Here is a 141,833-nt window from a genome sequence, read left to right as displayed (position 1 = left end):
TGCTAGATAAGGGATCAGAAACATATAGAAGCAGGTCATCTGCATATAAAGACAATTTTACGTCAAGGCCTGACCGGGAAATACCACGAAAATGAGGAAGGGCCTTCAAAGCTACAGATAGGGGTTCAATTACAATAGCAAAAAGTAGGGGGGACAGGGGGCAACCCTGTCTCGTCCCGCGTGACAATGAGAAGTAGCCAGAGGAAACACCATTTGTATAGACACTGGCTTGGGGTGCCCTGTACAACAGTCGAATCCATGAAATGAATCTGTCCTTGAAACCAAATCTTTGCAAGACCGCAAAGAGAAAGCTCCACTCTACACAATCGAAAGCTTTCTCAGCATCAAGTGAGATAACTACTTCTGGATTAGTGGTTGAGTGTTGGGAAAGAATGACATTCAAAAGCGTGCGGACATTAAAGAACAGCTGGCGGCCTTTAATAAAGCCATTCTGTTCATCTGAAATAATAGTAGGAAGAACCTTTTCAAGGCGAATTGCTAAAATTTTAGCCAAGACTTTAACATCAACATTCAGCAGTGAAATAGGCCTATACGAGGTGCAAGACGTAGGATCCTTACCCTTCTTTAAGAGAACAGTAATTAGTGCTTGAGACAATGTAGGGGGCAATAGACCACGTTCAAAAGATTCATTATACACTGAAAGAAGTAGTGGGGCTAACTTGTCTATAAAAGTTTTTAAAAATTCAACTGAAAACCCGTCAGGTCCTGGTGCCTTACCATTGTGCATGGTCTTGATTGCATGCACAATTTCATCCAGCCTAAGAGGGGCATCTAATTGTTCAGCTATAACAGGATCGACAGTGGGCATTGTAAGACCGTTAAAAAAAGAATCCATCTCTGAGGCGTCAGCAGCAGATTCAGATTCATATAGGGAGGAATAGTACGTCTTAAACACCTCGTTTACTTCCTTTGAATCAGAGACCGAGTTGCCTGCCGCATCTTTAATTTGGGAAATTAATCGAGACGAGGCCTGACGTTTTAACTGATGGGCCAAAAGCCTTCTGGGCTTATCACCATATTCATAATAAGTCGCACGCGCACGAAGTAAAAGACGTTCAGCATCTGCCGTAGAAAGTAAATCAAATTCAGTCTGCAAGTCAAGTCGTCTTTTATGCAAATCGGGAGTGGGACTGTCAACAACCTGTCTATCTATGTCACAAATTTGTGTAGTCAAAGTTTGAAGTTTGGCTTTGTGGCTTTTAGTGGAATGGGCAGAGAAAGAAATTATTTGCCCACGCACATATGCCTTAAGAGATTCCCAAAGCAATGACCTCGTAACAGTATTGCTGTCGTTAAACACCATAAATTCATCAATTGCGGATTTGATAAAGGTAACAAACCCCTCATCCGAAAGCAACAAAGAGTTAAATCTCCAGGGTGAGGAAAAAGAGGACTGGGCTATGAGCTTGATGTCAACGCTAAGTGGTGCGTGATCGGAAATGACAATAGGATGATATGTAGATGACAGTACTTTTGGAATAAGGGAACCGTCCACAAAAAAATAATCAATCCGCGAAAAGGACTGATGTACCTGAGAAAAGAAAGAGTACGCTCTGGCAGTAGGGTTAGAAAACCTCCAGGGATCTACAAAACCATTCTGAGACATAAACTCAGAAATAGACTTGGACATAGAGGATTGGGTCAGGGTCCGAGGATTCGAACGATCTAAGGCAGGATCAATAACACAGTTTAGGTCACCACCCAATATCAAAAGATGAGTATCAAGGGAAGGGAGACTACTCAAAAGTGCATCTGTAAAACCTGGATTATCAAAATTTGGCGCATACACATTGACTAAGAGGACGGGTACATTGTACATGGTGCCTACAACAACCAAATACCTCCCGTTTTTGTCAGCTTTAATCTCAGAGGCTGTAAACTGTACCCTTCTGTTTATTAAGATTGCCACCCCCCTGGCTTTTGAATTAAACATTGAATGGAAAGTATGACCCACCCATGGGCACCTGAGCCTAAGATGATCCCGATCTCGCAAATGGGTCTCTTGCAAAAACATTACATCACTCTTTAAACGTTTAAGATGCGTAAATATTTTAGATCGTTTAATTGGGCTATTCATACCTTTGACATTCCAAGTTAAAAATCTAATACCACTATTGCCTAAGGACTGACCTGAAGTGCTGATCATTGCAGAAAGACAAAAGAGAAAATACTTATTTCTTCACCCCCAAAGAAAGAACAAGTGGGAAAAACACACTCACACAAACACACAACGCAAACCCACAACAACAAAAGTACAGCTTCAGAATAAAAATAATAATAACACGTCAAACACACCCACCCGCCTCCCCCCTGCACAGCAAAAGCCCCCATCCCCAAACGACGGAGACGGCAGTGCACGCTCCCACCCGGAGCAATCTGAACAAAAACGCTCCCGACTACGAAACGAACCGTGTCAAACCAAAGCTCCAACAGAGTCTTTTCTCAATAGATTAAAAGGCACAAATAAAATAAAAATAACCCAATTATATTTTACTATTAGACAGGTAAAACAAAACAAGTGTTTGGCAGAGTAACAAACTTAGCTTACCACAATGATGTTTGGATTAGGATCATACGCTACTTCAAACAGACAAACATTGTCCTGCTATATCTTTTGTCTTGTGGTTATTGTCTTAATATATTCCTTGGCCTCATCTGGCGAGACGAAGTCGCGCTGCATTCCTTGATAAGTGATCCGTAGTCTTGCCGGATAGAGGATCCCAAATCGGACTCCCTGGATGCCGCGAAGCTGGCGACGGACCTCATTGAAAGCCGCACGGGCCCGCGCTGTCTTAGCGGTGTGGTCGGGGAACACAGAAATGGTCATATTATTTATCTGCACTCTCTGCAGCTCCCTGGCCTTCTGGAGAATCCTAGCACAGTCCGCGTAATAGTGCAGCCTCACAACCACAGCACGGGGACGTTCACCGGTGTTAGGTTTGGGGGCCAAAGTTCGGTGGGCTCTGTCTACAAGCGGCTCCTTCCCAAGCTGAAATGCCTCCATCAACAGCACGGACACATCTGTAGCGGACAGGACGTTCTCCTCTGGCACACCAACAATGCGTATATTATTGCGGCGAGACCTGGACTCCAAATCCTCGCATTTATTCTCCAATTTGGCCAACTCCTTTGACATCGCATCAACTTTGGCTTGGAGGTGGACAATATCATCTGTACATGTGGAGAGAGACTGCTCCATCCCCGTAACCGTGCTCCTGAGGCCAGCGAATTCCTGCCGCATGGTAGTTATATCTGAGGAAAGGTCCGTTTTTAGTTGCTGTATGTCGGACCTGATAGACGTGAGATTCTCCGCAAACGCTGCCGTCAGTTCCTTTTTAAACAGTGATGAAATTTCTTCACGAAGTTCAGAGAGGAGTTCAGCCTTCGGGAATTTTTCCGTATCGACGAGCGGCGTGTCGGGTGACCCAGGCCGTGGCGAAGTTTTACCACGAGGCGGGGATGCAGTGTTAGCAGCAGGCCGCAAGTTCGGCTGAGAGGTGCTTGCGCTCTTATTAACCTTACGCGACATTGTAAACACAAAAGGCAAAAACAGTCTTGTCTCGGAACTATACAAAAAGAAAAAACCCGTCAAAATGTGCCTGGAAATGCTAGATAATAACTAGACTCTGCAGGAGCTACGCTCGGTGCGACCTACGCCATAGTCACATAAACCGGAAGTCAGAGTCTGTTTTTTTATCTTAAATTTTGTTGCATTTGTGTGCAGGTCTATAACTACTCACTCACATCCATTTCTTTCAGCAGCATAAAACATATCTTGCAGTGTACTGTAATGTTAATTATAAATCCTTTATCAGACAAAAATTACATTTAAATATGCATATACCCAGACTCTGTTATTTAATGTGTCACAGAATTGTAAGTGACTCGTAATGTCTACTAATGTAATATAAATGTAATAATAATAACAATAATGTAAACACAAAAATGGCAACATAATATAAATTGTTACTGATTTTTTTTTTTACTTTTAGCTTGTAGTTTTGCCCATGACATGTTTCTTGGTATTCTTTTCTGGCTTAAGTAATATTATGTAACACTTGGGTGCAAAAATACAAATTAATAAGCCAAGAGCTGAAGACAAAATTGCAAATATTTCTACAGCTACAGTGAACTTTCCAGGAGAACTGATGTATGCTGGGATGAATGTAATCCACACAGCACAGAATATCAGCAGGCTGAATGTGATCAATTTGGCTTCATTGAAATTATCAGGAAGTTTTCTTGCCATGAATGCAAGGATCAAACAAATGACTGCAAGGATCCCTATGTATCCCAACACTGCATAAAAAGCAGCCTGAGATCCTGTTTTACATTCCAGAACAATCATCCTATTGCTGTATGTGACCAACATATGTGGGTAAGGTGGGTTTAAAGTCAGCCATAATGCACATATTACCACTTGAATCAAAGTGCAGGAGCAAATGATGATTCTTTGTTGTGCATGACCAAACTTTCCAGCATTGTTGTTGCCAGGAAATGTGGCTTTGAAGGCTGTGACAACAACAATGGTTTTTCCCAAGGCACAGGAAATGCAAAGGGCAAATGTCACACCAAAAGCGGTGTGGCGCAGCATGCATGTCCAGACTGTTGGTTGACCAAGAAAAGTGAGAGGACAGAGAAAACACAGAAAAAGAGAAAACAATAAGAAAGAGCTCAGCTCAAAGTTGCTGGCTTTTATCACAGGAGTTTCTCTGTAGTTGATAAAAACCACCATTGTGGCAAGGGAGAGAGAGGCCCCTAACAGGGATACAAGTGTTAGAGCTATTCCCATGGGCTCATGATATTTCAGGAACTCAATAGTTCTAGGAATGCAATCATCTTTTCTCTCATTGGACCAGTATTCCTTTGGACAAGGTGTGCAGTCTGCTGCACCTGTTGAGGATAAATAGAAAGGGTCAGTGGTGTATCTAGATGTACATTTGGGATAATAATAAATTAAAAATCTACTTTAAAAAAGCATATGACGCAATAAGACATTAATATTTTAAATATTAGCTATATGTAGACACTAAACATGTCATGTTATAATGTACACGTTCAACGTTTACAGGATATACACTCTTGATATGTTTCTGTCTACCTGTTGAGTTGGCCCTGTGCACAGGGTACACAGTCAAAACAACATATAGGTTTTCCCTGAATTTGAGCTTTTCTGGTTCCAACTGGGCAAACATTCGAACACACCGATGTGGGCATCTGTGACAAAAGAAATATTTAAGTATTGTAGAGGTAAATGATTATGTGTTAACAAGAGAATAATAAAGGATGAGATACTAAAAGTGTACTGCATGTAAAAATAGAGAGACATCATGATTACTGTTTTCCCTGTCCTCCACACTATCTTTTCCTCCTCGATGCTGAGCTTGTAATCACCATTTGCAGCAAATGTCAAATGACCAAGTGTCACATGTTGCACTTTTCCATTTATCAACTGCCAGTTAATGACATCATAAGAAGCAGGAGGATCGCCATTCTCATCAAAAAACACCTCATCACCAAACTGATTTGTGAAATTCACCTTTTGTAACTTTTTACTGACCTAGAAAGGAAAGGATTATGTATTAGGTATGTATAAACGTTCAATTATTGGTTTTGTTTAAACAATTTGAACTATTGTAACTTTCAGTTAAACAATTTCTCACCTCCTTGGGCTTTATTTCTGACAGGTTTAAACATCGCTTTACTGTTTGTGCTCCAACTGGTTGGCAGAATACCAGCTGATGCAGAGCATGTGCAATAGCATAAACTGCTTTATAGACATTATAGGTCACTCTGAGCTCTGTGACATTGAAGAAATCATGCTCGGAATTCATTAATGTTTCATTGCCTGTACATCTTTTGGTTGTGTCCTCAGTAGCTGCATGTACCCCTTGCAAAACAGGTGTGCAGCCCACCATAATCTCCCAGAAATCCTTCACAAAAGGTGCATTGGGATCTGTATAAGGACTAATACTTGTAAGAAAGTGTTTAAGTTTAGGAATAGCCATCTTCTGCATTACAAATCCCACTGTTCCGCCAAAGGATCTATGTATTTCAGGTGTGGATGGTCGAGGTGCTGTTATCCAAGCCACACAAGAAATCCACTGAATTCCTGTAATGTTCTGGTTCACAATCTCTTGCATCAAAGGATAAAAGTCACCCTCAGAAGAAAAAGCCAAAATTACTTTGACAGATGACTGTTTTATTATTTCCACAACTTCTTGAAATTTATCTCTTGTGTACGTGCGTAGAACTGATGCAACAAAAGCAACACAAACCCCAAACTTTTCAACCTCCTCCTTAAAGGCAAGAATTCCATTACGTCCATAATCATTGTCTGCCTGTATGGCTCCAATCCACTGCCATCCAAAATGTTTGACCAGTGCAGCCAAAGCTTTTGCCTGGAAATAGTCGCTGGGGATTGTTCTAAAAAATGTAGGATATTTAGTTCTGTCACTCAGACAAGCACACGTTGAGAAGTAGCTGATCTATAAAAGAGAAAAGAACACTGAAACAGTGTGCATGCAACGATACATCATACAATGCCAAAACATCAAATATCACTTAGCATCATAAAACATACAACTTTATCTCTTACTATTGGCATATGAAATGGTCCAAGAATTCCAGCAGCAGCTATTGACTGAGATGACCCAGACTCTGCTATGAGGGCAGATATAGCTGGAGGGCAATGAGAAGTCGCACTTGCCTCCTCTGCTCCACTAGCCAGCGTTAGAGCAGCACGTAAAGTATTTGTAGGAGATGCACAAGAGTTAAGGATCCTATAGCCAAGAGATATGTTTGGAAGCAGAGCAGGATCATTGTTGATTTCTTCAATGGCAAATATCATTGCCTGTGTCCATCGATAAATTCGCAGGTCAAATCTAAGGACATTTTAGTGATTGATACAAGTCATAAAGTAACCCAGCCATTGCTTCCCATGTATGTAAAGTACAATGTCAAGAATGAAAACACAAATAAACATACATGCATGACAAATGAAAAAGCCACTTGTGGTAACTCATACCCTTCACACTGCACTTTAGGTGGCTCCTTGTCAAATGTATAAGTGCTGAGTATCTCTTTGTTTAAAACTGGGAAGATTCCTCCGATCATTATGTCACCTTCCTTAAACAAACTTGGCATATCAAACCTGCCAAAAAGTTCACAGCCAGATACTGTGTCTGTGCTGAGAACACACAGAAATAGGAGGATACCTCTTTGCATGTTTGCACTGCATTGCCATATAGGCATGACAGCACAGTTCTTATAACAACAGTATCACATGTAGTCAATGTGCTATAATTTCCCTAAGGCCTCAGTGATCTTAGATTGGCAAACTTGGAATCAGGAAATTAATGCTCTACACGTATTGTTAAATGTCAGTAAACTATCTTGTATCGAAAAGTGTCTAAAACTACTTTTGCAATGCACATTAATCATAAAGAAATTTGAAAGGGACTTTAGAAAACTCTTTAGCTAGGTAATGTATAAGTTATCCATAGTCTTTCAGTTTTTCAGTTTTTCACAGACAGGGTAAATACAATTATTGCCCCTATAAGTAGATTAATTTAGCTTTAAATGATGAATTATTCGTTTTGATTTTGCTTTTTAAAAGTTTGTGTGCGTGTGTGTGTGTGTGTGTGTCTATATTGCATGAAAAAAAATCTGTCGTGATTCATTGGCAGCATTATTATTAAATTACAATTTTGTGTAATCTATACCTTTGTGCCAATTCCTTGTCTCATAACAGATCTTAAAGGCAGCGATAAACGATTTCAATAGATATATTTAATAATAATAGCAATAGCAACTGGACAGGCAAAACAGAGAAGCAAAAAAGTTCTTTTTTTTTCTTTAGATGGGCTTATTCATCATAAGGGCAGTGCCCTGGGGCGCACTGCCTCTGTCATTGCGCCCCAGGGCAGCTGTGGCTACAATCTAGCTCGCTATCGCCAGTGTGTGAATGTGTGTGTGAATGGGTTAATGACTGAATGTAGTGTAAAGCGCTTTGGGGTCCTATGGACTAGAAAAGCGTTATACAAATGCAGGCCATTTACCATTTACCATATAATTAATTTTGAGGTTTGATGAGCTGCTTAGTAACATGATCACATGATTTACACACTTTTAATATGAAGGCTTCTGTAAAATCAGCCAGAGTGATCTAGATGTGAGTAACATATATATATATATATATATATATATATATATATACATATATATATATATATATATATATATATATATATATATATATATATATATATATATATATATAAGATCCTGTGGGACTTCCAGATACAGACGGACAAAATGGTGGTGGCTAACCAACCGGACATAGTGGTGGTAGACAAACAGAAGAAGACGGCCGTAGTGATCGATGTAGCGGTTCCCAATGACAGCAATATCAGGAAGAAGGAACACGAGAAGCTGGAGAAATACCAAGGGCTCAGAGAAGAGCTCGAGAGGATGTGGAGGGTGAAGGTAACGGTGGTCCCCGTGGTAATCGGAGCACTAGGTGCGGTGACTCCCAAGCTAGGCGAGTGGCTCCAGCAGATCCCGGGAACAACATCGGAGATCTCTGTCCAGAAGAGCGCAGTCCTGGGAACAGATAAGATACTGCGCAGGACCCTCAAGCTCCCAGGCCTGGGATGTGTTGGAGTTGTTGTGTGTTGAGCGGAGACTCTAAAACACTGAGTTTCCTGTTTTGATGTGTGAGTGAATCCTGTATTTAGATACACAACTCTGAATACGTCAGAACAAACTTCTTTTGTGAAGTGCATGACAGCATGTCACATGTTTTATGATGAAGGGAAAAAAGGAAAATTGAATAAAATAGATCTGTGGCCTAAATGAATGAAGAGCACAGACCTGGTGATTAAACTCATAAGTTAAAGAAGACATTAGGCTTATGTTGTGTGTTGTGCAGCTGATGGTTGGTTTGGAGTGAATCTAGCTGATGATTCTTCTCTTGTTGTGAAGTTGATGAGGAGTTTGTGTCGTGACTTAACAAGGCCTTTTTATTTTGATACTTTCACAGTGCATTGAAAGTTTGGTTTGATAATCTCTGTTATTTTTCATTTTTTATTTTTTTTCAACAGGCACTGATTTCTGTTTGTCAATTTCTAAGCAGATCTGTACGTCGGGAATTAAAAGCGCTATACGACTCGTCGTCGAGAAAACTGTTGAAAGGTGAGCTTCTCCAAAATTAAAATGGGCTCAGGAGAAAGCCACTTATTTGGGACAAAAAGGATTCAGTGAGGAAATCCGATCTAAAAGTTCTTCTTTTTCTTTTGAAATGACGTCATTTTGCTGGAAGTGGAAACTAAATGCGACGACAGGTTCCACTATCAGCAAAGAAAGAATGAATGAATGAATGGAAATAAAAAACAAACTGACTGACTGGTAAAAGCTGACAGGACTTGACCACGACTCAAGGTTAACCTCCACCTAGACAGGACAAAGGGTGGATGAATTTATGTGTTTCCTGTTACAGGAGCAGAAAGATGACAGCAACATTCGAGGTTGCATGACGATTTAACCTGTTAAGTGCCACTTTCTGTGTCTGTGCATCTACCAGGGGTATTATTCACTATCCTGTGTTGCTCACAGAGGAAACTGTGAGAAAGTGTATACATCTGAGTAGCGCTAACATTTGCATTTTCTTTTCTACAGCATTACAGTTCTTCATGTGAATTGATCACATGATTTATACCAGGACAGCTGGTTGATGTTTTTTCTACTACAGGATTTCTGGGTTTATGTGTGAAGAAACTGTGTTTATAGGTTATGAGTGGTGATGCTGTTACACTGTGTTTTTGGGAAAATGTGAAGGTTACTTTGATGATGTGAATAACATGTGAGAAATTTCCTGTGTTGAAAACTAGTGTCACTTCTTTCCACAGTTATGGATGGTTGACTTTATGGTCTTTTTATGGCACCTCTGGAACCTGTTGACCTGCGTCTGACCACGGTCAATGTGTGTTGCTAATGTTTGTTTTTCTATGACTGGATGTAGAGGATTCGGCAGAAGCGGACAAGTGACATGAGAAAAACAAATAAGAGATACGGTGTTTATGGAATAGTTTAAAATGGAGCTCATTTGCTGGCCATCTTTGAGCTCCTAGTAATATATGAGTGGAGTGACTTTGCTTAAGGGAAGTCACTGATTACATTAATGTTAACAGAGTACATGGGATGATCCATGTCTGGGGCAAATTGGGGTAATAGTTGTAATTTACTGATTTGAGAAAACCTGCACATGACACTTGTCCTGCTAGTGCTGAATGCTTATTACTCTTATGATATAATTGTTTGTAAGTGTGAAGTTTGATTTCACTTCCAGATTTTGCTTTCCAGGCCATGATGGTGTGTATGCAGGCTCCTGGCAGAGCCAGGTGTTATGCAAAATACACTAACATTTTTATTGCAGGATTATAGGTCCAGGGTGGTGCTGCTCCAGAGGAGGAGATGCCCTGATGTTACCTGGGATATGATCTAGCTAATCTTTTTCTTTAAGACAGGAATCTGATTTTGATGAGTTGACTCATGGGAGTGTCCATGTGTCAAGAGAAGGGATCCAGGATTAATATGAAACAATGAATTAACATTAAATTTTGTTTTATATAATTTTTGCAGCGATTTGTGTGATTAACAGTTCATTCAACGGGTATTAAACCTATGCAAGTGATGCATCCATGTTCAGATGAGGCTTTGATGGCCTATAAGTGAAGTTCACTGAACTAAGGAATGTGGTTTGATGATTGTTGACATGCTCTCCAAATAGAAGTTTTTCCTCCTAGCAAGGAAATACAGGTGCAGCAGTAATCTCCTGAGAAATCTTCAGAGGCCCAGTGAGAAGCGAGAACCATTCCAGGCATAACTGACAGCCCAGGCAGTGGTTGAGGTCAAAGGTCGAGCTGGTTGGGGCCCATCATGAGATCAGATTTTGGAGCCACAGCAAGGACCATGAAACTGCGTTGGAATGAGAGCTGTGCCAAAAGGGCTTTCCAGAGGCCAACAGAGGAGATTGTGGACAGAAGATGGGCACCTGAAGGATGAGGGGAGCGTGCCAAGCTCCATCGACAGCGCAGAAGGAATCTAAGGATGATATCATGATTCTGTGAAAGCACAGGAACCAGAAGCTATGGTGGTGATGACAGCAGTTTCCTATGAACATCACCTAATGCTGTGTCACTATACTGTGCATACGCTGGCACATTGAAGACTGCTGGGATCATAACGCCAGTAAGATAACTGGACCCAGCACCCTTTCTACAAAGAGGTTTTTCTGCAGAGGATGGACAGTAGAAGAGTCATAAGTATTCCTACCGCAGGATGAAGGCCTGAAGTGAGGTGATGGGGGTTGATAGAGGCCAATTCAAGTGCTTCTGACCATTTCAACTGCCTGCAAAATACCGGAGAGACCCTCCTGGATTTATCAGAGCCACTGCAAAAAGGTCGAGGTCCCAGGAAACCCCAGCACCCTCAAGACAGCACAATAGAGAAATCTCACACTTGATTGTTTCAGTGGTAAAGGGGGAGTGCTGATTGAGCCCCCGTAGGGTAAGCTCGCACTTCAACCTCCAGCCTCTGATCAACTCTAGGGCAACCAAGTGCGAGGCGTGACGGACCTGTGTGCAACCATGGGAAGGTGGACCCTCTTGGTTACCTTGACTACGACGCTCACTTTTACAGGACCCCAGATGGTGCCGGAAACAGCTGAACCAGGAGGAAGGCAGAGAAGATGGACACACGACAACTCTCACCTAAGGGATATGACGCAAGACCACATCCCTCCGTGGATGAATAATGCCTGGTACCGTTATATCCACGACAGAACAAAAACAGAATCGGCAAATACAGACTGTTATGTCTGTTCCCATCTACCCAGCACGGTAACATACCCCACACTATATGTGTTCCTGGACCAACTCTCAGGGAAGAATTACTCTATGATACTAGCAGAGAAAGGGGACTTTGTGTCCTCTTCAACAACACATGCTGCACTTACATACCAGACGATGTACATTCATCAAACATGACTGATGCCCTGAATGCTGTGAGACAGATCCAGCAGGCCCAAAAATCAGGACTATGTAAGTGATACAAGTGACTGGTTTTCTTGGCTTTACACTGGCTCCTGGTTACAGGTGCTAAAAAGACTACTCATCGGAGTTGGGATATTTTTACTTTTATTTTGTGTCTTTGTAACGTGTATATTGCCATGTATAAAACTCATGATTAACCGCGTAATATTTTCTACTGTTGCTGCATAAATAGCTGTGACAAATGATGATGATAACTTTGGCCTGTTGGAACATGAAGACTTTGTGTGATTAATGACGATGTGACAGAAAATGTACAACAAGATGTTACAAACTGGTATCTCACTTAAAGTTTTACTGACAACAGGAGGGAATGTTAATGGAAAATTGTATTTAGTAGTCAGTATAATCTTTTAGTGATATAAGTTTGCATATGGTAAAATACTGCATGTAGTTATTTGTATTAGGAAATATTCAACCATGTATACTTAGAGGCATATAATTAATTGTGTGTGATCTCTAACAGGCTGCAAAGGCTTGGTGTGTATTCCACACTAGAATGCACACCCACATCCTGGGAGCACGAGAGAGGTCATACCTTCTCTTATTGTTTTACGGCAGGATTAACGTAGCTATGTCTGTTTTAGTTTAAGTGCTTCTTTACATATAGATGAACTGCTGGACTTCCTCACCATGTTATTTAGGGTGAGGGGGAGACTACCCTTTCCTGACCAAGGATGTATCTTTTGTGCTTTTATGACCCTTTGATCAGCAGGACACACACACACACACACACACACACACACACACACACACACCACTGAAGTATAAATAAAGACCAGGGCAAAGCTCAGCGCGAGTCTCTGAGACTGCCCTTGCTAGCAAGAACTCTGTGTGTTTCTCTTCTCTGAGTCTTTACTGAAGAAGTGTTTTAGAATATTTTCCCTAACATTTCCAAAATAAAAGCTATACTATCCGCTTCTTCTGGGCTATATTCTCAGCAGCATAAGGAGAATCATGTGCTAACAGCTGTCTAAATGACTCGGCTAAAGTTAGTAGCATGCTTGTTGTTTTTGTCTTTGCACTAGGATGATGTCGGCGTAAATGTGCAGTCATATTCGTTGTGTTCCCACTAGTGCTTTCAGGTTAATCTCGTTGAAATGACCTTAACGCCACAACACGGCAAATCTCCGTTAACGAGCTACCACAGATCTCCCCGTGCATGGGGCTAGACGGCCAACACGTTAACGAGCTAACTGCGCTAACACACTAGTTCCCACCCATGTAATTGAGCATTGCATGGCACATCCGACATACTGTTTTACTTTAGTCCATGACGCGCTTACCTTCAGGGTCATACGTCACATGAAAACCAAAATAATTCCAAACGCCAGATCTGAATGAGGGTGGGGGAGGTTCAATTTGCCATGTTGCAAGGAGAGCTTAACTTCTGTCTCGCTAGCTTGCCCTGCGCTCTTCCTTCTGACCATGCTGTCTGTGTTGAGCGCTCAGTGGATCTGCGCTCGACAGTGCAGCCTAGGTGGAGTAGTCGAAAGCAGATTCACTGAGTGCTTAACACAGACAGCATCGTCAGAAGGAAAGTTGATAAAATAAATTAAAAATTTTGTATTGTTCATACATATGCGCACCGAACCGAAAGCACTGTATCGAACGGTTCAATATCGATACGAATATCGTTGCACCCCTAATAAATATATATATATATATATATATATGTGTGTGGCTGGACAAAGCTGGACTGAAAGACAGCACAGAGGCACTAATCATGGCAGCACAAGAACAAGCTCTGAGCACAAGATCCATAGAGGCTGGGGTCTATCACACCAGACAAGACCCCAGGTGCAGGCTGTGTAAAGATGCCCCAGAGACAATCCAGCACATAACAGCAGGGTGCAAGATGCTAGCAGGCAAGGCATACATGGAACGCCATAACCAAGTGGCCGGCATAGTGTACAGGAACATCTGTGCCGAGTATAACCTGGAAGTCCCGAGGTCAAAATGGGAGATGCCCCCAAGGGTGGTGGAGAATGACCGAGCTAAGATCCTGTGGGACTTCCAGATACAGACGGACAAAATGGTGGTGGCTAACCAACCGGACATAGTGGTGGTAGACAAACAGAAGAAGACGGCCGTAGTGATCGATGTAGCGGTTCCCAATGACAGCAATATCAGGAAGAAGGAACACGAGAAGCTGGAGAAATACCAAGGGCTCAGAGAAGAGCTCGAGAGGATGTGGAGGGTGAAGGTAACGGTGGTCCCCGTGGTAATCGGAGCACTAGGTGCGGTGACCCCCAAGCTGGGCGAGTGGCTCCAGCAGATCCCAGGAACAACATCGGAGATCTCTGTCCAGAAGAGCGCAGTCCTGGGAACAGCTAAGATACTGCGCAGGACCCTCAAGCTCCCAGGCCTCTGGTAGAGGACCCGAGCTTGAAGGATAAACCGCCCGCAGGGGCGTGCTGGGTGTTTTTTTTTTTTTTTTGTGTATATATTGTAAAATTATGATATTATTTTATGCCATGTTATACCCCTAATCAAAGATTGTGAATTATTATGTAGTTTTAGTTTGCATTATTCTCCTGAATTAGAAGAAGCTGATAACTATTGCATTAGTTAAACTGATTTGCATTACATTAAATTGCTGACTTGTTGTGAATGAATGATATTGTTTTATGATGCATTATACTGCTGAGTTATAAGAAATCTAATTTGTCTGAGTAGAAGAGAACAGAGTGTGCTGGAGTTTTCTGCCCCATTTCAGCAGGAGCAGATAAACAGGGAGCCAAGGTCGTAGCTTAGGCGCTGTGTGAGAGAGAGCATGTGAATGTTTAGGCTTTTTATGATAAGGTGGAGGCACCAGAGGCTATAAAAGTTTGAGCAATGCTCCACCATTTTGAGATTTTGAGGCTGTCTGCATCAGTGTCCATCTCCCACGTGTGTGATCATTAAATCATCGTTTGACTCAACCCGGCCGGACCAGTGTTGTTATTGTGGTTTTTTCTCTTGTCTCCATCCCCAATATTTTGAACCTTAACAGCTTGGGGGCTCGTCCTGTGGTATTGGGGTGGAATTTAAAAGTTTGGACGGTCCGAGGTTGTCGAACGGACAGGCACGAGCCAGTGGTCTGATGTGAGTGGACAAAAGCCGGCTTATCTAAAGGTAAGGCACTACCTGTTGAATTATTTCCAAAATGTGCCAAATTGGATATGACTAAATTAAAGTCTACTCACTGAAATTACTGGTAGAGTGTCTTTTTTGATTTTGATGAGAATCACCGTGTGTTATGCAGTTAAAGTTGCTTAAGAGTATTTAATGAAGTTGAAGAAATATGAAACTGTTCCCAGAAGTAACAGAGAATGTTGGGTTTGAGTCCCTGGATATTGAGCTGAAGGCTCAGGTAGTTTGGTAGGGAAATTAGGACAGAAACTGTTCCCAGAAGTAACAGAGACTGGTTAATAGTTTTACAAATTAGGTCAGAAACTGTTCCCAGAAGTAACAGAGACTGTTTAATTGGTCGTAAAAAAGTTATCTTTCTTCGGTGAGACCCGTTATGGTAAAATTTCTCAAAATCGGTTAGGTGAAAATTATTATAGGACGGCAGCCCAGAAGTCTGCTAAGAAGCACATAGCCCGGGGGTTACGCCCCCTCCTGGCCGTGGACGCACGGTCTTGACCTGTCGGCGAACAGGGTTAGTTCAGTTTGGTTTAACTGTGGGGTACAGGGCATCCTGAAATAAGCTAGGAGTTAGAATCTCCTCACCGTTTAAAACGGTGTCATGTGCTTGTTTGGACAAAGTTAAATTGAGTTAGGGATTTAGAAGTTAGGTCAGAAACTGTTCCCAGAAGTAACAGATACTGTTTGATTGATTACAAAAAAGTGAGACTTTCTTCGGTGAGACCCGTTATTTTAAATTTGTCGAAATTTGTTAGGTGCTGAATCTGTCAGGCCTGTCAGTGATTGTAAATATAAGACGTCTTTGTAATATAAAATAGAAGAGTTTTGTCTGAGCTTTGTGTGACCCTGTGTGTGACGACAGCGCACTGCAGCGCTGCGAGCTATTTTTAGACGGTGTGTGAACATGCAAATGAGCTGTGACGCGCACAGAGGACTTTGCTTCCTGTTTAGCGTGTTTTTGAGTTTTATAATTTTGATTTGCAAACAATGATACATGCCTGTAAGTAAAACGCTGATTTTGCTGATTATGATACTACAAATAAGGTGTTGAATGACTAGGGTGTGAATGATGTTGGAGTTTAAAGCGGAAACTCAGAGAGGAGTGTGTTGGGAGACTGGCATGTAGTCTGCAGTGCAAAGGTGGGCGTCTTGCCTGCTAGTCTATTTAACAGTGATGAAAATGATATTAAATAAATCTCTCAGTGTGTTGATACAGGTGGCTATGGGGCTGGACCAACTGCCCCCACAAGCACGGCGGCCGAAGCAAAATTATAGTAATGGAAACCAAACTCAGCAAGAATCAGCAGCTGTGGAAAAGACAGCAGCTAGCAGAGAATTAAAGGAGAAATTAAGAGAAGTTTTAACACATAAAATTGCGGCCAACAGACTTGTGGAGGTTGGGAAGGCGCCTGGAGCATCACAACAAAAAGGTGAAATAAAAACACACACAAGCAGAGAAATGTGAGAGAGAGGCACATGTTAGAGAAATGCCTCGTTTGAGAAAAAAAACGTTAAATTAGCCCATCTACAAACACACATACACGCAATGAAGTAACAGCTTACACCCATGAACACGTGAAGATTTTCCAGCAAGTTTAAAGCAGTGAAGCTTAACATACACCCGCTGTTACACAATAAAGTTTATCTACTACTAACAAATAAACCCTCTGGGTTGCAGGACAACAACTTAACTTCAAAAAAAAAAAAAAAAAAAATCACAACCAGTGATAACACGACAAATTTAGTGGTTAATAAAAGTCAAATTGTGACATGTTTTCTTCTGATTGATTAATACAAGTGATTACTGAATGAAAGAAAATTCCATTTTTGTGCTTTAAACATGATCTTAAGAATTTTAACATGTACCTGTGTTGTCCTGTCAGCTTGGTGGGTTATGAGAGGATTATATGGTGAGAAGAAAAAAAAAAAAGGGGGTTGGTGTGACCAAGGGGTGGTTTGGCTTGTTGTATGTATATTTGAGATCATATGGCTCTGGATGGACCGGTTACCAGGGCATGGAAGGAGGACAGACTCATTAAAGGAGGAGAAGGAACTTGCTGGGATTGGAGATCCTCTGGGTGAGTGGTTGATTAAAAGCATGCATAAAATAGAAGTTATCTGTTGTTATTGATTGGTAATAGATTGATAATTGGCCACATTTACAGCTGTATTGACTTGTTGTGGACGTAGTCGACTTCAGGTTTAAACACTTTAATTAACAGGTTGAAAATAGTGACATTAAAGGAAGAGTATGCAGCACCACCCTGTCAGACGCCAGTGATGGTGGAGCTCACTGATGAATCAGGTGAGCTGGATTCATGGCTGATTCAAAACTAAGATCCCCCTGCTGTGGTTAGTAAGGGGAGAAAAGGGGGAAATAAAATCAGGAATTAAAGAGGCATTTATAAACGTTTAGGTGTCAAGTGAAACGGGACAAAAGGGGGTGTTATACTGTTATTTTCAATGTCAGCATTATTATTGTATGAGAATCATGCAACAAGCATTGCATCGATGATCATTTATTGAAGCTTTTGACCTTATACTAACATCTGTGTTCCTGTGATTGTTATAACTTCTGATGAATCTTCCATTTACAGGTGTTAGGATAATGATATAATTTTTCATTGCAGGTGTAACTATGATCATTTTTATACATATTGCAACTTGTTGCTCATTGTAGAGTTGTGCTCAAGTTAATAAGGGTTAAAAGCTACAGTCAGCGCGAATGTCTGACTGATCTATTGAGGGGAAAGGCTTCGAGCATGGAGGGCCGCACGCGCTTACAAAACACTGATATCATGTTATTCTTTGTGATCTTTTCTTAAATTATGTCTTTAAGGTTAGTTTAAATAGTGGCAGTTAATTAAACGAGATTTATTAAAATATTAAATACCTGAGTCAGAACGTTACACGCGGATCACCTTAAGAGTCTGGGAAACTTTGTAGCTGCCTAACTTTTTTTTTTTTTGAATGTTCTAGCTCCGTTGATTTGACACATTGGAATGTGTCAAAAAAGGGGGGAAAGTTGAGCTTTAACATCAAGCAAGGATTATTTGAACAATTTATAACTTCATTTGTGTCTTTAATAATTTAGGAATGGTAAAGCTTAAGCTAATAGCGGTCCGAGAAGACGGACCTTTTAGAGAATCAGTGAAAAAGCATAAACTATCACTTTCATGTTTAATCATTACTCATTGAAATGAACTGAATAGCGTTTAGAAGATTTGTTAATTTTTTGTCTTTTGTTAAAAAGAGGGGTTTCAATAATTTTCAGACACACCTTGCAAATGTGCTTATAACGAGTTGGCACTCGGCCTTTTGAAGGTCAGAAGCTTCGTTCGGCGTGACTGTCCGGACTGATAAAGTGTAGGAAATGCCTTGAGTGCAGAGGGCTAAATGCAAACACTGCTTACACACACATAAGATATGATTAGAATAAGTCCCTGGCACATTCTGAATGTTTAGACCAATTCTGAATCACTAGAAGGTCAGTAGATAACAACATTAGATTATTAGGGTTAGGAAGAGAGGTGTTTTGGTTTTCTGTCTCTTACAGGGAAAGGAACAGACACCAGATGAGGTCACAGAGATGCGAGGATCCTCCGTAGCAGAGTCAGACACAGTGACTGCCGAGACATCAACTGGGTCCAAGGGTCATGGCGTTTGGGCTCCAGCTAGTCACCACAAAAGGATGGATCCCATAAACACAGCAATAACCATGAAGGGGTTGACGGAAATCCGGAAACACCAGACCAACGAAGTTCGAGAGGCTTTTGGGCAAAAAGGGGACACCTTCCTGTTCCTTTTTCTGGAGAATACACAGATCGTTGTTTGAAATAGGGGCAGAATAATCCCCTGATCTGTGTCACGACTGAAGGGTTGTCTAACCCCTGAGGTTGAAGTAAGAAGAACAGAGGATCACGCAACTGGACGACACTGGTAGCTGCAGCAATAAAATAAAGGTTAAGAGCTCTTCGGACAGAGGTTCTAGTCTACGTCTGAATGGTATAAGGGAACACCAAATAAAGCTGTGGGAGAACAGGGGAGTGTCATCTGGACCTGCTATCCTTGTAGTAATAGTTTGTCTTGCACCTGACTTGCGCAAACACAGAGGTCATCTTACATATGGTTTGCCCGTCAGGGGGACAAAGGACCTCAGGAGTGAGAAGAGATGAACCCGGCCACACTGGGCTACAGGGTGTTTGTGAGGTCATTATTCTAATGACCTCATCAGGGGGAATTGTAAAATTATGATATTATTTTATGCCATGTTATACCCCTAATCAAAGATTGTGAATTATTATGTAGTTTTAGTTTGCATTATTCTCCTGAATTAGAAGAAGCTGATAACTATTGCATTAGTTAAACTGATTTGCATTACATTAAATTGCTGACTTGTTGTGAATGAATGATATTGTTTTATGATGCATTATACTGCTGAGTTATAAGAAATCTAATTTGTCTGAGTAGAAGAGAACAGAGTGTGCTGGAGTTTTCTGCCCCATTTCAGCAGAAGCAGATAAACAGGGAGCCAAGGTCGTAGCTTAGGCGCTGTGTGAGAGAGAGCATGTGAATGTTTAGGCTTTTTATGATAAGGTGGAGGCACCAGAGGCTATAAAAGTTTGAGCAATGCTCCACCATTTTGAGATTTTGAGGCTGTCTGCATCAGTGTCCATCTCCCACGTGTGTGATCATTAAATCATCGTTTGACTCAACCCGGCCGGACCAGTGTTGTTATTGTGGTTTTTTCTCTTGTCTCCATCCCCAATATTTTGAACCTTAACAATATATATATATATATATATATATATATATATATATATATGTATGTATGTATATATATGTATAGGGAACTGTGAAATTACATAAAAGATGAACAAATACAAAAGAGTCGAATGGGTTGTGGATGGGATCTTTAAATGGGGCAGATTATGTTACAGCTGAGGAGCTGAAAGAGTTAAATCCCATCAAATGTTTAAAACCACTTGAAAAATGGCAAAAACTCATGCAATTTCTTGAAAACAACACTTAAACTGAAACATGTTGTTTTACAGCTTATTAAAAGCTTAGGACCATACCTCCAAAAAAAACCACACCCACCCCCCCAAAACAGAAAGTTCCAAACAAGAACTCAGTAATGAGTAACTCCACTGTTATTGTTTTCACTTAATAAAATGTGTTGCAGCATGCTTGATGCAAGCATTTTCATGAGGTGAGTGGGAACATTTCTCCAAGTGGTGAAGACGGCCGCACGGCGGGCATCTATTGTCTGGAACGGTTGTCCATTTTAGAGAACTTCCCTTGCCATCCATCCCCAAAGGGTCTCAAATGGATTTAGATTAGGGAACACGCAGGATGGTCCTAAAGAGTGATGGTATTCTCCTGGATGAAGTCCCTTGTCCTGCGGGCATTGTGTACTGTAGCGTTGTCCTGTTGAAAAACCCTGTCGTTCCTACACAGACAAGGGCCCTCAGTCATGAGGGATGCTCTCTGCACCATCTGGACATAGACAGTGGCTTTTTGATGCCCCTGCACCTCCTGAAGCTCCATTGTTCCACTGAAGGAAAAATCACCCCAGACCATTATTGTACCGCGACCACTGTGCCGTGTCAAAAACATGTCAGGTGGGATCTGCTTGGCATGCCAGTAATATTGGGAACCATCACGACCATGAAGGTTACATTTTTTCTCATCAGAGAATAAAACTTTCTTCCACCCTTTAAGGTCCCATGTTTGATGCTCTCCTGCAAAGCTCAAATGGTCAGTTCTGTGGTGTTTAAGGAGACTAGGCCTTTGAAGACATTTCTTGTTTTTGAAGCCCTTCAGTCTCAGATACCAGCTGATGTTTATGGGGCTCCAATCGGCACCAGTAACAGCCTTAAATTCGGTTGAGGATCATCCAGTGTCTTGGTTGACAGCCAATTGGAGCCTCCGGCTCAGTGCTAGTGAAATATTTTTGGGTCTTCCACTTGATATTTTTGTTCCATAAACCTAAGGATCATTTAAGAAATTCCAAATTACTGTCTTACTGCATCCCACCTCGGCAGCAATTTTTGCCATTTTTCAAGTGGTCTTAAACTTTTGATCAGGACTGTATGATATCTAAGAATTCAATTGCACAATTTTCCCCATTAGACGTGGCACCCAAATCTGACGGTCAGTGCAGGCCTTGTAGGAATTTTTGCCATCTAAATAATGTCACGGAAAGCAATTGTTATCCCATTCCGCACATTGAGAGTTTTTTTGGCTCGTCTCGCGGGGACTTTTTTTCATCAATTTTTTCTAAAATTGATTTAGTGCAGGGGTATCACCAGGTTCCTGTGCGTGCTGAGGATGTCCCCAAAACCACCATAATAACTCAGTTCAGCCTTTTCAGGTTTTTGCACATGCCCTTCAGCCTGAGGGGTGCAGCCCAAACCTTCCAGCGTTTGACTAACTGGGTATTGCGCGGGCTCTCCTTCGTTTTTGTATATCTAGATAATATCCTGGTGGCCAACAGCTTGGAGGAACAGCACACCTGCGTCAGGTTTCTTGGCGCTTGGCAGCACATGGCCTGATCAATAACTTGTCTAAATGTCAGTATGGTTTGCCAGTTAAGCCGAGATTAAAGTTGCAGTAAAGTATTGGGATCCCTCGTGTCATCCTTACATACATCCTTACCTCCACAACATGAACATTTCAGATGATTTTATTTAAAATTATTATGGCATTTATTTAAAGAAATTATTAACACAAAATTTATTTGTTCTTTTCAACATTCCTGAAATTATTTACAATTTACCATATAGGTCACTTTAGTATTAAATCTAGATGGTACAAAGCACTATATCATTTCCAGAAATGGCCCACTACATTACATATAAATGCAAATATAATGCCAAACAGCAGTTGTCTCAAGGCCTGTTTTGCCTTTCAAATGGAGCTAAGAGAACGTGGTAGAAGGGAAAGTTTACTCCAGTTTTTTTTTCATTTATTGGGAAAGGCAGAGGAAGGTGTTTATGTACACACAAAATATTGTTCTTATTTTGCTGGTTAAAAAAGAAGATACAAAGTGAACTCCCATCCTTTGTGCTCACTTCCTAATTACCTAGAGACACCCAAAAGACAACCGGCCCCTCTCAACAGTTGAGACAAATCATCTGGGAAGTAGGTAAGCAAAGGAGACTAAACATTGAGTAACAAATCCTCATTTCCTCCTAAGATGGCAGCAACTCTTTCATGAGGAATAACTCTTAACAATTCCCTGTACCACAAAGTAACAGTGGGAGGGTTATCCTTAACCCAGTTAATAAGAATACAATTCCAGTCCAGCAACAATAGTTTATCATCTAGTTTATGCTGCAAATAAGTTAATGCTGATTCTTTTGAAGGTAAACCAAGCATAAAAAATCCAGGGTCCCTTTAGGTCCGATTCGTAAAAATATTGCTGAGTTCTTGAGATATGAAACTTCAAAATCTTTTGATTAGTTTAAATTCCCAGAAGTAATGGGAAAAGGTACCAGTCTGTATTTGACATTTGATACAAAAAGGGGATACATGCGGTGTAATCTCATGCAAAACATTAGGAGCTATATATAGGCGGTGTAAAATTTTGTATTGGGTTTAAGCAAGCGGTTGCAAGTAAAAGTAGATCTAGCTATGGTAATGGCTCCTTTCCAATACTCCTAAGTATATTCATTATTAAGATCTCTCTCCCATTTATGAATAGCACTCATTGTACAGCGTGGAACACATGGTTATTTCAAAGGATTTACTGCATCTTGCCTGTAATGGTGTTAGAGACTGATAAGCAGGCCAGAGTCTGTTTTTTTATCTTAAATTTTGTTGCATTTGTGTACAGGTCTATAACTACTCACTCACATCCATTTCTTTCAGCAGCATAAAACATATCTTGCAGTGTACTGTAATGTTAATTATAAATCCTTTATCAGACAAAAATTACATTTAAATATGCATATACCCAGACTCTGTTATTTAATGTGTCACAGAATTGTAAGTGACTCGTAATGTCTACTAATGTAATATAAATGTAATAATAATAACAATAATGTAAACACAAAAATGGCAACATAATATAAATTGTTACTGTTTTTTTTTTTTTTACTTTTAGCTTGTAGTTTTGCCCATGACATGTTTCTTGGTATTTTTTTCTGGCTTAAGTAATATTATGTAACACTTGGGTGCAAAAATACAAATTAATAAGCCAAAAGCTGAAGACAAAATTGCAAATATTTCTACAGCTACAGTGAACTTTCCAGGAGAGCTGATGTATGCTGGGATGAATGTAATCCACACAGCACAGAATATCAGCAGGCTGAATGTGATCAATTTGGCTTCATTGAAATTATCAGGAAGTTTTCTTGCCATAAATGCAAGGATCAAACAAATGATTGCAAGGATCCCAATATTTCCCATCACTGCATAAAAAGCAAACTCAGATCCTGTTTTACATTCCAGAACAATCATCCTATTGCTGTATGTGAACAACGTATGTGGGTAAGGTGGGCTTAAAGTCAGCCATAACACACATATTACCACTTGAATCAAAGTGCAGGAGCAAATGATGACTCTTTGTTGTGCATGACCAAACTTTCCAGCAATTTTGTTGCCAGGAAATGTGGCTTTGAAGGCTGTGACAACAACAATGGTTTTTCCCAAGACACAGGAAATGCAAAGGGCAAATGTCACACCAAAAGCGGTGTGGCGCAGCATGCATGTCCAGACTGTTGGTTGACCAAGAAAAGTGAGAGGACAGAGAAAACACAGAAAAAGAGAAAACAATAAGAAAGAGCTCAGCTCAAAGTTGCTGGCTTTTATCACAGGAGTTTCTCTGTAGTTGATAAAAACCACCATTGTGGCAAGGGAGAGAGAGGCCCCTAACAGGGATACAAGTGTTAGAGCTATTCCCATGGGCTCATGATATTTCAGAAACTCAATAGTTCTAGGAATGCAATCATCTTTTCTCTCATTGGACCAGTATTCCTTTGGACAAGGTGTGCAGTCTGCTGCACCTGTTGAGGATAAACAGAAAGGGTCAGTGGTGTATCTAGATGTACATTTGGGATAATAATAAATTACAAAATCTACTTAAAAAAAGCATATGATGCAAGTAAGACATTAATATTTTAAATATTAGCTATATTTAGACACTAAACATGTCATGTTATAATGTACACGTTCAACGTTTACAGGATATACACTCTTGATATGTTTCTGTCTACCTGTTGAGTTGGCTACAGTTCCATCAGCACAGGGTACACAGTCAAAACAACATATAGGTTTTCCCTGAATTTGAGCTTTTCTGGTTCCAACTGGGCAAACATTCGAACACACCGATGTGGGCATCTGTGACAAAAGAAATATTTAAGTATTTTAGAGGCAAATGATTATGTGTTAACAAGAGAATACTAAAGGATAAGATACTAAAAGTGTACTGCATGTAAAAATAGAGAGACATCATGATTACTGTTTTCCCTGTCCTCCACACTATCTTTTCCTCCTCGATGCTGAGCTTGTAATCACCATTTGCAGCAAATGTCAAATGACCAAGTGTCACATGTTGCACTTTTCCATTTATCAACTGCCAGTTAATGGCATCATAAGAAGCAGGAGGATTGCCATCCTCATCAAAAAACACCTCATCACCAAACTGATTTGTGAAATTCACCTTTTGTAACTTTTTACTGACCTAGAAAGGAAAGGATTATGTATTAGGTATGTATAAACGTTCAATTATTGGTTTTGTTCAGACTATTTGAACAATTTAAACTTTCAGTTAAACAATTTCTCACCTCCTTGGGCTGAATTTCTGACAGGTTTAAACATCGCTTTACTGTTTGTGCTCCAACTGGTTGGCAGAATATCAGCTGATGCAGAGCATGTGCAGTAGCATAAACTGCTTTATAGACATTATAAGTCACTCTGAGCTCTGTGACATTGAAGAAATCATGCTCGGAATTCATTAATGTTTCATTGCCTGTACATCTTTTGGTTGTGTCCTCAGTAGCTGCATGTACCCCTGGCAAAACAGGTGTGCAGCCCACGATAATCTCCCAGAAATCCTTCACGAAAGGTGCATTGGGATCTGTATAAGGACTAATACTTGTAAGAAAGTGTTTAAGTTTAGGAATAGCCATCTTCTGCATTACAAATCCCAGAGTTCCACCAAAGGATCTATGTATTTCAGGTGTGGATGGTCGAGGTGCTGTTATCCAAGCCACACAAGAAATCCACTGAATTCCTGTAATGTTCTGGTTCACAATCTCTTGCATCAAAGGATAAAAGTCACCTTCAGAAGAATAAGCTAAAATTACTTTGACAGATGACTGTTTTATTATTTCCACCACTTCTAGAAATGTATCTCTTGTGTACGTGCGTAGAACTGATGCAACAAAAGCAACACAAACCCCAAACTTTTCAACCTCCTCCTTAAAGGCAAGAATTCCATTACGTCCATAATCATTGTCTGACTGTATGGCTCCAATCCACTGCCATCCAAAATGTTTGACCAGTGCAGCCAAAGCTTTTGCAAGGTAGTAGTCGCTGGGGATTGTTCTAAAAAATGTAGGATATTTAGTTCTGTCACTCAGACAAGCACACGTTGAGGAGTAGCTGATCTATAAAAGAGAAAAAAAACACTGAAACAGTGTGCATGCAACAATACATCATACAATGCCAAAACATCAAATATCACTTAGCATCATAAAACATACAACTTTATCTCTTACTATTGGCATATGAAATGGTCCAAGAATTCCAGCCACAGCTATTGACTGAGATGACCCAGAATCTGCTATGAGGGCAGATATAGCTGGAGGGCAATGAGAAGTCGCACTTGCCTCCTCTGCTCCACTAGCCAGCGTTAGAGCAGCACGTAAAGTATTTGTAGAAGATGCACAAGAGTTAAGGATCCTATAGCCAAGAGATATGTTTGGAAGCAGAGCAGGATCGTTGTTGATTTCTTCAATGGCAAATATCATTGCCTGTGTCCATCGATAAATTCGCAGGTCAAATCTAAGGACATTTTAGTGATTGATACAAGTCATAAAGTAACCCAGCCATTGCTTCCCATGTATGTAAAGTACAATGTCAAGAATGAAAACACAAATAAACATACATGCATGACATATGAAAAAGTTTGTGTTAAATCATACCCTTCACACTGCACTTTAGGCGGCTCCTTATCAAATGTAGAGGTGCTGAGTATCTGTTTGATCAAAATTGGGAAGATTCCTCCGATCATTATGTCACCTTCCTTAAACAAACTTGGCATATCAAACCTGCCAAAAAGTTCACAGCCAGATACTGTGTTCGTGCTGAGAACACACAGAAATAGGAGGATACCTCTTTGCATGTTTGCACTGCATTGCCATATAGGCATGACAGCACAGTTCTTATAACAACAGTATTACATGTAGTCAATGTGCTATAATTTCCCTAAGGCCTCAGTGATCTTAGATTGGCAAACTTGGAATCAGGAAATTAATGCTCTACACGTATTGTTAAATGTCAGTAAACTATCTTGTATCGAAAAGTGTCTAAAACTACTTTTGCAATGCACATTAATCATAAAGAAATTTGAAAGGGACTTTAGAAAACTCTTTAGCTAGGTAATGTATAAGTTATCCATAGTCTTTCAGTTTTTCAGTTTTTCACAGACAGGGTAAATACAATTATTGCCCCTATAAGTAGATTAATTTAGCTTTAAATGATGAATTATTCGTTTTGATTTTGCTTTTTAAAAGTTAAATTGCATTACATTTTTGTTTTTGTACACAAAACTATCTATCTATCTATCTATCTATCTATCTATCTATCTATCTATCTATCTATATGTATGTGTGTGTGTGTGTGTGTGTGTGTGCGTGTGTGTCTATACTGCATGAAAAAAAATCTGTCGTGATTCATTGGCAGCATTATTATTAAATTACAATTTTGTGTAATCTATACCTTTGTGCCCAGAGCGTTCTCACTCCCGAGGCGTAACATGTCGACGTTTTGTCACGTCCCGCGGCGTTCCTGAGGCGTTCCAAAACTCCATCCACTTCAGGCCCAAAGTCAAACGTACACTGCAGTATCACTGAGAGTTAAAAACTCTAAATTCTTTCATCTTTGATAAAATGATGAACGTTGCTGCTTTGCCAGGTGTAAGCGGACCGCGCTTTGTGTTCACGCCCTTTATGCGCTGATTCTAAAGCTGTTAGTTTGAATTCTCTCCAAACAATATTGACCGAACCAGCAGCAAAAGAAGATCCAAACTATGCTTCACATAAACATTGTCATGTATTCACTCTTAATTTTACTGTTTTGCTTCGACCACGATGCACAGCTCTCTCTCTCTCTCTCTCTCTCTCTCTCTCTCTCTCTCTCTCTCTCTCTCTCTCTGTACTTCAAGAACAGTTTCCCGTCTAAAAATCTCGTTTTCTTCATTATTCGCTTACTTGTTACGCACAAGACTACCGTTGTTTACAGCGCTGTTGGCCGACGTTTTTTTTTTTTTTTCGTTTTATATACTTCCATCCATCCATTTTCATCCGCTTTGTCCGGGGCCGGGTCGCAGGGGCAGCAGCCTAAGCAAAGCAAACGAGACCCTTATGGAAAGGACACCGAGGGAACAGTTTACCCTGCCCAGGATAGGGTTACCGGGGCCCCGCCCTGGAGCCAGGCCCGGGGAGGGTGCCCGAGGGCGAGCGTCTGGTGGCCGGGCCTTAGTCCATGGGGTCCGGCCGGGCACAGCCCGAAGAGGAGACATGGGCCCATCCTCCCGCAGGCCCACCACCCGCAGGAGGCGCCATAGGGGTCGGGTGCATTGTGTGCGTTTTATATACTTCCGAAAAGAAAACCTAATTTCTGCCGTTCAATACTGAACAAATTTAAACTTTTTAAAATTATGCAAAATGCAAAATGCTTAGCCCTGTCTCTAATAAAACCGCTGTAACTTCAGATTACAATCATGTGTTGATTAATGGTTTTCTTTCGTTTTTGATGTACTGCAGAATATTTTTATAAAATCCCAGGCCAGGAAAATCACCTTCATGTTGACACAAAGGCATCTGCTGTGATGCTCACACCTTTGATAAAGTCTTGCGTGTGTCAGCTTCCTTTTTATAGATACAAAAATATGTAAATGTACTGATCTGAATTATAATATTTCTGTCAAAATTTCCCAGATTCAAATTGAATAGAATCGAATTAAATTGAATCGTGGATCGAATCGATTCGGGACCTTGTGAATCGGAATTGAATCGATTCTCGAAATCAGTGACGATACCCAGCCCTATACTAAAGAGTCGAATGGGTTGTGGATGGGATCTTTAAATGGGGCAGATTATGTTACAGCTGAGGAGCTGAAAGAGTTAAATCCCATCAAACGTTTAAAACCACTTGAAAAATGGCAAAAACTCATGCAATTTCTTGAAAACAACACTTAAACTGAAACATGTTGTTTTACAGCTTATTAAAAGCTTAGGACCATACCTCCAAAAAAAACCACACCCACCCCCCCAAAACAGAAAGTTCCAAACAAGAACTCAGTAATGAATAACTCCACTGTTATTGTTTTCACTTAATAAAATGTGTTGCAGCATGCTTGATGCAAGCATTTTCATGAGGTGAGTGGGAACATTTCTCCAAGTGGTAAAGACGGCCGCACGGCGGGCATCTATTGTCTGGAACAGTTGTCCATTTTAGAGAACTTCCCTTGCCATCCATCCCCAAAGGGTCTCAAATGGATTTAGATTAGGGGAACACGCAGGATGGTCCTAAAGAGTGATGGTATTCTCCTGGATGAAGTCCCTTGTCCTGCGGGCATTGTGTACTGTAGCGTTGTCCTGTTGAAAAACCCTGTCGTTCCTACACAGACAAGGGCCCTCAGTCATGAGGGATGCTCTCTGCACCATCTGGACATAGACAGTGGCTTTTTGATGCCCCTGCACCTCCTGAAGCTCCATTGTTCCACTGAAGGAAAAATCACCCCAGACCATTATTGTACCGCGACCACTGTGCCGTGTCAAAAACATGTCAGGTGGGATCTGCTTGGCATGCCAGTAATATTGGGAATCATCACGACCATGAAGGTTACATTTTTTCTCATCAGAGAATAAAACTTTCTTCCACCCTTTAAGGTCCCATGTTTGATGCTCTCCTGCAAAGCTCAAATGGTCAGTTCTGTGGCGTTTAAGGACACTAGGCCTTTGAAGACATTTTTTGTTTTTGAAGCCCTTCAGTCTCAGATACCAGCTGATGTTTATGGGGCTCCAATCGGCACCCCTTTTGATCAGGACTGTATAATAACTAAGAATTCAATTGCACAATTTTTATGGATCAATTTACAACAATCCTACAAATTATTCATAGTTCACCATGTGGGCTACTTTATCATGATATCCAGATGACACATTACTAAAGTCACTTCATCCTTTCCAAAAATGGCCCACATTTACAATTTTACATGGACCAGTTGATGGTCACAGTAAATTTTTGAGCAAATAAATAACATAGAGAGAGTTTTTGAGGTTTTCTTTTACTTATATTTCAGTTTCTGCCTAAACCTATTTTGCTGTTCAGAAGCTCAAAGAGCATCCACTTGGGTTTATTTATTTAGGAAAAAAAAGAGGAAGGTGTGTAATTAGGGAAATTTTATTCAACCGCCAACTAGAAGTCGCACAATATTTGCAGCAGGGCTTTAATGAATATTTACTTATACAAAAGTAAATGTAATTTCATTTCATTTCAGGGAAAAACAACCTCTAAAAACAACAACAACAACAAAAAAAAAAAAACGCTTTAGCTCCATGGTGTTTAAATTACCACAGTTTTTCACTTTTCAAGGTCACAGACAGGGGATATACAATTATTGATAGTATAAGTGGAGTAATCTTGCTTTAAATTATGATTTATTCTTTTTCCATCTGATTTTTCAAAGTTACATTGCATTACATTTTTAATGTTGTACACAAAAGCCTATTTCTCTCCATCACAAGCTATCTATTTATCTATCTATTTATATACATCCATACATGTGTTTGTGGAGGGGGGTGTATGTCTATATTACATGAAAAACAGCACGATAAGATAAGATGAGACTTTATTGATCCGATGGCGGGGAAATTTGTGCGTTATGGTGGGGACTATGAAGAATGCATTGCAATGTCTGAGCTCTCAATCAATCTTTCTTCTCTTTAAAACTGGCCATGATCTAGATGTGTCTAAAATATCCCCAATGTATATATTTAACGAAAGGCCGTATATACAACATATATGTTACATATATTGCTACATTGATAGTGTTACTAAGTTACAGGACATTGAAATACTTATAGCTGTACTAGTGAAATATAGCTTATGTAAATCAAAACATAAATGGCAACATCACTGACCCTTTTTTCACCACTGACCCAGCTGTGGTTCCATTTTTTTTAGAGGTGCTTTTAAATGAAGTAACTTTGCTACTGTTTGTGCTAGAGACAAAATTGAAATGATTTCATTAAAAAAAGAAAACAAGCTTTTTAATAAAAAACATATGTGGTGTTTCGTGTTAGTACAAAGCATACACAAGGTATTGTTGTCCAAACACAGACAACAAAATTAGCTCTGCCTAGATTTTACCATGTGTGCTTTACATTAAAATGACTTGTTAACCACTTATGCTATCAAGTCATCCATCCACTCGCTTCCACTTATCCTTTTCAGGGTCGCGGGGGGTGCTGGAGCCTATCCCAGCTGTCATAGGGCGAGAGGCAAGGTACACCCTGGACAGGGTGTACCTTACATTTACTCCTGCATTCACACCTAGTGGCTATTTAGATTTTCCAATTAACCTATCCCCACAAAGTGCATGTCTTTGGACTGTGGGAGGAAGCCGGTGCACCTGGGGAGAACCCACGGGGAGAACATGCAACTCCACACAGAAACACCCTGTCCTGATGGTAGAATTGAAGGATCATCTTGCTGTGAGGCAACAATGATAAACACAATGCCACCGTGCTCTGAATTATTTTGTAATTTTACACCCAAAATTAGAAGACAACTCCAGGCGGCCTGTAGGATACTTGGTTTATAAAGGTTTAACATAGAACAATATCATGTTTCTTTACTTTATAATTTTTCCCATAACCCATTTCTTGGTATTTTTTTCTGGCTTAAGAAATATTATGTAACACTTGGGTGCAAAAATACAAATTAATAAGCCAAATGCTGAAGACAAAATTGCAAATATTTCCACAGCTACAGTGAACTTTCCAGGAGAGCTGATGTATGCTGGGATGAAGGTAATCCACACAGCACAGAATATCAGCAGGCTGAATGTGATCAATTTGGCTTCATTGAAATTATCAGGAAGTTTTCTTGCCATAAATGCCAGGATCAAACAAATGATTGCAAGGATCCCTATGTATCCCAACACTGCATAAAAAGCAAACTCAGAGCCTGTGTTACATTCCAGAACAATCATCCTATTGCTGTATGTGAACAACGTATGTGGGTAAGGTGGGCTTAAAGTCAGCCACAACACACATGTTATTAGTTGAATCAAAGTGCAGGAGCAAACAATGATTCTTTGTTGTGCGTGACCAAACTGTCCAGTAATTTTATTGCCAGGAAATGTGGCTTTGAAGGCTGTGACAACAACAATGGTTTTTCCCAAGACACAGGAAATGCAAAGGGCAAATGTCACACCAAAAGTGGTGTGGCGCAGCATGCATGTCCAGACTGTTGGCATACCAATGAAAGTGAGAGGACAGAGAAAACACAGAAAAAGAGAAAACAATAAGAAAGAGCTCAGCTCAAAGTTGCTGGCTTTTATCACAGGAGTTTCTCTGTAGTTAATAAAAACCACCATTGTCGCCAAGGAGAGAGAGGCCCCTAACAGGGATACAAGTGTTAGAGCTATTCCCATGGGCTCATGATATTTCAGGAACTCAATAGTTCTAGGAATGCAATCATCTTTTCTCTCATTGGACCAGTATTCCTTTGGACAAGGTGTGCAGTCTGCTGCACCTGTTGATGATAAACAGAAAGGGTGAATAATGAATTGAGAGACCGTGTTAGTCAAAGATTTAACTTCCTTGACAGAAAAAGCAGTGAAATTAATTAGAAATCAAGATGATGCCCTACCACATTAATATTTTAAATATTACTTATTTGTATACACTAAATATGTGATATTATACTGAGTATGCTCGATTTGATAAGACATATACACTTCATATATTGGTCTACTTGTCTACCTGTTGAGTTGGCTATAGTTCCATCAGCACAGGATACACAGTGAAAACAACAAATTGGTTTTCCATTAATCTGAGCTTTTCTGGTACCAGATGGGCAAATATTAGAACACAGTGATGTGGGGACCTGTGGCAAAAGAAATGTTTAAGTATTGTAGCAATGATAAATAAGTGTTGAAATGATCTTACTGCCACAATTCAAATAAAGTTGAGATACTAAAAGTGTACTGCATGGGAAAAAAAGAGACATCAGAATTACTGTTTTTCCTGTCCTCCACACGATCTTCTCCTCCTGGACATTGAGTTTGTAATTGCCGTTTGCAGCAGATGCAAAATGACCAAGTGTCACATGTTGCACTTTTCCATTTATCAACTGCCAGTTAATGATATCATAAGAAGCAGGAGGATCGCCATTCTCATCAAAAAACACCTCATCCCCAAACTGATTTGTGAAATTCACCCTTTGTAAGCTTTTACTGACCTAGAAAGGAAAGGATTATTTATCAGCTTTTTATGAGCTTCTTCTTCAGTCAGAAGAATTGTAATTTTCAATTGCACCATTTCTCACATCCTTGGGCTGAATTTCTGAAAGATTCAAACATCGCTTTATTGTTTGTGCTCCAACTGGTTGGCAAAATACCAGCTGATGCAGAGCATGTGCAATAGCATAAACTGCTTTATAGACATTATAGGTCACTCTGAGCTCTGTGACATTGAAGAAAACATGCTCGGAATTCATTAATGTTTCATTGCCTGTACATCTTTTGGTTGTGTCATCAGTACTTGTGCGTGCTCCTGGTAAAACGGGCATGCAACCCACGATAATCTCCCAGAAATCCTTCACGAAAGGTGCATGTGGATCTGTATAAGGACTAATACTTGTAAGAAAGTGTTTGAAATTTGGAATAGCCATCTTCTGCACAACAAATCCGAGGGCGCCACCAAAAGCTGTGTATATTTCAGGTGTGGATGGTCGAGATGCTGTTATCCAGGCCTCACTTGCGATCCACTGAATTCCTGTAATGTTCTGTTTCACAATTTCTTTCATCAAAGGATAAAAGTCACCTTCAGGTACAAAAGCCAAAATTACTTTGACAGTTGACTGTTTTATTATTTCCACAACTTTCAAAAATCTGTCTTTAGTGTATGTACGTAGAATTGTACCCACAAAAGCAATGCAAATCCCAAATTTTTCAACCTCCTCTTTAAAAGCAAGAATTCCATTACGTCCATAATCATTGTCTGACTGTATGGCTCCAATCCACTGCCATCCAAAATGTTTGACCAGTGCGGCCAAAGCTTTTGCCTGGAAATAGTCGCTGGGGATTGTTCTAAAAAATGTAGGATATTTAGTTCTGTCACTCAGACAAGCACACGTTGAGAAGTAGCTGATCTATAAAAGAGAAAAGAACACTGAAACAGTGTGCATGCAACAATACATCATACAATGCCAAAATATCACATATATCACATGGCATAAAACATACAGTTTTATCTCTTTTACTATTTGCACGCAGCATCATAAAACATATAATTGTATCTTATTGTCTAGTTATCTCTTACTATTGGCATATGAAATGGTCCAAGAATTCCAGCCACAGCTATTGACTGAGATGACCCAGATTCTGCTATGAGAGCAGATATAGCTGGAGGGCAATGAGAAGATACATCTACCTCCTCTACTCCACTAGCCAGTGTTAGTGCAGCACGTAAAGCATTTGTTGGAGATGCACAAGAGTTAAGGATCCTATAGCCAAGAGATATGTTTGGAAGCAGAGCAGGATCGTTGTTGATTTCTTCAATGGCAAATATCATTGCCTGTGTCCATCGAAAAACTCTCAGGTCAAACCTAAAGACATTTCAGTGATTGATACAAGTCATAAAGTAACCAAGCTTTTGCTTTACATGTATGTACACTACAATCTCAAGAATTAAAACACAAATAAACATACATGCATGACAAATGAACAAAAATGTTTGTGTTAAATCATACCCTTCACACTGCACTTTAGGCAGCTCCTTATCAAATGTAGAAGTGCTGAGTATTTCTTTGATCAAAATTGGGAAGATTCCTCCGATCATTATGTCACCTTCCTTAAAAAAACTTGGCACATCAAACCTGCCAAACGGTTCACAGCCAGTGTTCATGGTGAGGATACAGAGGAATAAGATGATACCTGTTTTCATGTTTGTGCTCTATTATCATATATGCATGAGAGCACAGTTCTTATAACGACAGTATTAGATATAGTCAGACATTCTCTCATTTCCCAAAGGGCACAGTGATTTCAGATTGGTAAGCTTGAAACAACAAGGAAAATAATTGCTCTACTCATTATATATTTTCAAATGTCAGTAATCTATTTTGTCTGTTGTCAGTAAAAATTCACATTTCTTCTATACAGACTTCCACATATAACCTGTAGATGACCAAGAGTTTGATGTCAAGAGTTTTGTGTTTAGGACTACAGTATACATTTGAGGTTGGTGAGAATAATATATGTTGTGTCTCCTCAAGAAAGTGACAGTCATTTCTTCCACAACAGTTTATTGTGGAAGCTATTGATGTGAAATGCCTGCAAAGCACAGCACTGGCTTTTCAGTAATTAAGATATTAATTGCTGCATAACACTGCATGCATGATTAAACTAATTATGCATATTCATTACTTTAAAAACAGGCCTGCTAAAATTATTATATAGTATCCTGAATTTTTTTAACAAGATGATCATGTTGATGACTGTAGCCACGCATGTCATTCCATTGCAAGAATGTCTGCATTTGTTTATATTCTTGACTGTGTGATACAACACTTTTCATTTCTACACTCTTGTTGTTTGTGTTGGGTGCTGAAAAAACTTTGAAAAAACTCATTTCTAATTTTAATTTTTACAGTACGACACATGGCTGTGTTGTGCGGCCTTACTTGTTCGTTAGATCTACCCTTCTTTAGAAAATTTTGACCACTTTTAGAGACATTTCTCATCACGATACATTAATAGGGATGGGAATTGATTAGAATTTAATGATTCTGATTACATTATTGATATAATTTGTCGGCTGGATTCCTTACCAATTCTCTTATTGATTCTCATTGGCTTTGCTTTGAGACTCAATTAAAAGGGTTTTTAATGACATCCTTCTGGCATGTGATTCTGGTAACCATGTTGTTCTTGTCTTGCTTGACCTAACTGCTGCCTTTGACACCGTAGACCACAATATTCTAATTTCTCGATTACATGATGTAGTGGGTATTGGTGGCACTGCACTTAATTGGTTTAGGTCTTATTTGTCAGATAGAACTTTCTCTGTCAGCCTTCTCGGTTACGAATCGTCTTCTGCTCCTCTGTCATGCGGCGTCCCACAGGGTTCAATTTTAGGACCACTGCTCTTTTCACTGTATCTACTGCCTCTGGGTTCTATCCTTAGAAGGCATGGGATCTCATTTCATTGTTATGCCAATGACTGCCAAATTTATTTGCCACTAAAACACAAGGATGGCATCTCCATAAAACCTCTCTTGACATGTCTAGATGACATTAAAGCTTGGTTGGCTTTAAACTTTTTAAATTTTAATGAAAAGAAAACAGACGTGTTGGTGTCTGGACCCAGTGGTCCCTGTGAGTCCTCCTCTGTTGTTTTAGGATCCCTGGAATTCTATTTTAAATCTGTTGTTACTGACCTTGGTTTTAAGTTGGACAGTGATTTTAAATTGGTGAAGTCCAGAGCAGTGGTGAAGTCCAGTTTTTATCATTTAAGGCGACTGGCAAGAGTAAAATCTTTTCTTTTGAGGCAGCACCTTGAAACACTGATCCATGCTTTTATTTCTTCCCGCCTGGACTACTGTAACTCACTTTATGTGGGGGTCAGTCAGTCATTGCTCTCACGTCTGCAGCTGGTTCAAAATGCAGCTGCACGACTCCTAACAGGAACTCGAAAAAGAGAGCATATAACCCACGTGCTAGCCTCTCTGCACTGGCTGCCTGTGTCTTTTAGAGTCAATTTTAAAATTCTTATGTTTGTTTTTAAATGCCTTCACAGTCTTGCCCCGCCTTACCTCTCTGAGCTTCTTCATCCCCACATACCCTGTCGGTCTCTCAGGTCAGCTGACCAGCTGCTCCTGGAGGTACCGAGATCCAGGAGGAAGCTCAGAGGGGACAGGGCCTTCTCTATTGTGGCTCCAAAATTATGGAATAATTTGCCCATGCATGTTAGAGAGGCCCCTTCACTGTCCACTTTTAAATCACGTCTTAAAACCCACTTTTATTCCTTGGCTTTTAACCTCAGTGAGAGTTAGTTTTCTCTTTTAATTGAAGTAGTTATTTAATTAATGATTTCACTCTTCTTTTATTTGTTTTTTATTTATATCTCATGTAATTTTATTTTACAGTTCCAATGTACAGCATTTTGTGTCAGCTGTGGTTGTTTTAAAGTGCTTTATAAATAAAGTTGATGATGATGATGATGATTGTTGTTAATAATAAATTAATTAAAGCAACAAAACAACCTGAAGAGCCGGTTGGGAGCCGAAAGAGCCGGCTCTTTTTAGTGAGCCGAGCTGAAAGAGCCGGTTCTCTAAAAAGAGCCGGAAATCCCATCACTACAGTGGATGCATATGTTTGAGTGTAACCCCCATTTGGAACATGCTTTGTCCTGTATAGTGTTTATAGAGAGTTTTGTATTATATACGTTGTAAGTTGGGGCCTTTAGTCTTTTTGCAGGTCCCATCAAGAAGATGGCTAATGAAGAAGAATCTAATATGATGGCATGGCCATGTCAGTGCTCTGTCATTCTCCTTTTCAGACTCTCATTCGTGCAACCCACCCCCTTCCCATCTCCACCTCAACTGAGTCATTCAGAGCTCCATCAAGTCTACATCTTTACCATCACCAGTGTTCAAACTCCAGAAGATCATGCCCTATATCCTATTGCTGCTAGGATTCTGTTCTGTTAAACCCCAAGATGTGTCAAAGCTGCAGATTCTAAATGAGTGCTTAGAATCCATCAAAGGTTGGATGGCTGACAACTTCCTCCAACTTAATGAAGAAAAGACTGAAGTCCTTGTATGTGGTCCTGACAGACATGTACCTATGATAATGAATGCTCTTGGTCCTCTTTCAACATTTGTGAAATCATCTATCGGGAACCTAGGGGTAATTTGTGACTCTGCTCTTACTTTGGATGTTCACTCAAATCTCTGGTTTGGTCTTGCTTCTATCATTTAAGAAACATTTCTAAATTAAGTCCTATTGTATGGACATTGTTATTGCATATTCATTCATTTCAGTTTGTACTAGTTTGGACTACTGTAACTCATTGTTCACTTGTCTAAGCAAGGGCTCCCTGGAGCGTCTGCAAAGTGTCCAAAATGCTGCAGAAAGGCTTCTGACCAAAACATCTAAGTACTCTCATGTGACACTGTTGCTACTACAGCTCCATTGGCTCCCCGTTGAATTCAGAGTGCATTTTAAGATTCTGGTTCTGAGCTTTAAAGCTCTTCATGGACAATCACCAGCCTACATTACTAAACTTTTACAGCCCTATGTCCCTAGGAGGTCCCTGAGATCATGTGATCAGTGCCTACTTGTTATTCAGCATACAAGGCTGAGAACCAAGGGAGATAGAGCTATTGCCACTGTAGCCCCCAGACTGTGGAACTCTCTTCGTCTGAGTTTAAGATCTGTGGACTCATTTAAAAACAACTAAAAACGCATCTTTTTAGAATTGCATTTTGTTAACTTTTGTCTATTTCTGTTTTATACTCTGTCATCCCGTTGTGGAGCACTTTGTGATCGTTTTATCTAGAAAGGTGCTTTAAAAATAACATTTTACTTTACTTACTTTAATTTACTTCTACCACGATGGGTCATCTGAGTCTAATCACCCAATTCAATTAATTTCAATAAACTTCAATTCAGTTCAATTTTATTTACTGTATTTTCCGCACTATAAGGCGCACTTAAAATCCTTTAATTTTTTTCAAAAATTGACAGTGCGCCTTATAATCCGGTGCGCCTTATGTATGAATTCTGGTTGTGCTTACTGATCTCGAACTGATTTTTTGTGGTACATGGCGCTCAAAAATATGTCAAAAAATGTTTTAGTACGACTTTGGTAAGCTACGAACCACACCGCTTGATGGATTGTCGGAGCATTACGTCTACCGTAGTCAAGAGCCTCGCGGAGTAATCTGGGTCCAAAACTCCATCCACTTCAGGCCCAAAGTCAAACGTACACTGCAGTATCACTGAGAGTTAAAAACTCTAAATTCTTTCATCTTTGATAAAATGATGAACGTTGCTGCTTTGCCAGGTGTAACAATTGAGTTTAACATCCAGGCATCAATGAAAACAGAATTTATTAAATTTCAGTTAGAAGTTAGCTCGCTAGCTTCAACCTAAACATGATATACTATGTTCTGACTGAGAGATTAGAAGGTACAGCTCTGCTATCACTTCCAACATAAATGAAGACAGAAAACTAAACAGCAATGACATTTGTAGGGTTACTGAAGTTGGACTAGCTGGTATATAATGATGTGCTATGTGATCGCTTGCGACACAGCTATGTTAGCATAACATAAACACAGTGAAGCTGGAGGATGAATGCTAGCTTTTTTTCCACTCGATAAAAGTTAATGTGAGTGTTCCAGATGGTGAGGGACAAATGCAATCGCATGGCAGGATGCTGTAAACGGACCAAACTTCAGTCACGAGAACAACTGTGATAATCCATCCACAATATGAGGTTAGTCATTAATATACTGCAAAAACATGGGAATACAGCAGCTGCGAGAGAATTCAAATCAATGGTACAGAAGTGGAGGAAGCAATAAGAATGAGTCAAGTAAAATTTGATTGAGCTGACTGTTTTGTTTTGCTTAATGCGCCTTATAATCCGTGCACGTTATGTATGAAAACAGACCCGTTCATCGACAGTGCACCTTATGGTCCGAAAAATACGTTTTACAGTACCAAATCATAACAACACCTCAAGGTAGACCCTACAATAATACATGTTCAGTTCTTCCAAATGATCTCTGCCTGTTAAAATAGTTAGATCTGCCTGTAATTGCACTGAACCTCAAACAAATTCTATGAATCTAATTGAATAAAGCTTTTTCCTATTCTTTCTGTCATTCTGAATTTAGCTGTAGGTCCTCCATTAATAGTAGCTCTATAGGCAGCTGGAAAATTTTTAAATGGGCATTTTCTAAGTAAAAATGAGAACAGCCACTGGAAGAGTAAAACAGAAAAGTCATTAAAGTTCCTTCTGCCAGCCATCATTATTTAAACTGTGTAAACATCCAACTGAAGCTCCCTAAATGTTGTGTGAAAATAAAATGTAAATAGATTGACACTGTATACAGGTATGCAAATAATTACTCACATCCATTTCTTTCTGCAGCATATTTAATGTTTTGCAGTGTACTGTAATTTTGTACATAAAGTATTTACAATATTAAGTGGCTCAATATCTATTATTGAAATATACATATATTTCAAAGGCAGCATGATGGCATGGTGGTTAGCACTGTTTGACACCAATGTCTGGCTGGGACCTTTCTGTGTGGAGTTCGCATGTTCTCCCCGTGTTTACATGGGTTCTGTCCACGTACTTTGGCTTCTGCCCACAGTCCAAAGACCACATGCAGCCACGTGCCTATGTGTTAGCCTTCCAAAAGACTGGCAGTCTGTCCAGGGTGTACCCCTCCTCTTGCCCCATTGGCATAATTTTGTGCTGAACATTGGGGAGGTCAAGATCTCTGTCTGAATAAATAAATAAATAAATCTGGGTAAATTCCCAGATGATTCAACATGCAACTATTTTGCTGGTGATACCTGAAATGAGTAAAGAAAATCAACAGCCTATTTATGCAAAACGATACATAACTTTATTGGGGGGGGGTTACATTGGTTGGGTCCGATTATTGGGGGGGGGTCGTAACCCCCTAACCCACCTGGAAATTATCCCCCTGGCTTGCCCTATGATGGCTGGGATAAGCTCCAGCGCCCATACAACTTGCATTTAGAAACATAAAACTGGTGTTTTAAAATTGAGGAATTATATATTTTTTTACTTAATACTTTTTCCTATAACATGTTTCTTGGTATTTTTTTCTGGCTTAAGAATTATTATGTAACACTTGGGTGCAAAAGTACAAATTAATAAGCCAAAAGCTGAAGACAAAATTGCAAATATTTCTACAGCTACAGTGAACTTTCCAGGAGAGCTGATGTATGCTGGGATGAAGGTAATCCACACAGCACAGAATATCAGCAGGCTGAATGTGATCAATTTGGCTTCATTGAAATTATCAGGAAGTTTTCTTGCCATAAATGCCAGGATCAAACAAATGATTGCAAGGATCCCTATGTATCCCAACACTGCATAAAAAGCAAACTCAGAGCCTGTGTTACATTCCAGAGCAATCATTCTATTGCTGTATGTAAACAACTTATGTGGGTAAGGTGGGCTTAAAGTCAGCCACAACACACATATTACTATTTGAATCAAAGTGCAGGAGCAAACAATAATTCTTTGTTGTGCGTGACCAAACTTTCCAGTAATTTTATTGCCAGGAAATGTGGCTTTGAAGGCTGTGACAACAACAATGGTTTTTCCCAAGACACAGGAAATGCAAAGAGCAAATGTCACACCAAAAGCGGTGTGACGCAGCATGCATGTCCAGACTGTTGGTTGACCAAGAAAAGTGAGAGGACAGAGAAAACACAGAAAAAGAGAAAACAATAAGAAAGAGCTCAGCTCAAAGTTGCTGGCTTTTATCACAGGAGTTTCTCTGTAGTTGATAAAAACCACCATTGTCGCCAAGGAGAGAGAGGCCCCTAACAGGGATACAAGTGTTAGAGCTATTCCCATAGGCTCATGATATTTCAGGAACTCAATTGTTCTAGGAATGCAATCATCTTTTCTCTCATTGGACCAGTATTCCTTTGGACAAGGTGTGCAGTCTGCTGCACCTGTTGAGAATAAACAGAAAGGCTGTGTTGTGTATCTAGATGTGCATATATTTTTTTAAACCTGAAACATAAACAAACACTGAGTACATCACACTATGTCTTTTGTTTCCTTCTTTTTGGCAGGATGAGTGGGACTGGGGGGCGGTATAGTATACCTGTTGAGTTGGCTATAGTTCCCTCAGCACAGGGAACACAGTCAAAACAACATATAGGTTTTCCCTTAATTTGAGCTTTCCTGGTTCCTGCTGGACAACCATTAGAACACACCGATGTGGGGACCTGTGGCAAAAGACATGTCACATTAACATTCAGGAGAACATACAGTTGTCAAATTCAATACTGCAATGGAAAATTACAGTATAATTACCATTTTTCCTGTCCTCCACACTACTTTCTCCTCTTCAATGCTGAGCTTGTAATCACCATTTGCAGCAGATGTAAAATTACCAAGTGTCACATGTTGCACTTTTCCATTTGTCAACTGCCAGTTAATAATTTCATAAGAAGCAGGAGGATCGCCATTCTCATCAAAAAACACCTTATCTCCAAACTGATTTATGAAATTCACTTTTTGCAAGCTATTACTGACCTGAAAAAACAGAGTGATTATTCATTAGATTTTTATAAGTTTATAAATGACTAATTATTATTATTATTATTATTAATTATTATTATAATTTATCTAATAATTCAGAAAAATTTCAGTTGATTATTTCTCACCTCCTTGGGCTGAATTTCTGAAAGATTCAAACATGGATTTACTGTTTTTGCTCCAACTGGTTGGCAAAATACCAGCTGATGCAGAGCATGTGCAATAGCATAAACTGCTTTATAGACATTATAGGTCACTCTGAGCTCTGTGACATTGAAGAAATCATGCTCGGAATTCATTAATGTTTCATTGCCTGTACATCTTTTGGTTGTGTCCTCAGTATCTGCATGTACCCCTGGCAAAACAGGTGTGCAGCCCACCATTATCTGCCAGAACTCCTTCACAAAAGGTGCATGTGGATCTTTATAAGGACTATTACTTGTAAGAAAGTGTTTAAGTTTAGGAATAGCCATCTTCTGCATTACAAATCCCAGGGCGCCACCAAAAGCTGTGTATATTTCAGGTGTGGAGGGCTGAGGTGCTGTTATCCAAGCCTCACTACCAAGCCACTGGATCCCTGTAATGTTTTGTTTTACTACTTCCTTCATCAAAGGAGAAAAGTCACCCTCAGGAGCAAAAGCTAGAATTACTTTGACAGTTGACTGTTTAATCATTTCTACAGCGTCTAGAATTTTATCCCTTGTATATGTACGTAGAACTGACCCAACAAAAGCAATGCAAACCCCAAGCTTTTCAACCTCCTGCTTAAAAGCAAGAATTGCATTACGTCCATAATCATTATCTGACTGTATGGCTCCAATCCACTGCCATCCAAAATGTTTGACCAGTGCAGCCAATGCCTTTGCCTGGAAGTAGTCGCTGGGGATTGTTCTAAAAAATGTAGGATATTTAGTTCTGTCACTCAGACAAGCACACGTTGAGAAGTAACTTATCTGTAGTGGAAGAAAAAAGCAACACCAACAAAATGTGATGAAAATATTCTAAGAAATTGCCTAATAAAGCATAACAAAGCCTTAACATCGCTTAATAAACAACTTTATCTCTTACTATTGGCACTTGAAATGGTCCAAGAGTTCCAGCGACAGCTAAGGACTGAGATGATCCTGCCTCTGCTATGACTGAAGATATTGTTGGAGAACAAGCAGTAGCTTTTATCCCCTGTGGTCTGCTAGCTAGTGTTAGTGCAGCACGTAAAGTGTTAGTAGGAGATGAGCATGAGTTAAGGATCCTATAACCAAGAGATATATTTGGAAGGAAAGCAGGATCATTGTTTATTTCTGCAACAGCAAACATCATCGCCTGTGTCCATCGAAAAGCTCGTAGGTCAAACCTAAAATGTGTCATTACAAAAAATCACAATTATAGAATTGCTGCTGAACAATTCTATGTAACATAACATTAAAGATGCAAGCGTAAAGAAGCATGTATGGAGAAGTCTAATGTATCAAGACTTACACTGCACAATTCACTCCAGGAGGCTCACTCTCAAAAGTATAAGTGCTGCTGACCTCTTTGTTAAAAACTGGAAAAATCCCACCGATCATTATGTCACCCTGCTCAAACAAACTTGGCATGTTAAATTTGCCAAGCAGCTCACAGCCAGAAACTATGCTCAAGTACTGTATGGAAAGAAAAACAAAAACAGTTCTCTGCATGTTTACACTGCACTTCTAAAATCAAATGAGGCTAGAGCTTTTATAATGAGCTGGACAAAGGCAAATATCCCAAGGCAGCAATCTGAGCACAACAAGAAAAGGTGACTGCTCAAAAGAAGGTTCACATATCCAGTGCTGCATGTAACGTAACAGACATGTCCACATGTAATCAATTCCCTACAGATAAAGCAGTTTATTCAACACACTGATAATTCAAAGAGTGTCAAATGCAAATAATGTACTGAATAGTAACTAAGTATCTATTCAATTTTATTCAGTTTCATTTATACAGTGCTAAATCACAACAACAGTCACCTCATGGCACTTTGTATTATAAGGTAGACCCTACAATAATAATTGTAGGGTCTATTGTAGGGATATCTGCAATGTCTTAAACTGAAGCAATTTCCCCACGGGGATTAATAAAGTATACATTATATTACCTGAACATCTCAGATCATCATTTTACATGAAACTGGGATTATCTGAGGTTAAAGTTATTAATAACTGTTTCAATTTTGCAGGTTGTGCTTAACAAAGGATAGACTATGTCTTCACCAATGTTCCCTCTAAGCTGTGCCAGCAGTGCGCAATTGCGCACTGCTGGCATGGTCTCTGCTCACAGAAAATCTGTGTTGCGCACAGAAAAAAATCTAACCTGAATTGAAATTAAAATTAATACTTTAACAATTCTGTTTTGCAGTGTTAGTCAGTGAGTGACTGGCTGCTCCCGTATGGGATTAGAACGATGCCCCCCAATCCCATAGTCCAGTCAATAATGCGATTCACATTCGTATATACGCAGCTAATCAACGTCGTTGACAGGCTATGACAGCGCCCTTACGTGCCGACACCAGTGTTTTAGCTAGCAAACTGTCGTGGCTGATGTGGAGTGAAGCCACGTTAATGACAACGTGTACAACCATTGGAGATGTGAGCAGGACAGACGGAACAATTGACGGAAAAAGTGTGGACTTTGTACCAGTTTTTAAATTGTGTTGATAGGCCACGTAAAACCAGAGTTGTGATAAAAATATATGCAATGTTTGGTTTTCTTCCTGAATACTATCATTGTTTATATTTACTGCGGGAAGAAATGGTAAAAACGGCGTTTTATAAGGAAAACGCTCAAAAGCACTCTCTGCCTGTGAGCAAAGACAAAACTAAAAACCCCACCCATTCCTATTCGTCGAAAAAAGTACCATGTCGACCAATCAAAAAATGATATGGCAACATGGCATTTAGTTGTTTAGGAAGGGGGGAAGTTTTAGGAGTGACGGCGGTGTTTTGAGATGTGAGAGATTTTCGACGTTTAGCGTAAATCTTGTGTAGTTAGTGTGTAGTGTAGTCAATAGTTTTGCTGTGTGTGTCAGAACAATGAGGCCATTGCTGAATGTTACAGGTTTTACAGGAGTGATACATCTCCTGTTGTCAGGCCTGCAGGTATCAGGCTGTTGTTCTCCTTTATCTCATAGTGGACAGAAATTATTTTTTGGAGTGGCACAAATAATTTATGTGGCATCAAATTTAATGCAGAACAGCTGATTGTTCTGTAAATAGTTTGAAATGTTTATTTAAAAAAACGCCTTGGCTGCATTTTTAGGTAAACAGCTGCAAAAAACTTTGTTGTTTGCATAACTCAGTTACTCTTTTAAAGAAGTAACCATATAATTAATTGCCCAGCACTGGTCATTATATACTGTATTTTGCAGACAGAGAGTTACAGGACTCTCTCCCAGACCACAGACTCATACTCACAATACAAGTCAGAGCTTTATTAAAAAAGAAAGAAAGAAAGAAAGAAAGAAAGAAAGAAAGAAAGAAAGAAAGAAAGAAAGAAAGAGAAAGAAAGAAAGAAAGAAATTTGTGTTTTCAAAATTGGAGTTCAAGTTGTTTTTACTTCCAATAGTGTTAACACACAGGTCATGAACAAGATTTTCTTTTTTAATTTTCATTGTAAGTGGGATAAAGCAGTTAATTAAAAGTAGTCTAACATAAATGTAAATGCTGTAATTTGATTATCTTAATAAACCATGGATGGAGTCGATGCTGGCGTGACCACAGTGCTCTCGTCTAATGTTGCTCACAGTGGTCCAAGGGACCGCTTAGGGAGTTTGTGTGTTCGCTCCGACACATGAAAAATTAGACGGAACATTGGTCTTTACTAAAACAAAGTAAAGTTTTTAGGAATTTAACTATTTTTATTGCTTTGAAAATATAGCCAAATTATTTATATAGCCAAATCTCAACAACAATTCTACTAAATACATACAAAAAGCATGTCACGCCTTCAATATGAAATGCAATTCAAAATCTCACTAAGCAGTGCTAGCTCTATTTGCCTGAAAATGTGAAGGGAGCAGTTAAAATCCCAACCTGATTTAGATGTAGCTAATTTTAGTAACATAGTATAAGACGTCTGTGCTGAGTATGGCCTAGAGTCCCGAGGTCAGAATGGGAGACAATCCCAAGGGTGGTTGAGAATGACCGAACTAAGTTCGTGTGGGACTTCCAGATACAGACAGATAAGATGGTGGTGACTAACCAACCGGATGTTGTAGTGGTAGACAAGCAGAAGAAGACGGCCGTAGTGCTAGACATAGCGATACCGAACAACATCCGAGATCTCTGTCCAGAAGAGTTCAGTCCTAGGAACAGCTAAGATACTGTGCAGGACCCTCAAGCTCCCAGGCCTCTGGCAGAGGACCTGAGCTTAAAGGAGAGACTGCCCACAGGGGCGAGAGTGGAATATGTATAATATATATATTATGATACTTCATAACTTCGTAAAGTAATATATATAATATAATTAATTACTTTTCAAGTAACACTAGTATGCCCCAGAACTGCACAAGGGGGTAATTCTGCCCTGCAATAATGGCATTTTTAAGTAAGATTTGACAAAACAAGTAGAATTTTTAGGCAGTTTATTTGTTTTTAAAGATGATTTAGATATTTTCTTTGCAGGCTGTAAAGTTAAAATACAGAAGAATGTGCCAATAAACAAAGGGTAACAAATAGCTAAAGAAAACAAACCGCTAAACCATCTAAATTATTACATTCTCACTGAAAAAGAACATAATGAAAAAAAAGAAAGAACATTGGAAAAAGCTTCTCTGGTAAATGGTAAATGGCCTGTATTTGTATAGTGCTTTAGTTATTCCCTAAGGACCCCAAAGCGCTTTACACTATATTCAGTCATTCACCCATTCACACACACATTCACACACTCTGTGTGAAAATGTATCAAAGAAGGTTTGAAACATATTACAAATGAAGCTTGTGTCAAATATATGTAGTAGTTAAGTTCGAATTTTATATTCCTTTACTCAACAGCCTCCCGGATAAACAGAAAAGAGGAAAAAAAACCTTTAATCTATGTTTTCAGTTTATTCAGCATCTCACAGCTAAAAAAATTAAAACAGACTACACAGATACAGTGAAATTATTTCTATGATTCATACACCAGGACCAAATAAATTACAAATTACATCGTTCTTAGTGGTATTTTTCCCATCAAATGCTTTTTAGAATTTTGTTCTGGCCTAAATATGATTATATAACATTTTGGAACAAAAATGCACACCAACAAACCAAAACTTGATGCCAGAATGGCAAATATTTCCACAGCTACAGTGAATTTCCCTGGAGAGCTGACATATGCAGGGATAAATGTGATCCATACTGCACAGAATATCAGCATACTGAAAGTGATCAGTTTGGCCTCATTAAAGCTATCTGGCAGTTTTCTAGCAAGAAAAGCAAGTATAAAACACAAGATAGCAAGAAGTCCAATATAACCCAGGACAGCCCAGAATCCAACAGCTGAACCCAGAGCACACTCTAAGATGATCTTTTCTTTATAGTAGTCAATGTTCATGTTTGGGAATGGGGGGTTTATTGTTAGCCAAAGTATACATATCATAACCTGAATCAGAGTAAATATCAGAACAGTGAGCCTCTGTTGTACAGGCCCAAACCACTTCATGACATTACTGCTTGGAAGTGTAGCTCTGAAGGCCATTAAAACCACTATTGTTTTCCCCAGAACGCAAGAGATACAGAGAACGAAGGTAATGCCAAATGCTGTGTGTCGTAGCATGCAGGACCACTCGGAGGGACGCCCGATGAACGTCAGAGAACACAGGAAACACAGTTTCAGTGAGAATAACAGCAGGAAGCTCAGCTCAGAGTTGTTTGCTCTTACAACAGGAGTCTCTTTATGAGTCAAAAATATTGCTGATATCATTAGTGCTAAAAACACACCAATACAACTAAATGCAGTTAAAAGTGCCCCCATGATCTCTTTGTAGGAAAGGTATTCAGTAGGTTTTGGAAGACACTTGTCTCTGTTTTCATTTGGCCAAAATTCAGGTGGACAGAGCAAACAGTCAGGAGAATCTGTGACAGATGTAAATGACAGAAAATATAAGTATAGTATATCCAAGATATATAATCAATTGAAACATTCGGTGGTTCAAATATTTAAATGTTTTTGATATATATTCATTCAGGACACTAGAACTGATTTTAAATAGGTATCCTTACTCACTTGTCTGATTACTAATTGTTCCCTCGGGGCATTTAAAGCAGTCAAAGCAGCAAACAGGCTTATTCTTGTTTATAGCCTTTCGAGTCCCTGGCAGACATGGTTCTCTGCAGACAGACCTGGGAACCTGATTCGGCAAAATTCAACATGTTAAAACTCAATACTGAAACACAAAATATGTTTTCTTAATAACATTAAAATGTTTCTAAAACTGCTGTGAAGAAAAGATTATTTTTAAATCTATGAAATGTCCATAGTGTTGAGGGAAATTACCTCACTACTGTTTCCTCCCCAAACTATGATGACATCTTCTTTTAGTCTGAATCTTTCCTCCTTTGGAAAAGAGGCATCATATTGACCAATAATACTAATTTCAGCAGAGCCGTCCTCTTTCATCTGCCAGTTTACTAAGTCATAGAGGGCAACTGATTGCCCATATTCATCAAATAAAATCCTGACCCCATTCTTAGTTGTGAAGTTCACATACTTAATGTGTTCGAGCACCTACAGAAAGACAATTAGCACATTTTGTCATATATAAAATCATTAAATAGTCCGAATTTAACAGAAAACAAACAGAAAACAACAATAAATTTAATGATTAGAGACAAAGATCAAATAATTTCGATATATTAGGACTTACCAACTTAGGTTGAACCTCATTTTTGTTCACACAAAGCTTCCCTGTTGTAGGATTTGAGCCATTCTGACATTGCAGTAGAGTGTGTAGGGAATATGCTACTGAATACACCGCTTTATATACATTATTCTCTTCCCTGAAATATGCCACATCTGTGTAATCATTTGAGACTGTTCGCAGGTCCTCTGCACCAGTACACATAGTAGAAGTGTTTGATGGAGAGTAGCTGCAGTCAAAGAATTCCTCCCAGAAAGCTTTAATTAATGCACTCTGTGGCTCATCAGAAGGCTTCAAACCAAGTAAGAATTCTCCAAGACCTGGTATGGATGCCTGAGGGAGCGCAAAGCCCATTGCCCCATGTAAAATGTGCTTTCTGTCAGCAGAAGCCAGGTCTGGTTGCATTATCCATGACTCTGTGCCAATCCACTGCTTTCCAGTTATTTTATAAGTTTCAATTTCTGACAGGAATGATTTGGCATAAGACAAGGACATAAACAAGAGGACCACATTTGATGAGGACTCCAGTAGTGTGTCTAGAATAATACTGAAAAGTTTTTTGCTTGTTTGTGAGTAGGGCAGACTGTATTCAATACATATGCCTTCTTTCTTTGCTTCCTTAACAAAGTCAGCTGTACCATCCTCTGAGTACATGCCTATTGAATAAATAACTCCCACCCAGCGCCAGTCAAAATATTTCATAAGCTGTGCTAGACCACTGATTTGGTAGCGGTCACTTGGCACTGTTCTGAAGAAGGTGGGGTAAAGTCTTCTGTCACTTAAGCAAGCACAGGTTGAAAGGTGACTCACCTTCAAAAAAAAAAAAGCAAACACAACAATCCTTTTTATGTTTTAAAGATAGACAAACTCAATAAACAGTATTCAAAAGTTATCCCTCCCAGTCATTTCTGCTCACCTGTGGAACTGATAGTGAACTTAATATGAAGTTTATGTCTCCACTTACTCCTGATGAAGAATGGCCAACTAGAGCCTGGACCTGATCACTGCAGCTTTTTGAATTCTCTCCACTTATAGCCTCTACAGCTGCCCGTATTAGGTTTTCACTCCCGCAGCCATTATACACCCTATAACTCAGACTCACTCCAGGAAGCAGTATAGCATCTCTATTGATCTCCTCCACAGTAAAAATCATTGTCCTGGCAAATTTCAGTTCCCTGTCATTCCGTCTGTAAAGAAAGTGTCAACTGTTGATGCTATACACATAAAAAAAATATTTCACATTATCATAATGCACTATATCAGAAAGACATGAAGTATTCTACTAGCATAACATACAGCTGTTATTTATTTATTTTAATCATATTCACTTACTTTGTGCAGTATGTGTATGGAAGTGCTTGGTAGTTATTATCTATAAGTGTCCTTGTACTAGACATAGAGAAAAGTCCTCCTATAATTAAATCACCTTCTTTAGAAAACTCCATGAATCCTGTCTGTCCAATCAGTCTGCATGTATGGTTGTCAGACTTTATCCTTGCCAGCAGAGTGAATAAAATCAAAGTGATCATACTCATCATGAGCTGCCCTCCCCTTCACTGAAGTAGTTGTGTGCTCGGAGCTGACCTTTATAGTTTTTCTTCAATCATCAGAGAAATGTCTCCATCGATTGTGAGCACTTTCCCCATTCTCAAAAGATTATTTTGTTATTTTGCATCACTGAAACTACTTCTATCTCTACTTCTGCTATTTGACTTGTAAAAGACAAGCAATTAAAATGTTCTTTGAGAATCTAAACAATACTTCATGGTATATTGGTTTAATATTAACTCTATATTATGTGTGATATTCTGAAGTACATTTGATTATGTAATCTAATCAGTATTTCATTTTTAACTGGCCAGATATTCTATCTGTTTATTATTGTTTCTGGCATCAAATTGTGCTTTTTTCTTATCTGATGATGGTGCTTTGTTTATATACAAACAACAATATTTGTATTCATGTGAAAAAAAATGGAATTGTGTTTAAAAAAACATAAAAGCAATACTTCTTGGACCAATATTAATGGGACGTGCTCTACGCACTCTTCTGAGTAATGTTTCTTTCCACAAGGAGCAAACAGGCAAAAAAAAAGAACAGGAAAATGGCGTACAAGAGGACACAGATGGATGCTTTTATTATACATCTTTGATCTGCATTAATACAAATGTTCATTTTGTTTTCACATTTCATATGACAGCTGTAGTGGAGAGAGATGGATGCTTGAAAATGACCTTCATATTAACCTATTGATCTTGACAATTAAGAGATACTTTGTTGGAATCCTAGAATTCTGGTGGCAGGTGACCAGTTGCACATGAAAAAGGACACTCAAGAAACTGACTTTTGTTAGGATGGATTGTCGCAAACTTGAAAGGGAAACTAACACACAGCACAAAGTAGCTAATAGTTCTATCTGCCTTAACACACCCCAGGATCTCAGTGCTGATCCATCAGTTCCCTCAATAAGTAGGTCTTTTGACATGTGTTTCATGTTATTATTGAGGAGAAAAATACTAAAGGTCAGCCAGATGAGCAACACAGCAACAAGTTGGGCATTTAATCGATAGCGTGTTGAAAAAAACAATTTCATGACAGGATGAGCTGCCTTGAAGATAATTAATACATGAAAAGTTCTCCCCACTACACAGGTCAAGCATGCAAGTATTATATACCACTGAGATGGCTGGTAGATGTTGACTGATGCAGAAAAGTTGCAGTTATGATGCAGGCTGTCTCTGTTTGATGACATTTCTATTCTTGTCATGTGCATTGCAAACAGCAACAGAGCTGCCTGAAAAATTTTGCCCACCCATTTACTGGAATCTGTTGGCTGCACAATTTTGCCCATGTAAACAGTAACTCTGACGCCATCTGTATGAAAAGAAAGTTACGCTTTTTTATACAACTGTTCAGGCACGGTATTAAAGAACTTGTGTATTTATTTGTTTATTACCTGCTGGTGTTAGAAACACTTCTTTTGGGTAGTGTGTTGAATAGACCTTGGATGACATCTGCTGATGAAATAAAAAAAATAATCTGTTATTGGATCGTCATCATAGACAAAACAAATGGAGATGGACAAAACGAAAATCTCAAAACACACAATTTGACATATTAATTGCACACATATCTTATTGCAGCTAATCTTGACATAAGCTCTTCAGTTTTTCAAAGGATTCTTGGCTCATTTTGTTGTCAGCAACATTAAAATATTAACACACTGTGGAATTTGGGGTCTTTATATACAGGAACGAGAATGAGTTTGCCCTTAAAGTACACATTACAGATGCATATACAATCCATTTTTTTTCTGGTGGTACACCAGGACAAGAGTAATAATGTGGGTTCAATGTGCCAGAGATCTCAGAAGAACAGATGGGCTGGTATTTCTGTAATTTAAATGTATCCTTTAATGATTAGAATATATCTGGATGAAGGCTAATTACAGATAATACATAGGATTACAATTTGTATTGAATTGGCATGAGCAAAAATGTTTCAGTGCTCTAAATTCACATCTCATTTTTTATACAGTAGGATTCATTTTATTTTTCTATCATAAATCCGGCAGTTACCTGTGTCATGTGGGGAACACAGTTGGTCTTGGACAGCAAATATACCAAGAACTGTAGAATTCTACATTTATGTACATGCTTGCTTCCCTTATCTTCATTCACAGTGTACTTATATTCTTGAAGCAGGTGTACACACCCATTGGAGACCATGCAGTTCAAAGGCAGATCCACAAAAACTGTATAGTCTGTTTTGATCCTCTCTTGTGTGAAAATATTATTAGAGCCAACAGTAATTTCAGAAGTCCTAAAAAAATGAGAAAAGAATTATAAACATTTTTAAATAGCATTTTAGAAGTCTTCATGAATTCATTACACTTATTTACAGTCAAATTGCTTGAATTTCCATTTATTCATTATTTGTAGGCACATAAAAATGACTTAATTTCATTTAAATAAGATGGAAGGATAAAATTATGGTAAACCATTTTTAAATATGAAATGCAAAACTAAAAAAAGTATCATAACACAGCACTGAGCCTGTTACTTTGCCTATAATTACAGTAATATACTAATGACTTGAAATTGTAACATATTTGAAATCAAAACATATTATCATTTATGGTATTTAGACTCCCAAATTTCTGGGAAAACCACACCGGCTAACCATGTACACACAGATCACCAGTCAGGTTGTAATTTACTCACCTGTAACATGTCTGTATTAGTTTTGTGCTGTCATTGTCATGAATGGCAACATTTTTACACAATGCTGCAAAGGCCTTTGTTTCTTCATAATGCTCATGCAGGTCCAGGTTGCGCCATGTCTCACATGACAACACCCAAATGAACAGTGTTAGGAAAACAAATGTGACTGTTGTCATCTCAGAGCCTTGCCTTTGGCATGCATGCTTCTTAGAGGGACGTGTTTTATAGCTTCTTCTCTGTAGCAAAAAAAAAGTGTAGCCAAAACAATGGGCCACTCTCATTGGTACATGGAATAACTGTTGTTGCTGTTGTAATCTTTTTTTTTTTAAATTAGGAATATCAGCTATAACACATGTGTCCGGTTTCCTAAAAATGTTTACTAAAAAATGTCTTCGACTGTTTACTGAGACCAACACAATAAGGGCCTGTAAGTTTTTACAGCTGTTCCTGTAAATCAGCTCTTATATCCATCCACTTTCTTCATTGCTCACTCAGTTTGGAGTGACAGGAATTTTGGATCTATCACAGCTGTAATAGGGTGAAAGGCAGAGGACACCCTCAGTTGTTTGCCAGTCTATGGCAGGGCTAACACAAAGAGACAGACAGCTATTCACACTCACATCTATGTCAAATACAGGAGTCTTTAGACAATTTGAGGAAGTTGGAACACCCAGAAAGAAACCTCACAAGCCCAGGAAAACTATGCAAACTCCACACAGAAAGACATCAGCCAGTCAGTATACTGAAACCCAGGACCTTCACCACTGGACAACAACAACAACAACAACAATAATAATAATAATAATAATAATGATGATAATAATAATAATGATGATGATGATAACCAAAATAATAATAACAATTTTATTAATATATATAATTTGTTTGTTAATAGAGTAGAATATGTTGAAGTTCTTTTATTAGGAATGTGTTCTAGGAAACACAGTTGCTAAAATCATTATTAAATATGCTTACAGATTAGTCATTAATGATTATTAGCTTATATAAAATATTGTCTATAAATTAATAATGACAAAAAATAGGTTTGATTTTTAGCAAGAGTATCAATTACTCCTTAAGAGTTTTGTCTTGAAGGCCATTAAATCAATTATTGTTTTCAATAAAGAATATAAATGTGATTCGAATTTTTGTGTATGGCACCATGCAGGAAGCTCAGCAGAGGTCTTGGTCACTACTTGATCAGGCCTATTAATGATGTTAAATAGATCGACGGGAGCTCTGCACAAAAAAAAGTAGTTTCTGCCTTCAAGAATGCAAGTCTCTATATTTATTAGTATTTTCTCACAATTAGCTAGTAATCAGTCTGACAGTTGAAAATCCCCACCAAGCCAACCTATTTTTAGAAAGAGACAAAATTTACTGATAAATTAATATGCTAATAAGGAAAAAGACAAAGCATATTATAGATATAGCAAAGGCCAAAATTTAATTTGGAATGTTCTTAATGTTTGTTGTGCACAAAGAATGTTGTCATAAAAGCAATCATGTATTACCTTCAACAGTCCCTGGAATGGAGGGCAACCATGGCTGTAAAGTAAATGGTAAAATGGTAAATGGCCTGTATTTGTATAGCGCTTTACTAGTCCCTAAGGACCCCAAAGCGCTTTACACGTTCAGTCATTCACCCATTCACACACTGGTGATGGCAAGCTACACAGCCACCCTGGCGCACTGACAGAGGCAAGGTTGCCGGACACTGGCGCCACCGGGCCCTCTGACCACCACCAGTAGGCAACGGGTGAAGTGTCTTGCCCAAGGACACAACGACCGAGACTGTCCAAGCCGGGGCTCGAACCGGCAACCTTCCGATTACAAGGCGAACTCCCAATCTTGAGCCACGATTGCTCAAGAAGTAACACAGGAACAGTGTGCATGACAATATGGAAGAGTTATATGTACTTTAAACTGTGCTTAAATATTTGCTTCATGTTACTATGGTGGATGTGGAAGTTCTGCGCATATATGAAATTTTGACTGAAGTACGGTGTACATTTTAGGACATCGTCAGGTCTCAAGAAAAAAGTTGTCAGGTATCAGACAAAAAGTTGTCAGATCTCAGTTCTCAAAAAAAATTGTCAGGTATCAGACAAAAAATTGTCAGGTCTCATTTCTCAAAAAAAAAAAAAGTTGTCAGGTATCAGACAAAAAATTGTCAGGTCTCAGTTCTCAAAAAAAAAAATTGTCAGGTATCAGAAAAAAAATTGTCAGGCCTCATTTCTCAAAAACAAAAAAGTTGTCAGGTATCAGACAAAAAATTGTCAGGTCTCAGTTCTCAAAAAAAAAACTTGTCAGGTATCAGAAAAAAAATTGTCAGGTCTCAGTTCTCAAAAAAAAAATTGTCAGGTATCAGAAAAAAAATTGTCAGGTCTCAGTTCTCAAAAAAAAAAACTTGTCAGGTATCAGAAAAAAAATTGTCAGGTCTCAGTTCTCAAAAAAAAAAACTGTCAGGTCTCAGTTCTCAAAAAAAAAAGTTGTCAGGTATCAGAACACAAGGTACCAGAGAGAAAATCTTCCTGCAGGTGGCGGTGTTGTCATGTCCCACCCGAATTGATTTCCAAATACGTCATCAACGTGTGACAGTGGGAGAGCGTAAGGTCATTGACCTCACCGGAGTTTTACTGCAGTTCAGGCTCCTAACGACATAAGGTAAGTTTAAATTTTGTTCATATTTTTGCTACAGTTGTGTTATATTAAGTTGCGGTTATGTTGTGAAAGTTACATATCAGAGAAGGAAAGCTAGTTTTGTACGAAACCAAATCAGTACTATTTTTGTCTGGCTAATTCATTCTAGCTAGCGATAGTGGTGAAACGTGATTTTTTTTGTTTTTTATTCGGAGATGTTTCTGTTTTATTAGGAGACTGTCTCACCCCAACATCGTCAGACTCATGGCAGTTGCCCGCACTGAGTCCTGCTTTTTGTTGGCAGCTGAATACATTCATGGCGCAACCCTGCAGCAAGTGCTTCACACAGACAGCTGCTACCCTAATAGTCTGTGTTGTTGAAGGATTCAGCACTTCTTATGTTTTTTTTAATCCATTTTTAGACAGCGATGAGATCGGCTACACACTCAGAAGCCCAGAGTTACTGTTAATATCAAAAATATAATGCTGTCCTTTGAGATTTTAACATTTAAGACTGTGAGTGTAATGGATCTAAAACTGTTTAAATCTCTACAGCCTGGTAACATGGAAACTTTAAAAACAGCAGCAGAAGGTTTCAGTAGTGTAGTCTAATTTGTTCCTTTCATTTAATAATAATCCATATTATGTATAACAGCTACATTCACCCTGGAGAGAAACTAGTGAGGGAGACCATCAGGACCAAGCTGGGTTTCCTGGGTCCAGAGGTTTGGAGAAACTTCTTCCCTTTCTTTCATCACAGCTGTCCTGTGCCAGAAGTTCTGTTGACCCACTGAAAGAGGCATCATTTAAGAAACACCAGGAACACTGAAGCTCATCGCATTGCTCAAACAGGACTCATGATCTTCACCAGCAGCTCCCTCACAGGGAAATCTTCAGCACTCCTCCGTAGGCCTGCCCCAGGAGATGGATAAACCCAGCATTTCATGAACACTGTGATGGAGACCTTTGGTTTGTGTAATGTTATAAATACTCGGATACTCCCCAGAGGCTCCGGACTTTTACACAAAGGTATTATATTCAGTCCTGTAGAAAGTTATATATTTAAAAAGATATGATCCTCTCTGGTTACTCTGGTATGAATAACTCTGAATCACTTTATGGTAAATAACACACTATCTGCAAAAAACTGTGAAAACTGTGACCTTTGACCTTCATCAGGTTTTATTTAATTGTGTTAGAGAAACTCAAACGTGCTCTTTATACAGCTGAGTACATCAAGTGTTTAAAACGGAAGCTGTGCAGGTCTGAGATAAAAACTGAGGTCCTGTTAATGCTGATATATAGTGACACAGTTACATGGGTGATTAATCCTTTTGTTTTTTTGTCTTTAACTTTATCAATAAAACAGCTGCAGCTTTCACTACAGCACATGTGGTACTTTAACCTTTGTATTGTTTTCATCAGTTCATTTTGCAGTTAACATGTGAACATGTTGGATGATCTGTCTGCTGTCACTGGGTGGTGCTGAGGTCTGAATCTGAGGGCAGCTCCTGTAATCACAAAGAGAACAGAACCATCAAACTCAAATATAAATTTTATCCCTCAAAATTGAAATAAAGCTGATTCTTCTGTCCTCACACACTCAGGATCTGAAGTTGTTCTCTTACATTTTTTTCAGTATTACAGTACACTACAGTACTTTAATCCATAGTTCCTGATTAATGAAGAGCTACAAGGTACAAGCTTTTTTTTTTTTACGTTATTGTCTTTACAGATGTGGCAAGAGACTGAAAACATGCTGTTGTTTGCACATATTTAATAATCAGCTCTGCACAGGAGCTGAAGCAGGATGCAGCCTGTTGCTTTTACAGTATAATACTTGTAATAAAAGTACAGTAACAGTAATTAGTGACTGAGTAGCCCGGAGCGTTTCTCTTGATTTCTTTAGTCGGTGTAAATTCATTCACCTGCACAGATTAGCTAAACGAACCCTGACAGCCGAGTCCTCATCTTAGCTAGCTAGGTCTCAGGACCGAGCTAAGGACGGTAGTTACGGATTAGCTGACAAACACGTTTAACTTACCGAAAAAGTGCAGCAGGGCCTTGGGTCCTTCTGTCGGGTACTCCAGTTTACTGAAGAACACCTCAGGCTGTCAGGTTAAAACACTCGGTCGTGTTTTCGTAGCGTAAACGCTGGCCCTCCTCTCAGAGCCTACGTTCTATCTGCTATTCCCGAACAGAGATACGCAAGTTTCTCCGTGACTGCAGCTGCCAGTCAAAGCTGTTATGATGACGTTTCACCCCAATTTAACATCACCGCGGTAGGAATTAGAATCAAACTTATGGGAGAGGAGACCCCTTGAACATCAATAAGCGTGATGAGAACTATTGATAACAAAAGAAAGAACCTTTGGAAAAAAATTATCTGAGGAGAATAAATTTATTTTAGTCTGACCCCAGTCCCATCCGCTAACGTGGGGGAGGCGGGGTTTATGACGTATATACTGCAGCCAGACACCAGGGGGCGATAGAGACGTTTTGGCTTCATTTTTGGGGAGCTGTCGTGTTGTCCATCTTTTATACATTCATTGGGTGGGACATGACAACACCGCCACCTGCAGGAAGATTTTCTCTCTGTATGGTACCTTGTGTTGTGATTAGAGATGGCACGATACCACCTTTTTATGTCCGATACCGATATCATAAATTTGGATATCTGCCGATACCGATATGAATCCGTTATAGTGTTTTTTTAATCAACAAAACTGTTTTTTAAATATCTTGCTGCATTTTGTATAAGTTCATACTCAAGTTTAAAACAACAACTACACTAAAGCTATTCTGTTATACCTGTATGCAAAAAAAAATATTTCATAGTTCAGCAATACTGATCAATCTAATAAACTTAAACCTACACCATCCTCCCTATTCTGGTATTTTAAAGAGTACTTAGCATAAATATTAAGCAACCTAACTAATAGGGTTCCAACTCCCAGCAACAACAAAAATAAATAAATAAAAAATAGGGAACCACCCCTCACGCTCCACCCCATGATGCTTAATCGACGTAATCAACCTTAATTTGATGCAGTGTGAAAAAAAATGCACAGAAATCAATTATTTTTCAAGAAATATTAAATAGATTCAACATCTTTCTTCAACAAAATTGCAGACTGCACAGATGGTACCTTCCCAAAGGAAAAAGTACTATAGCTTACTAGGGTATATATATTAGACTTAATAGTTACTATATACAGTAATTGACTTCTATTCATTTTACATCAAATTAAAACTTTGGGTGTCAGATAATTATTTATTAAAAGCTAGACATTTTAAATGAGAATAAGAAAGAAAAGTATGTCTTTGTGCCCCCTTTTCCCTGTTAATGCCCTATCAGCCCCCCTGGCTAAACTTTGCTAGATCCGCCCCTGCACAGTTACCAGCGTCAGCTACGTAGAAAAAGATCCTCGAGTAGAAAGTAATATTAAATACATTCTAACAACAGCTGATCAAGCTTAAACGTGCTGCTGTTGTTCAGCCGCTGGTTTCCTCTTTCTGGTGCAAAGTGGGCCAAAAGCAAACTAGAGACACGGACTAGCGACAGAAAAGCCGATCAGCTGATCGTTAAGCAGTTTCATGATTGAAGTAGCAGCAAGAAGAGGCAGTCGCTCCATATATCGTTTGTTAAGCTTAACGCAGGAATGCTTTACAAACATTCAGAGATGGACTTACACACTTGCTTTACTTCTCTCGGGATAACTTTGTCGGAGATGAAATGCCGGGTTGCTAGCGAAGCTCCAAATGCTATCCAGACCACCGACAGGTCCCACATGCCACAGCCGCTCTATCACGTGATGCATACTGCTCCGACGTGCTAACGTTCTGAGGTGAGTTACGGCGTGTTGCAAGTTTTGTGAGGTGCTTTCGTGATATTTAATGGATCGGATTCCATTTTTTATTTTTCTCCGATATCCGATCCAGTAATTTAGGTCAGTATCGGACCGATACCGATACGTAATATCGGATCGGTCCATCTCTAGTTGTGATACCTGACAACTTTTTTCTTGAGAACTGAGACCTGACAATTTTTTGTCTGATACCTGACAATTTTTTTTTTGAGAACTGAGACCTGACAAGTTTTTTTTTGAGAACTGAGACCTGACAATTTTTTTTCTGATACCTGACAATTTTTTTTTGAGAACTGAGACCTGACAATTTTTTTTCTGATACCTGACAATTTTTTTTCTGATACCTGACAATTTTTTTTTTTGAGAACTGAGACCTGACAATTTTTTTTCTTGAGAACTGAGACCTGAAAATTTTTTGTCTGATACCTGACAACTTTTTTTTTTTGAGAACTGAGACCTGACAATTTTTTGTCTGATACCTGACAACTTTTTTTTGAGAACTGAGACCTGACAATTTTTTGTCTGATACCTGACAATTTTTTTTTTTGAGAACTGAGACCTGACAATTTTTTGTCTGATACCTGACAACTTTTTTCTTGAGACCTGACGATGTCCTAAAATGTACACCGTACTGAAGACCCCAAAATTTAAAGTGACATTTTAATTTAAAGAGACACCTGCTGCTTAACCCTGATGCACCCGCCAGGGGGAGAGCGGCGGGGTCGGGGGATGCGGGTCCCCCGCGGGGGGAGGGAGGAGGTTGGGGTCGCGAGATCCCCCCCGATGGGATGGGGATGGGATGGGATGGCGGGGTCGGGGGATGCGGGTCCCCCGCGGAGGGAGGGAGGAGGTTGGGGTCGCGAGATCCCCCCCGATGGGATGGGGATGGGATGGGATGGCGGGGTCGGGGGATACGGGTCCCCCGCGGAGGGAGGGAGGAGGTTGGGGTCGCGAGATCCCCCCCGATGGGATGGGGATGGGGATGGGATGGGATGGGATGGGATGGGATGGCGGGCTCGGGGGGGGGGGGATGCGGGTCCCCCGCCGAGGGAGGGAGGGAGGGAGGAGGTTGGGGTCGCGAGATCCCCCCCCCCCGATGGGATGGGGATGGGATGGGATGGGATTAGAGAGAGAGAGAGAGAGAGAGAGAGAGAGAGAGAGAGAGAGATATAAAGTCTTGTAAAAAGGTGGTCGAGAAACACCCCGGCGAAAGCAGAAGAAGACAAAGAAGAAGAAGAAGAAGAAGAAGAAGATAATGTCACGCACTAGACCGTGGGAGCCAAAGAGCACTAAGGTCGGTACAGGCGGATCGCAATCGCCAGCGGTGTCCTCCTCCTCCTCCTCCTCCTCCCGCTCACCATCACCGTCGCCATCGCCATCGCATTTGGCGTACGCTGCGTGGTCGGCTCCGGTGGCTCCGTTGTTGCGACCGGCCACGTTTCGCTATCGAGGGCTAGGGGTCGAGGAAGACCAAGAGCAGCGGCAGCAGCGGCAGCAGCGGCGGCAGCAGCGGCAGCAGCGGCAGCAGCAGCAGCAGCAGCAGCAGCAGCAGCAGCTACAGGAGAACTTGGAGGAGGACGAGAGCAAGGAAGAGGAGCAAGAGGCCGAGGGGGACGACAACGACGACCCGACGGCCCGAACGCTCGCAGACGAGGAGGAGGAGAGCCACTCGGAGGATCAGGAGGACGAAAACGATGGGGTGGGTAGTTGCGAGGAAGACGATCGCGGTTACGAAATGGCGTCGCAACTCTGCCAGGACGGCGGCTCGCAAGGCGAGTCGAACCGCCGAGAGGGAGAGGAAGAAGAGGCAGGCGCCGACCCACCGGGGCGGGGGACTCGGGAGATTTGGCAAGAGGACGACGCCGGCCGCGCTGCAGGTGGCGTTCATGATCCTGGGCGCGATCGCGGCCGCGGCGCTGTCGGTGAAACTCGCGACGCTGATGTAGCCGACGATTACGACTACGACGATGACGAAGAAGACAAAGACTATGAAGAAGAAGAAGAAGAAGAGGAAGAAGAAGAAGAAGAAGAAGAAGAAGACGTCCTCGCCGATGATGATGATGATGATGATGATGATGATGAAGAAGAAGAAAAAGAAGAAGACAAAGACTATGAAGAAGAAGAAAAAGAAGAAGAAGAAGAAGAAAAAAAAGAAGAAGAAGAAGAAGACAAAGACAAAGACTATGAAGAAGAAGAAGAAGAAGAAGAAGAAAAAGAAGACATCCTCGCCAATGATGATGAAGAAGAAGAAGAAGAAAAAGAAGAAGAAGAAGAAGAAGAAGACAAAGACAAAGACTATGAAGAAGAAGAAGAAGAAAAAGAAGACATCCTCGCCAATGATGATGAAGAAGAAGAAGAAGAAGAAGACGTCCTCGCTGATGATTATAACGATGACGATGAAGAAGACAAAGACTATGAAGAAGAAGAAGAAGAAGAATTAGAAGAAGAAGAATTAGAATTAGAAGAAGAAGACGACGACCTCGACCCGCCGGGACGAGGCCCCACCGAAGAGGCCGTGGCGGCGGCGCGAGACGAGGCCTCCGCGTTCATGGCCTACTTCCCGCCGGAGATAGAGGACTCGGTGATCGCCATGACCAACCTGGAAGCGGGCAGGCGCAGGCCCGCCATCGACGGATGGAAGCCCATGGGCCGCGTCGAGTTCCGAGCCTACCTGGGGCTGCTCGTGCTCGCCGGCGTGTACAGGTCCCGGGGAGAGGCCTGCGAGAGCCTGTGGGACGCCGAGAGCGGCAGGTCCGTGTTCAGAGCCACGATGCCGCTCAAGACCTTTCGAGCCTACTCGAGCGCGCTGCGCTTCGACGACAGGGAGACCAGAAGGGCCGGGCGAGGCGAAGGCGAGGGCGAGGGCGGCGATAGCTGCTACGACAAACTGGCCCCCATCAGAGCCGTGTGGGACGAGTGGTGCGCGAGGTTGCCCGCCATGTACCGCCCGGGACCGGAGGTCACCGTCGACGAGAGACTGGTGCCGTTCAGAGGTACGTACGTACTATGTGGTGTGTGTGTGTGTGTGTGTGTGTGTGTGTGTGTGTGTGTGTGTGTGTGTGACTGGGAGGAGGAATAGGAGCGGGAATGACGAAAACGGGCTAGCTCGCTGCTCTGTTGCATACTCGTGTTGGGTTCCGCGTTTGTGCTGCTTTCGCATGACTCTTTATGTCTATGAAGCTATGAAGCTATGAAGTCTATGACTCTTTATGTCTATGAAGCTATGAAGCTATGAAGTCTATGACTCTTTATGTCTTTGTATCTATGAAGCGCCTTGAGGCGACTTTTGTTGTGATTTGGCGCTATATAAATAAAATTGAATTGAATTGAATGCCTTCTCCTTGCGTTTCTGCCCCAATCTCCCCCCACACTTTCCCACATCTCTCTCTCTCTCTCTCTCTCTCTCTCTCTCTCTCTCTCTCTCTCTCTCTCTCTCCATCCATCCATCAGGACGGTGTCCGTTCAGACAGTACATGCCCAGCAAGCCGGCCAGGTACGGGATCAAGATATGGGTGGCGTGCGACGCGCGTTCCAGCTACGCGTGGAAGATGCAAGTCTACACCGGCAAGCCCGACAAGCGCGGCCCTCCCGAAAAGCACCTGGCCACTCGAGTGGTCGTGGACCTCACCGAGGGACTGACTCCGGGACGCAACGTCACGTGCGACAACTTTTTCACCTCGCGCGAGCTCGCCGATAGGCTCTATCGCGAGAGAGGCCACACCGTGCTGGGCACTCTGCGGTCGAACAGACCCGAGATCCCCAGAGAGCTGCGCTGCGTCAAGGGCAGGGCCGTGGGCTCCGTCGAATCCGTGGTACTCGGCGGCTCCGCGGGACGAGGGGGAGGAAGAGGAGGACGAGAAGGAGGAGGAGGAGGAGGAGGAGGGCCCGACACGATCATCCTCTCCTACGTGGCCAAGAAGAACAAGAACGTGCTGCTCCTCACCACAGCTCCTCGTTATTACCACCATCGCTCCGGCCCCGAGCCCCGGCCTAGCCGCCGCATCAGCAACAGCAGCAGCAACAGCAGCGGCGGCAGCAGCAACAGAAGCGGCGCGAAACCGCCCTTGGTGCTGCATTACAACCGCACCAAGGGAGGAGTGGACAACCTGGACAAGGTCGTGAGCACGTACAGCTGCAGGAGAAAGACCCGCAGGTGGCCCGTGGCCCTTTTCCACAACATGGTCGACGTGGCGGCCTACAACGCGTTCGTGCTGTGGAGGGAAATTCACCCCGACTGGATGCCGGGCAAGCTCAACAGACGACGGCTCTTCCTCGAGCGACTGGGCAAAGCGCTCGCGCGCCCCATGCTCGAAGCCAGGGCGGCTTTAGCGCGAGGACCGGGAGGAGGAGGAGGAGGAGGAGGAGGAGGCAGAGTCGCGGCCCGAGGCGCTACCGCCGAGGCAGCCTCTAACAACGCTACGCCACGCGACTCCTCTCCGGTCAAGAGGCGCAGGTGCCGCGTGTGTCCCAGGAGCAAAGACGTCAAGACCAAGATCCTGTGCCGCGAGTGCCGAGCGCACGTGTGTACAAACTGCGCCGTCACGTACTGTCCCAACTGCGCCGCTTCTTCTTCTTCTTCTTCTTCCCGCGACGCAGCTCCCCGGACGCCACCGACGCCGTGATAACACAAGCGCCCCAACGGTGGTCCCCTAGCGACCCCCCCACCCCCCACCCCACCCTATCATCATCATCATCACATATGCCCCCCCGGGGGGGTCCTAGTGACCCCAAACCTATCATCATCATCATCATCATCATCATCATCACATATGCCCCCCCGGGGGGGTCCTAGTGACCCCAAACCTATCATCATCATCATCATCATCATCATCATCACATATGCCCCCCGGGGGGGTCCTAGTGACCCCAAACCTATCATCATCATCATCATCACATATGCCCCCCCCGGGGGGGGTCCTAGTGACCCCAAACCTATCATCATCATCATCATCATCATCATCACATATGCCCGAGGGGGTCGCTAGGACCCCCACCCTAATCATCATAAAACACACATATCCCCCCCAGGGGGTTACCAAGACCCCCCATCGCCACCACCACCATCATCAGGATCATCATCATCATCATCATCACACACACACACACACACACACACACACACACACTCATCATCATCATCATCACACACACACACACACACACACACACCTCGGGGGGTCACCACGACCCACGCCCCGAGAACAGGCGGGCGCACAAGGGTTAAAAATGCATGATCTGCACGATCCTTGAACGTATGTGAGTTAAATGTATGCGTTCATGCCTTGCTAAATCTCCATCTTTGGAGATCAAAAATGTCTGCAAAAATATAAAGAAATAAAGAGATTCCGAGGGCCCTTTGGTAAAATTATCATGGGACTGAGTTTGTTTCAAAGGAATATAGAAACTACTGCCCATTCTAGGGTTGTGACCGAAAAGTGGTAAAAGAATTTAGAGGGACTGAAATTTGTTACTGTGCAATCCCATGTAATCAACTCAAGAAACTCAAGAAAATACTTTTGTATTTTTATAATTTGATTGAATGGGATTGCAACAGGTTATCATTGTAGTTTAAAAGTTATTTTTATTTATTTATTTTAACTTAGTAACTAAGAAACCTCTGTTCACACAGGCCCTGTTGGTATTAGATTATCCTTAAAAAAATACCCATGAAAATTGCCAAATACAATTCCACTGCCCCATATTTTGCAGCAATTATTATATTTACCAGTTGGATAACGTTTCGTAACTTTGGAATTAGCATAAGCTGTCATTTATTTTACTCTTTTAGTAAATAGATTGTTTAGTTTGTATTCTTTTGGTGTAAAGGCACTGCAAGATGTCAAATGCAGCTGTTACTATTGTATGTATGTGTGTGTGTACTGTACTACAAACTGACTATAGTACATTTGTCAGTGAATTCAAAATGTATGGTATAATATTATAAAATCTTTTGATTTAAGCTCTTAAAGACACAAACTTATTCCCAGCACAAAGACAGAACTCTCTTATTAATCAAAAGCTTTTTCATTATACCTATGTTAATATTGTACAATGCAATAAAAACTTTCAAACTTGAAAAAGAGTTTGAAATAAAATTTAATTAAATTACTTATGGATCAAGGAACAGCACAGTTCAGTAGCACTGAAATAATACCTTAAATAAACAAACAGAGGAAAGAAAGGAGGCAAGAGAGCAAGAGATCAAAACAAAGACTTAATTTAATAAACATGTAACAGTTACATGTTGTGACACAGATGTTAACTAAATTAGACCTTATTATTTTCTGCTTGATGGAATATGCCACCTGTTGCTCTTGTTGTTGTGTTAAAGGATGAAGCAATCTGTTTCTGTTTTTAATCCCATGCGGCTCCTTTATTGGACTCTGGTGCAGCTGTCCCATTGGAATAAATCTATTGGGTAATAAAGTCATGCCTGAAACAGATGTGCACTTATTTGCCTTCCTCAGTTTTTCTTGTTTGTTGTTGTTTTTTTTGTATGTGCAATCTTTTATTTTATATTGCATCATTGTTCATTTGAACTTCAGCATAGAAGTTTGGTCATTACTGAACCCCATTAACGAAAACAATTCCTAATAAAAACGTTCTCGAAAGTTGATAGCAACATAAATCTTAAACAATTCCTATTAACATTTTTTATGAACTAAGTATGGGTAGCCATTATCAGTTTTACTAGTAGAGAGAGTATTAGATTAGCATTATGTTAGATTTTTAAGTTAAATTATTTTCAAGGTTTAACAAGTATGAAGCGCCTTGAGGCGACTTTTGTTGTGATTTGGCGCTATATAAATAAAATTGAATTGAATTGAATTGAATGAATGCACATATTTGTGAAGTAAGGCATATAACAATCGATATCCAGCCCATCAAAAAACTTAATGTTTCAATTAGGTACTGTTCAATCTAAATGAGCAGTATAACATGGGCCTAAACAAGGAATGGGGAAAGAGAAGGCAGATGCCAGCAAAAGTTCAGATAGAGGTACACCACTCAATGTTGTGTGAAGGTGAAGCACATGATTTATATTTGAGGGAATTAGGGGTACTTTATTCAATATATTTTGTTATGTCACATAAAATGTGGAGATGGGATTAAATAAGTTTGCACTTTTTCTCGCTCCTTTTTGATATGTAACTGAATCAGAACGGTGAAGCAATATTGAAATCTATTACCTTTATTTTGTATAGCATTTTTTTCTCTTCTTTACTTTGCTAAATGAACTTTGTATATTGTTTAGATGATCGAAATAAATTAAAAACAAACAAATAGAATTAAGTGTAAGTTTAATACAAAATGTGTATTTCGCAACATCATGGTTGGACTAATCATCACAAATGTAACTCTACTGTCTTTCACTTGCCAGACTGGTCACAACATATGACATTTATTCACATTAACAATCATTATAGGAAGATTGTGTAGTGTCAACCCAGCCCTGGAATTTAAACTCTTAATATTGTATATCATAATTTGATGTCTTTCCCATTATGTGTTTCTTAGTATTTTGTTCTGGCCTAAACAGGATTATATAACATTTTGGTATAAAAATGCAGAAAAGTAGTCCAAAGCTGGAAGCCAAAATAGCAAATATTTCTACAGCCACAATAAACTTTCCCGGTGAGCTGATATAGGCGGGGATAAATGTGATCCAAACTGCACAGAATATCAGCATGCTAAAGGTTATAAATTTTGCTTCATTAAAATTATCAGGCAGCTTTCGAGCCAAAAATGCAATTGCAAAACATGATATAGCCAGAAATCCTATATATCCTAGAACAGCGCAGAACCCTACAGCTGTGCCTGTATCACACTCTAAAATGATTCTGTCCTTATACAGTAGTAAATTCCTAAAAGGAAAAGGTGGGTTTATTGTTAACCAAAGTATGCATATCAAAACCTGTATAAAAGTAAAGACCAGAACAGTGAGTCTCTGCTGTAGAGGGCCAAACCATTTCATCACATTTGTCCCTGGAAGTGTAGCTCTGAAGGCCATTAAAACTACTATTGTTTTACCAAGAACACAAGAGATGCAGAGGACAAAGGTGATGCCAAATGCTGTGTGTCGCAGCATGCAGGACAATTTGGTTGGCCGTCCGATGAAGGTCAGAGAGCACAGGAAACACAGAGTTAAGGAGAAGAGCAGCAAGAAGCTCAGCTCAGAGTTGTTTGCCCTTACTACTGGGGTTTCTCTGTGACAGTAGAAGACTAATGTCGTAACCATAGTTAGAAAAACTCCCAGCAATGAAAATAACACTAACACCAACCCTAGAATTTCATCATATGCCAGGAATTCTACTTCTTTGGGGATGCAGGCGTCTCGTTGTTTGTTTGACCAGTACTCTGGTGGGCATTTCGCACAGTGTATTGAATCTGCAAAATTAAAAATAAAGTAGGGAATTATCAAACAAACAACCTTTATTTGTCACATACACAATCATACAGAGTACAACATGTAGTGAAATGCTTGTGTCCGAGCTACGGTCAGACTACAGACATAGCCGCGCCATTCCAGCATGGATGGTCTAGCCAGGACCCTTACTGGATAGTGGGTGGGAATTGAACTTGCAATTCCCACTCCAAAGGTGTGTAGTCTTACCAATACAGTATCCAGCTGCTTAATTTTCTTTGTTTCTTTTGCTATTTATTCACCTGTCACATTACTGATCTCTCCTTCTGGGCAGGGTATGCAGTCATAACAGCAGACTGGCTTTCCTTTCTGAAGGACCTTATGTGTTCCAGGGAGACACATCTCACTGCACACTGACACAGGCACCTCCTACAGGCATAAAAACAATCATATTCATTTTGTACTATCTCTATAGTTAAATAAGAATTTAAAAAACATAAAAGTTAATATTTATATGAAGATTTCAAACTTCAGTTTCTATGTTACCTCAGTCAACCCATTGCCCCAGACAACTGGGATGTTGTTCATGACAAATTGATTTCTCTCTGGAAGAGACGCATCAAAAATGCCAATGGTTCTTCCCTCCATTGTTCCTCGAATTGTAAACTGTAAATTAACAAGTTCATATCTTGCTGGGGTGTCACCATTTTTGTTAAAATACACCCTTTCCCCTTTTTTTGTTGTAAAATTTACAGTGTTAAGATACTGTAAGACCTAAAAATGAAATTCCATAGAAATTAAATTAAGCATTTCAACTCTTATCATATTGTCAGAATGAACTGACAGTCACTCACTTGCCATGGTTTAATGTGTTTGGGGTCAATGCAGCTCTCATTAGAAAAGGACAGTTGATCATTATCACATTTGATCAGCATGTCGAGAGCATGAGCCACTGCGTAAACTGACTTGTAGACATTATCAGTAAATCTGAGCTCAGACACATCAGTGAACTGTGATTCAATGTTTTGCAAGCTCTCATGGCCACTACATGGCTGTTTTTGAGTGTTCACAGTTCTATTGAGAGAGCAGTTAAACACTTCTTCCCAGAATTCCCTAACAAACTGACTATCGGGGAACTGTGAGGGGTAGAGCTGCTTTAGATACTCCTCTAGCCCTGAGATCTTAGCTTTAGGGCTGGTGAAGCCTAATGAGCCCACCAGGATTTTGTGTCCCTCACTGTCAGTCAGAGAGTGATCTGTGATCCATGCATCACTGCCAATCCACTGGAGTCCTGTAATGCTATGCGTGTACAGCTCAGTAGCCAGCAATTTAATTTCTCTGTGAGACATAAAAGCCATAATAACTTTGGAAGTGGACTGCTTAATGATTTCTATTATTCTCTGTAGTCTGTTTGGTGGATCTGATGATGAAAATGCTTCAGAATACTCAATACACACTCCATATTCTTTTGCAGCTTGGATAAATGCTGCTATGCCATTGAAGCCATATTCATTATCCACAGCTAACGCCCCAACCCAGGACCATCCAAAGTGCTTGACAAGCTTGGCAAGAGCTCTGCTCTGGTAGTAGTCACTGGGAATAGTTCTGAAAAAGGTAGGGTACTCTTTCCTGTTGCTCAGACAGGCACAGGTGGCAAAATGGCTGATCTGCATTGAAATATACAAATATCTGAATAGCATTGGCAGAGCAAACATTAAATATTGCCATTTTAGGCTTATGCATTACCTGTAGCTATAATTTTACTCTTCCAATTTTGCAAGAGAACTGTAGAGGTGCAAAAGTGCAATATGAAAAGCGAAATTATACTTCAATGACTTGTTTTCTTTGACTTACCACAGGTATCTGAAACCTTCCAACAACCTGTGCAAATGCAATAGTTGGGCTTGATCCAGAATGTCCCAAGATTGCTTGCACCGTCTCAGTGCAGGTGTCCTCACGGAGTTGTCTATTTAACCCACTCAGCAGTGTCAGTGCTGCTCTCAGTATGTCCATGGTTCCACAGTTATCATAAATCTTATAGCCAAGTTTAATATTAGACAGCATGTGGGGATTTTTGTTGATTTCATTTATGGCAAAGATCATTGTTTGAGCAAATTGAAATTCTCTAAAATTAAAGCTGTAATTATTAATAAAAGTAACAAAAACTTTATGTTAAAGGTTCCAATGCAGAACAAAATACACACAAGCATAAACTATTTCAAATGAAATGTAAATTTAACACATTTCTCGTATAAAGTAGGATATAGGATAAATAATACATACTTTTTGCATTTTCGAAATTCTGGCATTGTCTGGAATGTGTTAGTTACAGAATCCTGGCCTGTGCGAAATGAAAAAATGCCTCCAATAATAAGATCCCCATCCTGGGTTAGTTCAGGTGGTTGTGCCAAGCCTTGCAGCTGACATGCAGAATTTCCTTTCTCCAGTAATAGAATGAAGAGTAGCAGTCTCAATAATACCATATCTCTGCTGTTGCCTGAACATTACCCCAATCAGCTTTACAGTTCATACTGGAGCTTTATACACTTTTTAAGTTGTCATGGCTCAATGTAGCCTCTAGAGACATATGCACACCTTAGGCAAAAGATGTTTTGATCACAGTTTTATTAACATTATAGTATATTGTATAATTCATATGGCATACAATATAAGGCTAATATATTTATATGATCTAATCACAGTTGTTTTCAACGATATACTGCATTCATGCTCTGACTGGACAGGTATTTCAGTAACTTCAGAGAACCATCTATTCAGTTTGGTTAACAATTATGTAGAAATGTTACAAATACAAAGAAAACATTGTTTTCATTTTTCAAAATAAATGGGTTGCCTTCTTCCCCATCATGTTCTTCTTAGTATTCTTTTCTGGTTTCAGTAAGATGATATAACATTTGGGCATGAAAATGCAAATCAGTAGACCAAAACTGGAAGCAAGTATAGCAAATACTTCTACAGCAACACTGAACTTTCCTGGAGAGCTGACATATGCCGGGATAAATGTAATCCATACTGCACAGAAAATCAGCATGCTGAAAGTAATGAACTTGGCTTCATTGAAATTATCGGGTAGTTTCCGAGCCAGAAAAGCAAAAATGAAACATAAGACAGACAAAAGTCCAATGTAGCCAAGAACAGCCCAATACCCTACAGCTGAGCCAAGAGCACATTCTAAAATAATTTTGTCCTTAAATGTTTTAAAATTCTTAAATGGAAACGGAGGACAAATTGTTAACCAGACAATGCATATGATAACTTGTACAAGAGTGAATACAAGAACACAGAGCCTTTGTTGTGTCTGCCCAAACCATTTCATCATATTACTACCAGGAAGTTTAGCTCTGAAGGCCATTAAAACCACTATTGTTTTTCCCAAAACACAAGAGATACAGAGGACAAAGGTGATGCCAAACGCTGTGTGCCGTAACATGCAGGACCATTCAGAGGGCTGACCGATGAAGGTCAGAGAACACAGGAAGCACAGAGTTAAGGAGAAGAGCAGCAGGAAGCTCAATTCAGAGTTGTTTGCTCTCACAATAGGAGTTTTTCTGTGTTTGAAGAAAATTAACACCACACCAGCAGTTGTGCATGTTCCAAATACAGATGCTGCAGTGAGCAGTGCTCCCATAATTTCTTCATATGATAGAAACACTGCTTCCTTCTTTATACACGCATCTCTTCTCTCATTTGACCAATATTCAGGGAGACATCTCACACAGGTGACAGAATCTGCCAAAAAAATATCAACATATTACAAATCACCCCGACACTCATCTCCAACCACTGCATACAGGCTCTTCACTCTTCTTCACCTCTCTTCTGCACCGTCTTTTGCTTTGGAAAGTTGATCCCAGGTATTTCAATTCATCTGCCTTCACTATCTCTACTCCTTGAATTTTCATTTTTACACCCATCCCTCTTTCATTTACTCGCTTCCACTGGCTTTCATTCCTCATCTCTCCAGTGTACACCTCTACTTCTCTAGACATAGGCACCATACAATAACTTTGCTTAATTATTAAATAAATTCAAAACAGTTCCAGTCTTACATGACAGATAGTCCTGAAAGTAAAACCCAAACAGTAAAGCAAGAACTTAACATAACCAAGCAATGATAAAATCTTTGTTTTGAGGCACAGTGAGCAAAAGAAATACAAAAGTGTACACTGAATATAACACTTGTAACATAACCTGTAATGTTGCTGATATCACCTTCTGCACATCTTATACAGTCATAGCAGCAAACAGGCCTTCCTTTCTGGAGAACCTTGCGTGTTCCTGGAGGACATTTCTCACTACAAACTGACACAGGAACCTGCACGAACAAAGGCATTATGAGAAAAACATGTATAATATTGCCCTTACAGCCATGTTAATGAAATGTATTTAATACTAGAGCCAATAGATGTTTATATCTCCTGTGCCAAACTATTTTGTTAAAATTGAATTTGTAATTATTGTAATTAATTAGACTGATACCTTACCTGCTTTGAGTTTCTTGCCCAAATTAAAGACTTGTTTTGCAGATATAGCTGTTTTTCTGCAGCTAATGATATATCATAAAGACCAACTGTGACAAACTCCACAATACCATTTTCTCTTGGCTGCCAGTTTATAATTTCATATTTTGCGGCTGGGTCTCCATTCTCATTAAAGTAAACCTCCTCTCCTTCCTTTGTTTTGAAGTAAATGTTTTTTATGTGCTGTAAAATCTATAAAACAACATTAATTTATTTAATTACCTGAGAAAAACTTTGCAAACTAACTGGCTATAGGACATGGATAATTAATTATTTTTTCAAACTGTGAAAACATTTTTTTTTATCAGTGATTGTTATTGTGTAATGTGATAACTTATAATTGAAATTATTAAAAAGCTCACCGTGAATGGGTCTAGCTGCACAGTTTTGTTACATGTTTTATTACAGCTGAGGATGTTGTGAAGTGCATGTGCCACTGCATACACTCCTTTATAGACATTGTTAAAGATAGGCATGAGAGACATGTCAGTGTAGCTGTTTTGAACTCCAGTCACATCTTCATGTCCAGTACACTCTCTCTGAATGTCTGATGATGATATTGACTGCCTAAACCTACAGTTAAATAATGCCTCCCAGAACTCAATAAACAATTCATTATTAGATGAATTGAGTGGCTTCAGATTAAGCATGAACTCTCTCAGGCCACTGACATGTGCTTTTGGAATGGAAAGGCCTATGGCACCATTCAGTATGTGATGTATATCCAGTGCTGCTATTTCAGAATCAACTATCCATCCCTCACTACCTACCCACTGGTATTCAGTCAAATTGTGCTGGGACATCCCATACATTAGCACATCCATATCCATGTGTGACAGAAAGGCAACAATCACCTTGGAGGTTGAAGCCTTTATAATGTCAATTATCTTTTGTATTTTGTCTGCTGGATCTGTCCTGAAAAAAGATACAGAATACTCCAGACAGATGCCCAGCTGCTGTGCAGTTTCTGTGAATGTAGCCATGCCATTATTTCCATAATCATCATTGGTTCGAATAGCTCCAACCCAAGTCCATCCAAAATGCTTGACCAAATGGGCCAGGGCTCTGCTCTGGTAGTAGTCACTGGGTATTGTTCTGAGGAAGGATGGGTACTTGGTTTTGTCACTGAGACAAGCACATGTGGCAAAGTGGCTGATCTAATAGAGAAAAAGTCCAAAATATAACATTCACACTTGCATTTTTTGCCACAAACGGTGAAGAAATTAAGTAGAAAAAAAAGTCAAACATTGACAGTTGAATGTGCATGGTTGCAAATATTTTTATTAGCTATTCTACCTACCATTGATATATAAAATGGCCCAAGGACAGTAGCTATTGCCATGCAAGGGGAGGAAGATGTCTCTCCAATTATGGCCTGCACTTGTGAAGGTCTGGTACATGGTCTTTCAGATTGCCCAGCAACAATTTCATTACCATTGGTCAGCGTCAGTGCAACTTTTACACTTCTTGCCATGGAGCCACAAGCATCATAGATTTTGTAGCCTAGAGAGACTCCTGGCAGTAGGTCTGTACTATTATTAATCTCCTCAATGGCAAAAAGCATAGCCTGAGCAAACTGGAAGCCTCTGAAACTCAAACTTGATTCAATTTGAAATATGGAATTAAAACCAAATTATCTTTAAACCAGAAACAGTGGTATTACAAAAGCAAGTATGTATTATCTCAATACTCAGTATTTCACATACCTGGTACATTGCAGTGGCAGTGGTTTATGCAAGTAGGTGTCCATTCTGTCTTTCCAACTGCTGTGAAATGAGAGGATCCCCCCTAATATAATATTACCATCCTGAGATAGTTGGGGGTTTTCAGGATCCCCCATTTGCCTGCATACTTGTTCATCAGCCTGAGAGAAAGACACCACCAATAACACTTGTAAAATTGCCCAACCCTGCTGTGGCCAGCTATGCGTTGATGTCATGCTGTCAGTGAGAAATAAAACACTGGATTGCATCACATGTGCCTTTAGATACATTTGAATCTTAAACTGGTATTTATGCATTTTTGGAGTAACATGAGAAATAATGGAGTAGTGATGACTCATTTCTGTCAACCTATAGGTGGAGGAAGAAGAGAGACATACCCAAATGAAAAAAATAGTATGTTTTTCTTATCTAATCTGCTTTGCTTTGTCCTTCCTTTTTATTTTTATTTTTTTATTTCACCAACTCCTGGGGAAATTTTAGTATATTCACTATTATATACAAGGTTAGTTTATAATTGACAACAATCAGAAATTGAACAGTGAAATTTTATTTTTTACATAGATTTTTTAGATTATAGACATACAATTAATATCAGAAAATATATTTTCAATCAAATATTAAAACGTTAACTGTTAAATTTACTTAACCATAATGGAAATTAAGATTAGAGTCAGTAAAATTTCACCATAGTCATACAGTCAATTTTCAAAAAAAAATCTAAAGCATTCGTTCTAAAATTTTGAACTTCTGGCTCATTTTGAAATCTGATATTTATTGCAACTCACACAAGCCCCAAATCATGACTTTAATTACAACATTTACATGAGATAAAGTGTTTTTGGAGGGGGGATTAGTTTTTCATGTAAGGTCACGTAGGTTTGGGTTCTTTTTTACCTTAATAAATGAAATCATTGTTTACATTTTATATATTTTTTTAAACCCAGAGGTGTGAAGAATATGTAAAAAAACAAAAATCAAGATGGGGTCATATTTTTTTTAAGCCACTCAACAAATCACAAATTTGCCTCAAGAGTCTTTGAAGGTCCTGAGTTGGGATAATTTTTATGAAAAATCCCAGAAAGGTGATTCTGTTCATCTTTACGCAATGTTATAATTGGGAGAAACATTTCAACACTCATCCTGACTCTCATCCTGACTCCCCCAGTCCCCATTGCTTGCTAGTTCCCCAACTTTATGAACAGTACATTTACATGACAATTAACACCATCACATAACAATGATCCACATGATCAGTTTCATGATTGGTGATAAGTAATGTCCCTTATTCATAGCTACCATAGGGTTGGGAATGGCTGCAGTCACAGCATTGTAAAACAGTGAAAGATTTAATATTAGGCCTTCTCCTTGGTTCAGAGATGGATATTTCCGTTTTACATAAATTAACTCCTTAACTCCTCACTCAAATTCATCTCTAGGATATACACATCTTCATCATTAAAAGAGTGACTACTGGCAAATAGGCTAAAGTAGACTGCACAGTCCTGGCTTGATGAAGAACCTCTTCTGTTTTGTGTTATTTGTTTAGCCAGAATTTGTCTACTGTCTTTAATGTCTAATTCACACCCATCCTCTCACACAAAATTGCTTAGTTTGGACCTTAGGAACTAAACACTGGAGTGTGCCATTGTTTTGTGGGATTTTTCTTGCTTGGTGGCCCTAGCAGATGATTTCATTTGTAGGCTTTTGGGTTTAATCCCACTCTGTCTGCATCTGACCATGAATATCAGCTGTTTCCTATAGGCTCTCTTCTTATGTGCTGTGTGTTCATACTCAAGTAACTGGTTTAGGCAGGCCTTTGATGATACATACTGAGCAATCAAGCCCAATAATTATTTCCCAGTTTGCTGAAATCAGTACACATTGCCATTATGACTTATGCACATGTAAATATCAACGGCCAGAAAAATTGTCATATGACTCATTATTTTGCAATATCCCCCAAGGCAACTGTAGCGCAATTGTGCTGTTTATATAGTATTACCAAAATGAAACACAACAAATTTCAAATTAATGGGGTGCCTTCTTTCCCATCATGTTCTTCTTGGTATTCTTCTCTGGTTTCAGTAAAATTATATAACATTTTGGAATGAAAATGCAAAATAGCAGTCCAAAACTGGAAGCAAGTATAGCAAATATTTCTACAGCAACACTAAACTTCCCAGGGGAGCTGACATATGCTGGGATAAATGTAATCCATACTGCACAGAATATCAGCATGCTAAAAGTAATAAACTTGGCTTCGTTGAAATTATCGGGTAGTTTCCGAGCCAGAAAAGCAAAAATGAAACATAAAATGGCCAAGATTCCTATATATCCAAGCACAGCCCAATACCCTACAGCTGATCCCAGAGCACACTCTAAGATGATTTTATCTTTGAATTCCTTAAAATTCTTAAATGGAAATGGAGGAGAACTTGTTAACCAAATGATACAAATGACAACTTGTATAAGAGTGAATCCCAAAACACACAGCCTTTGTTGTGTGTGTCCAAACAATTTCATATTGCTATCTGGACGTGTAGCTCTGAAGGCCATTAAAACAAGTATTGTTTTTCCCAAAACACAAGAGATACAGAGGACAAAGGTGATGCCAAATGCTACATGTCGGAGCATGCAGGACCATTCAGAGGGCTGACCAATGAATGTCAGAGAACACAGGAAGCACAGAATTAAGGAGAAGAGCAGCAGGAAGCTCAGTTCAGAGTTGTTTGCCCTGACAATAGGAGTTTTTCTGTGTTTGAAGAAAATTTGCGCCACACCAGCAGTTGTGCATGTTCCAAATACAGATGCTGCAGTGAGCAGTGCTCCCATAATTTCTTCATATGATAGATACACTGCTTCCTTCTTTATACAAGCATCTCTTCTCTCATTTGACCAATATTCAGGGAGACATCTCACACAGGTGACAGAATCTGCCAAAAAATAAAATGAAATATATATATATATATATATATATATATATATATATATATATATATATATATATATATATATATATTTATAGCTCGACCTGAATAACAGATAATTGATGGACAGTGCCACAAAGATATCACAACAGTATGACAACTACATGATCATTCAACAGTACTATGATTCAGTCATAATTTAGTTTGGTTAACTATTAAATAAACTCATAAGAATACCATTGAGCACATGACGAATGTTCTTGAAAGCATTATGTCAGGACATTAATGTTGATTAAAATTTCTATCGATATGCAAATTATTAAGGTTATGTCTGGTTGCATATACTTTTAATTTAATTACTTATATTTAATCAAGAAGAAAAACAAAGATTTAACATGGCCAAATGTCAAACCATGACATTTATGTTTTGTGGCAAAGCTAGTAACAAAAATGCAAAAGATTACATTAAATATTATAGTAAACCTGTAATGTTGCTGATCTCTCCTTCTGCACATCTTATACAGTCATAGCAACAAACAGGCCTTCCTTTCTGGAGAACTTTACGTGTTCCTGGAGGACATTTTTCACTGCAAACTGACACAGGAACCTGCATGAACAGAAGCATTATGAGAAAAAAAATTATTATTTTTTTTTCTTAATTTGTTTTTTTTTTGTTTTTTTAAGTTCAGCACCGAAAAACGCCGAGCGTCAGAAGTTTGGGTCAAATCACGGGGGAGGAAATATTTGAGGTTTTTCACGAGGTCCTGGTGTGGGCGGGTGTGACGGTCTCCTCCAGGTGAAGGGAAAAAAACAAAAAACAAAAAGGAAGAAGAAGAAAAGATGACCCATGCCGTCATGGATAGTGCAGCAACAACTGTATGTATAATATTGCCCTTGCAACCATAAATTGTTAATTTTGATGAATTATGGAACATTAAAGCTCATATAGGTTTTGCTGTGATTAAATAATTTGCAGTGCCTCAATAATGCCATACTTTTTATTAATAAGGGTTATGAAGTTATATAGTATAGTATTAAGTGGACACAGCCCTGAAAAATAAAGGCATTAGACCATGTGTCCTTGGGGAGTAGAAAGCTGTAGACTCGCTCACGCTTGCCTGGCAAAATGTAGATAAGAGGGGACCATCTCTAGTGGAAAGTTACTGAGACACTGTTGTTTAGACTAGAATGAGAGAGCTTCTGTAATAAACCTGTTAGGGGCACACCACCATTTTGAGATCCACGGCAACGTGTCATGCAGGACGCATCTCCCATCTAGAAGTAATAAAGTGTTAAATGGTCTACTGAGCAGTGTTTTGTCTTCCATTGGATGCCTCTGAGGAATCAAAAGAACTCGGTGAAGTGTTGATATTTACAGTTTAAAAGCCTTGTGCCAAATTATTTTATTAAAATGGAATTACTGATTATTAAAATTAGTTACACTGATACCTTACCTGCTTTGAGTTTCTTGCCCAAATTAAAGACTTGTTTTGCAGATGCAGCTGTTTTTCTGGAGCTAAAGATGCATCATAAAGACCAACTGTTACAAATTCCACAACGCCATTTTCTCTTGGCTGCCAGTTTATAATTTCATATTTTGCTGCTGGATCTCCATTCTCATCAAAGTAAACCTCCTCTCCTTCTTTTGTTTTGAAGTAAATGTTTTTTATGTGCTGTAAAATCTATAAAAAGGCATTAATTTATTTAATTACCCATCAGTAATTTGGCAAAAAGATGAGATGTAACTGGCAAAAGAACAAAAAATATCAATTTAATGTACTTTAAAAATATATATAAAAACATTTTTTTTTTATTGATTGTTATTGTGTAATGTTAAAACTATACTTTAAGTTATTAAAAAGCTCACCGTGAATGGGTCTAGCGGAACAGCTTTGTTACATGTTTTATTACATTTGAGGATATTGTGAAGTGCATGGGCCACAGTATACACTCCTTTATAGACGTTGTTAAAGACAGGCATGAGAGACATATCAGTGTAGCTGTTTTGTACTCCTGTCAGGTCTTCATCTCCAGTACACTCTCTCTGAATGTTTGCTGATGATGCTGACTGCCTAAATTTACAGTTAAATAATGCCTCCCAGAACTCAGTAAACAGTCCATTATTAGATGAATTGAGTGGCTTCACATCCAGCATGAACTCTCTCAGGCCGCTGATATGTGCTTTTGGAATAGAAAGGCCTATGGCACCATCCAGTATGTGATGTATATCCATTGCAGCTATTTGAGAATCAACTATCCAGCCCTCGCTACCTACCCACTGGTATTCAGTCAAATTATGCTGGGATAATACATGTATTAGCACATCCATATCCATGTGTGACATAAAGGCAACAATCACCTTGGAAGTTGAAGTTTTGACAATGTCAATTATCTCTTGTATTTTGTCTGATGGATCTGTCCTGAAAAAAGATACAGAATACTCCAGACAGATGCCCAGCTGCTGTGCAGTTTCTGTGAATGTAGCCATGCCATTATTTCCATAATCATCATTATTTCTAATAGCTCCAACCCAAGTCCATCCAAAATACTTGACCAAATGGGCCAGGGCTCTGCTCTGGTAGTAGTCACTGGGTATTGTTCTGAGGAAGGATGGGTACTTGGTTTTGTCACTGAGACAAGCACATGTGGCAAAGTGGCTGATCTAAAAGAAAAAGTCCTAAGTAGAACATTCACACTTGCATTTTTTGCCACAAATATTTATTATTAGCTATCTCACCCACCATTGGTATATAAAATGGTCCAAGGACAGTAGCTATTGCCATGCAAGGAGAGGAAGATGTCTCTCCAATTATGGCCTGCACTTGTGAAGGTCTGGTACATGCCGTCTTGGATAGTGCAGCAACAACTGTATTATCGGTAGTCAATGCCAATGCAACTTTTACACTTCTTGCAATGGAGCCACATTCATCATAGATTTTGTAGCCTAGAGAGACTCCTGGCAGTAGGTCTGTACTATTATTAATCTCCTCAATGGCAAAAAGCATAGCCTGAGCAAACTGGAAGCCTCTGAAACTCAAACTTGATTCAATTTGAAATATGGAATTAAAACCAAATGACGTTTAAACCAGAAACAGTGGAATGACAAAAGCATATACGATTATCTTAATACTCAGTATTTCACATACCTGGTACATTGCAGTGGCAGTGGTTTATGCAAGTAGGTGTCCATTCTGTCTTTCCAACTGCTGTAAAATGAGAAGATCCCCCCTAATACCATATTACCATCCTGAGATAGTTGGGGGTTTTCAGGATCCCCCATTTGCCTGCATACTTGTTCATCAGCCTGAGAGAAAGACACCACCAATAACACTTGTAAAATTGCCCAACCCTGCTGTGGCCAGCTATGCGTTGATGTCATGCTGTCAGTGAGAAATAAAACACTGGATTGCATCACATGTGCCTTTAGATACATTTGAATCTTAAACTGGTATTTATGCATTTTTGGAGTAACATGAGAAATAATGGAGTAGTGATGACTCATTTCTGTCAACCTATAGGTGGAGCAAGAAGAGAGACATACCCAAATGAAAAAAAGCAAACAAAAAAGGGTTTTCATTTGTAGCCTGCTTTGCAAACCTCTAAAATATATACATAGTTTATCTCACTGAAACATCATGTTGTCTTGGACATTTGTTTTTAAACATGTATTTAAACATAGATTTGTAACAGTAGAAAACGGTGAAAGCCAAATGAAGGTTAATGTATGAAAAGATACGAATACTGAATTTCAGGAAAGCAAACTGATTTTGTTAGGAATTGATGGTTTATTTCCTGAGTCAGTCGATTTAGACCTCCATTAGCATTCCTTTGAATTTATTACAAAGAAGTACAAAACTGTCCTTTCTTTCATTTCATTTTGTATTTTCAAACTCCTGAAGGCATTCTTACATATGTAATTTAACCTCCTAAGTCCCAAACTCTTCCATGGCATGCATTTCTAATTTCTCTTTGATATTTGGGCTGATTGGGATCAGTTTGCTTTCCTGAAATCCAGTATTCGTATCTTTTCCTGTGCAAGAATATTCAAAATTGCCTCATATTTTTTTAAATGCCTCTCTGTGCAAAATGGGTTTACAAACATGAACAACTTCCTGAGAGGAAAAATTTAAAAAAATTAAAGGTTTGTTGCAAAAAACCCCACATTTGATCCTCACATCTTTTCAGTGACTGGTGTGAGCCTGCCTGTTGCTGCAGATCTTCTCAAACCTGGGTTGCAGTTTTGAGACAGCCACTCTGAGTTCATTTTCAATGTCCAGCTTTGATCTGTACTTCGTCTTGATTGAAGCCACAGCAGAAAAGCCTACCTCGCATAAGTAGGATGTGGCAAAAGGAAGAAGTATTGCCAGGGCTCTCTTTGTCCACTCCAATCCAAAATGCAGCCAGGGTCTTTGAATTAAACTGCAGCCTCTTAATTGAATCAGAGGTAAGATCAATGAACTGTTCCTCCTCAGATGTGTGTCAGCAGGGGGTGTTGCACTGAAGGGGTCACGGATCCAGTCATTCTTTGGAATCTTGCACCAGGAAATCTCTCTGGAAATGTTTCTGAAGGGCAGACATGTGTTCTTTTATGCATGGGATCACTGTATTCTGCAGCTTGTTGTCTTCAATGAATGATTTCAAATTCTCAAACGAGTCCACGTTTCCATCTTTCACTCGCTGCTTCCACATTTCAAGTTTTCTGACAAATGATGTGACTTTATCTGTCAGATGTGGGAGGTGAGTGTTTGTGCCCTGCATCTGCAAATTTAGTTCATTGAGTTTCAGGAACATGTCACTGAGGTATGCCAGTTTCATGAGAAAGTTGTTACAGTTAAATTTGTTGGTAAGATCACTGCCCTCTTCCTTCAAAAAGATGCGGATCTCATCTCGCAGTTCAAAGACCCTGGATAGCATCTTCCCACGTGACAGCCATCGGGACTTGCTGTGATACAAAACGGCTGTGTGGTCGGAGCCCATTTCTTCACACAGTGCCGAAAAAATCCGGGCTTTCACAGGTCGTGTTTTCATGTAGTTGACTGTGGTGATGACATCAGTACATTTTAGGACATCGTCAGGTATCAGACAAAAAATTGTCAGGTGTCAGTTGTCAAAAAAAAAATTGTCAGGTATCAGAAAAAAAATTGACAGGTGTCAGTTGTCAAAAAAAAAATTGTCAGGTATCAGAAAAAAAAAAAGTCAGGTATCAGAAAAAAAATTGTCAGGTGTCAGTTGTCAAAAAAAAAAAAGTCAGGTATCAGACAAAAAATTGTCAGGTGTCAGAAAAAAAGTTGTCAGGTGTCAGAAAAAAAGTTGTCAGGTGTCAGAAAAAAAATTGTCAGGTGTCAGAAAAAAAGTTGTCAGGTGTCAGAACACAAGGTACCAGAGAGAAAATCTTCCTGCAGGTGGCGCTGTTGTCATGTCCCACCCGAATTGATTTCCAAATACGTCATCAACGTGTGACCGTGGGAGAGCGTAAGGTCATTGACCTCACCGGAGTTTTACCGTGGTTCAGGCTCCTAACGACACAAGGTAAGTTTAACTTTTTCTCCCTTTTGTTCATATTTTTGCCACAGTTGTGTTATATTAAGTTGCAGTTATGTTGTGAAAGTTACATATCAGAGACGGAAAGCCAGTTTTGTACGAAACCAAATCAGTACTATTTTTGTCTGGCTAATTCATTCTAGCTAGCGACAGTGGTGAAACGTGATTCAAATTTAAACTGTTCAGTAATTGTTTTGTATACATTTCAGCAAATGGACAAGCTGAAAGCTCACGAGCAGCCTGCATCCTTTCTGTCGCTCTTTTTCTTTATTTCTCTTTTCTATATTGCTACTGTCGGGATATGTTTTGATCCCGATATGTTTTTTTCTGTTGTTGTTTTTAGACTTTGCTGCAATATGTCATCTGACGATGATGAAAGGAGTATCCGACTCTGGCTGGTTCCCATGACTGTACCAAAAATACTTTTTTTTTTTAAAATTAAAAAAAGAGCATTAAAAATAAATGACTAAAGTACAACTTATTTATTAACTACTGTTCACCTCTTTCATATCAAAGAAGTGTATTTTTTGCTACACATGTTTTATTTGTGGGCACTGAATAGACGATGCTTTTAGTGTAATTGCCACATAAAAAGATTTAGTACTTTACTGGTTAATTACTTATGTTCAGTGTAAGACGTGGGTGATCAATTAGACTGTTGTTGTTACACTTAACCTTTCAAGATATGATGATAATAACATTGTTCAACAAAGGCTTAAAACAAAAGGAAATCAGCTGTGCACTGAATTCATATGGGCATAAAATAAGGTAAGTCTGCATTTCAACAGTTTCCGTGACAACTCTCTAAAATGACAAAACATGCAGTTTGCATTTAATATAATGTAAGTCTGTGTTGTCTTTTAACAGTGAGAGGCATCTGAGACGAGTTTTAAAACTTCTAGGGTTGAAGCGAAGATGCCCCCAACGACCTTTTACTGAAATCCACAAAGCTGTGGAGGTACAGTGGGGCAAAAAAGTATTTAGTCAGCCACCGATTGTGCAAGTTCCCCCACCTAAAATGATGACAGAGGTCAGTAATTTGCACCAGAGGTACACTTCAACTGTGAGAGACAGAATGTGAAAAAAAAATCCATGAATTCACATGGTAGGATTTGTAAAGAATTTATTCGTAAATCAGGGTGGAAAATAAGTATTTGGTCAATACCAAAAATACAACTCAATACTTTGCAACATAACCTTTGTTGGCAATAACAGAGGTCAAACGTTTACTATAGGTCTTTACCAGGTTTGCACACACAGTAGCTGGTATTTTGACCCATTCCTCCATGCAGATCTTCTCGAGAGCAGTGATGTTTTGGGGCTGTCGCCGAGCAACACGGACTTTCAACTCCCGCCACAGATTTTCTATGGGGTTGAGGTCTGGAGACTGGCTAGGCCACTCCAGGACTTTCAAATGCTTCTTACGGAGCCACTCCTTTGTTGCCCGGGCGGTGTGTTTTGGATCATTGTCATGTTGGAAGACCCAGCCTCGTTTCATCTTCAAAGTTCTCACTGATGGAAGGAGGTTTTGGCTCAAAATCTCACGATACATGGCCCCATTCATTCTGTCCTTAACACGGATCAGTCGTCCTGTCCCCTTGGCAGAAAAACAGCCCCATAGCATGATGTTTCCACCCCCATGCTTCACAGTAGGTATGGTGTTCTTGGGATGCAACTCAGTATTCTTCTTCCTCCAAACACGACGAGTTGAGTTTATACCAAAAAGTTCTACTTTGGTTTCATCTGACCACATGACATTCTCCCAATCCTCTGCTGTATCATCCATGTGCTCTCTGGCAAACTTCAGACGGGCCTGGACATGCACTGGCTTCAGCAGCGGAACACGTCTGGCACTGCGGGATTTGATTCCCTGCCGTTGTAGTGTGTTACTGATGGTGACCTTTGTTACTTTGGTCCCAGCTCTCTGCAGGTCATTCACCAGGTCCCCCCGTGTGGTTCTGGGATCTTTGCTCACCGTTCTCATGATCATTTTGACCCCACGGGATGAGATCTTGCGTGGAGCCCCAGATCGAGGGAGATTATCAGTGGTCTTGTATGTCTTCCATTTTCTGATGATTGCTCCCACAGTTGATTTTTTCACACCAAGCTGCTTGCCTATTGTAGATTCACTCTTCCCAGTCTGGTGCATGTCTACAATACTTTTCCTGGTGTCCTTCGAAAGCTCTTTGGTCTTGGCCATGGCGGAGTTTGGAGTCTGACTGTTTGAGGCTGTGGACAGTTGTCTTTTATACAGATGATGAGTTCAAACAGGTGCCATTCATACAGGTAACGAGTGGGGGACAGAAAAGCTTCTTACAGAAGACGTTACAGGTCTGTGAGAGCCAGAGATCTTCCTTGTTTGAGGTGACCAAATACTTATTTTCCACCCTGATTTACGAATAAATTCTTTACAAATCCTACCATGTGAATTCATGGATTTTTTTTTCACATTCGGTCTCTCACAGTTGAAGTGTACCTCTGGTGCAAATTACTGACCTCTGTCATCATTTTAAGTGGGGGAACTTGCACAATCGGTGGCTGACTAAATACTTTTTTGCCCCACTGTAAGCGTTAAAACATCAGTGCAAAAAATATATATTTTCCTGAAGTCTGTGTCATGAGCTATTGTAGAAACAATAAATGTTATTTTCTGTAGTGATTTAAAAAAAAAACATTCAATTGTCTGTTTGTTTGTTTTTTAGAGTGAGATGAAACAGTGGTCTCCTGAACAAGGAATCAGGGCAATGGTAAAGCGGGTAAGGGATGTCAGAGGAGTGCGGCCTTGTTACAGGTTGGTTAAATAGTGTGTATATAATCAAGTATTCTCTTGTTTTACTGTTGAGCTCAGAGTAAAATCTATTGTTACTGTAGAGACAATGTTGCTAATATAATGAGGTATATGGATGCAAGTGGTCTTCAGAGAAGATCTCCTGGAAAGAAGAAAATTCCCCGTCGGAATTACATCAGCCGTGGTCCAAATGACACATGGCACATTGATGGTATTTATTTTATCTTTTCAATTAACCTTCCAAACATGTTTTGATGGTACTTCTGTTGAAACAAATTGTAATTATTATTTGTTGTTTCATATAGGCAATGATAAACTGAAGTTTTTTGGAATGTGGATACATTTGGGGATTGATGGGTAGGTTTGAATATGGCATTCGCTACTTAATTTATTATATTCAGTGATAGTACAAAGTTGCTTCAAGATAAGGATGTGCGGTAAACTGAGGTGTTATCTCTCCTGAGTAGTCTAGGGCAGGGATGGGCAAGTCCAGGCCTCGAGGGCCGGTGTCCTGCAGGTTTTAGATGTGTCCTTGATCCACAGCTGATTCAAATGGCTAAATTACCCTCACAACATGTTTTGTAGTTCTCCAGAGGCCTGGTAATGAACTAATCATTTTATTCAAGTGTGTTTACCCAGGGTGATATCTAAAACATGCAGGACACTGGCCCTCGAGGTCTGGATTTGGCCAAGCCTGGTCTAAGGGACCAAGATAAAGTATGAATAGTGAAGGAGGATTCAAGATGGCGGTTTTAAAAAGGCTTATTTCCTGCTAGTCTTAAAGTTCCATTTCAGACTGGCAGTTAATTTCAGGGAGGGCCAAGACCAACACAACAAACAAAACATCCCTGATATAAAGTAAACAGAATTTAACTCCAAAGAAAATAAAATGTACAATTTACGATAACCTACCTAACCAACACATAAACAGGAGAATACAAGGGATTACAAAACAAAAGGCAGCTCTCCCCTCGCGTCAGTCTGAACACAGTCAAGAGTCACATTCAATTCCAAAGGCATGTAAGCCTACACAACTATGGCAGTCAAAATGGCCGGAGGAACCAGATACAACGCCTAGACATAATACAATGGAAAACCAGCATACTCTTGGGGAATGTAACAAAAACCAAACATAGTGCCAAAACATGATTAAATCATATGTACAAGTGGCCACTTTTCTGTTTCTTTCTTTTCAGATTTTCCAGGAAGGTTCTATGGCTAAAGGTGGGCACATCCAACCGCAAGCAAAACTTTGTGGCCAGATACTTCTTTGAGGCTGTTCAAGAACAGGGTGGTATGCAATATACTAAAAAATGGGGGGTTAAAAAAGATTACATTTTGTTAATAAATTTATTTTTTCATCATTCACTAATTATCTTCAGTTTGTGTCTTTAGGCTGTCCTCAAATGATTCGGGGGGACAGAGGAAAGGAGAACCTTGTTGTGGGTCAAATGCAGATGGCATTTCACATGCGAGATCTTGGGAATCAGGCATGGAGGTGCTTCAGAATGGGGACATCAGTGCACAACCAGGTATGTCTTTAAGCTGGTAAATGACTATTTCTAAAGTAACAACCTGACAACAAAACTGATAATGTCATGTTTCTGTTGTTTAGAGAGCTGAATGTTTCAACAGTATTTTAAAGCAGACATGGATTAAGAAATGGCTGACAACATTTGAGGTAAAGCAAATCTTTCACCTGTAAAACCTATTAACAAAGACTAGCCATCCAAATTTCGTTAAACATACGATGGATTAGTTTATCTGAAAACACAAGGCCAGAATCTGTGTTTATGTACATCTGTACCTTTTCACTAATGAAATTCTCACCTTCACAACTTATGTCTTTTTCAAAACAACATGCGTAGGCCATGATGGAGTCTGGGATCCTTGAACTGGACAATCCTGTGCACATGTAAGTCAATATTTTTAGACATGAAAAATAATCAAGCAGCAGTATGAAAGTATGTGGTCTAGGAATGCCTTTGTTTTTTGAGTACTGATTAAAATTTAGCTTTTACTTATTCTACCTCAAAGAAGCAGATGAACATATTAATTTTTTAATTCTCCTTTTTCATAGCAACTGCTTGCAGTACTCACACTTGCCACTGCTTCAAAGAGACTTAAAAACGGAGCAAACAGTTTGGAACACCCATGACATCCGCAAGCAACGCAATGCACCTGGTCCATTTGGGAAACCCGACCTTCTGTTTACCTCACCACCTCCTGGTATGTCATTTGAAAGCCTGTGGGGTTTTATTTTTTTGTTTGTTTTTTAACTTTCATTAGTTTACTTTTACTTTGATATAGCACTCTTCACAGGATAAAAACCACAAAGTGGCTTCACAATAATATAAAACAGATAAACATAAAACAGCACAATCGAACATACAGAATAAATGCAATCAAGGAAACGTAATGATGGAGGCAGAGCATTCCATGACCTGGGAGCCACCGCTTTGGAAGATCTATTGCCTCTGGTCTTCTGGTGGGACTACTAACAGCCATTGATTAGATGATCACAGGCTGGGAGAGGGAGCGTGGGGTTCTATAAGATCAGAAATTAAGGCAGGAGCTTCACGATTCGGAGCATTGAAAGTCATTACTAAAATTTTAAAATGAATTTTCTAAAATATACTGGAAGCCAGTGTAATGAGCGTAAAACTGTTATAATGTGCTTTCTTTTTTGTGTCTTCCGAAGAAGCCTACTTGTAGTACAATAAGAGATTTCTGAATTTCTACTGTCAATACTAAAATGGCTTCATATTGACACCTTTAACTAAAAATTTATCTAAATGTTTGAGTGATATTTCCATCTTTAAGTTTCTGTAATAACATCTGTAAACACTGACTGCTTCTTATACAGGTTCTAGAACAGCTTTGTCATTATTCATTTATTTTTAACATTCAAAGTGAACATCTTTTCAATATTGTCTTTCATTCGCAGGATATGGCAATGTGCTGCACATTGTTGACCCAGACCTTTTAGACTATGCCAAGCAATTAATCTGTGAGAGGGAAGAGCCTTCACTGGTAGCAAACCAGGAATTCAGAGACATGTGCCAGAACATTTTAGAAAACAGCCAGTTTCCCTGCACACCTGATGGTTGCCTTGCTGCATACCTCATGCTAGTCCAAGAGCTCACAACTGCCATGAACAGAAATGCAGTTCCTACACTTTCTACGTTTGCCGAGGCAAATGACATATACATCTTTCTGAAGAGAGAGAGGATGGAAGGTGCACCAGTAAACATTTCCAATGACCAATAAAATCATACAACAGTGTTTGTTAACATTTATTTATCCTTGTTTAAAATCAACAGGTAATTTGAAAACTGTCTGACCAACAAAATGTACAATAAAATGTTGAAATACAATTGACAAGGTGCCATCTTTCATAATGATTCAGTGTTTCATTTACCACAACTTTTGTTAACAATAATGTAGAACATAATTCACATTGAAAGACTTTTGAACTGCAGACTGTAGCAACATTACCACTTGTAGCCATATCGGCTCGTAAGATCAAGGCCTGACTTGAGAAACTTAACAACATCAGATGCGGAAGGCCTTGAGTCTGGGTCATAGCTCACCAAACCACCAAGAAAACTGTTTTTGTCACTGAGATGTGATAGGGCATGTGGTGGGGTTTTGGTGGCCATTAGTGCAGCCAGTTCTCTTTGTTTTTTAACCATCCACGGAGCGGAACCCGTCAGGAACTCCAGATATGTGGCTCCGAGGGACCACATGTCTGTCTGGAACGAGGCCTCTTCAAACATCAGTATGCATTCAGGGGCCATGTAAAGATATGTGCCACCAGCTGGACCAGTAGCCTGGGCAGTGAACTTACTCCCTTGACGAAGCATCACAGTGTCTCTTATGTTTGCCATGCCCCAGTCTGTCAGGACTGCCTTCTTAGAAGGGTGGTGAACCTATAAGGTATACATATGAGAACTTACCAGGTTGTCTAAAATTTCACAAATGTTATCAAAAATGTCATTCCAAAGACCACAGCTCATAATTGGGGAAAAAAAAAAAAAACCCTCAAAGCTTTTAGCACCCAGATCACCCAATCACTGCAGATTTATTCTGAGATTGTTTATTATACCCAACATTAAAATTAACAGATTGGTTAATGATCCAACCCGGTTTTATAGTCCTGTGCATTTTTTAATCCCCATTCCACTTAAGCAAGTGGTACAGACTAATAAAATAATAGAAACTTTCAGTTTGTAAAGCCTAAACTTACAACATGTTTGGGAATTTTGTAGGTGTGCAAGAACCAACATATTAAAGAAAAATTGGACTATTAAAGAAACAATGTAAGGCTTCTTACTTAAAAATCCTTTATATGAATATGCCAGAAAAGTTTCTCATTGTTCAAATGTAGTGTTTAATAGACTGAAGAGAATAAAGTTAAATAAATAATATACTATTTTTATTTTGATCTTCAAAAACAAAGTGGAGAAAAAGAAAAATACAATATGGCTTACCATGACATTTGCTGGCTTTATATCCTGGTGAATGATTCTCTGTGCATGGATGTACTCTACTGCCATGGATAAGTCCAGTGATATGAAACCGGCATCATCCCCTTCAAGCTATCAAGACAATATATAATATTAATAAAACAATGCGTAGCCAGGTGTGACAATCTAACATGTCAGTCTTTTTATATGTTGTACACAAAGATGGTTTCAAGTACATATTTAAACAAATGCCAGCAATAAAAAGTTCTTTTTTAATATGAGGGTATTAAGATTATTCACATCTACCTAAATGTATTAAACATAAAATTATGAGTATTGGTACCTTCACCAAGCAGCTGTCTGTGTGAAGCACTTGCTGCAGGGTTGCGCCATGAATGTATTCAGCTGCCAACAAAAAGCAGGACTCAGTGCGGGCAACTGCCATGAGTCTGACGATGTTGGGGTTAGACAGTCTCCTAATAAAACAGAAACATGTCCGAATAAAAAAAACAAAATAGAGGCATATTATGTTACAGCTTGAGGAAGAATCGATTTTGACAATGAAAAAAAAAAAAGTGTGTCAAAGTTCTTACAGTGAAACATTTATCTCATGATGAATGTCGCTGTCCTCCATCCCTTGTTGGCCACACATGATCCTTTTAACAGCTGCTGGAGTACCATGAAAAGAACCTCTATTTTCTTTGCAGTTAAAAAAATTAACTTGCAAACATTACCAAAAAATTTAATAAAGTGTTGGATTACCATTTTCAAGGTCTTTTTTAAGCTGCTCGTAAGCTTTCAGCTTGTCCATTTGCTGAAATGTATACAAAACAATTACTGAACAGTTTAAATTTGAATCACGTTTCACCACTGTCGCTAGCTAGAATGAATTAGCCAGACAAAAATAGTACTGATTTGGTTTCGTACAAAACTGGCTTTCCGTCTCTGATATGTAACTTTCACAACATAACTGCAACTTAATATAACACAACTGTGGCAAAAATATGAACAAAAGGGAGAAAAAGTTAAACTTACCTTGTGTCGTTAGGAGCCTGAACCACGGTAAAACTCCGGTGAGGTCAATGACCTTACGCTCTCCCACGGTCACACGTTGATGACGTATTTGGAAATCAATTCGGGTGGGACATGACAACAGCGCCACCTGCAGGAAGATTTTCTCTCTGGTACCTTGTGTTCTGATACCTGACAATTTTTTTTTTTGACAACTGACACCTGACAATTTTTTTTCTGACACCTGACAACTTTTTTGTCTGACACCTGACAATTTTTTTTCTGACACCTGACAACTTTTTTGTCTGACACCTGACAATTTTTTTTCTGATACCTGACATTTTTTTTTCTGACACCTGACAATTTTTTTTCTGACACCTGACAATTTTTTTTCTGATACCTGACTTTTTTTTTTTTTTTGACAACTGACACCTGACAATTTTTTGTCTGATACCTGACAATTTTTTTTTGACAACTGACACCTGACAATTTTTTTTCTGATACCTGACAATTTTTTTTTTGACAACTGACAATTTTTTTTTTGACAACTGACACCTGACAATTTTTTGTCTGATACCTGACGATGTCCTAAAATGTACACCGTACATCAGTCATTACGTTACTCAGCTCAGGTCTGAGCTGTTTAGACGCCAGTGCTTCGCGGTGTATCATACAGTGCGTCCACTGCACATTGGGGGAGACGCGCTTGATGAGTGCTTGCAGCGCTTGCAGTGCAAATCCCCACACAGTCCTCCCATTTCAGCTCGACCTCTTTTAAGTAAGAGTCTATGATTTTAAACAGTTCTTCTGCAGTGGCTCTGGTAGGAACTTGTTTGCAGAAAAGTAATTCCTCCCTCATCCATCAATGAATCTGACATACACAGCAAAATCTCCAGTGTTAAATTAACACTAGAGAGTGTCTATATGGGTCCACACCTCTGAGTGTTAAATACAACACTGTTGAGTGTTAAATTAACACTTTTGACAGTGTTATATGTTTAAAAGTAACCTAGTCAGTTTTGAAGATTAACAATGGCTAACACTGAGTAGTGTTGATTTTCTAACACTGGAATATTTCTAACATTTTGAGTTATTTTCCAGTGTTAGAAAATCAGCACTGCTCAGTGTTAGCCATTGTTAATCTTCAAAACTGACTAGGTTATGAAAACAACTTAGGACTTTTGCCTACCATATGTATAGATACTTTTGCTCATAAAATTGTCATGTTATGGGCATAAAAAGTTCTTAAACACAGGTTTAACCATTTTAGCACACACCTTGGAGATGGTCCCCATAATTTTTCTTCCAGCCCTCCACCTTTGCTTCTAAAGATCTCCATCATGCATGGAGTGTACAAGTCTAGCTCAAAAAAGAATGTAGATAGCAGCGGTACTGTCGATATGGGCAGGAATTCCTTGTCAATCTGAAAAACAGATTAATAATAACAACAACAATACTACTACTACTACTACTACTACTAATAATAATAATTATAATATTAATAATATGTCAAACTTATGAAACTAACCTGATATTGTTGAGGAGGTATAAGAATCTCAGAACACGGGAATGTGGCTTTATTTTTCAACGTATTTCTGGGGAGAGAAATTATTTAATTAAAATAAAATTATTACTCTTGATGAATTTGTGTTAATATCTACATACTGTGAAATGTGAAGACTGTTAGTCAGCCTTAATGCAGAGAGCAGAGAAACTATGACCCGAACAATGATCCACCTAAATCATTCTGAATTCAAAAACTAATTGAAGATTTATTACAAAAAACAGAAAATACACATGCAATTATTGTGACAGATTTTCTCTTTCTCCTTGTTATTAATTCCGCAAAACACTGGTATAGTTGAATTCAACCCTTCATCTATCCAGTTAATGCGGTTGTTCCCTTACTAAACTCCACTGACAAAAACAGCAATTTTAAGTACAGCATCATAAAAATCACCAAAACTACTTCAGTCAGTCTTACCACTGCTACCAACAATCACCAACTCCGGTTAAGGAGAAAGTAACCCTTCATTCAAGGAGTTATATGCGAAGACATTACTCTACGCGGCTTTCCCGCCGACATGACACTCTTCAAAGTTAGCTAACTCCAGAGAAAAAACAGTGCTAACCATGCAGATAACCATGAAACACACCTCATTCAAAGTCAACAGACACAAAAACCGAACTTACCAAAATAGCCTCATCAGTTTTTGCTCTGTTGCAACAATTAGCCACTCCGGTTAAGTTGGAAAGAAAATTCAAATTCACGACTTACATGTGAAAAGTGTTTGGCTCCACACACTCCCTGATATATAAAGCTCCTCTAAGTTACCACTTAGAGGTAAAACATTTAACCAATAGTATTTATCTCTCACACTCCTAACCTAAATAAATATATAAAGAGATATGTGAATAACTTACCTTACTGTCAAGTATACCAAAGGAGTAACTCCACATGCGCTCGTCAACTCTCAGCGGACTCTTCCGCATCCGGTGGGCGTAGAGCATGCGCAATGCATGACGCTATCTGAGTCGTTGGTTTGATGGACCTCATTCTCATTGGATTGCCATGAATGAATTTAACTCATCAGAATTTTCTTTGACTCATATTCAACAAAAAAGAATGAATCATTTAATACCCATAAAAATGATTTCTTCATGTAATGTAAACATATTACTGCTTTGCTAATCAAACACATGCCCTAGTTGATTTTTTTGAGTGTGGTTTAAATCTTATCTCTCAGACAGACCGTTCTCCGTTGCTATAGGGGAACACACCTTGGCCTCTGCCCCAATTTACAGTGGTGTGCCTCAGGGGTCTGTGCTCGGTCCAGTTATTTTCTCCTTGTACATGCTGCCGTTGGGATTAATAAAAATATATATATATATATATATATATATATATAACATCTCCTTCCACTGTTATGCCATTGATATCCAAATTTATTCGCCTTTAATTAATTCTGATGTCTCTGCTTCTTTGCAACCTCTGTTCAGCTGTCTTCATGAGGTACGTCCTCTTAGGTCCTCTTGCTAGCCATCTCTTGCTCACTGTAAGAAACCTCAGAGTGTTCCTGATTAGCTCTTTTAATCTAGAGAACCAGGTCTCCACAGTGGTAAAAAGCAGCTTTTACCAGTTGCGCCAGATATCTCAAGCAAAACCATTCCTTCCTTTAAAGGACCTTGAAAAGCTTATCCACGCATTTATCACGTCCAGACTGGACTACTGTAACTCCCTCTGCTTGGGCCTCCAACACTCTTCTCTTTACCAATTAGTTCAAAATGTAGCTGCATGTCTCTTAACAGATACTAGAACCTATGATCACATCTCTCCAGTTTTAGCCAACTTACATTGGCTCCCTGTTAAATATCATATAGATTTTAAAATTATTTTGTTTACTTTTAAAATTCTAAACAATTTAGCGCCCAGCTAACTATCCAAACTCCTGTATTTGTACAATCCCAATAGAACACTAAGATCTTCCAATCAGATGCTCCTAACGCAACTGAGGTCTTGTCTGAAGTCCAGAGGTGACCGGGCCTTTGCTACCGTAGCACCTAGACTCTGGAATAACCTCCCTGCTCATATTCGTACCTCCAAGTCTATCCAGTTTTTTTTAATTGCATCTGAAAACTTATCTCTTTACTTTGGCTTTTGATTCAAACTAGCAGACTATTATCTGGCTTGTTGTGTTGTCACCTATATTGTTTTTTGCCCTGTTCTTTCTTAACTGTTTTGTTTTAATTGTCTCATTCTATTGCTCTGTCTGACTGTGAAGCACTTTGGTTTTTAATATGTGCTACTATAGAAATAAATTTTGATTGATTGATTGACCTGAATAGAATTAGTAGGTCGTTAGCAAGAGTATAGGACTTTACTCCCTGCGAAAGTGGCCACCCATAACTCTACCCAATTAAATTTAAGTAAATGTAAGTGTTTGTAAAAATGTACTTTTATTGAACCATGTTCATTCACTCATGAGCTGCTGTAAAATGAATCAAATGGTTGAATTGCCACCTCAGCATGCAGTCAAGTTCTATAGTCTTGCTAATGACCTACTAATTGTTTTCAGGTGTGTTGCAACAGGGACTCATGGAAAATTCTCAGGACAGCGGCCCTCAAGCACCGGAGTTCGAGACACCAGTCTACACTGTGCACTAAAGCATTAAAAAAACATGTCACTCAACACACAACACTGCGTGCCATGGGTAGTACTTCAGTTAGCCAAACCTAAAATAATACTTGATAATAATTTAAGCCTAGGACAAGATATTTTCATGTATTTTCATTTTCAATGAAATCTTAACTTCTGCACTCTGACGGCTACAAATTATTAGCTTAATTAGGTTGATTAGATTAAACCAAATCAAAAACTGTAGACCTCACTTTTAGAATCAGTGATCTATGATATTATTGATTTCATTTGTTTTACTTCAGGAGACACCACTTCAAGGCATGCTTTAACACTAAGCAATGCTAAATACATTTTAGAAAAAAATCTAAATTAAAGCATTTACTGTCAGATGTGAAGAAATGATTAGTTGAGTGACTGACAGGGGATTTCTAAGAATCGCCCCACAGTTCTTCAGCTAAGACACCTGAGTTAGAAAACACAAACACTCCAGTCGTCTTTACTCGCAAGGGCAGTCACAGAGCGCTCGTCCTTGCAGGAGGGCACTCGCACTCTGTCACTGTCTGCGTTCTTTATTTATACAAGCTGGTCACATGTGTGTACAAAGATAACAAAGTTATTCCAAGAACTCAGAGCTGAGGTTCCCCTTTTCTAAGTCTGTATGTTCTTAGAAAAGAGGAAGCTGTTAGTTGCTAAATAAGTTTATCACACAAGAGTTCATGTGAAAAGTCACGTAGACATGTGGATTGCTTAGTGATCAATAAAAAAAACGTACAATTTTCTTCTGACAGTGACTTTATTTAACTACAGTTATTTAAGCTATTTATTATTATTCATTGTTATGCAAAGTCCTGCCATGCAAGTGTAATGCAAATATACTTTTTATATAGCATGCCAAAAAAACATTTTTTATATTTCTCAAAATAAATGTGGTGACTTCTTCCCCATCATGTTCTTCTTGGTATTCTTTTCTGGTTTCAGTAAGATGATATAACATTTGGGTATAAAGATGCAAATTAGCAGTCCAAAACTAGATGCAAGTATTGCAAATATTTCTACAGCAACACTGAATTTCCCAGGGGAGCTGACATATGCTGGGATAAATGTAATCCATACTGCACAGAATATTAGCATGCTGAAAGTGATCAATTTGGCTTCATTAAAATTATCAGGCAGTTTCCGAGCTAGAAATGCAAAAATGAAACACAAAATGGCCAGTATTCCAATGTATCCTATCACAGCCCAATACCCTACAGCTGAGCCAAGGGCACACTCTAAGATGATTTTATCTTTGAATTCCTTAAAATTCTGAGATGGGAAAGGAGGTGAAGTTGTTAACCAAATGATGCATATGATAACTTGTATCAGAGTGAAACCCAGAACACAGAGTCTTTGCTGTACATGTCCAAACCACTTTTTAACATTAATACCTGGACCTGTAGCCCTGAAGGCCATTAACACAACCATTGTTTTTCCCAGAAGACAAGAGATACAGAGGACAAAGGTGATGCCAAATGCTGTGTGTCGCAGCATACAAGACCAGTCAGATGGCTTACCAATGAAGGTCAGAGAACACAGGAAGCACAGAATTAACGAGAAGAGCAGCAGGAAACTCAGCTCAGAATTGTTTGCTCTGACAATGGAAGTTTTCCTATATTTGAAGAAAATGAGTATCACACTAGCAGTCATGCATGTCCCAAATAAAGATGCTGCAGTGAGCAGTGCTCCCATAATTTCTTCATATGACAAAAACACTGCTTCCTTCTTTATACAGGCATCTCGTCTTTCATTTGACCAAAACTCAGGGAGACATCTCACACAGGTGGCAGAATCTGAAAATTTTATATTGAAGCAGATTTTACAGTTGTTGAGTAAAGTTATTTCTGTAACTGCTCCAAGGAAGAAATGTGTATACAAAGATTTCTGAAGACATGCACGTGCTTTCTCTCTTACAAGCAGTATTTACTGTGAAAAAGGTTTGACATTCAAGCTGATGGTAAAAGGCATACTGCACTGATCACAACAGCAAAATTTTGGCATCAAGAAACCAGTCCCGAACTGGCCTTTCTGCAGGCCAAAACTTTCAATATTTTTAAAGAATTTGGCACATAATTAAAATAAAAACTTGACAAGACCCACTCTGATGAGCAGCTAGAATCCTGTATCAGACAAGAATAGGACAATATTCTTCTTTCAGACATTTACACAGAAAAATGAGCAAACAAACAACGACAACAGCAAAAACAAAAACAAAAAAAAACTGGAAATAATAATCAAAATATTGCTTTATGAGATGTGCAAATAAATGCATTCTGCTTTTCTGTATATTTTAGGCCGGGGTGGCCAGGGTGCGGCTCTTTGCCTGGTTTAATGCAGCTCTTACATACATATCAAAGTTTGTGTTTGTGTTTTGAAGTTTTTTAAGTGTGCCTATGCCAAGAGGCACACTTATTACTATTCGTTGGATTTATTATTCTTATTATTATTTTCCTACAGTTTTGACACAAGGGTTACATATGTTATATCATTTTGTGCGGCTGGGTCTGGACTAGTATGCTATGACTTTTGGTGCTTATGACTTTTATAGTTTTTTAAATATTTAGATTTTAGTGCAAATTTTGGCCCATTTGTAGGCCCATGAGAAAGATTCAACTTTTGGCCCCCTAGAAACAGATTTCAAACTTAATTTGTGGTGTGTTGGCTCTCTCTAGTGGTATGTCGGGAGTGGTATGGCCTGTCTACCCGTATTTGGATTACCGTAATGACGACAATATCAATGGCGCGCACAGCGTCGCTGCTTTCAGGAACCATTTGAATTTTTAAGGTTGCGCGAACCATTGAATAGTTACGGTAACCGCAAGGGTGTATGCTTGGTGGAACACTCCATATCCCACAATTCATAGCACACCTCTACCGACTCAAACAATGGCGGCCACCACTTCGTTTAATATATTGCTTTTATTACTGTTTCTAGGTCACAAAATAAACTTTTAAGATATTTTCAGGCGAGAATGTAGGTGTGTAAACGTCAAATATCTGCTCGTTTGTCAAAACATATTAGGAACAGTGCTCTTACGATATTGCTGCTAGCACGGCTAGCTAGCTAGCATGGCTAGCATGGCTAGCGTCTCTTCGCTAAAAAGCACCCGGGCTTGGCTTACAGTGAGGCGGCTGACACTCGTTTCACCACCCGATCACTCGCCAAGAGACTGTTTCTCAGCTGGATTTACAGTATTTTTCGTTTATATGGGCCGATAATTCATTTATTCATTTTAGTAACGGTATAAACAGTGAAAGGTGGTTGTCCAGATGCTGGTCGATGTGGGAAAAATAACTGAGTTTTTGGTGGTGGCTAACGCAGAGCTCCAACAAAGGGCAGCTAGCCCTGACAGAAAGGACATGCGGGAAAAGAGACATGCGAGGCGACCGCCGATCGACCGGTGGTGGCTAACGCGGAGCTCAATCATGAATAAGGGAAACCAAAGGCAGGAGCGTGAGGTGAACTGAATTTCAGGTAAGAAGTTATGAACTGCACTCTATCTGGGTCAGATATAAACCGAGTTTAGGTGTAGTTTATTTTTGTTGTGCTGACAGTTACAATAACTCGTACTGCGTGCTAGCTAGCACAACGGAGTTTCTATACAGCTGTGTGCGTGCTAAGTTACTGATGTTGAACTTTATGACAACCTTTCCTGCCATTCTCTCGCCTGTTGAAACTTCAATCATGAAACTGATCAATGATCGGCTTTTCTCTCGTTTGTTTATTGCGCTAAACAACAGCAGCTGCACGTTTAAGCTTGATCAGCTGTTGTTAGAATTCATTTGATTTTAGTTTCTAGTATCAGCTGATGTTTGCTGGAGCCACAGCTGTAAAAAAGGGCTGGTCGAAACCAGGAATGTCCTTACTGAATCATCAGAGCTGAACTGGTGATGGAGAAACAGGTTTACAGGTACCTTTTAGGTGACATGAATGAGTTGAAGGGAAGTTATGAACTGTTTCTGAGAGACAAATAACACCAAGCTCCTTTTTTTGTGTAGCTGACAGCTGGTAACTGTGCAGGGGCGGATCTAGCAAAGCTTTTGGCAGGGGGCCAGGTAGGGCATTAACAGGGAAAGGGGGACACAAAGATATACTTTTCTTTCTTGCTCTCATATAAAATATTTAGCTTTTATTAAATAGTTATCTGAATCTTACAACCAACGTTTGTATAATAATACACAAGTTTGGCTGTAGACCATTGTTAATCATTCAGAACACTGTGTAAAAATAACAAAAAACAAAAAGTGAATGCAAAAGTGCATAAATATTTATTTTACGTGTTTGATGTGTGTGGCAGGCCGTGGTCTACAGTGCCGCTGCAGGGGAGGTGGACCCACCTCAGCGGCATCTGCAATCACGCCTCTCAGGCGTAAAGTCTGTGCTCTCTCGACTGTTTTTTTTTTTTTTTTTGGTGTGTGTCGAGCTGTGAGTTGAAAAGCTACAGCCGGCTGTTTGGGTACACCAACCATGTGTGAAAAGTGGTCCATAACGTAATGCTTCAAAGCGTGTTCATGCAAACATTGTCGGGTCTGCCGTGGTACAATGGGACTTCTGCTCATTAACCTCTGTGCACAGCGTCTGCAAATCGGGGCTGTACGAAGTCACCTCATCTTTACACAAAACTGTAAGCTGTCATCTGTGAGGCGCGAGTGGTGTTTTTTTTTTACCATAGTTCATGGTGGAGAATGGCTGCTCTGCTGAGTTTTGCTCTCTGTAGCCGTATGAATGGCAAACTACACTGATTATCGGCGGCATAGGCACACTTTAAATTTCTTCTGAAATTTTCGCTTTCTAGTTTGTTGTTATTGGTTTTTTAAAATGTGCGCATTCGCTTTGCTTGAGTTCAATATGGTATTTTCATCGAATGCGCATGTGTGTGAGATGAAAATACCGCAAAGTTTTCCAGTAGGGGCAAGTTCACTCTCAAAATGGCAGGGGAAAAATGCACAGCTAAACAAAAATATGCTGGATTGGAACATTGCACGGGCTAAAAAGCCATACAATGAAGGGGAGTTTGTTAAAAAAAATGCCTCAGTGACGTTGTCTAAGGAGCTTGGAAAGAAAAGTGTCTGGACTTCTTTAAGTTGCTTGAAGACCTTTCACCTCTCATCCGAGAAGCTTCTGCAGTTCTTCAAGAAGGTTCAAGAAGCTTCTCGGATGAGAGGTGAAACGTCTTCAAGCAACTTAAAGAAGTCCAGATGCTTTTCTTTCCAAGCTCCTTAGACTACAACGACCTGGATGACTGAGAACCTTCACAGACTCAGTGACGTTGTTGAAATCTTTTCTCCTGAAAACGACAAAAGTAAAACGCATGGTATCGTCGGACGTCCAACTGTCCCGCCACACTGTTAACACAGAATATCAGACATTAACACAGCTATTGAATTACAGTTACACTCTGACCTTCAAGCATGTGAGTATTTTAGTGTCGCATTGGATGAGAGTTGTGATATACAAGACAAGACTCAGTTGGCAATATTTGCACGGTCTGTGTCAAACGATTGTGTGATCAAAGAAGAACTCCTTGATATTGTGCCATTAAAAGAGAGAACCCATAGATGTGAAAGAAACCATGATGGCTGCATTTGAAAAATCGAATCTGCCTATAACGAAACTAACTGCAATAACCACAGATGGAGCACCAGCCATGATGGGATCTGTGAACGTGCTCATGGGGTTGTGCAAGCTGACCAAACATTTCCTGAGTTTTGGAAGCAACTCGTGTCTAAATCATTGAATTTAGATAACATCATGAAGCCTTTGATGGAAATCGCCAACTACATCCGCACACATGCGCTTAACCATAGCGAAATTCAACAATGTCATCGCTGAGCTGGACCAAGGGCTTCCAGGTGACCTGCCACTCCACTGCACTGTGAGGTAGCTGTCAAAAGGCCAGGTACTCTCTCACTTCTTTGAGCTTTTGGAATCCCTGAAACTGTTTATGGAAGAGAAGGACAAGGACTATCCCGAGCTCTCAGACATCAAGTGTATTATGGATCTGGCATTTTTGGTCGACAAGCTGTGTCACTTGGATAGACTGAACCTGACCCTGCAGGGTAAGTTAGAAAATGCTGCCTGACCTAGTGGAAAGTGTGTTTGCGTTTGTCAACAAACTGAAGCTGTTAAAGGCACATATTCAAAAGGTAGATTTATCGCATTTTCCCACTCTGCTAAAAGCCAGCGGTTAAGTCGCCAGCACCACCCTGAGTAAGGAAAGAGACAGATATGCAGTGCTGGTTGAAAACTTGCACAAAAGCTTTGTGACCCTGTTCCATGATCTACAATTGAAAAGGCCACAGATTGCATTCATTGTCGACCCATTTAATGCAGAGACAGACTGTTTGAAAGTCCCGCTGGTCACAGATGAAGCTGCGGCTGAGTTGGAGATGATCGATCTTTATAAGGAGGACCAATTGAAACCTGCTTTAAGGGAAGGGACCCTTGAGTTCTGGAAAGGTGTGCCAATGGAAAAATACCGCAATGTCAAACGGGCTGCGCTTAAGATACTGTCAATGTTTGGTTCAACATACGTCTGCAAGTCTGTGTTTTCTACCCTAAAACATGTGAAATCAAAGCATCGATCTGTTCTGACTGACACTCATTGCTTCGAGTGGTAACAACGGAATACAAGCCAGATTTGAAGAGGATTGTTCAAGGCAAGGAATGCCAGAAGTCCCACAAAACAACATGCATTGTAAAAGAAAAATGCTATTGTAGATTATTATATTTTTGTTTGTGGACTTAGAGTTTGTGTGTGAGAGACAGTGCACACAATATTCATTGTTGAAAATGACTGGCCTGTGGTTTTAGTACTGTAGGAGTCCATTCCTGTCATTATCATGTTGGTGTGTGACATTTACAATAAATCTGGCTGAGCAGAGGTGTGTGTGTGAGTGTGTGTGAGAGAGAGAGGGAGGAAGGGATGGGTGATGTTCATGTGTGCCCATGTGTATGATGTGGCTCTTTGCGGTAACACAATAAAAAAAAGAGTGGCTCTTGGTCTCTGACTGGTTGGCCACCCCTGCTTTAGACAATGTTTTGGATTTATAAATTTTGTAGGAAACAATTCATCAAAATTATTAAATAATTCTTCAGAGGAATTAGTCCATATTTTTGGATGGCATGTGAAATTTTTGCTATGTGCGAAACTTAAAAAAAAAAAGAGATCTAACCTGTAACATTGCTGATTTCTCCCTCTGCACATTGTATACAGTCATAGCAGCAAACAGGCCTTCCTTTCTGGAGAACCTTGCGTGTTCCTGGCGGACATTTCTCGCTGCAAACTGACACAGGGACCTGCATGAATAATTACATAAAACTTTATATAAAATATGAAAAACACTGCATGGTGTCATCTTTCCAACATGTAGCAATAAGCAAAAAACATAGCGTGAAACTATATAAAAATATGTATAAAATATGTACAGTTATAATATAATTTTTGAATATTTTATAGCTTACCAGCTTTGAGTTTCTTGCCCAAATTAAAGACTTGTTTTGGAAATTTAGCTTTTTTTCTGGAGCTAATGATATATCATAAAGACCAACTGTCACAAACTCCACAACGCCGTTTTCTTTTGGCTGCCAGTTTATAATTTCATACTTTGCTGCTGGATCTCCATTCTCATCAAAGTAAACCTCATCCCCTTCCTTAGTTGTGAAGTGACTCTTTCGTATGTGTTGTAAAATCTAAGAAATATGTCATAACTCAGTATATTGCATGACTGAGATCTTGCACACCCATTGACTTGCGAATATAAGACATTAGCTCTTTTCTTAAAATCATTTTTCTTTCTAATTGAACTTAATGTGTTAACAATAGTATTAGTTGGTTTTAAGCTCACCGTGAATGGATCTAGCTGGACTTTGTTGCTACATGCTTTATTACAGATGACAATGTTGTGAAGGGCATGGGCCACAGCATACACTCCTTTATAGACATTGTTAAAGATAGGCATGAGAGACATATCAGTGAAGCTGTTTTGAACTCCGTTCAGATCTTCATGTCCAGTACACTCTCTCTGAATGTTTGCTGATGACGTTGACTGCCTAAACTTACAGTTAAATAATGTCTCCCAGAACTCAGTAAATAGTTCATTGTTAGATGAATTGAGTGACTTCACATCCAGTATGAACTCTCTCAGGCCAGTGACATGTGCTTTGGGAATGGAAAGGCCTATGGCACCATTCAGTATGTGATGTATATCCATTTTTGCTGTTTGCGAATCAAATATCCAAGACTCACTGCCTACCCACTGATACCCAGACAAGTTATGGTATGAAAACTCATGTATCAGAACATCCATCTCCTTGTGTGACAGAAAGGCAATGATCACCTTGGAGGTTGAAGCCTTTATAGTGCGAATTATTTCTCTTATTTTGTCAGATGGATCTGTTCTAAAAAAAGATACAGAATACTCCAGACAGATGCCCAGGCGCTGTGCAGTTTCTGTAAATGTGGCCATGCCATTATTTCCATAATCATTATTAGTTCTGATAGCTCCAACCCAAGTCCATCCAAAATGCTTGACCAAATGGGCCAGGGCTCTGCTCTGGTAGTAGTCACTGGGTATTGTTCTGAGGAAGGATGGGTACTTGGTTTTGTCACTGAGACAAGCACATGTGGCAAAGTGGCTGATCTAGAATTAAACATAAAGAACTTATATTTGAAAAAGACACAGAATGAGAGAAGATTAAGATGTTAAAAATAAGACAAACACTTAATTAAATTTGCTCAGAGGAGTTGGGAAAATGATTTAGTTACTTTATTTCATTTTATAAAATATCAGTTCTACTCACTACTGGTACATAAAATGGTCCAATAACAGTGGCTATTGCTATGGTTGGAGAGGAAGAGGTCTCTCCCATTATGGCCTGTACGTGTGCAGGTCTGGTACATGATGCCTTGGAGGGTACAGACACAATTTCATTACCATTAGCCAAAGCCAGTGTAAGTCCTACACTTCGGGCAACATTGCCACAAGTATTAAAGATTTTATAGCCCAGAGTGACTCCCGGCAGTAGGTCTGTACTGTTATTAATCTCCTCAATGGCAAAAAGCATAGCTTGGGCAAACTGCAAATCTCTGAAATTTAAACTTAATTGAGACAATTATTAATAATTCATAAAATAGAGAGAAAAAGTATTTCAAACAAAACCATTTAATGTCAATGATTTACATAACTGAAACCAAACATACATAATACAAAATATTTATCAAGTTTTATTTGTATCAAATGACTTCTAGGAGATTCCTTTAATCTAAATGCATTTCGTTGATGAGACTTACCTGGTGCATTGAAGTGGCAGTGGTTTGTGCGTGTAGGTATCCTTTCTGTCTTTCCAGCTGGTGTGAAACGAAAACATACCCCCCAATATAATATCCCCATCCTTACATAGCAGTGGGTTCCCAGGATCTCCTCTCTGCCTGCACACTGGCTCCTCAGCATGAGAGACAGATGCCACTAACAGCAGTTGCAGCAGTGCCCATCCCTGCTCTGGCCATACCTGTGTTGATGTCATTTTTCAGCTAAATCAATTAGTGGCACTGAAAATGAAATTTACAGTGGTATTTATACCTTTTGGTGAAACATAAGAAATGATAGAAGAGTGGCAGTTCATTCTCAGTAGACCTACAAGGTTGGGCAAAAGGAGGGACATGCCCTAATTTTCAATTTAATGTAGGTTAAAGTGTGTAAAATAAATAGATAAATAAGATAAGATAAGAACTTTATTTATCCCGAGGGAAATTATTTTGTCATACACATGCTCAATGCAGCAAGAGAGACAGAGGAACAGTAATAAGATATACAATATGTACAATAGAATACAAGTAAATACATACATATACAATACAATAAATACATACATACACTTTAGCCATGCCCATTTAAATATGAAGTCACAGTGTAAAATAGAACTCCCTACAAATACATATGCTTTGCAAATTATTTTTCCCATGGGAAATTTGCAGTGATTTCTTCTTCTATGGCAATAAAGGTCATATATTTACCATAAATTCTAGACTACAGAGTGCACCTGATTACAGTTTTTTCCAGTCGCTAACAAGCGTTTGTCCAAACAGTTGTCACATTTGCAAAACTCTAAACACAATTAGCACAGCATCGGTCTGTTGTGGCCATACCATTCTTACATTTCATGTCGTGTTCACCCAATATGCAGTCAGTGAACACATTTCCACAATGCTTACATTTTCTTAACAGACAAGCTATACCTCCCAACAAAATTATGGACTGTTTTTGTAGTATTTACGAATGTTAACACACAACATCCCACAATAGCAAAAACAATATTCCAAACCGTAGATACAGTATAAAAACCTCTGCTTCTGCAATGATATCAGTACAAAAACAATATCAATATCAAAAATATATCTCAGCTGATAATAAACAAACAATTGAATAATTGACACACAGCTGATTTATGTTGGGTAAATTGGGCCAACGACAGCTTCTTCCATTCTGGCTTAGACTCAGTGGGGTTTATAAGGCAAGACCTTGAGGAGTGATGTTTTTGGAAACAAAAAAAAGACAAACACTGTAATGTCTGGTCGAGGAAGAGTAAGAGCAAGGGGCCCAGGGAGAAGAGCAGGCCCAAGGAGAGGGCAAGGTAGAGGTGTAAGAATGCGTGGTGGTGGCATTCCAAGGGCTGCAAGAACAGTAGTCAGTGATGAAATTCGTGCCACTATCATTGACCATGTAATCAACCATGGTCTTTCACTAAGAGAGGCTGGTGAAAGAGTGCAGCCCAATTTGAGGCGGTCAACAGTTGCCTCCATTATACGCATCTTTCAACAAACCAACAGGTAAGTATTGCATTTTACATGGATTGTTTCTATTCTCACTTGACATGTCAATATGGTCATACAGTAATGCATATGTTGAATTTTTTGTCTTTCTAAAGAATGCAATGTCTTCCACCCTCTGGGGGAAGAGGAAAGCTCCTCAGTAATGATCAGGAGCTTGCCATTGTAGAAATGGTTACTGCAAATAATGCAATAAAACTGCGTGAAATTCAAACTAGAATTGTGGCGGACCATGAGATATTTGACAATATCGATAGAATCAGCCTCACAACCATTACGCGGACATTGTCCAAACACAGAGTGCGGATGAAGCAGCTCTACGCTGTTCCCTTTGAGAGGAACAGTGAGAGGGTCAAGGAGCTACGACGACAATATGTCCAGGTATAGTGTATATTCAATCTAATGTCCAGTTCTATAAGCTTTGCACTTTGCAAGTAGGTAACCTACACAATACTAGGTTACAGTACAGTATGGTATACAGTAATAACATGACTTACATAAACTTTGTTTCAGAGAGTTATGGAATTGGAGGCCAACCAGGCCCCTCATAAATTCATATACATCGATGAGGCAGGATTCAATCTGGCCAAAAGGCGTCGACGTGGACGAAATGTAATTGGAAAAAGGGCCACAGTTGATGTGCCAGGACAGAGAGGGGCAAACATTACCATGTGTGCAGCAATTGCAAATGCAGGATTACTCCTTCACAGATGTCAGGTTGGACCCTATAATACAGAGCGCTTGCTTGCCTTTCTCAATGATCTCCACCAGCGCCTGGTTCCAGAGCAGGGTCAGGAGGGTGAAAACATGAGGACCTTTGTAATTACCTGGGACAATGTGGCTTTCCATCACTCGCAAGCAATAACAACATGGTTTGAAGTCCACCCAAGACTGGTAAGTCTCTTCCTTCCACCCTATTCACCTTTCCTCAACCCCATAGAGGAGTTCTTTTCTGCATGGAGGTGGAAGGTTTATGACCATCAGCCACATGACCAGATGTCCCTCCTCGAAGCCATGGATGCTGGCTCCAGGGACATCACAGTTGACGATTGCCAAGGGTGGATCCGACATACCATGCGGTTTTATCCCAGGTGCATCGACTTGGATAACATCAGATGTGATGTTGATGAAAACATGTGGCCTAACCCTGAAGATCGCAGAGATTAGATGCAAAGTTTTTGCCTTTTTTTAGCCCCCCTCCCCCCCTTTTGATCTTGGCTTTTTGCTGTTGTTTTTTTGTTCAGAATGCTCTTGTGTGTTTCATGGATATTTTGTTCACTGTAAGCAATACTGTAAAACTTTCTCTGTCCTATCATACTGTGTTTCTACTGTACCTCCTGTAGTAAACAGTAAAGAAACATAAACTTGTTTGCTTTTTACTGGAATGCTTTTGAATGTGAACATTACTGTACATGTGGACATACAGTTACCAACCAAGACATTTCTGGTGTCAAAATGGTGGATTGCATGTTTCGCATGCAAATACCTGTAAAACTGAAACATAAAAGTCTATGCAGTTTTTGTAATGTCAATAATAGCCAGTATTTTGAAACCTGGTGTACTTTGACTGCATGTACCTTGTGAAGTGAAAACAAGTGTTATTCTTTGACAGACTAATTTCATTTTGAGTCAGATTTATAGTGTTTTTGTACAGTTAGTGTGTGCAGAGAAAGATGTGTTCTATTTTGAAATGAAGAGTTAGTATATATTTAACAAAATGTATTTTTGAGAAGAAAATTATCCATTTGGCCAATTGTGTTTTGTAGGTGTGAGTCTGTGTTAAGAGTTTAGAAAAAGTATCTGAAGTATGGGTAGGCGCTTGTTAGCGATTGAAAAAAACTGTAAAAGCCACATGCTCTAATTTTAGAAAGGAAATCTATTTTGTACTTATCGGTAACACACAAGTTATGTTGCTTATGTTTTTTTACTGAACAGTGAATGAACAACATTCCAATATTTTCTAACGACCGGTAAAAATATATACCGTATACATACGACAGCCTACCAGGAAAAGTAATTAATCGCCTTCTTCGTCTTCCTCCTGAGCACTAAAACCATCAAAGTCGTCTTCTTCAGTGTCCAAATTGAACAGCCTTAGGCTCTCGCCATACACTTCAGTCTCTTTGTTGTCGCTCTCACTTGAGCACAGGTGGTGCTCTTCATCACGCAGCAGTCCAGCCTTTTGAAATCTGTTGGTGATGGTGGATGTTTTGACACAGCTCCACACATTTAGGATCCATTGGCAGACTTTAGTTAAAGATGCTCTTTGCATGCGGCCTGTTTTGGTAAATGATTTCTCGCCGCTTGTCATCCAAGCCTCCCACTCAAGGCGCAGTGCCACTTTAAATGCCTGGTTCACGCTGATGTCCAGTAGGGCTGCCACGATTTGTCGACTAGTCACGATTACGTCGACTATCAAAATCGTCGACGACTGATTTAATAGTCGACGCGTCGTTTGAAGCTTTGTAAGATCCCAAAAGACCCAGGAATAAGTAGCAGGATTTAAGAGTGTAATAACGGACTGAAACAGAAGATGGCAGCACTGCATGTACAAGGATGCCAGCTGCCGTTAAACCCCGAAGAAGAAGAAGAAGAAGAAGAAGAAGAAGCAGCTTTGTCCCAGAATTCATAGCGTGGCCCAGCTTAGTTTCCAACAATGGCGATAGCTAGTTAGTTTTAATATTACTCTTATTATTCTTTCTGGGTCACAAAATAAACGTTTAACATATTTTCAGGCGAGAATGTAGCTGTGTAAACCTCAAATATCGGCTCAGTTTATCAGGACACCACATATTTTCAAAAGCGCTCCGACGTTTTCGGAGACATCTGTTACCCACTAGCTCAATAGCTAGCCGGGGGCTAGGTCACTAGCGCTGTGAGAACACCGGACTCCCGGCAAATTGTTTTCAAACCCACCACCGTTGTTCCTGAGTAAATCGGTTTGTCTGAGATTAAAGTTATAGTTTTTACACAGCTGAATAAACGTCAAGCAGACAGCTGATCATCAGAAGTGTGAGATGCTGGAGAATTTACTCCGGTGTCCTGTTATATTTTAGATAGCAAGGAGTTTATTAAACTCCACCGAGACAATCTGCTAATTTCATTAAAATTGAATAAACTATCATCTTGTCTTTATTTTTAGTTAGCACCTTAAAAGCTTAAAGCTGTAAGCTAATGATAGTTATATAAGAGTAGATGCTGCTGGTGCAATAAGCTGTAGTTTTACGTCCAGTGGATGATGATCTGATTAGTCGACTAATCGCATAAATAATCAGTGACTAGTCGACTATCAAAATAATCGTTTGTGGCAGCCCTAATGTCCAGTGACTTCAAATACTTAGTGCTGCCCCAAGGAATCACAGCTGGAATTGAGTTTGTACTCTTGTTAGCAGTTTTTGCTGAATCTGTTATATGGGCCGTCATGCTGTCCATAACAGCAATGCTTTTTTTCTGTGAAAAAATCCCCCAGCCGCTAAAAAATCACCGTCGGTGGAAGCTTTAGCCTGGATGCTGTGTAGCTCAGAACACAAGTAAAATGCGTTCTCTCATGGTCACTTGTTTTCTGTGTGATGGACAAGTCACCTTTTTTATTAACAATCTGAGTGAGAGGCAGGTCAAACATCAAATGTATTTCATCCACATTTATAATATCATCTGGCTCGATGGAGTTTTCCACTATCTTTGTTTGAGTGACTGTGCAGAAGTTAGCGAGTTTTTCCTCGTAGTTGGGAGGGAGCTGCTGACACAAAATTGTGCCCTGATGAGCAGGTCTTTTCATCTCACAAATCTAAATCACTGCAATGGTCCACTTCTAAAATCTTCAATTTTCATTTCGGTGGCGATTGCTTTAGCCTTCAGTCTGATCTGCACGGTGGAAACACCGCAGCCCCCTTCTCTCTGAGTGTTAATCCAGTTTTCAAGAAAGTTTTCAAGTTCGGGCCATCTGTTATGATTACCTCTGAAAGCTTTTGTCATCTTTTTGCATTGACTCAGTTTTTCACACTGGCATCTCCACTGTCTCATCATCAATTCATTTATGCCAAGATTACATGCAGCGGGTTGTTTTCCTTCTTCAACCGCCAGATTGATTGCCTTTAACTTTAATGCATACATAATGTTAAAATTTGGGCTGCATCATATGCTTTTCTTCGAGTGTTTTCCATGTTGATGAGGATGATTTACAATAATTTAATTGTGAAAGTATGCTAATGTATCACACAATTTCATTGGACCTCTGTGAACTACTTATCAACTTTATTGGTCTACTGTTACAAGGCAAAATGTTTTTGGTAGCATTGAAAAAAAAAAAATGCATTAGCTGCACCTTAGTATAGGCCGCAGTGTTCAAAATCTGGGAAAAAAGTAACGGCTTATAGTCTGGAATTTACGGTACTTTCTTAGTAATTCAATATCTTATTAAATACGTGGATGCACTGAAAATTTTATTTATATTTTTTTGTACAGTATTGTGGGCTACTCTTAGAGCTTTACACAATATATCACAGTCACCATTCATGTTGAGATTCACATCTGTGCATCACTGATGTGAATGACAGTTGGTGAATCTACCGGTGCTCTGAACGGATAATTGGAGGTGAGCTTCCCTTCCTCCAAGACATCTACAGGAAGCGGTGCCTGAGGAAAGCGGGAAGGATCATCAAGGACTCCAGTCACCCCAGCCATAAACTGTTCAGACTACTTCCATCAGGAAGGAGGTTCTGCAGCATCCGGTCCCGTACCAGCAGACTGAGAGACAGCTTTTTCCACCAGGCCATCAGACTGCTGAACACTTCATAGACACCTCACCTTCACTACTGGAACTTCAACATTATGCCACTTGTTTTGCACATGTCCAACTACCAACTTCCATTATTTTATATATTTTATTTTATTGTTTACTCTATTTAATTTGTAAAATATGTAACACACACACACGTAGAAAAACATATTTAGTATACACATCCAGTAATGCATACACTCTTATATTGTACATATATTTATTACTGTCAGATTTAGCCATTTTTATATTTTGCTTGTTTTATGTTATTGTATTTTGCACAACTCTGTTGCTTGTGAAGCTCGCACACAAGAATTTCACCCGCATGTGCTGTACCAGTGTGCCTGCACATGTGATGTGACAATAAAAGTGATTTGATTTGATTTGATTTGGGTAGACTGATGCTATTCTTTCTCATTTAACATCAGCAGCAATGTACCGGTGGCTGTACCAGTAACACAGCATAGAAGAAGGTAACAGTTAATAGTCTTTACAGCTTTGAAGCAACAATGGCGCCTGTGTTTGGCTTTGCCGCCGCTGCTACAGCTCGTTGGAGGCGACAGTGTAGTTTTTCACTGTCGTCGCTTGTCGTTTGCAATATACTTTTCGCTGGGACAGCTACAGAAAAACTGTTCCTCCTCCTCTGGTGTGTTCCTCACCTGAGTGCGTGCTACTGTGCACAACCCGCGGCATTTCCACCCTCAAGAGACGAAAAAGGGGAACGAAGGCCAGCATCCAGGTGAAACGGAGAAGGTACCGGAGGCTAGCTGCTTGGCTGTGGGGTGCCTGCGACCAGTTCCTCTCCTGTTGTTTGCTGGGGATGATACGCCGCCGCCTGGGACCCGAGCCCCATGGCTCGAAAGCAGTTTGCTCACTCTGTGTCCGTCATCCATTTTCCGTTTTGCTGGTGACAGCTACGTCTGCTCATCGATCAAGGTTTTTCCCAACTCTGGAGTCGCTGCCCTGCCCGGCAGGTCCATAGGTTTGCACATACGGTGGCCCCTAGAGACAAAGCACGTACAAACTCCAAAACACTTGCAAACTCCAAAACACTTGCAAACTCCAAAACACTTGCAAACTCCAAAACACATGCAAAATCCAAAACACTTGCAAACTCCAAAACACATGCAAATTCCAAAACACAACGGAAGTGCTCCAGGACGCTAGGGGCAGTGTGTAGCTTTTGTTACCTAGTAACTACACAAGCCAGGAAGTACCAATGACCGGATTTGGGCTGCATCCCAATTCAGGGTCTGCAGCCTTAAAGGCCGCATTTTAAGGCCGATTACGTCACAGCGACACGACGAAGGCTGTCCCAATTCAAAGGCTGCTCGAAATGCGGCCCTCAAATGCGTCCTTAATTTCCCTGAATTTTAAGGATGGGTCAGTGTAGCCTTCATGGCCCAACATATCCCAGATTTCATAGTGCAGTGGTGGTGTGGATAATTTTGCCGAAAAAAAAGCGGAGCCTCCGAAGAGTAAACTTTCAGAAGTAAGTACTGAATATTATGTCACTTATTTATGCGCAAATGTTTTTATAGTGAAAAACATTAAAACATTACTGTTGGCCACATGTCGGGAAAGTTATGTGACATTAGCGATGTTTGTACTAACTTGGTTTTAAAGCCTTTACTTCAAAATATATGCCGTTCAATAGTTGAACTTACAGAGATTGTGATGATTTTATGGATAATTAAAGTCAGTCATATATCCACAAACACAACAAGCTGAAAGTCAGTGATGCTGCTCGGTTTGCAGTCCTGAAAATCACGGCACAAGCAGGATTCACTGCACTGTTAATGTTAGCTATGTTATATTACTGCCTCTGTTCTGTGGTGTCGAACCAAACGGACTTTAACGTGTGTTTGAACGAGCTGACGGTTCACTCGTTAAGCTGAAAGAAAGATGCTTTAATCACAGGAGTCACACATGTGTCCACTGTACCATCTGGGAACTCTTCTTGTTTCGTAATAACACAAACATTAAATCCTCCTTCTTTTGTGCTGTTTTGTAGCAGTGTATACACCTGAGACTGTCACCTGTCTGTCTGTCCTGCACTCTCTCTCTTTTTCTTTCTCTCTGATTGTCTAATAAAAGTATGAACATGTATTTATAAGTTACACTTGTGTTTGAACCCTGCAGCTTATCACAGATTTGATTTCCATGTGTGACAACTGCAAGTGTCCAGAGTGAGGACAGACTGAGGGACCCACTGCTGCACATCATCTGGGAGGCTTTGCACCCCTGATGATCTACCAGGACAAACTCAGCAGTGTGTGAGGAAGAGGAGGAGGAAGAGCCAGCAGCAGCTGACAGATGGAGAGAATAGACAGACTGTTCCTTGTTTTTGAAGGACTGCTAGGAAAGTTTAACATAACTAATTGTCTGTCCTGAATCAGTCTTATTAGGTAATGTTCAAATAATTGTATCATTCCAGTGTTTTCAGTGTGGGAGAAAGTACTCAGGGCCTTCAAGTTCAAAGGCCTATGAAAGGCAGCAACAAGTTTAATATTCAGAAACCTAAAGTATGTATCAGCAGCAGAATGGAGCTAAAAAAAAATATTTGTTTCAGTTCTATGAAGCTTTGAGTATTTTGGATTAGTAGCACTGCTGTGTTTGTTGCATCATATTGCTGTAATTGTTTATATGCTTTATATATTCTGAGGTAAGTTGATCTATAGTGTTACATCATATTCTATAAGGATGTTATGTGTTTGTATACTTTCTGCCCAGTTTGACCCATTTAGCAGAAGTCAGCCTGTTTAAGGCTCTGATATTTATTCTGTATGACTTAAAGCAGTTATGACATGGTCTGATTTTCTCACCCAATAAAGGAATATTCAATATATCAGTCTACTCTTCATTTTATCAGAAACAGTTATCACAGCTTGTACATTTTCTTTTAGGACATGGTGGAGGACTTGCTGCTGTTTACCAGGACAGACTCATATGCAAACTGATGACCTCGGACTTCTTTTCTTCATTTGAGTCACAGATGATGAAGGTCGGTTCTTTGAAAACCTTTTACTGTATTTTAATCTATCGACCTCCTGGACCTGCTGGGGTCTTTCTAACTGAATTTAACGACCTTCTGACATCGATCATTAAACTGGAGAAAGTTGTAATATTGGGAGACTTAAACCTTCATATTGATGACGCTTCCTGTAACACTGCTGCTGTGCTCATCACTATCACTGAGTCTTTTAACTTTAAGCAGCATGTTTTTTTTACAAAGGGCCACACTTTTGATCTTGTTTTCTCCCTGAGTATAAATATACATGATGTATGTGTGGAAGATGTCCATGTGAGTGACCATAGTTGTATATTCTTTAATTTGTCATTTTACGTGGATCCTTCCCCTCCTAAATTGATGATCCAAAGGCGGATTTTAAACGAGGATGCTGCTAGAAGGTTTTCTGGCATGTTTGTCCCTCGCATGGCTCAAAATCATATGGATTCACTTATTTTGTCTTTTAACAATCAATGTAAATCTATTTTAGATAAGGTGGCACCTCTGAAACGAAATGTCCATTCATCCATTCGCTTCCGCTTATCCTTTTCAGGGTCGCGGGGGGTGCTGGAGCCTATCCCAGCTGTCATAGGGCGAGAGGCGGGGTACACCCTGGACAGGTCGCCAGTCTGTCGCAGGGCCAACACACAGGGACAGACAACCATTCGCACTCACATTCATTCGCACATTTACACCTAGTGGCAATTTGGATTATCCAATTAACCTATCCCCACAAGCTGCATGTCTTTGGACGGTGGGAGGAAGCCGGAGTACCCGGAGGGAACCCACGCAAACACGGGGAGAACATGCAAACTCCACACAGAAAGACCCCGGCCTGATGGTGGAATTGAACTCAGGACCTTCTTGCTGTGTGGCAACAGTCAGTCATCCTGGACTATAACTATTCATTTTCTGGTATAATTACTCCTAGCTCTCGTTCCCATTTCAGTGTTATATATATGGTTGTATTGCCTTTTCTGTCCGACAGTTGTAGATAGGATTCTATACTTTTTTAATTGTATGTTTCAACTCTGTATCTTTCAATTCTAATGAGTCAGTTTATATCCAGGTTGACCTTATGTTCAGTGATGGCGAGTAACGGAATACATGTACCAGCGTTACATATTTAAAATACAAAATATGAGTAACTGAATTCTGCTACAAATACCGTTTAGCCCTTTAAAACTGGTCAGAGCGGGCACGCTCCATTTTGCATAACTATTTTTAAATCCCTGTAGAACTGCAAGCACATAAGCTAGCGCAGTATATTTTATTTTTTTTTTTTTGCAAATGAAACCGGAGGAGTTGTACTTCTTATGCCATCAGCTCGTCTTAGGTCACGGTTTCCTTCCATATATAGCTTTGCAAAAACTGGATAAAAAACACTTGCAGCAACAAAAACATAATATTCCAGAAAAACGCTTTGCCGATCTGATCAGCTGTTCATAAAACTTCCTACGTTGCAATAGACGTCAGAATGAACTATCGCATGTCCGCCATTCCCTGCCTGAAACCAGAAGTGACAGCATTTTTGCGAAAAATGTAGTTTTTTACCTTCAGGGCCTCATAAACCTATACTGGTGTTTAAAGTCATGTTTGACTTTATGCTTTTCTGAATAGTTTCTGGGATGCTAAGAACTCAAATTGCACTGCCGGAAATAGTTTATTTTGATGCACATGCTGTTTTTTTTGCAAATTTGCATGATAATATTGTGGCGTGTTGGGGGAGCAGCTCGTTCTCTCCCATCAAGGCTTGGGACATGTGCTGCTGTTTAGATATTCTCATTTTATTGTTTATGGTTACGTTACTTTTAACTGTTATCTTTAATATTGTGTTTGTACTACGGTACAAAGTCACTGACAATTATTGTTTTATAGAAAGAATGCAGTACCATAAGTGAGTTCTGTTATGCTGTTATTGACCCTTGAAGCACATTGTAGCATAGGCAAGTGTTTAATAAAGAGCTCCCCCTACCAGCTTGGGGTTGAACAGACAAGCTCCAACCTTCTGTAGAGCTTCTTTGCTAAGATTCCTCTCCATGCCATGATATTTAATTTCATTATTCCTGCAGTACATAAAAATATAAAGATAAGCTCCGGCAGACTTAAGGCAGTCTTAAAGGGTTAAAAAGTTGGTCTTCAGAATACAGTCACTTTGTTGAAATAAATGGATTACATGGCAGTCTTTTCCTGTTTCATATGCTATGCTATGCCTCTATTTTTGTTAATTCCACGCTGGTGGAAACCCAAACAAAACACACATTAAGAGGCTCTAATGCCTGGGTCTCAATCTCACGGCCCATGTCACCACTACTTGCGGCCTGCATAATGACATGAAGAAATGTTTTTAAAAATTATTATTCAAAACATAATTTAATATGAAGGCAATAAGCAGAGTGTTGGGTCTGCGCTTCCACAGGCCCCGCTGGTTTAGAAACTTATTCCCGTTAACGACAAGGATGCAAGGCAATCAGCGATCGATCGATTTTACTTGCTAGCAAGGGAGGCTGGTCGGAACCAGGCTCTTGGAGCTGAACGCTCCTCACCTGTCTCCTAGCCAACTTCAAATAAACAGCCTTCCTTGCCGCCTTTTATTGAAAACAGTTAGAGTACACACAAGCACCACCCATTGTAAAAAAAACCCTATGGTTCTAAAAGATAAGGTACTGTGTGTGTGCATGTATGTGCGAGCATCTGTATGTGTGTGTGTAGGCGCATGTTTGTGTTTGGGGGCCCACAAAAGGGTCATAAAGGCAGGAAGCTTACTAAACAAGAAAACAGAACCCTCACATAGGATGTCCCTATAATAAAACACTATAGCCTCCCCCACCAACAGACTGGCTGGGGAGGGAGTCAGAAACAAAGGAATGTCTTTGATCCTACAGTTTGAACCAAGACTTACAAATTTAAGTAACATAATGACAACATTTAGCAATTTGACTCCAACACAGAGTGTTACAGGCATAAACCTAAGGAATGTAGCCTCATGGGCAGTGTAATCCCTGCTGCAGGGATAATGGACTGCAATACCCGTTGTGTGTCTGTGAGCGTGAGGGAGGGAGAAAAAAGAGAGTCAAAAAGTACAAGTTTTCACCGACCAGAAACGGGAGATGGAAGCAGGTAAATATAATAATAACCACTGCAGCTAACAAGAGCGCCTGACGAGCCCAGTTATAAGTAAGCTAGGGTGACCAACCTTCCTCTTTTCCCCGGACATGTCCACTTTTCACGTTTTGTCCGGGGTGATTTTCGAGGTGAAAATGTCCGGGTTTTCCTACAGAGAACCCATTTGTGTAACGTCATCCCCGAGCTGCTGCTTTGTGAGTTGTTGTTCTGCGCTCACAGACGACACAGACAGCGCGCAGTAGCACACCTGATGATGTTTAAAAGATGCCAAAGCGCAACTGCAGCTTTTCAGACTAACTGTAAAAGAAATTTCCCTCGTACCGTCCCGGTACTGGTAATTTTTTTTTTTTTTATACAGATGAGGCCTTATTTCTGTACCATTATTTTATTCCAGAGGTTTTTAAATTTTTTGCCCCTGTTGACTTGTAAAAGCCTATATGACATTTTTTGCTTCACCATTCATTAACCGCACAGAGAAGGCGTCGTTTAAATGTGTTAAAATTTTCTTTAAGAAAACAGTATTGCCTCGGACTTCCAGTGTTAAAGTTCTTCCTGACTTTTTGGAAATCAAAATATGGTCACCCTAAAGTAAGCTATTAAGAATCGACTGTACACTGTGTTCGGGTTTTCCTCCAAAATAATAATTTCCGTTGGAGCAGCCTTTCAACTCCTCTCTCTGTCTCTCACTAGCAAAGTTGACCCAGACAAAGTAAAGCTAGTTTTCAGCTACGAGCCTGACACGGAACCCAGCTTATTAGCCAGAGGTCCCTTTACTACGGTTCAGAGCCGCGGACTTGTTTTATATACGTGTGAAATTGTTTTCTATACAAGATCGCTGCAAAAAGTGCAGCCTTATCTAATGTCCACCCTACTGTTACTCATTTTATATTAAGATTTAGAAATCTAGTTGGTATTGGTATTGCGACTAACCTTCAGTAATAGCAATAAATCACACAGTAATGGTACAGTCATGTAGTTGTAAAAAGCATGATAATATATTAAGTAATCCAAAGTTTTCAGAACGTTTCTCTCATTGAGTAACGTAACGTAACGGAATACATTACAAAATACATTGTGAGGCATGTATTCCGTAATCTGTAGTGGAATGTATTTTAAAAGTAACCTTCCCAACACTGCGTATGTTTTACTTCTTATGTCATTTTTACTCCTTTGTTCAAATCTCTGGTTAGAGAACTGGGGGTAAAGCGCCTGTCATAAGCTATCCACTAAGTTATCTCAAGGTCTTCCTCCAGTTTATATTTGTGTACTATATTAAACCACATCTTTAGTGTGAACTTGGTGACACTACCCATTTGGTCGATTACACTCATTGCTCCCTCTCGGTCTCTAATGAGATTTTGAATTTCCCTTCCCTGTATATATTGTTCTAGAGTGTTCCATTTGGATACAAAGTCTCTGTCACACCAACAAATTATAGGTCTAATTTGTTTTGCATGAAAATATTCTTCATTCTTGATCTATGACCATTCTATAGATATCTAGAGATGATTTTATCCCATAATCTATATTGTTTTCTGGGATTGTTGTTTTAAATCACTGCCTATTGAGATAGGCAGTGATTTAAATAAGTAGAGAAGCTGGGAAAAAATACTTATTTTTATAGTCTCTATTCTTGAACCAATATCTAATGAAAGAAGGTTCCACCCTTCCACGTCACTCCTTATCTTTGTCTATTTTAGTGAATGGACAAAGAAATAAGGAATGAACACTGGGCTGTGAGTTCAGTTCTTTGATCATTAATATGCAAATTGTCATGACCACTCATCAACAATTACTGATCACTTGGATTCGTTAATGATCTGGTTCATATCTATACAGTGGTCCCTCGTTTATCGCGGGATAAAAATAACCTGTGATAGTTGAAATCCGCGAAGTAGCCAACTTAATTTTTTTTATTATTATAGATGTTTTAAGGCTTTAAAACCCCTCATTACACACTTTTCTCAGACAGGCATGAACAATTTCACACTTTTCTCTCATTTAAACACTCTCAAAGTTCCAACCTTCGTAGAAAAATAAGTCCAGTATTATAGAAAGAAACCAATGGCACCCGCAGGTGCCTTTGACGGTGCACGATTTGTTGACATTGTTGTGTTTGTTGGGGAGAAAACTTGTCCAAATTGTCCATTGCTATTTTCTTCTTGGTTAAAATTTTTATCTTTCTTTTACTCTTGAGTTACTACTTTGTATTTTTCCTCTGCCCATTTAGTTTGACCTCCAGATAAACTGCACAGCGATCTTATACACCTGCTTCTTGAATTTCACATTTCTTTACCCATAGTTCCTTCTTATGTGTAAAAAAACAAATAGTCAATTTTTGTGTAGCTGTTATTGGTCCCTGAGTAGTGTATAGTCCCTCTTTTAGGGGTGTACTGCCCTCCAGATGTGAACTATCCCAAATTCTTTGTCTTAATTGTTTTTGTAATGAGGTTAGTATTTTTCTTCTTATTTGTTGTGTCCAGTTTACTGTCTAAAACTATATTAAAGTTGTCACCACATATTAATATCCCTTCCATTTCCAGACTTATGGTATCAAAAAAGGTTTAAAGAAATGTTTTCCACTGTTGGGCTATGCATATACAGTACATGAATCACTGTGGCCATTTCATCTTCTAGTCTTCCTTTCACAAGGACAAATCTCCCTTCTTTTTCCTTAATTTTTTAATGCACTCATTTTGCTTAAAAGACAGAAGGTGAAAGTGGGAAGTGCATCCTTGTTTTGTTAACATAAGACTTATTGCCGCTACTACGGGCACTATAGCAGTTTTTTTAAGAGCAGGGCTCCATGGAGTAAGTTTGCCTTAATAACTTTGTGTCACTGACAATGGGCCAATCTACTTAGCCCAGTCTACTTGAATGGAGGAGCCACAGTGTCTGCTGGCCGGGGGTGGGCTAACGACTTGAATCTGTCTTTTAACAGATTTGACAATGGCCCACTTATCACCTCTCCCACCCCCCAGGTTCCATTAACCCCCCCCCCTCCAGTTGCCCCCCCCCCCCCCTCCGGGTGCAATGCCATTGTCACCTGAGCTCTCCTCTCACCACAACCCTGCTTCACCCCTATCCACACATCTACCCACAACAAAGCCAGCCCCCCCCCCCTCCAGCTCAGCCTCACATCTACTTCACAGCTGATCAGGTGAAAAATCAGCTCAAGAGGACGAAGGCAAGGAAGGCTGCAGATCCGGATGGAATCTGCTCCAGACTGCTCAGGGACTGTGCAGACCAGCTCTGTCAGGTGGCCCTGTACATCCTCAAACTGAGCCTGAGCCTGGAGAGAGTTCCTGAACTGTGGAAGACTTCCTGTGTGGTTCCGGTGCCAAAAATCGCACACCCCAAGTAGTCCAACCACTTCAGGCCTGTTGCCTTGACTTCTCATCTGATGAAGACTATGGAATGGCTCATCCTGCACCACCTTCGGCCACTGGTGGGCTCAGTGATGGATCCCCTGCAGTTCGCCTACCGTTCTGGAATTGGGGTGGATGACGCTGTCATCTACCTGGTACACCGATCCCTCTCTCATCTAGAGCAGGCGGGGAGCACTGTGACGATCATGTTTTTTGACTTCTCCAGTGCTTTCAACACCATTCAACCTGCACTACTGAGAGGGAAGCTGGAGAGAGCCGGAGTAGGCAAACAGCTGACTGCATGGACCATCGACTACCTTACCAACAGACCACAGTATGTGAGGCTCCATGACTGTGCGTCCGAGGTGGCAATCTGCAGCACAGGAGCACCACAGGGCACGGTTCTCTCACCTTTCCTGTTCAGCCTTTACACTTCAGACTTCTGTTATAATTCGGATGATTGCCATCTACAGACGTTCTCAGATGATACAGCCATCATTGGATGCGTATCAGACGGGAATGATCAGGAATACAGGGGGGTCATCAGTGACTTTGTTGGCTGGTGTGAGACCAATGTACTCCAAAACAACGCCGGCAAGACAAAGGAGATGATCATAGACTTCAGGAGGAAGTCACCCACTACTACACCGGTGAACATCCAAGGGAAAGACATTGAGATAGTGGACTCTTATAAGTACCTGGGTGTTCACCTCAACAATAAACTGGACTGGACTACAAATACAGACATCCTGTATAAGAAGGGCCAGAGTCGACTCCACCTGCTGAGGAGACTGAGGTCCTTCGGAGTCTGCAGGACTCTGTTAACCCTTTAAAACCGGTGAGAGCGGGCACGCTCCGTTTTGTGCAACTACATTTAAATACTTGTAGAACTGCAACCACATAAGCTAGCGCAATAATTTTTTTGCATATGAAACCGGAGGAGTTGTACTTACATCTTATGCCATCAGCTTGTCCTAGGTAACGGTTTCCTTCCACATATGGCTTTGCAAAAACTGCATAAAAAGCACTTGCAGCAACCAAAACATAATATTCCAGAAACACGCTTTGCCGATCCGATCAGCTGTTCATAACACTTCCTACGTTACAATAGACATCAGCGTGAACTATCGCGTGTCCGCCATGACCTGCCCGAAACCGGAAGTGATGTCATTTTCGCGGAAATGTAGTTTTTTTTTTTTTACCATCAGGGCTTCATGAGCCTATACTGGTGTTTTTAAAAGATATGTTTGACTTTATGACTTTCTGTGTCGTTTCTGAGATGCTTAGAACTAAAATTGCACTGCTGGAAATAGTTTATTTTGATGCATATGCTGCTTTTTTGAACAAAAAAGCAGCATATGCTTTTTTGTATATTTTTTTTATGCACCAAAAAAAATATAGTGCAAATTTGCACTATAATATTTATTTTCGTTTTTCCTGTTTTGCTGTTTTTCAAAAATAAAACTATGAAGACACTCAAAATAAATTTTCTGTGGTGGGAAATTATTTTGTGCAACTTTTTTGTATTTACAGTTTTGAGGGATAAGCCTCTTAAATTTGTCTAACTAGAAATATATGTTTAAAAAAAACAAAAACGATTTTCAATTTTTTTGTAGTTTATTGCACTTTCTTGCAATTTTTGTAATTTCTATGCACTTAATGCCAACATATTATTAAAATTTGGGCTATAATGGTTGTATTGCAACTTGAAATGCTCCCAAAAATGGCACTACAGCATGTAAAAATATAATATAAGCTCTGGCGGACTTGGTAGGTCGTAAAGGGTTAAGGACATTCTATGACACTGTGGTAGCATCTGCCCTTTTCTATGCAGTGGCCTGCTGGGGGAGTGGATGCACGGACAGGGAAAGGAGCAGGATTGACAAACTGGTGTGGAGGTCTAGCTCCGTGCTGTTATGTCCCCTGGAGTCTGTGGAGGTGGTTGGCGAGAGGAGGATGTTAGTTAGTTAGCTGACATCCATCAGGAACAACCCACATCACCCACTGCATGAGTATATGAGTGGGCTGAGCAGCTCTTTTAGTCAGAGACTGAAACACCCTCGCTGCAGGAAGGAGCGCTTTCGCAGATCTTTCTTGTTTGAATAAGTAATTAAAATGCATCAAAAAAGGAGAAGTAGTTTCTATAAAGACAGTATCAATTGGAGTGTATCCTGCTGACAGCTTCTTTCTATTCTGACAGGATGGTGACAAACTAATTATGTACAAATGATCAAATTAAAATCCCATTTTACCACATTCATTTTTCAGAGTGAATTTGGTGCCTTCTTCCCCATCATGTGTTTCTTTGTATTCTTCTCAGGTTTCATTAAGATTATATAACATTTGGGTATGAAGATGCAAATTAGCAGTCCAAAACTGGAAGCAAGTATAGCAAAAATTTCTACAGCAACACTGAACTTCCCAGGGGAGCTGACATATGCTGGGACAAATGTAATCCATACTGCACAGAATATCAGCATGCTGAAAGTGATAAATTTGGCTTCGTTGAAATTATCAGGTAGCTTTCGAGCTAAAAATGCAAAAATAAAACATAAAATAGCCAGAAGTCCTATATAACCAAGCACAACCCAAAAGCCCACAACTGAGCCGAGGGCACACTCCAATGTGATCTTGTCTTTGATTTCCTTAAAATTCTTAAATGGAAAAGGAGGAGAAGTTGTTAGCCAGATGATACATATGTTAATTTGTATAAGAGTAAATGCTGTAACACAGAGTCTCTGCTGTGTCTGCCCAAACCATTTTTTAACATTACTACCTGGACGTGTAGCTCTGAAGGCCATTAAAACAACCATAGTTTTTCCCAGAAGACAAGAGATACAGAGGACAAAGGTGATGCCAAATGCTACATGTCGGAGCATACAGGACCAATCAGAGGGCTGACCAATGAAGGTCAGAGAACACAGAAAACACAGAATTAAGGAGAAGAGCAGCAGGAAGCTCAGTTCAGAGTTGTTTGCCCTGACAATAGGAGTTTTCCTATACTTGAAGAAAATAAGTATCACACCAATCGTCATGTGGGCCCCAAATATAGATGCTGCAGTCAGCAGTGCTCCCATAATTTCTTCATATGATAGAAACACTGCTTCCTTCTTTATACAAGCATCTCTTCTCTCATTTGACCAAAACTCAGGGAGACATCTCACACAGGTGACTGAATCTGGAAATTAATATTAAAACAGACGTTACTTTTACCCAGTACAGTTGTGTATGCCTCTGCCATGATATATTCTACTGGTGCTTTAGAATTAGAAGTTGAAAAACAACATTATTATTGAATGACTGCTACACTGTTTTGTGATTAAATGACGATTGACACAGCATTCATCAGAGATTGTGAATGTAGTATACTTTCCCCTAGAATTTTAAAGGAATATGCATATAATTTTAAAAAAAATCATGAGCATACACAGGCAGAAAGATACATAATTCTCCTGTTAGAAAATCAAACATGTCCCTTTTATCCTAACGATATCTATATCTATATATCTATATCTATCTATTTATATGTATATGTATATGCATGTATATATATATATATATATATATATACATATACATATATATATACATATATATATATGTATATATGTATATGTATATATGTATATGTGTATATGTATATATGTATATGTATATATGTATATGTATATATATATATGTATATATGTATATATATATGTATATGTGTATATATATATATATGTATATGTATATATGTATATATGTATATATGTATATGTATATATATGTATATGTATATGTATGTATATATATATATATATATATGTGTACATATATGTATATATGTGTACATATATGTATATATATATATATATATATATATATATATATATGTGTACATATATCCCCAAGAAAGAGGAGGAACCATCATGAAGAATAGGCCTCTGCACAGTATGTATGCTGGCAGACAGAGGAAGTGGCTGACATCCAGAAATCCTACCAGTGCCTCGAAAAAGCTGAAAGACAGTACAGAGGCACTAATCATGACAGCAGAGGAAAAAGCTCTGAGCACAGGATCCATAGAAGCTGGGGTCTGTCACACCAGACAAGACCCCAGGAGCAAGCTGTGTAAAGATGCCCCTGAGACAATCCAGCACATAACTGCAGGATGCATGTTGCTAGCTGGCAGGGCATACATGGAACGCAATAACCAAGTGGCTGGCATAATATACAGAATCATCTGTGCCGAGTATGGTCTGCAAGTCCCAAGGTCAAATTGGGAGAAACCCCCTCGAGAATGATCGAGTTAAGATTCTGTGTGGCTTTTTGGTAGGACTTGACAAAGAAGTGCAGGAGACAGATGCTGTCCAGTGTAGCAAGTGATTTATTCACCATTTTGTGACCAACCAATATTTACAAAAATAAATAAAAAACTCAACTCCAAAATTAACTCAGTTCAAATAAACATAACTAAACTTAAATCAACGGAAATTAAGGTCAAACTGCACACAGCTACACTGCCCTGGTCCTTCCTTCCTTAACACCTGCTTTCATCTGCTTAAATAGTCCATTCACCCCTGGACTATTCCATTAGGGTAGGTATGGCAAACATTTCTATACTCAAACCTGTACTACTACTTATCCTAGCAATAAAACTCTAAGGTATAGTCACTACATCCATCCATCCCTTTGCTTCCGCTTATCCTTTTCAGGGTCGCGGGGGGGCTGGAGCCTATCCCAGCTGTCATAGGGCGAGAGGCGGGTACACCGTGGACAGGTCGCCAGTCTGTCGCAGGGCCAACACACAGGGACAGACAACCATCCGCACTCACATTCACACCTAGTGGCTATTTGGATTATCCTATTAACCTATCCCCACAAGTTGCATGTCTTTGGATGGTGGGAGGAAGCCGGAGTACCCGGAGGGAACCCACGCAAACACGGGGAGAACATGCAAACTCCACACAAAATGACCCCGGCTTGATGGTAGAATTGACCTTCTTGCTGTGCGGCATAGTCAATACATATTAAAACAAATCCATTTCTCTACTAACACTCTAAAAATCAGCTTTATTAAATTACAAAGAGTCTCCTCCTTCACCTGGTCTCTTCCTGTGACCTCAGATTAACCAGGAAACTAAGCTACATTTCCTCCTTTTGTTCCTGGAACACAGGTAGGTAAGGTGGGTTCAAACAAAACCAATTAACAGTTGAAATAAATAACATGTTAACTTAACAAACTTGTCAGAATTGAGTTAAACCAAGATGTTGCACAATCTGTAAAAGTGCAAAACATAAACAAACCCAGGATAGTAGATGTTTGCTTATTGCAGACTACATATGAGATATGGCTAAATCAAAACAAGAATGTTAACTAAAAATATGGACAAATGGTGTTCTCACCACTTTGTCACAGGCTTTCAGATACAGATGGACAAAATGGAGATGGCTAACCAACCGGACATAGTGGTGGTAAACAAACAGAAGACAACAGCCGTAGTGATAGATGTAGCGGTTCCCAATGACAGCAACATCAGAAATAAGGAACACAAGAAGCTTGAGAAATACCAAGGGCTCAGAAAAGAGCTCAAGAAGACGTGAAGGGTGAAGGTAACAGTGGTCCCAGTGGTAATCGGAGTGCTAGGTGCAATGACTCCCAAGCTAGGTGAGTGGCTCCAGCAGATACCAGGAACAACATCTGAGATCTCTGTCCAGAAGAGCGCAGTCCTAGGAACAGCAAATATACTGCACAGGACCCACAAGTTCCCAAACCTCTGGTAAAGGACCTGAACTTGAAGGACAGACCACCCACAGGGGCAAGAGGGAGTTTGTTGAAATATATATGTATACTCTTCTAAGGTAGCACGTTTTATTACAGCTCAGTACTTAAATAGTAATAGTCAGGTAACAAGGCAGAAACAAAGTAGTAATGCAGTTATCGGCCCCTCTGGCCAACACCAGAGGGGCCGATGGCGCGATATGGCAGCCTCGTTTCTGTCAGTCTGCCCCAGGGCAGCTGTGACTACAACTGTAGCTTGCCTCCACCAGTGTATGAATGTGAGAGTGAATGAATAGCGGCATTGTAAAGCGCTTTGGGTGCCTAGAAAAGCGCTATATAAATCCAATCCATTATTATTATTATTATTATTATTAGTTAAGTTGCGCCTTAGGGTCGGGGAACGGGTCCTGACTGTCATCTGCGCTTATGCGCCGAGTGGCAGTTCAGAGTACCCAGCCTTCTTAGAGTCCCTGGGGGGGGGGGGGGGGTGGTGCTGGAGGGTGCTCCACCTGGAGACTCTGTTGTCCTGCTGGGAGACTTCAATGCTCACGTGGGTAACGACAGCGAGACCTGGAGGGGCGTGATTGGGAGGAACGGCCTCCCTGATCTGAACCCGAGCGGTGCTCTGTTATTGGACTTCTGTGCTAACCACAGTTTGGCCATAACGAACACCCTGTTCGAACATAAGAGTGTCCATAAGTGCACGTGGCACCAGGACGCTCTAGGCCGTAGGTCGATGATCGATTTTGTATCAGCAGACCTGCGACCATATGTTCTGGACACTCGGGTAAAGAGAGGGGCTGAGCTGTCAACTGATCACCACCTGGTGGTGAGTTGGATCAGGTGGCGGGGGAGGACGCTGGACAGACCTGGTGCACCTAAACGCGTAGTGAGGGTGTGCTGGGAACGTCTAGCAGAGGCCCCAGTCCGCGAGATCTTCAACGCACACCTCCGGCAGAGCTTCAACAGCATTCCAAGGGAGACTGGGGACATTGAGTCCGAATGGACCATGTTCAGCGTCTCCATTGCCGAAGCTTCTGCATTGAGCTGCGGCCACAAGGTGGTGGGTGCCTGCCGTGGTGGTAATCCCCGAACCAAATGGTGGACACCAGAGGTGAAGGGAGCCACCAGGCTGAAGAAGGAGTCCTATCGGGCTTGGTTAGCCTGTGGGACTCCGGAGGCAGCCGACAGGTATCGACAGGCCAAGCGGAATGCGGCTCGGGCAGTGGCTGAAGCAAAAACTCGGGTGTGGGAGGAGTTCGGAGAGGCCATGGAAAAAGACTTTCGGACTGCCTCGAAGAGATTCTGGCAAACCGTCAGACGTCTCAGGAGGGGAAAGCGGTGCTCTACCTGCACTGTGTATAGTGCTGGCGGAGCGCTGCTGACGTCGACTGAGAAAATTGTCAGGCGGTGGAAGGAATACTTCGAGGACCTCCTTAATCCCACTGACACGTCTTCCGAGGAGGAAGCAGAGTCTGGGGATGAGGGGAATGACCCGCCAATTTCCGGGGGCGAGGTCACTGAGGCAGTTAAACAACTCCTTGGTGGCAGACCCCCTGGTGTTGATGAGGTCCGCCCCGAGTTCCTGAAGGCTCTGGACGTTGTAGGGCTGTCCTGGTTGACACGCCTCTGCAATGTTGCGTGGAGATCAGGGGCAGTACCTGTGGACTGGCAGACCGGGGTGGTGGTCCCCATCTTTAAGAAAGGGGACCGGAGGGTGTGTTCCAACTACAGGGGGATCACACTCCTCAGCCTGCCTGGGAAAGTCTATGCCAGGGTGCTGGAAAGGAGAGTTCGTCCGTTAGTCGAACCTCGGATACAGGAGGAACAATGCGGTTTTCGTCCTGGTCGCGGAACACTGGACCAGCTCTTTATCCTCTCCAGGATACTTGAGGGTGCATGGGAGTTTGCCCAACCAGTCTACATGTGTTTTGTGGACTTGGAGAAGGCATTCGACCGTGTCCCTCGGGGTGTCCTGTGGGAGGTGTTGCGGGAATATGGGGTGTCTGGCCCATTGCTACGGGCCATTCGATCCCTATACAACCGTTGCAAGAGCTTGGTTCGCATTGCCGGCAATAAGTCGGACTCGTTCCCGGTGGGTGATGGGCTTCGCCAGGGCTGCCCTTTGTCTCCGGTTCTGTTCATAATTTTTATGGACAGGATTTCTAGGCGCAGCCAAGTGGCGGAGGGCTTTCGCTTTGGTGGCCTCAGAATCTCATCTCTGATTTTTGCAGATGATGTGGTTCTGTTGGCTTCATCGGGTGAAGGCCTCCAGCTCGCACTGGAACGGTTCGCAGCCGAGTGTGAAGCAGCGGGAATGAGGATCAGCACCTCCAAATCCGAGGCCATGGTTCTCAGCCGGAAAAGTGTGGAGTGCCCACTCCGGGTCGGGGATGAGTTCCTGCCCCAAGTGGAGGAGTTCAAGTATCTCGGGGTCTTGTTCGCGAGTGATGGGAGAAGGGAGCCGGAGATCGACAGACGGATTGGGGCTGCAGCTGCAGTAATGCGGACGTTGCACCGGTCCGTCGTGGTGAAGAGGGAGCTGAGTGTAAAAGCGAAGCTCTCAATTTACCGGTCGATCTACGTCCCTACCCTCACCTATGGCCACGAGCTGTGGGTAGTGACCGAAAGAACGAGATCGCGGATACAAGCGGCAGAAATGAGCTTCCTCCGAAGGGTGGCTGGCCTCTCCCTTAGAGATAGGGTGAGAAGTTCGGCCATCCGGGAGGGGCTCAGAGTAGAGCAGCTGCTGCTCCACATCGAAAGGAGCCAGCTGAGGTGGTTTGGGCATCTGACAAGGATGCCCCCTGGGCGCCTCCTGGGTGAGGTGTTCCAGGCATGTCCCACCGGGAGGAGGCCCCGGGGCAGACCCAGGACACGCTGGAGAGATTATATCTCTCGGCTGGCCTGGGAACGCCTTGGTATTCCCCCGGACAAGCTGGAGGAGGTGGCTGGGGAGAGGGAGGTCTGGGCCTCTTTGCTTAGGCTGCTGCCCCCGCGACCCGACCCCGGACAAAGCGGATGACGATGGATGGATGGATGGATTAGTTAAGTTATTACCATGCTATTACCAAAGTAATAACCACTTAATAACCAAGTAATATTATGGTAGCAACATTTGTAACAGGAAAGGAATATTATGCTGACATTTATGTTAATGCATAATAAGCACCCAAAAACTAAGTTTAATACTGTAGAGATACAGCTCGGTAAAAGAGTGGTAATAGTAGGGTAAAAAATGCAGTTTTCAAGTAATAACTACTGAATTACCACTGGTGGTTTCTGTGTAATAAGCAGGAAACAGAACTGCAAAATGCAAATCTGCCTCTCTATTTAATAACATATTAATCAACTATTAAAGCAGACGTAAGAACGTTGTGATTACCTGGAAACACCTGTGGTAGTTTTTCTGTTATAAGCATAAATAGAAACAACCTACAAAGAGCTGGCTGCCAGTAGGTGGCAGACTGCTGTCTACTGGGAATCTGTCATTTGTATTTTAGCCCTGGATAAAAACAAAGAAGAAGTAGTGTGTCTTTTTGGCTTGCTTCTTGGAGCGATGCTTGCACAAAACAATGGATTATAACAGTATATTGGACAAACGGGAGAACATAGATGGCATCTTATTTTTGTGTACTGGACATTTTAAAAATTAGTTCCACTTCCTTTCCTACCTGAAATATTTTTACGATACTATGCATTGTCATCCATATTTAAACTATGCTGTGAAAGAGGGTCCTTTACACTTCTATGCACACCTAATATATTCATATGTATTATTCTTTTAAGCTTAATTATTAGTATTTTACCTAAGTTTTTTCACTTCATTACAGACTTCCTGGTTCTTGTTTCATTCAGTTATAATGATCATGGAATTCAATTCCTGCTTATTAACCCTTTAAGACCTACCATAGAACCAAGTCCGCCAGAGCTTATATCATATTTTTACATGCTGTGGAGCCATTTTTGGGAGCATTTCAAGTTGCTATACATCAATACAACCATTATAGCCCAGATTTTAATAATATGTATTCATTAAGTGCATAGTAATTACATAAATTGCAAAAAAGTGCAATAAACTACAAAAAAATTGAAAATCGTTTTTGCTTTTTTAACATATATTTGTAGTTAGAGAAATTTAAGAGGCTTATCCCTCAAAACTGTAAATACAAAAAAGTTGCACAAAATAGTTTCCCACCACAGGAAATTTATTTTGAGTGTCTTCATAGTTGTATTTTTGAAATACACCAATTTTTATACACTGCAGGAAAAACGAAAATAAATATTATACTGCAAATTTGCAAAAAAGCAGCATATGCATCAAAATAAACTATTTCCAGCAGTGCAATATGAGTCCTAAGCATCCCAGAAACGACACAGAAAGTCATAAAGTCAAAGATAACTTTTAAAAAGACGAGTATAGGGCCTTAGGCCCTGATAGTAAAAAAGACTACATTTCCGCGAAAATGACGTCACTTCCGGTTTCGGGCAGGTAATGGCGGAAATGCAAAAGTTCGCGCTGACGTCTATTCCAACATAGGAAGTGTTATGACCAGCTGATTGGATCGGTAAAGCGTGTTTCTGGAATATTATGTTTTTGTTCCTGCAAGCGCTTTTTATGCAGTTTTTGCAAAGCTTTATGTGGAAGGAAACCGTGACCTAGGACAAGCTGATGGCATAAGATGTAAGTACAACTCCTCCAGTTTCATATGCAAAAAAAATTTTTGCGCTAGCTTACGTGGTTGCAGTGCTACCGGGATTTAAAAATAGTTACGCAAAACAGAGCGTGCCCGCTCCGATCGGCTGTAAAGGGTTAAGCAGAAAATGCCAAAGGTGTTTCCTGGTGGTCATCACTACTTTTTAAGTTTGGTTATTAATTTGTTATTAAACAAAAATGGGCAGTTTTGCAGCGCTGCTTCCTGCTTATTACACAGACTCTTTGACAAGTAATTGAGTGGTAATAACTTAGAAATTACCACATTATTACATATTTGTTTCTGCCTTGTTTCCCTAGTCCAATAACATTAATGTTAGTTTAATATTTCTTAACTATAACCACTGTTGCTACCATGATATTACTTTGATGTTGAAAGGTTATCACTTTATAAACAAGCTGTAATAGAATGTGCAGGCATACAGACTAACCTGAGGCAGTGAGTTAAATATTTTCAAATATTTTAATCAGGCATTCTAGATGGAGATTATCTCTGCATAAAAGCATTAATCAAAATCATTAAATAGTTCTCATATGGCCTTCCTACATATATAACTTTGCTTTGCAACACACCAAAATTAAATGAAATATCACCACACCGGTAACGTTGCTGATTTCTCCTTCTGCACATCTTATACAGTCATAGCAGCAAACAGGCCTTCCTTTCTGGAGAACCTTACGTGTTCCTGGGGGACATTTCTCACTGCAAACTGACACAGGCACCTGCATGATCAAGAACGTTTAACTGTCTATAGACATTGAGAAAAAAAATGTCTCTGTGATGTTCTTTGTTAAAAAACAAATAAATAAAACTCTTAATGTTGAAGCATCAAAACCAAAATAAACAAAGTATGTACATATGTATAAAATTAAAAAATAGAACAAAAACATAAAAACAATGAAATTGTACGATAGCTTACCTGCTTTGAGTTTCTTGCCCAAATTAAAGACTTGTTTTGCAGATTTAGCTGTTTTTCTTGAACTAATGATGGATTATACAGACCAACTGTTACAAACTCCACAACACTGTTTTCTCTTGACTGCCAGTTTATAATGTCATACTTTGCTGCTGGATCTCCATTCTCATCAAAGTGAACCTCATCTCCTTCCTTAGTTGTGAAATGGATCTTTCGTATGTGTTGCAGAACCTAAGAAATATGTTATGACTCAATTTATTGCGTGACAAAGATTTTGCACACCTACTGACTGAAAAATATACAGAAGAACTGCAAAATGAAGTTCTTGAAAATATTTTTAACTAAAATATCTTTTTAATAATGTATCTTAATGTGAACATTGTAATGTAAATTAGTAAAAAGCTCACCGTGAGTGGGTCTAGCTGCACATTTTTGTTACATGTTTTATTACAGCTGAGGATATTGTGAAGTGCATGGGCCACTGCATACACTCCTTTGTAGACATTGTTAAAGAGAGGCATGAGAGACATGTCAATGAAGCTATTTTGAACTCCAGTTACATCTTCATGCCCAGTACACTCTTTCTGAATGTCTGCTGATGACGCTGACTGCCTAAACCTACAGTTAAATAATGTCTCCCAGAACTCAATAAACAGTTCATTGTTTGATGAATTGAGTGGCTTCTCATTCAGTATGAACTCTCTCAGGCCAGTGACATGTACTTTAGGAATGGAAAGACCTATGGCACCATCCAGTATGTGATGTGTGTCCATTTCTGCAGTTCGTGAATCAAATATCCAAGTCTCACTGCCTATCCACTGATACCCAGACAAGTTATGGTATGAAAACTCAGGTAGCAGCACATTCAAATCTGCACGGGTAAGGAATGTAACAATCACCTTGGAGGTTGAAGCCTTTATAATGTCAATTATCCTTTGTATCTTGGCAGATGGATCTGTTCTAAAGAAAGGTACAGAATACTCCAGACAGATGCCCAGCTGCTGTGCAGTTTCAGTGAATGTGGCCATGCCATTATTTCCATAATCATCATTGGATCTGATAGCTCCAACCCAAGTCCATCCAAAATACTTGACCAAATGGGCCAGGGCTCTGCTCTGGTAGTAGTCACTGGGTATTGTTCTGAGGAAGGATGGGTACTTGGTTTTGTCACTGAGACAAGCACATGTAGCAAAGTAGCTGATCTAGAATAAAAAATGAAAAACTTATAAATGAAAAAGACACAAGATGAAAAAAATGAAGCTGTTAAAAATAAAATATTTGAATTTTTTTTTTAACAGCTGTGATGCATATGCATAGATACAAAAATAGCAATTCTACTCAGTACAGGTACATAAAATGTACCAGGCAAAGCTTTGATCTAAGAAAACAAAATATTTTTAAAAGTATTCAAAGATTTTAAAAAAAATTAGATATGTAAAATACCCACCACTGGTATAAAAAAAGGTCCGATGACAGTAGCTACTGCTATGCTTTTAGAAGAAGAGGTCGCTCCTATAATGGCCTGCACATGTGCAGGTCTGGTGCACGTTGTCTTTGACGGTACAGACACAATTTCATTACCATTAGCTAAAGCCAGGGTAGCTCCAATGCTTCTGGTATCAGGTCCACAAATGTCATAGATTTTATAGCCCACAGAGATTCCTGGCAGTAGGTCTGTGCTGTTATTAATTTCCTCAATGGCAAAAAGCATAGCCTGGGCAAACTGCAAATCTCTGAAATTTAAACTTAATTGAGACAAACAATTATGAATAATTGTGTTCCTTAAAACAGACACAAATATTTATGGATAAATGTTTAAATAGAAACAAAAGCATTTCTCATGAAAACATTTAAGATAAGATATGATAAGATAACATTTATTAGTCCCACACATGGGAAATTTGTTTTGTTACAGCAGAAAGTGGACAGTGAAAAGTTACATAGAAAAATTAGAAAAACCCCTAATGAAAGGAATTTAAACGACTGAAAAAATCAAAATAAATTTTATTCTACTTTTGATTCCTAACAGATTTCGTAAATGTAAATGGATTTGTATCTTGTCATTTACCTGGTACATTGTAGTCGCAGAGGTTTGATCATGTAGGTATCTGTTCTGTCTTTCCAGCCTGTGTGAAAAGAAAACACCCCACCCAGTATAATTTCTCCATCTTTAAATAGCAGCAGGTTCTCAGGATCTCCTCTACGCCTGCACACTGGCTCCTCAGCAGAAGAGGCAGATGCCACTAACAGCAGTTGCAGAAGTGCCCATCCCTTTTCTGGCCATCTTTGTGTTGATGTCATTTCTTGAGCTAAACCCTTAGTAGCATTAAAGTACTGTAATGACGATGAAATACTTAGACTGGTATTTATACCTTTCGGTGCAGCATAAATAAAAATCGAATAGAGACAGTTAATTCCCAGTAGATGTACAAATTCAGCAAAATGAGGGACATGCCCAACTTTGCCATTTAATGTAGTTTCATATATGTAAAATAAGGATATACACAGGTTTATTTAAATATGAATTAACAATGCAAATCACAATTCATTACAAATGAATATGTAGAAAAAAAATTATTTTTCCAAAACAGTACTTTTATGGAGTATATTTTTACAGCACTCTTAGAGTTTTATGAAACAAGTTACAGTCATCCATTCACTTCCACTTTCACATCTGTGATGCATAGATGTGATATTAAGATCTGTCATCAGCAGTGTTGGTCAAGTTACTTGAAAAAAGTAATCAGTAACTAATTACTGATTACTCCCCCAAAAAAGTAATCCCGTTACTTTACTGATTACTTATTTTCAAAAGTAATTAATTACTTAGTTACTTAGTTACTTTTTAAAAACACGATTTACAACCTGAAGAGGTGATAAAGTGATAGATCTTTCAGCCCAATTCTACTTTTTCTACATAATCCATCATACAAAATGTAATCAAATGGAAAAGTCTCTTTTTTTAACTTGTTTTATCAGTTTTAATCTTTTAACTTTATGCATCAAGCAAAACATTTAATTATATGCAACATTCTCTGACTTGAATAAATTAGTTTAACATTTAAACCTATTTTCTACACATTCCAGCACATAAAATAAAATATTTTTTGTGTTTTCACTCACTCTTTCAAACAGATGCAAGTAAAACACAGCAGAAAATAAATAAAGTCAAAGACTCAGCGGTCCTTTTGCTCTATTTTCACCTGTAAAGCAGGAGCAGGGTAGGCGGAGGGTTACCCTGGTGCAGGTGTGCTGCGGTCAGTTGAAGAATCCGCGCGAGTGTCTCTGTGAGTTTCCCATCACGTCGTAGCTACTCGGTGCTTGCTCGGAAGTTTAGGGGTTTTTTTCGCTGTAAAAAGAAGTTTTCTTCCCACGCACGATGGACGCTAATGTTTTTGTCACTTTTTATGGAATCAAACTCAAAGTAAGGTCAGTACTTCCACACTTTAAACGCTGCACGCTCATACTCTCTCCCGCACTCGATATATTATCCATTGTTGATCTGCACACAGCTGCTGTCACCAACGTCGCACTTGCTTACGTCACTGTCATGAGACATTCTCGCAAAAAAAATCACGGTTTTAGTAACGCAGTAACGCAGCGTTCCTACGGGAAAGTAACGGTAATCTAATTACTGATTTTGCAATAGTAATCCCTTACTTTACTCGTTACTTGAAAAAAGTAATCAGATTACAGTAACGCGTTACAAGTAACGCGTTACTGCCCATCTCTGGTCATCAGTATGATACTAATTTCATTCTGAAGTTTACATGACATGCTGAAGAAAATTTACACCATTGAACCCTCCTCTCAGAAACTGTAGTGGATTTAACAATGTCTTTGAAGTGTGGTTTAAGAAAAAGTGATTTTACATCATGTGTAGCGCCATCTTGTATCAGTACAGAACCTGATTGTTTCGTGTTACATCTTTTACTAGATGCACTGAAATGGGGTAATCCACCTGTGGGCCGTAATGTTTGGGTTTGTAGATCACTTTGCAAATGACAGTTGTGTGGATAAGTACTTGCTTGAGTCAGTTGCATAGGTGGTTCAACAGACCCACAAGTTGAAGCTGACACTGTCCCCTCTGTGTTGTTGAGTCATGATGTGGAAAAACCAAGCGTTGCAATCAGCTGGCAGTGCAATATCCTTTTTCAATGAGTACCAAGCACTTCCAACCAGTTTACACCAGTTTGCAACCAGTGTGGGGGGTCAGTACTCAAGAACAATAATGTATTACACATTATGTGTTACATTTAAGTAAAACAGTATGTTATATACTCTTAGCCTAAAGTTATTTGTTATGTTACTCAATACTTTCTGGTAACTTTGTAAAATGACCGGTTATGTTGTTTAGATGAGCTGCATTTTATCACATAAAATATTGCTGATTGTATCCAACGGGCATCTGCTCTGCCAGCTTGTTCTGTATACTGACCCAGCGAAGAGAAATCAAATCTGGCTTTAGCCTGTTGGTCCAGTGAACCACTGGTTCTACTTAGATGACAGATTCCATTCAGCATCAGCAACAACGTACCAGATGTGAGATGAAGAACAAACACAGCACAAAGGCAAGAGTACATGATCAGCAGTTTAGAGGTATTTTAGACATTCAACACCAACAGATTTTTTTTATTAACTGTAATTTTTGTTTACACTAAAAACTCATGTTCTAAAATACCATATATTATATTCTGTTGTAATTCTATACGAAAGAAGAGCTTGACTGTTATTGCTGTTACCAATATATTAAGAGAATAAAGGTAAACTTTCCTGATTTCATTTGCTCTGTATCTGTGTCTAGCTGCTCTTTGAGAATCATGCATGAAACTGAGGTAAGGGACGGAAGTGACGGACAAGGTAAGCGACCCATGTTGTAGGTGACGTCAGACGCCGGAGATTTTGGCGGAGAAAAAGCAAATGGTAGCATAGAGTTTAACAAAGGTTTTTCAAGCTTCAGTATTACCAAATATACTAATCAACTGTCATATAACTAACAACATCTGTTTTATCATCTCTAACACCCTGGAGGACAACGGGGAGAGTTTAGACGCTCTCCAAGATTACATCGACCGCTGTTTTCAAGATTTAGTAATGAATAAGGCCCAGAGTGCATCTTCCCCGGCCAAAATTGAGACGCCGTCATCGAAGAGATGTCGCCCGGCAGACTCCCCCGGTACAACATCGCCTGCCGGCAAAGACATCGCAGACATCCTGGAGTCAATCGACAAGCGATTGTCCAGTTTCGATGCGAGGCTGTCCCTGGTGGAGATTTTACACCGGGAATTTAAATCTCTGAGAGAATCCCTGGAATTCAGCCAGCAGCAGGTGGAAACGCTTGCCGCTGAAAATGCCACGCTACGGGAGTCGGTCAAATCTCTCACCGATAACGTGACCCAGCTAAACATTGAAAATAAAAAAATAAAAGAGTCCGTTATCGATCTACAAGCCCGTAGCATGAGAGATAATCTTGTGTTTTCTGGTATTCCAGAAACTGCTGGAGAGGACGCAGAGGCAACGGTGAAAAGCTTCATTAAAATCCACCTGAAGCTGCCGGAGGACACCGTAAAGAACATCAACTTCGATAGAGTACATCGCTTGGGGGGCGTGCGGTCGCGGACCGGGAGACCACGGCCTATTGTGGCCAAATTCGGTCAATTCAAACAGAAGGAACAGGTGAAGAGTCGCGGCAGAGAGCTGAAAGGAACGGACTTCAGCGTGAACGACCAGTTCCCCAAAGAGATCCTGGAACGACGCAAGGTCCTGTTCCCAGTTCGACGTAGCTTCATCCAGAAAGGCTCCCGTGCTGTCATCGCCGTGGACCGGCTCTACGTGGACGGACAGCTCTACCGCGACCCCGGCACCACACCGTGGTTATATTGACTGCACTCCAGATAAGAACCCGCTACACTCTTTTCTTATTCATTCACACTTTCTCTTTTAACATGGGTTTAACCTAGTAATATCAATATGATGTCATAGCAGATATAACACCGTCACCCTCCGTCATTGCTTTAATTGGAATGTTTCCGTTTCGTTTCTTTTTTGTTGTTGTTGCTCACAGTTCATGTGGTTTCTTTCTTTCTCTTGTCTTTCACTGCTGTGGTCACCTACTTCCCCACTCACCTACAAACAACACCCTCTATTTCTCCATATTTTCACACCACGATCACGCAAACACATCAGCTCAACGGCAGCACATTCACAACAGCCTCACAGCACGCACAGACTTGCAGGACACATAAGCAAGCCACGCTTGTTCATATTAGTGAATATTCACACACATAGTCAGACTTATGGAGCCTCTCACCACACTTCTTTTTCTCTTTCTATTTACAAACAAGGGATGTTTCCACATTCTCTCCACCTGTCTAAACGAAACACCCAGCATACTTCATTAGACATACACACACAATTATGGGCATGCTGAGGTTTGTCACATGGAATGTAAATGGAGCTGGCTCCAGAGGAAAGAGGTTAAAGATATTTAACCAGCTTAAAAAACTACAGGCAGATGTTGTTTTATTACAAGAAACTCACAGACCTGTCACAGGTTTAAACGAACTTAAAACACCTGAGTTTCCTAACGTGTTTGCAGCCTGTTATAATTCTAGACAACGGGGAGTAGCAATTTTAATACATAAAAATGTTAATTTTACAGTACTCGATACAGTTATAGATCCAGAGGGTAGATTTCTAATTATTAAACTATCAATATTGAACAAAAAACTATGTATTGTAAGTATATACGGTCCACATGTTGATGAACCCTCATTCTTCCACGGATTTTTTAGTGCACTCTCTGAACACCTTGATTGCACACTCATTCTTGGCGGTGACCTCAACCTTGGACTAAATGAAGACATGGATAGGCTCAACACAACAGGAACTCAGCGCAATTGGCAGTCCACAAATATAATCAAACAGTATATGAGCGACTTTGGTCTTTGCGATGCATGGCGCTCTCTTCACCCCACCAGTGAGGAATATACTTTCTTCTCACATGTTCATCACTCTTACTCTCGTCTGGATTATTTTTTGGTCAGCAGCTCACTGCTGTGTGACATTTCAGACACTGAGATTCATCCTATAGCTGTCAGCGATCATGCTCCTGTATCTTTAACACTAATGCACAAGAATAACACTACGCCAAGAAAAAACTGGAGATTTAATATATCACTACTTAAAGATGAAGACTTTATTAAATATTTTAAAAAGGAATGGACTTCATATTTAGACTTTAATGACACTCCCGGAATATCTGCTTCTGTTCTATGGGAAGCAGGGAAAGCTGTGATGAGAGGTAAAATAATTTCTTTCTCATCACACAAAAAGAAAGAAGAAAACAAAAATATTCAGGAATTAGAAAAAAACATCAAATCACTAGAAGAAGCCTACGCGTGCGACCAAGATCAGGAAACATTGAACAAAATATGCAAAACAAAACTAGAATTAAATGAAATTATTAATAAAAAAAACACAATTCCTTATACAAAGACTTCGCTTGCAGAATTTTGAACACAGTAACAAATCAGGTCGATTTCTAGCTAACCAGCTAAAAATAAATAAAGAAAAAACAACTATATGTGCTGCTAAAGATTTATCGGGGAACATAATATATGATCCTGGAAGAATAAACAACATTTTTAGGGATTTCTATGAAACTTTATACTCACCACAAATAAACCCATCTAAAAATGAAATTGATCTGTTTCTTGACAACGTAACTCTTCCAAAATTACTAGATAGTCAAGCAATGGAACTGGATTCGCCACTGACGCCAAGTGAACTCCAGGAAGCCCTGATAAGTATGCCCAATAATAAGGCTCCAGGTCCAGACGGCTTCCCTGCAGAATTCTACAAAGAATTCTGGATAATTTTGGCACCAGTATTCCACGGCATGTTGCAGGAAATCGAGGAAAATGGCAGACTACCACCAAATATGAATTCTGCCAACATTAGTCTCCTGCTAAAACCAGGCAAAGACCCTTTATTTCCCTCAAGCTATCGTCCAATTTCTCTTTTAAATGTAGACCTTAAAATAATCTGCAAAGCTCTCTCAAAGAGATTAGAGAAAATGACCCCCCTCTTAATTCATCCTGACCAAACTGGTTTCATAAAAGGTCGGCACTCCTCAACAAACACTCGTAGATTACTTAATTTAATAGACTACTCATACGATAAAAACATCGAAACCATAATATTATCTCTAGATGCAGAAAAAGCATTTGACAGAGTTAACTGGAAATTGTTATTCGCAACTTTACACAAATTTGGTTTTGGAAACTCTTTCATAAACTGGATAAGAATACTATACAATTCCCCAACAGCTCGTATCAGAACAAATGACCAGACATCCTCCAGCTTCTATCTCCTGAGGGGCACCAGACAGGGATGCCCACTCTCCCCTTCACTTTTTGCAATTTTTATCGAACCTCTAGCAGCAGCATTTAGACAGGCTACAACAATTAAGGGCATAAAATGTAAGAACATAGAACATAAAATCAGTCTCTATGCGGATGATGTGTTGCTTTTTCTGCAAAACACACAAACCAACCTCTCTGAGGTAATTACTTTAATAAACTGGTTTTCAAGAGTTTCAGATTATTCAATTAAATGGCCAAAATCTACAGTTCTCCCCATTAACTGCTCCTTCCATAATTCTTCCTCTGCCCCACTGCAATCCGGAAATATTAAATATTTAGGTATTAATGTCTCTCCTAAGCTTTCAGACTTAACTAAATTAAACCACATCCCACTTCTAAAGAAAGTAGAAGGCGATCTGACTAGATGGAAATCTTTACCCATATCACTTATGGGAAGGGTCGCCACTATAAAAATGATGATCTTGCCAAAAATAAATTACTTATTTTTGATGATCCCTAACAAACCATCACAAGATTGGTTCAGATCTCTGGATTCATATATTTCCAAATTCCTTTGGAAAGATAAACCCCCGCGTATCAGCTTAAAAACGCTACAAAGAACCAAGGATAGAGGAGGATTAGATCTGCCTAATTTTCACCAATACTTCTTAGCCAACAGGCTTCAGTTCATCTCAGAATGGTTAAAACATACCTTCTTAGTTGAGCCCTGGCTAGATGTTGAACAGGCACTATGCAAGGATCTAGAGATTTCAGACCTACCATTTATTAGCTCAAACATCAAAAGACATGAATGCTTTAAAAGTATCAACATCAGCTTTTCTCTGACAGCATGGTGGGAGTTTCTAAAAATAACGGAGTCTTCATTAATCCCATGCAAACGTACACCTATCTGGAATAACCCTGACATATTACAAAACAATAATATGATTAATTTCCCAGAATGGAGTTGTAAAGGAATTAAATACTTAGAACATATATTAGAGGGAACAGAATTTATTCCATTTGACAGACTAGTTGCACAATATGGGATCAACAAGACAAGATTTTTAGAATATCAACAAATTAAATCCATAGTAAAAAAGAAATTTAACCTCAGTCAAGTTGAATTACAAACACCACTAAGTGCGGCACATTTTCTTACTCTTAAATCCCCCAAATTATTATCTAAAATATACAGAACACTTTCTAAATTAGATGAATCAATATCCCTTCCTATTGCAAAGTGGGAAGCAGATTTATCAGTCAGCTTAGACCAAAACTTCTGGTCTCAGATTTGCTTAAAAACCTTTAAATTAATTAAAAATCCCAGTCTGCAATTAATACAATACAAAATACTACATAGAGTGCACTATACAGGTCATCGGATGTTCAAGATGGGCTTTACATCTTCCAACAACTGCTCACACTGTCAAGGCAATACACCAGACAATTACATCCACGCTCTTTGGTTCTGTCCACCAGTGCAAAAGTTTTGGCGCGAGATATGTGAAGACTTATCAAAGTGTCTGAAATGTAACATTCCAACCTCCCCCTTAGTGTGTTTACTGGGCAGCTTAGATAATGTCACTTCAGAAAAGAATATAGCCCATATGATTTTCACTGCCCTATGCATAGCCAAGAAAACAGTCCTCATGAACTGGAAAAATAAAAATAATCTTAATTCTAACCAATATAGAAATTACCTATTAGATTACATTAGTCTTGATACAGCCTCTGCCACCACATCAGATCAATTGCTCTGGACTCCT

General features: G+C 39.9%; 13 protein-coding genes across 14 annotated transcripts; 1 reads left to right on the top strand and 12 right to left on the bottom strand.

Moving 5' to 3' along the window:
* Nucleotides 1-4,009: 4,009 nt before the first annotated feature.
* On the bottom strand, nucleotides 4,010-7,146 carry LOC146559872 (extracellular calcium-sensing receptor-like). Its single transcript, XM_085244888.1, has 6 exons — nucleotides 7,049-7,146; nucleotides 6,620-6,905; nucleotides 5,685-6,509; nucleotides 5,360-5,581; nucleotides 5,123-5,238; nucleotides 4,010-4,949 (listed from the first exon to the last, which is right to left on the bottom strand). The coding sequence occupies exons 1-6, from the start codon at nucleotides 7,135-7,137 to the stop codon at nucleotides 4,010-4,012; spliced, it is 2,478 nt and encodes an 825-aa protein (XP_085101014.1). The 5' UTR covers nucleotides 7,138-7,146.
* A 16,223-nt stretch (nucleotides 7,147-23,369) lies between these two features.
* Nucleotides 23,370-26,242, bottom strand: LOC146559871 (extracellular calcium-sensing receptor-like). The gene is made up of 5 exons (XM_085244887.1): nucleotides 25,991-26,242; nucleotides 25,055-25,879; nucleotides 24,730-24,951; nucleotides 24,485-24,608; nucleotides 23,370-24,274 (listed from the first exon to the last, which is right to left on the bottom strand). The coding sequence occupies exons 1-5, from the start codon at nucleotides 26,240-26,242 to the stop codon at nucleotides 23,370-23,372; spliced, it is 2,328 nt and encodes a 775-aa protein (XP_085101013.1).
* Nucleotides 26,243-31,353: 5,111 nt separating this feature from the next.
* On the bottom strand, nucleotides 31,354-34,567 carry LOC146559870 (extracellular calcium-sensing receptor-like). Its single transcript, XM_085244355.1, has 6 exons — nucleotides 34,479-34,567; nucleotides 34,049-34,334; nucleotides 33,306-33,878; nucleotides 32,844-32,966; nucleotides 32,489-32,612; nucleotides 31,354-32,252 (listed from the first exon to the last, which is right to left on the bottom strand). Exons 1-6 carry the CDS (start codon nucleotides 34,565-34,567, stop codon nucleotides 31,354-31,356), a joined length of 2,094 nt encoding a protein of 697 aa, XP_085100481.1.
* A 5,994-nt stretch (nucleotides 34,568-40,561) lies between these two features.
* On the bottom strand, nucleotides 40,562-43,623 carry LOC146559869 (extracellular calcium-sensing receptor-like). Its single transcript, XM_085244886.1, has 6 exons — nucleotides 43,535-43,623; nucleotides 43,127-43,409; nucleotides 42,439-43,011; nucleotides 41,933-42,055; nucleotides 41,622-41,745; nucleotides 40,562-41,460 (listed from the first exon to the last, which is right to left on the bottom strand). The coding sequence occupies exons 1-6, from the start codon at nucleotides 43,621-43,623 to the stop codon at nucleotides 40,562-40,564; spliced, it is 2,091 nt and encodes a 696-aa protein (XP_085101012.1).
* A 3,598-nt stretch (nucleotides 43,624-47,221) lies between these two features.
* On the bottom strand, nucleotides 47,222-50,458 carry LOC146559868 (extracellular calcium-sensing receptor-like). The gene is made up of 6 exons (XM_085243632.1): nucleotides 50,253-50,458; nucleotides 49,837-50,107; nucleotides 48,927-49,730; nucleotides 48,557-48,787; nucleotides 48,287-48,410; nucleotides 47,222-48,135 (listed from the first exon to the last, which is right to left on the bottom strand). Exons 1-6 carry the CDS (start codon nucleotides 50,456-50,458, stop codon nucleotides 47,222-47,224), a joined length of 2,550 nt encoding a protein of 849 aa, XP_085099758.1.
* Nucleotides 50,459-51,156: 698 nt separating this feature from the next.
* LOC146559867 (uncharacterized) lies at nucleotides 51,157-51,771 on the bottom strand. Its single transcript, XM_085244354.1, has one exon. It carries the CDS (start codon nucleotides 51,769-51,771, stop codon nucleotides 51,157-51,159), a length of 615 nt encoding a protein of 204 aa, XP_085100480.1.
* A 15,352-nt stretch (nucleotides 51,772-67,123) lies between these two features.
* Nucleotides 67,124-70,440, bottom strand: LOC146559866 (extracellular calcium-sensing receptor-like). Of its 2 annotated transcripts, none has more exons than XM_085243634.1 (6): nucleotides 70,304-70,440; nucleotides 69,875-70,157; nucleotides 68,875-69,687; nucleotides 68,567-68,794; nucleotides 68,323-68,446; nucleotides 67,124-68,043 (listed from the first exon to the last, which is right to left on the bottom strand). In XM_085243634.1, the coding sequence occupies exons 1-6, from the start codon at nucleotides 70,327-70,329 to the stop codon at nucleotides 67,124-67,126; spliced, it is 2,394 nt and encodes a 797-aa protein (XP_085099760.1). In that variant the 5' UTR covers nucleotides 70,330-70,440. The 2 variants fall into 2 exon arrangements, with proteins under 2 accessions (XP_085099760.1, XP_085099759.1); XM_085243633.1 differs by having other exon boundaries at nucleotides 68,323-68,449; nucleotides 70,304-70,329.
* A 416-nt stretch (nucleotides 70,441-70,856) lies between these two features.
* Nucleotides 70,857-74,416, bottom strand: LOC146559865 (extracellular calcium-sensing receptor-like). The gene is made up of 6 exons (XM_085243639.1): nucleotides 74,268-74,416; nucleotides 73,862-74,159; nucleotides 72,924-73,718; nucleotides 72,526-72,753; nucleotides 72,233-72,356; nucleotides 70,857-71,770 (listed from the first exon to the last, which is right to left on the bottom strand). The coding sequence occupies exons 1-6, from the start codon at nucleotides 74,399-74,401 to the stop codon at nucleotides 70,857-70,859; spliced, it is 2,493 nt and encodes an 830-aa protein (XP_085099765.1). The 5' UTR covers nucleotides 74,402-74,416.
* A 1,897-nt stretch (nucleotides 74,417-76,313) lies between these two features.
* Nucleotides 76,314-80,534, bottom strand: LOC146559864 (extracellular calcium-sensing receptor-like). Its single transcript, XM_085243644.1, has 6 exons — nucleotides 80,359-80,534; nucleotides 79,954-80,251; nucleotides 79,080-79,874; nucleotides 78,667-78,894; nucleotides 77,696-77,819; nucleotides 76,314-77,218 (listed from the first exon to the last, which is right to left on the bottom strand). The coding sequence occupies exons 1-6, from the start codon at nucleotides 80,490-80,492 to the stop codon at nucleotides 76,314-76,316; spliced, it is 2,484 nt and encodes an 827-aa protein (XP_085099770.1). The 5' UTR covers nucleotides 80,493-80,534.
* A 2,047-nt stretch (nucleotides 80,535-82,581) lies between these two features.
* Nucleotides 82,582-89,251, top strand: LOC146559863 (uncharacterized). Its single transcript, XM_085243649.1, has 13 exons — nucleotides 82,582-82,741; nucleotides 83,097-83,134; nucleotides 83,437-83,521; nucleotides 83,621-83,711; nucleotides 85,456-85,544; nucleotides 85,625-85,752; nucleotides 85,847-85,898; nucleotides 86,738-86,835; nucleotides 86,937-87,073; nucleotides 87,157-87,222; nucleotides 87,410-87,456; nucleotides 87,622-87,770; nucleotides 88,489-89,251. The coding sequence occupies exons 2-13, from the start codon at nucleotides 83,110-83,112 to the stop codon at nucleotides 88,809-88,811; spliced, it is 1,290 nt and encodes a 429-aa protein (XP_085099775.1). The 5' UTR covers nucleotides 82,582-82,741; nucleotides 83,097-83,109; the 3' UTR covers nucleotides 88,812-89,251.
* LOC146559862 (uncharacterized) lies at nucleotides 88,326-91,818 on the bottom strand. The gene is made up of 6 exons (XM_085243650.1): nucleotides 91,244-91,818; nucleotides 90,773-91,213; nucleotides 90,604-90,679; nucleotides 90,354-90,486; nucleotides 90,035-90,142; nucleotides 88,326-89,473 (listed from the first exon to the last, which is right to left on the bottom strand). The coding sequence occupies exons 2-6, from the start codon at nucleotides 90,819-90,821 to the stop codon at nucleotides 89,036-89,038; spliced, it is 804 nt and encodes a 267-aa protein (XP_085099776.1). The 5' UTR covers nucleotides 90,822-91,213; nucleotides 91,244-91,818; the 3' UTR covers nucleotides 88,326-89,035.
* A 4,257-nt stretch (nucleotides 91,819-96,075) lies between these two features.
* LOC146559861 (extracellular calcium-sensing receptor-like) lies at nucleotides 96,076-104,680 on the bottom strand. Its single transcript, XM_085243640.1, has 6 exons — nucleotides 104,490-104,680; nucleotides 104,000-104,297; nucleotides 103,045-103,839; nucleotides 102,662-102,889; nucleotides 102,373-102,496; nucleotides 96,076-96,989 (listed from the first exon to the last, which is right to left on the bottom strand). Exons 1-6 carry the CDS (start codon nucleotides 104,564-104,566, stop codon nucleotides 96,076-96,078), a joined length of 2,436 nt encoding a protein of 811 aa, XP_085099766.1. The 5' UTR covers nucleotides 104,567-104,680.
* Nucleotides 104,681-122,570: 17,890 nt separating this feature from the next.
* LOC146559860 (extracellular calcium-sensing receptor-like) lies at nucleotides 122,571-133,424 on the bottom strand. The gene is made up of 5 exons (XM_085243638.1): nucleotides 133,146-133,424; nucleotides 132,106-132,900; nucleotides 131,702-131,929; nucleotides 131,381-131,504; nucleotides 122,571-123,484 (listed from the first exon to the last, which is right to left on the bottom strand). Exons 1-5 carry the CDS (start codon nucleotides 133,407-133,409, stop codon nucleotides 122,571-122,573), a joined length of 2,325 nt encoding a protein of 774 aa, XP_085099764.1. The 5' UTR covers nucleotides 133,410-133,424.
* Nucleotides 133,425-141,833: the final 8,409 nt, after the last annotated feature.

Source organism: Mchenga conophoros, linkage group LG14 (genome assembly GCF_057382185.1).
Source record: "Mchenga conophoros isolate Kocher_MC1m ecotype Shallow Benthic linkage group LG14, M_conophoros_male_GT1.1, whole genome shotgun sequence".
Taxonomy (NCBI): Eukaryota; Metazoa; Chordata; class Actinopteri; order Cichliformes; family Cichlidae; genus Mchenga; species Mchenga conophoros.
The sequence above is the reverse complement of the archived record's forward strand: the minus strand, read 5'-3'. Positions and strand labels throughout refer to the sequence as shown.

Coding starts and splice junctions, on each gene's coding strand:
- LOC146559868 (XM_085243632.1), bottom strand. CDS start 50,458: ATGATGAGTATGATCACTTTGATTTTATTCACTCTGCTGGCAAGGATA. Junction 50,108..50,252: donor CCATACACATACTGCACAAA/GTAAGTGAATAT, acceptor CTTTCTTTACAG/ACGGAATGACAGGGAACTGA. Junction 49,731..49,836: donor GTTCACTATCAGTTCCACAG/GTGAGCAGAAAT, acceptor TTTTTTTTGAAG/GTGAGTCACCTTTCAACCTG.
- LOC146559864 (XM_085243644.1), bottom strand. CDS start 80,492: ATGGGGGATCCTGAAAACCCCCAACTATCTCAGGATGGTAATATGGTA. Junction 80,252..80,358: donor CTGCCACTGCAATGTACCAG/GTATGTGAAATA, acceptor AATTGAATCAAG/TTTGAGTTTCAGAGGCTTCC. Junction 77,820..78,666: donor GGGCAAGAAACTCAAAGCAG/GTAAGGTATCAG, acceptor CTGTTCATGCAG/GTTCCTGTGTCAGTTTGCAG.
- LOC146559867 (XM_085244354.1), bottom strand. CDS start 51,771: ATGGGCAAAATTGTGCAGCCAACAGATTCCAGTAAATGGGTGGGCAAA.
- LOC146559871 (XM_085244887.1), bottom strand. CDS start 26,242: ATGATATTTGCCATTGAAGAAATCAACAACGATCCTGCTCTGCTTCCA. Junction 25,880..25,990: donor GACCATTTCATATGCCAATA/GTAAGAGATAAA, acceptor TCTCTTTTATAG/ATCAGCTACTCCTCAACGTG. Junction 24,609..24,729: donor TGTGGAGGACAGGGAAAACA/GTAATCATGATG, acceptor CTTTTGTCACAG/ATGCCCACATCGGTGTGTTC.
- LOC146559865 (XM_085243639.1), bottom strand. CDS start 74,401: ATGGGGGATCCTGAAAACCCCCAACTATCTCAGGATGGTAATATTATA. Junction 72,357..72,525: donor GGGCAAGAAACTCAAAGCAG/GTAAGGTATCAG, acceptor TTGTTCGTGCAG/GTTCCTGTGTCAGTTTGTAG. Junction 71,771..72,232: donor TGATATCAGCAACATTACAG/GTTATGTTACAA, acceptor TTTTTTTGGCAG/ATTCTGTCACCTGTGTGAGA.
- LOC146559870 (XM_085244355.1), bottom strand. CDS start 34,567: ATGATCGGAGGAATCTTCCCAATTTTGATCAAAGAAATACTCAGCACT. Junction 33,879..34,048: donor GACCATTTCATATGCCAATA/GTAAGAGATAAC, acceptor TCTCTTTTATAG/ATCAGCTACTTCTCAACGTG. Junction 32,613..32,843: donor GGCAGTTGATAAATGGAAAA/GTGCAACATGTG, acceptor CTTTTGCCACAG/GTCCCCACATCACTGTGTTC.
- LOC146559863 (XM_085243649.1), top strand. CDS start 83,110: ATGTCATCTGACGATGATGAAAGGA. Junction 83,712..85,455: donor AAATCCACAAAGCTGTGGAG/GTACAGTGGGGC, acceptor TTTGTTTTTTAG/AGTGAGATGAAACAGTGGTC. Junction 87,074..87,156: donor GGACATCAGTGCACAACCAG/GTATGTCTTTAA, acceptor TCTGTTGTTTAG/AGAGCTGAATGTTTCAACAG.
- LOC146559862 (XM_085243650.1), bottom strand. CDS start 90,821: ATGGACAAGCTGAAAGCTTACGAGCAGCTTAAAAAAGACCTTGAAAAT. Junction 90,487..90,603: donor CATGAGATAAATGTTTCACT/GTAAGAACTTTG, acceptor CTGTTTTATTAG/GAGACTGTCTAACCCCAACA. Junction 90,143..90,353: donor CAGACAGCTGCTTGGTGAAG/GTACCAATACTC, acceptor TTGTCTTGATAG/CTTGAAGGGGATGATGCCGG.
- LOC146559866 (XM_085243633.1), bottom strand. CDS start 70,329: ATGCCAGAATTTCGAAAATGCAAAAA. Junction 70,158..70,303: donor GAATTTCGAAAATGCAAAAA/GTATGTATTATT, acceptor TAATAATTACAG/CTTTAATTTTAGAGAATTTC. Junction 68,795..68,874: donor AACACATTAAACCATGGCAA/GTGAGTGACTGT, acceptor TTTCATTTTTAG/GTCTTACAGTATCTTAACAC.
- LOC146559861 (XM_085243640.1), bottom strand. CDS start 104,566: ATGTTTTCGTTTCACACCAGCTGGAAAGACAGAAAGGATACCTACACG. Junction 103,840..103,999: donor GACCATTTTATGTACCAGTA/GTGAGTAGAACT, acceptor GTTTAATTCTAG/ATCAGCCACTTTGCCACATG. Junction 102,497..102,661: donor GGGCAAGAAACTCAAAGCTG/GTAAGCTATAAA, acceptor TTATTCATGCAG/GTCCCTGTGTCAGTTTGCAG.
- LOC146559872 (XM_085244888.1), bottom strand. CDS start 7,137: ATGATCGGAGGAATCTTCCCAGTTTTAAACAAAGAGATACTCAGCACT. Junction 5,582..5,684: donor CAGAAATAAAGCCCAAGGAG/GTGAGAAATTGT, acceptor TTTCCTTTCTAG/GTCAGTAAAAAGTTACAAAA. Junction 5,239..5,359: donor TGTGGAGGACAGGGAAAACA/GTAATCATGATG, acceptor CTTTTGTCACAG/ATGCCCACATCGGTGTGTTC.
- LOC146559869 (XM_085244886.1), bottom strand. CDS start 43,623: ATGATCGGTGGGATTTTTCCAGTTTTTAACAAAGAGGTCAGCAGCACT. Junction 43,012..43,126: donor GACCATTTCAAGTGCCAATA/GTAAGAGATAAA, acceptor CTTCCACTACAG/ATAAGTTACTTCTCAACGTG. Junction 42,056..42,438: donor AGGAGTTCTGGCAGATAATG/GTGGGCTGCACA, acceptor CTGTTTTTTCAG/GTCAGTAATAGCTTGCAAAA.
- LOC146559860 (XM_085243638.1), bottom strand. CDS start 133,409: ATGCTTTTTGCCATTGAGGAAATTAATAACAGCACAGACCTACTGCCA. Junction 131,930..132,105: donor TGCAGCTAGACCCACTCACG/GTGAGCTTTTTA, acceptor CATATTTCTTAG/GTTCTGCAACACATACGAAA. Junction 123,485..131,380: donor AGAAATCAGCAACGTTACCG/GTGTGGTGATAT, acceptor ATTAATTTCCAG/ATTCAGTCACCTGTGTGAGA.